We start from the raw sequence: 120,265 nt of genomic DNA on the forward strand, positions 1-120,265 counted from the left end.
AGCATTTATATTCATGATTATTTGGCACAAGCATTTGTATGTATGATTGTTTGTATCGGTCTAGGTGTTAATTCTGTGTATAATATATATGTCTTTACGAAAAAAATAAAATTGTCTATGTACTTGTATCAGTTATGTAGTACCCGTAACACAAGCTTTATATAGCTTAACTTGGGACTAGATGGCGCTGTGTGAATTGTCCTGAGATTATTATTATTTTTTGTTTTTTATTTTATTATTAATATTAATAATATTGGTTGTATTTATCAGCCGACGATCCAAATTTTCTACAAAAGATTTTTACATCAGAAGGTTCTGATCGTATGTTTTTACGTTACTACGGTAAGGGCTTTTACAGTAGCCGCGGAGCATTTAGTGACATCTTGCATCTCATTTCTATTTTAAACCCCGAGTCGGCATTTTGCACCCTCCCATATATCCCGAGTATTAATATCACGAGAGGGTATTACGACATTTTTCATCCCAATATCAATTCCTTATTGCAGCACTCGTATCATATGAATTATATTGTAACTCGTGTGGGATTGGAAGAAAAGGTCTGATAATAATGTATAAATATGACAGCCTCGGTGGTCTAGCGGTTTAGTACATCGCACAGTGGGAACTCGCCTAAGAAAGCCATCTCTTAAATACTTTTTCTAAAACTTAGTGGATGTGCATATATAATACCTCAACTTGTAGCCAAAGAGTTACTCTATCATTATAAATATGATTCAAATCTCTGACTATTCATACTTCATAGAATAGAGCCTCTAAAGTCAAGTAATGAAAAAAATACAAAAATAATTTTGTAACTTAAATTTGTTTGGTATAAGTTTATAGTATCAAAACAATATCAAGTCATATAGTGTGATACCATTTTAGAATGCTTAGAATGTGTACTTTACTATAAAATAAAAATATATTTAGTTTAGTCGAATATTATTTAACTAAAAATCCATATATCGTTATATGTACTATTTTCTTTTCTCAGACTTTCACTTGGAGATTTGACAGTTGCCGAAGCTTGCCGAAGTTCTAAATTTGGTTTTATTTATTAGGAAATATAATTTAATTTGATGGCATAACATTTTTTTTGCAGTTTCACTGCGTAAAATATTTAAATCGAGTATAATATCATGGTGAGATTTGTTTTTTCTAAGTACGTATATTAAGATTTTCTTCTTTATTTGAGATTCTCTGTCTGAATACTCAAAAAAATACTTTTTGCTCAATTATTACTTTATATTTTATCTTTTGCCTTACTTTTATCAACTATTTCACTCAGTAGGTATATAGTTCCCATTCCCATACAGACCTATTCTATACCGCATAATGATAAATATTTTTTATCAAGTAATTTTGCACACGTATATGATCATTATCAAGTATAAAATAGTGTATGTATTTGCATATGAAATATTACAGTACTTCATAAGCATTTGTCATTACTAAACAATTGTTAATTACTCATCTCGCCCCAATGAGTGAATTCTCGTGTACCAGATGCGACTTAAGTCTCTTATTGATTTAAAGTGATACAAATTATGTTGATTCTATCTCAAACTATATACGAAATAATTTTACCGAATCTTCAGATGCCAATATAGCAAAAATTATCGCAAGTATTTAGAAGTCCTTCATAACTCAGTTTCGTCAACGCTATACGAAATGTGGTCGAAAGAAAGAACAGTTTTTAAATAAAATAGCAATTGATAGGATGGTATTTTCACTGTAAATCTAGAAATAACTACATGCGAACCTGAACCTCCTACTTCGACAGAGAAAAGAGGCAGACCTTCTAAAACGTACGAAGACAGTTCGGACAAAGAAACGGATTAACAAGGGATTGCTTGATACTTGTGGACTTCATACTGAACTCATATGTACAGGGTTTAAGGGTTTCATCGTTGATATTTTACGAGCATTGCCGGCAGAAAACTAGAATGAAATGAGCAATCTTAATGAGTAATCTTATTAATGAACCGGCACATATAACAGCATATTCAAAACATTAAGCTCTTAGCATTTTCATAAAATTGGATCTGAACAAGGCACAGTATAAAAATATGAGGAGTTGTTAGATAGCAACACTAATGACGGCAATACAGCCAGAAGATTTTTCCAAAATTATCATTGTACATTAAAAATCACTGGTATAGATGAGGAATTAATAAAACTGTTTTATGTTATGAAATGAAATGTGAACGTGTGACACGTCACTTTTCTGTCTTGCCTCTCGGGCAACTTTCAGAAGATGCTCAAGAGTCATGGAACAAAGACTATAAACAGTTCAGGCTTGATCATGCATCAAGACAATGTTCGAGGGTAGCCTCTAACAAAGATGTTCTACACGCATTTTTATATACCTCTGACCCATACATAACAAGTTTAAGAAAACCTTCCAATTAAAAATATTTAGTACTTTTTGATGAAGCAAAGGAGCTCTTGAGTGACTTGTAAGCCATCTTTATAAGAATTTTTGTTTTTTACGTAGATACTTTTACTTATTTCTGTATAAACTTCTTAGGACATAAATGTAAGTCTACAAATTCTATATTTCTTGTATTCCTACATTTTCTATAACTATTAGAAATATTTTTTTACTCACAAAGCATACATTATTTAAAAGTATATATATTTAAGATTATCAGGAAAAAAAATCATGTATATATCTTTATTAATACAGAAGTTATAGATTTATGAGATGAAAATGAGTCAAAGTTCCCACTGTGCATCGCTTCACTTCCGATAGTCGCAGGTTCGGTTCCTCGCACGGTGCATGCATTTGTATTCATGAATATGAATGTTTGTATAAGTCTAAGTGTTTCTGCTTTAGTTTACTGTTTTATTGAGGGGGCATACAAATAAACACAAAAAATACAATTTTTAATAATAATAATATTTATTCTCGTCACAAACATTGAGATGGTTTACAATGTAACATAGCCATTTAAGCATGTAGATTTAATACTAAAATACAAATTTGTGGAGAAGTAGTGCCTGTACTACCTGTCCCATTACTAACTATACTATTATTAGTTATTACCAACTATTATTAGATTGCTTTCAGCAATAAGACCGCCTTATTGTAATCATACGTCTATTCTTAAATATATTGTTTGTCATAGTTATTTTAAAAGTTTCGTTGTGTTTAAATTATTAACCGGGTCTTAATAATTGAGTCAGCTACCACTAATCGTGACCACGGCTAGTGCAACCTAGTCGAAACGTCGAGAGAGGTAAATACCTTTATTTGCCATAAAATTATTCGTTGTTAAGACCCGGTTAATAATTTAAATAATGTATATTGTTTGTGTTATTTAACTAAATGTTACAAATAAAGTATCTATCTACAATATTGTAATAAATACATTTACAAAATACCGTTCAGCTTACTACAAATATGAACTAAAAAATTGGATTTCCAACAGGATCCGTAATTGCATTCCCTAAATCGATTTTCAATAAATATACTAAAAATAACATTAGAAAAGTAATTGCACTGAATGATCAAACTCGATTTAGTTCTAATCTCGACTATAGACAGATTCGAATCGATCGCTCATTGACACCGACAGTCTGGTACTAAACTGGCTTTGATGGTAGACGTTGATGGATGTGTCTTGGAGTGGAGTTGAATTAAACTCAACGTGTTGCAGACTTACAAACTGAGTACCAAGTACTCAGCGAACAGTTCTTATCAAAAAAAGTATAACAAAAAGATATAGTAAAATATGTATCTTATATAAACATATCTGTAAATTAATAACAGGCGGCCTCACATATACATTTTTTTTTTCTATTTTATCATTGTTTTTGGTATATGTGTTTATATATATTATTTTTTTGTTTGATTTTCTTATTCGCTTTTTTTTTATTTCATTTTTTTTCTCTTAATGATTTGTATTGTATTTATTATTTCTATTTATATGTTATAATACTTTATATGCTGCTGTGAGCATCGTCATTATTGTGTTGTGATGTGTGATAGTAATAAATATTATTCTATTCTATTCTATTCATATATTGTTCGTTGGTCTTAGCACGATGACCTCGGTGGTCTAGCGGTCTAGCACACCGCTTTACGACCGATGGTCGCGGGTTCGATTCCTCGCACGGCTAAAACATTTGTATTCATGAGTATGATTGTTTGTATCGGTCTGGGTGGTTTCTATGTGTAATATGTATTTACAAAAAAATATCTATGTATATGTATAAGTTATCTAGTACCCATAACACAAGCTTTAGCTAGCTTAACTTGGGTCAAGATGGCGCTGTGTGAATTGTCCTAAGATTATTATTATTATTATAATTTTATGATAAACTTAACCCGTCCCGGATTTGCACGGATGTATTACAAATCTTTGAACTTCTCGGCTTGTTCTATACCACAACACGCATATATTACACATAAACCTTCCTCGTGAATCACTCTATTAGTGCAAACTGCATTAAAATCCGTTGCGTAATTTAAACGATATAAGGTTACAGACAGTGGCGGCGAGTTTTCTACTATGTAAAGATAAAGGAAATACTCGAAACGTCGAGAGGGGTATATAATAAGGGAAATATAATATAATACCTTTATTTACCATAAAACTATTAGTGTTAACGCAAAATTAGCGCAACTTTGTATTCCACTTGATATTTATCATTATATTTCACCCAATATACTCGAGTATTATTCTTTTAAAATTATACCCTATGTGTTATTCTGATGTATAAGCTATATTACAGTAAAGTTTCATCAAAATGCGTCTAGTAGTTTTAGCGTGAAAGAGTAACAAACGTTCACCTATCCATCCATCCATATTCACATACTTTCCCGTCCATAATATATGTAACATATGTAAGAAACACGAAAGTTTAGAAAAAATTAATGAATATATAAATAATCTAAAAAAAAAATTACAGTTCTGTAAAGAATAAACTACCGCGCGCAGAACGTCTTAAGACTTTCCATCGTATGATATCATATGTTTCTACATAAAAAATATTTTATTCTTTTTTATTGTGTTAATTAGTCATAACCCATGATTGTGCTTGGAAAGTCAACTATCGCACATGTGTCTTACAAGGTGGCGTGTGAATCTACATGTTATATTCAATTCAATGCGACGCCAACGTATTGTTATGTGGTACAATTGCTTTGATAAAAAATATTTCAAGTAACTGTTATGTTAACAGTACTCAGCAGTAGTGTGTACTATTCTTGTACTATATTCACCAAAATAGCGAGGTAGACATTTTGGAAGTCGTGTGCGTCGATAAGCTCCTCAGTCTCACTGATTTCATTTATTTTATCGAATCAGGTGTTATTTTGCAGAATACCATTTCATTACTTCATGCACATTATTACTTCATCATTTATATTATTTTGTTTAATTACAGTAGCATTCGCATATATGAGACCACACATATTAATTCCTGAAACTGATTATCACTACTGGAAGCATTACCACCTTCTCTATTTATGATCAAATTATATGTGTTTGATTGCCTTCATCGTGGTATATAAAAAATAAACTGACTTTTGTGTTCACCCTGTCATTTTTCACTAGTGGTCATCATTCTATCACATCTTTCTATTTCATCATTAAAAAAAATGTAATAGTAATATCTCTTACAAATACCTAATAAAAACTGTACGCTTGATTGTCTGTTTATCGTGGTATTATCATCCATCATTGGTGGTCATGGTTCTATTATGACTACATAATTTTAAAAAGTACAATAGAAATACCTGTTAAAAATCTCAAATAAAAATAATTGTACGACCTATTACTCCCTGTACAGCTATTTCCTCCCTCTCTATTTCCATTACCGGGGTGGCTATTGAAAAGGAGTCTACTTTTTCACCTATGAACCAAGTGAAGAATTTAAGATCGTAAAATAAAAGGGGGTCGACCATTACCTACTGCTGTCTAAGATATGGGCCCGTCATTTGTATGAAAACTGGAAGAGCTTCAGTGTACACGAAATAAAAAAAACATATTGGTAGTCAACAGATTGTCAAGAACTAATGTTTCTAATAAAAATAACTATTATATGTACGTGTATAAAAAATATAATAATAATAATAATACCCGGCCAATTCACACAGCGCCATGTAGTACCAAGCTAAGCAGAGCTTGTGTTTGGAACTACGTTTGTACCGTGCGAGGATTCGTACTCGTGACTATCGGAAGAAAAACGGTGTACTAAACAATTAAGGCCGTCATAATAATCTTCCAGAAGTTTTACAAAAAGAAAGACGTTGCGACAATATAAAACAACAAATATTCCATTGACTTTAAAAAAAAAACAATTTTTTTTAAATGTATTTGTGATAGACTATTATCATTCCAATTTAAATATTATTGATAATGAGTCTGTATACGTCAATTATTTTGTAACTCATTCCTTCATATAGCTTTTACCTTTTTAAAAGGCCGGCAAATCAGTTGCAATTCCCCTGGTGTTGCAGATACTCACGGGCGGCGGTAATCACTTACCATCCTGAAGTGAACCGCAAATTCGTTTGTACTCTATACTATAAAAAAACTGTGTACGGGAATTTAAATAATTTACTATGATATCGTGTTTAGCGATCTTTTTTCATAAGAACATAAGTGCCACAGACTATTCACTTCCAGTAGACCAGAATCACAGTAGCAAAGCGATTTTATTGGAGGGGGCCTGATATATCGCGGTTGCAATCGTAAATCTGTAGCGGCGAAATAAATAATTTAAAACTAATAAAACAGCCACCGCTCGGGTACGCTGCACTAACATAATATGGCTGGCTTTATTTACACTCATTTGTAATGACCCTCTGGAAAGAGAGCAATATATTTTGTAAACACTGTTTTAATTTTTCACGATTGTATGCAGTTTTAAAGGAGTATTTACGGTCATTATTTTGTTGTGTTTTGTCTTGAACAATACTTAGCACGGTGAATATATATATAGTATTTTATTTAGTTAAAAGTAAAGTATCCTTGATAAATAAATAAACTTTTGACAGTTGTTTGTCGAAGGAATATTTCATGTTTTCATATTATAATAAAAAGAAATATTTTTGGCACTTGATGTCTTTATTTTTGACGCCGTGGAATGTACGAGAAGAATGTGTATAATTTTATAAAAAGAAACAACACAACATCGCCGATCAATGTTTCACGTTCGATTTTCAAAATATTGCCTTGTTCTAAAAAATGTTTATGACGGCGTGGAATATCCGAGAAGAGTTTGTATTTTATTCTATAAAAAGAAACAACACAACATTGCCAATCAATGTTCTACGTTCCATTTTCAAAATATGTATTTTATTTTTGATAAATATTTAATGCGTATTTGTGATCGTAAATAACAGTTATTCTATGTAACTAGATACTGTTACTGTTACTCCACCTGTTATTTAATACCATTATTATTAGTAACAAGTGAACACAACATAAGTAAATCAAACAATATAATAGTAGGTACCTACTAATCTAATAATGTTACATAAAACTCAGTCCCTTACGATGCGAAATTGCATAATTGCATTATAGTAACAAGGCATACAGCTATAATGACGACAATTCAATTACCATTCAATAATGAACCTTAAACAGTAGTCATATAAAGTGTATTATGTGAAATTGTAAGCGATGATAAGAACACATTGCATAGTACGGAAATGCGATGCATTCTATCGTGTTTAAGTAAGTAAGTAAGTATTTATGTGATTTACTCCTATCTCAATGTAGGTATTTACATCATTAATTTCTCGTTAACGTTTCTACGTCTTCATTTCATACATGCTTTACTATTAAAGAGTGCTTTTAAAAGTTGACAGTTCTTTTGTATATTTATATACTAACTATTTTATGGCTATATTTTTATTACTTTTTAATTATAAAATATGTTCGGGCGTACTGTGAGTCTACTAAAGATCAGTGCTGGAAGCCATGTTTCCACCATTTTAGTTGTATGTATGCAAATTGTTTGTTTTTGTCATTATTGTTGTGTATGAGTCACTAAATTCTATTCTATTCTATTCTCAACTAAAGGAATATTGACAACTTGTTGCCAAAGTTGCCAAAGTAAAAAAATCAAGTTCAATATTTTTTACCCCACTTCGGTAATTACTTCTGTTGACAATAAGAGCAAGAAACTCAGCTATAAGTTTTATTTAATCAGTCATTAATAATTGTACATTTGAGGCCTTACTTATAAATAAATTGATTGATCGATTTGTAGGAGTAACTATCAATTATAGATTTTTCCGTGATCAAACCTTATATGGGACTTTTATCAGCATATTCATGCTGATTTCTAGTGAGTTTGCCGTAACTATGATACATATCTTATTATAGGTATAGTTCCAATTTTATCTTCTAAACTTATTTGCCTCTACATGATATTCTTTCAATTTTCTTTCCACATTTTAGGTCTTTGGGTACCCTAAAATATAATCGAGCGCAGTGATAACTGACTCATCCGTCATACTCGTGAACGAATGCTGCTTGTAAGGACTGGTCTGCTCTAATCACTACAACTGATTTACCCTTATTTAGTTACTCAACCGGTCGGTTGTATATTTAATATTTTCTCTATTTGAGTATTTAATTGAATTAGTGCTAGTTGGTAATTTGTATTCACACAAATTATTTAAAAGAACAACATGCAAGTTTCTTTCTCTTTCTTCTTGTGATGAGAAAGCTTTCCGAATGAGCGGGAGACTGAAAAAAAAATGTTATGACTATTCAAAAGTGCTTCAACTTAACTTTATTTGAGTAAATGATTTTTTATAGAATAGAATCTTTTATTTAAGACCTCAGTGGTCCATAATTTACCCCGTATACAAAAAGCCGGTCAAGAACGAATCGAGTACATCACAATACGGTTCCATGCATCTGACTGTTCGTCTTTTTCATGGTAGACACTTTGTTTCCGATTATTTAATATCCTTAACACATTACAACCTATGACAATGGCGGCCAATTTGCGACCACTCACAACCATAACAGAATTACCGGCGAAGTGAAACTGCGCAAGAGTCAACTACCTGTGACTTATTGTTCTTATATCAAATTATTTACTAACCCTACTTTAGTTTACTATTATATACGCCACAAAATATATGGTGCTTTCAATTCAGTATGTGCTTTTGGTGGAACCGCATCTTAGTGAGTGACAATGTGGTTTTATGGTGTTGTTTTGCCGCTGTTATTGATGTTCAATTATACACCAGTCAGGTGTATCGTTGACAAATTCAACGCCAGTCTCCGGGACTATTCCGTTAATGAAGATGTGAATGTAAGTTTAAGTTTAATAAATTTAAAATTTACTTGACTCCTTGTGGTCGATTCGTTTAATAACCCTATGAGTGGTGGACTAATGAGCGGTGTCTTAAATCGACTGTATACAAAAGGTCTAACGGTCACTAGAAAAGTCTAAGTATAAGAAAGTTTTGTAAGTTTTTTAAGAGCCAAAATTCTTGATTTTTCCATAATCCATAAACCATAATAATATATAATTATTATTATGGTTTGGTATGTATATCTTATACATAAAATTCTCGTGTCACAGTGTTCGTTCCCATACTCCTCCGAAAGGGCTTGACCGATTCTCATGAAATTTTGTGAGCGTATTAAGTAGGCCTGAGAATCGGCCAACATCTATTTTTCATCCCCCTAAATGTTAGGGGTAGTCCACCCCTAAAATTTTTTTTTTATTTTAAGGCAAAACAACATTTGCCGGGACAGCTAGTATACATATAAAGAAAGAAAAGTATATCAATAAGACTATACGATTCTATACTGTATTAAATTGTTACAGAATTCAACAAACGTCCGAACATTACAAAAGGATCATTTGGTGCGTTACGCCGACTTCGCTCCTGCTCGTAATCACATCAAATTCAAGGTTAGTATTTACATAAATATAGTAGCACTATCCGGGGGAAGGGCATTGTTAGTATGTGGACTCATGACCCCATTACTAGCAATGTACCATGTCAGGTTGACCTCCACGCGCTTCTCCCTGGAAACCATCGTGACAAATTCCTCATTAATTTGTCACGATGGGCTAACTGACTTGACCTCATGTTCATCTTATCATCCTCCACTGGTACCCCTCCAGCGTAAACCGTTAGCACAAATTAAAAATATTGCACTCGCGCACCATTCTATTATCTTATACATATAAATAAATTTGGAGTGTCTGTTTGTAATATTGAAATAACCGTTTTTACTATATAATATTGAAATAACGATATACACATTAAAATAACATTTTTCACAATTTTTGTCTGTCTGTCTGTTTGTTCCGGCTAATCTCTGAAATGGCTGCACCGATATTGACGGGGCCTTTTTTGGCAGGTAGCTGATGTAATAAGGACTAACTTAAGCTACTTTTATTTAAAAAAATCTTCTATTGTACAAAAATAAAGTTAAATTCCACACGGACGAAGTCGCGGGTGCAGCTAGTCATCCATAAAAAAGTAGCTCTATCGTACGGCGTTGCCTGTGTGGATTCAGACAAAAAGAAGTATGTGTAAATCTACAATATAACCTCTCTATATACCAAATTTAATTCAAACCAAATTTCTTATGAGTTTAATTTTGTGCGTTTAAAGGTTTGGAGATAAGGCAATGAAATTACAGGATATGGAGACATAATTTATTAGTTTTCAGGAATACAATGCCAGGCATGACGAAAACAGGCTTCATATGATAGTCCTACAGTCGCTAACGGTTTACGCTGGCGGGGTACCAGTGAAAGATGATAGGATAAGCATAGAGTTAGGTCTGTTAGCCCATTGCAAATTCACCAAGAATTGCCCACAAGTGTTTTCGCAGGGAACCGGTAAATTAGCAATGGAGTTTATTATATTACTATAAATCTCTTTCCGCCCTTATTGACGAGAGTTAGCACCTTGTTTGGCTTTCCGATTACCTATACCTAAATCAGTATTTACTAATAACTTGTACTATTACAAGTGGTATGGAATTGAAATAATTATGGAAAAATTGCAATGAGGTATTGCTACCGCACATGTGTATGGAGTTAGGCAGAGAGATACGAGTTTTGAATATCTAGCGCTCAAGGACGCTGTAACTATAGTCCTATTAATGTCCAATCATGCAAAACAATATAGTGTTGAAAAATACCTAATTGATCGACTACCGGTTACTCAGCTTCCGGTGCGGCGCGGGTTATCGGTAAACTGGGCCAAGCGCGTGATACTGATATCCTTGCGCCTGCGTGTTACGATTACAATAATTAAAAAGTAAAAATAATGTATAGGAACATTTTGAATAAAAAAAAAAATCTTACACAAGATGCGCCCGCGATTTCACCCGCGTTAAATTTCAATAAAAAATATAATCTGTAAGTTATTTTAATGCGTAAGCTATATTACTGTAACTTTACAGTGATATAGCATATGCGTATAGCATTATAGCATCAAAATCCGTTCAGTAGTTTTTGGGTGAAAGAGTAACAAACATCCATACTCGCAAACTTTCGCGTCTATAATATTATTCTAGAGATTAGAATTATTTTTATTTTCTCAAGATGAACAAAATTTTTACAAATATATCATTGAAAATAGATATAAAAAACAAACTACTTAAACGCATCCTTTTTGTCGTTAAATCTAAACCAAACATTTCGGTTCAATACACTCATCAAATTGTCAAATCACGCAAGTACAGCCAATAGAAATAGTGAGTCATTGTAAACTTGCTACATACTTAATAATAATTCTATTGTGTGGTTTTATATAATTATGTATAATTAGTGTTGTGTAAAAATGTTCTAATTATATAATAATTTATATTAAATATAATAACAGAACGGAAGTATTAGTAAAAACATTTTTTACAATTACTTCTTTTTTTTTTAGTTTATTAAAGGAAAGGTAATAATGTATACAGCTATGTCTGTAAAGATCATAACGTAATATATGTAGAAGTTGTGCAAGCATAGATTTGACAAAGGGAAGGTGACAAATATCTTAATTTTAATCTATTATTCAAGATATTAAATTTAAATTTATAAACAGAAATTTTCAAAAACCATCTAATTTTGTTCAATGAACACATTCGTAAGGTTCAGCAACGCGCACGTGGCACTCCGTGTTTCAGGCGTCTATAGGCTAAAGCAACTATTTACCATCAAATGGACCGTATGCATGTACGCCACCTACGCATAAAAAATATACTAATATTTTGAAAATGGAAATGTCAGAATTTGACACACTTATTGATTTATAACAGCAATCCATTTTACATACGAGATAAAGCAGTATGTATTTATGGCCTTAGCCTGCTGTCTAGAAATAAAAATACAGCAAAAAAAGAACATTCCAGATTTGGCGCGCTACAGAAAAAGGAATATGAATTATGTATGGAGTGAGAATCTCAAACGGAATACTTACTTGTAACACTGATAGCATCAAATACGTCCGGCTAAACTTAACCATGTTAATAACTATAACAATTTGCGTGCGTCCGTCCGTCCGTGTACAGACCGCATACCTTAGAATCCTTTCCCGTGACCACTTACTCACATCTTCTCGGTAACAATGAATAACGTTCTATTGAGAGAAATGAGATAATGTTCCGAAGAATATTCTGAGGTGTGAATGATTGATGGTGCTGTATAAGGTGCCTGTAGATATAGTATTTTTTTTTTAGACCACCGGTCTGCTGTTTAACGCATCGATTTACTTCCGATGGTCGCTGGTTCGATTCCTCGCACGGTGCAATTATTTGTACTCATGAGTATGATTACTTATATCGGTTTGGGTGCTTTCTACGTATATTTCGTATGTATTTACAAAAAAATATAAATATAAATATAAAATAACTAAGTATATCAGTTGTCTAGAACCTATAACACAAGCTCTGCTTACCGTGGGACTAGATGGTGCTGTGTTAAATGTCCAGGCTTAGTTTTTTTTTTTAAATAGTGACGTGAAATTCGAATCGTCGATATATTGTAATGTAATCCAAAAAAATCTTTACTTTTGAGAACTTAAATCGAAGTTTAATATAATGGACTAGTAATGTTTGTATATAGGTACTTCTATGAGTGCTTAATATGGGTAAATGTGTTTTTTTTTGTCCGTTATTATATTGAGTAACAGCAACACGTGTTCTCTTTTCTCCCAAACATTCTTTGTAATACAGAAAATTACATATTTCTCAGTGGCAACGAGGATAGGATAATAATAAAAAAATTCGTACTGTACTAAAAACAGCAAAATAATATTACGTAATATAAAATATATGATATATTATCTTTTACTAGGTATTAACAAGTACTAATTTTATGCCAGGTAAAAGCAAGGTTTTACGACAGCCTCTGTGGTCTAGTGGTTTAACACACCGCTTTACTACCCGATGGTCATGAGTTCGATTCCTCGCACGGTACAAATATTTGTATTCATGAGTATGATTGTTTGTATCGGTCTGGGTGTTTTCTATGTATAATATGTATTTATTTACAAAAAAAATGTATCCATGTATTTATATCAGTTGTCTAGTACCATAACACAAGCTCTGCTTAGCTTGGAATTAGATGGCGCTGTGTGAATTGTCCTGAGATATATTATTATTATTATTAAAAACATTCCTGAAAACGATGTGTAACTCCAGTTTCACGTAAAACACCGAGCAGTTTACACTCTGTGTGTACAAATGTATTTCGGTTGTATGTTGAGATAATGCAGTAAAGTCACAAGATAAGAGGCATCGAGATGGCTAAGATGGTATCCCGTCATATGAGAATAGCAAACAAGCTGATGAGCTTGCTTGCTATTGCCAATCACAAAAAAACGCATCAACTAATAATATTAATTATTATAAATATCAAAGTGTTTCTCTGCCTGTACGTTTAGTAACATTTTATAAATAAATCGTTTTCCAAATGTACCTAACTGCAATGATACAATTATAATTACATACTATAAAACAAAGTAGCTATCACTGTCTGTCTGTCCCTATGTATGCTTAAATCTTTAAAACTACGCAACGGATTTTGAAGCGGTTTTTTTAATAGAGTGTTTCAAGAAAAAGGTTTATATGTATAATACATGTACACCCGTGCGAAGCCGGGGCGAGTTGCTAGTATACTATAAGCATAAACTTTTTCTTTTTTCAGACAAATGCAATAGCACATGCTAGTGGTCAGGATATTCTCCCTAATTGAATTTAAGAATGAATCTATTTTTGTTAATATGTACAAGCACATTCGAAAACAATAAGAACAGAGTTTCTTGTCAGTTCTTCTTAGCTCTAAAACTCTGAACTGACTGTAGATGTGACTTATGATATTAGTCTCTAATAGACTTACAGAAATAAAGATATTTTGATTTGATTTAATCGAATAAATAAATAAACAAAAGTTTGTACAAACCAAAGTAGTTCTCCATATGTTTGATCAGCAGCCAGCCTTATCATCTATTTAAAAATAAAATTATCATTATCAACTGCTTCTTCCTTATCCCATTTATTTAAGGTCGGCGTAATATGTTTTTCTCTTCTATTCATTCCTGTTCGCATTCATCTCGTTATTTACTCCCTTTCTTGCCATATTATCTTTCACACAGTCCATCCATCTCTTTTTCGGTCTTCCTCTGCCCTTATAACCATCCACATTCCTATGCAACACCTTCCTTAAGATATAATCTTCATTCCTAGGCATTACATGCCCATGCTCATACATAAATAAAATACCAGTTTGTAATATTGAAATAACCGTTTTTTACTACATGCATATGAATATAAATACGGTACATATACTAAAATATTATTTTTTACAATTTTTGTCAAATCTCTGAAATTGGACCTTTATTGGCAGCTAGCTGATGTAATAAGGAGTTACTTAGGCTACTTTTATTTTAGAAAAAATCTCTAATTAACTTTTTTTGTTAAATTCCACGCGGACGAAGTCGCGAGTATAGCTAGTTTATAATATTAGGATAACCATGTATAAATAAATAATAATAATATAACTCGTAAACATTAGTGCGCAAGAATTTGTTTTATAAAAAAATACCTTTACAAGAATGTATGTATGTATGAACAAAAGGCTATCGTATAGAGACACGTCGTTTAAATGTACGATTTAACTCGGACAATCTACATAAATTAGAAATGGTGTCCATCGTAAGTACTAGGCACGGTTCGATGCTCCGCTGCAGTTGGCTCGCCGCCCTTTTCACACGGCACTTAATCCGTCCTTTACGGTGACCTCAAGATGCCTCTAATTCAATATTGTAGGACGCAATCATTGCCTTTTGTGTGAGGCCGCAGGTGTGATAATGTTCCGGCTACATTCATAGGTGAGGCTTTCAAATCAAAACATAATATAGGTCTATTACAGACTCATAAGATATGTCAAATCTATCGTCATTTCGGAGTGCTTTTGAGCTAAGAAGAATGGACCACGAACTCAACTGTATCCATAAAAAAAGAAATACAGACAGCGTGACTTCTATTTTAAAATTATATAATTTTATTTTTCTATTTAATATTATTTTTTTATATAATTTTATATTTCAAATTATATAATTTACATTAGAGGAAGTATGAAAGTGGCGCCGCGCCGGTGTCGTAACCTAACCTCTGTTAAAGAGTAATCGTCTTTTGTGGTATGGGCATGCATAGAAATGCAGATATTTTAAGGATGGTGTTACATATGAATGTGGATTGTTATAAGGGCAGAGGAAGGCCGACAAAGAGATGGATGGACTGTGTGAAAGATGATAGGTAAGAAAGGAAATAAATAACGAGATGACTGCGAACAGAGATGTACGGAAGAGAAAAACATATTACGCTGACTACAAATAAATGGGATATGGTAGAATCAGAGGACGATTTTTTTTTTATGATAATGGAATGGTGCAGCCACCTGCGCTAACGGTTTACGCTGGTGGGGCACCTGTGGAAAATGATAAGATGGGCATAAGGTCAGGTCAGTTAGCCCATTGTGACAAATTCATCAGGAATTTATCACGATGGTTTCCAGGGGGAACCGCGTGGAGGTCAACCTGACATGATACATTGCTAGCAATAAGATAATCAATCCACATTACTAACAATCAGACGACGATTAAATCTCCAGTTTTTGTGTGTCGCGTTAAATATTATACTTAATAGATATTATTTTATGATTTAATTTCTTGTTTACAGGCGCTACCGGACAGTGCACTGTCATCGTCGAGTCACAGCCGTGGATTATTGCATCATGATAGTCATCATGGTAAGTCATCAAGCTGTAACCATATAGGGCCAGCCGTATGTTAATATTAGCTTGACGCGCTGGTTTAGCAGTTAAGCAAACCACCTTATGCCCGATGCACGCGGGTTCTATGTGCACAAACATTTGTATTCATGAGTATCATTGTTTGTATTGGTTCATTCATTTCAATTCGTGCATATTCTATGCTCCTATGACGTTGTGTGAATTGTCGTATTATTATTATACCAATATTTACTTTGTTACTCAAGTATCTCTCGTGAATTGGTGCTATTTGATAGTTTGTATTCAAACAGAATCTTGAAAATGTAAAGATGAACACTTGCAAATTTCTTGTTCTGAATTTGATATCCTAATGAGTGGTAAAAAAATACGATTCCAGACTAGATTACAGTTTACATTTACAAGTCGAAACGTTTGAATACAAACTACCAACCAGCACTAATTTTTGTGGGTCAAATATAAATATACAATAAGATTAAATCAGTATGACGGATGAGCCAGCCATCACTGCGCTCGACCATATTTTAGGGAGCCCAATGACCCGGCCCACCACGCCGCCACATGTGTGGACATTTTATTGAGCATAACTACTCATTCCACTCGACCACGTCACAGCTACTTAGATTAAATCAAGTTTATTACAAATATATTATTGTATCTTCCCCACATTAGTACTCATCAAATCAAAACCTATGACCATAGGATTGAGAATCAGTTTTAAACCACTACACCAACGAAATCCAAACGACATGGTCACAAGAGCGGCACAATAAACTTTGATCAAAGCGAATATGTACTTTCACAATAATGTAATACGACTTATAACCATAAAAACTTCAAAAGCAAATTATAAAATCCTATTATTATTATGATACATTCATATGAGCACGATAATTAAATTCTCATTTTAAATGTCATTAACCGGTTTCCTTTTTCATTTGGTTGCTAATCAACTTTCCCCGAATGATTCTGTGTAATATAATCCACTTGACGGTGAGTGGTAACCGTCGTCTATATACATGAACTACACCATGAACATCACACGACACCGTCCTCGCCGGCGGAGACGACGACCTCAACCACAAAGCGCAATCAACCGAGCGCTCCACACTGGCGCCCCCGGTCGCCCCTTCGATCGATCCATAGGAGCTGCCCAGGAGTTCCCCAAAAGAGATGGCCTTTAACCGCTCCATAAGTCCTTCCGCGGGTTTAGAGTGCCGTCTACACTCGCCTCCCAACGTTCGGTGAAGCTGTAAAGGCCAGCTGCGGCTAACAGCATTAGAATAGTTCGACAAAAAAATCAAGTTATCATGTGACGCTTTTTTTAGTTGTAATCCTAATTGCAAAGATATTATACATCCGTACCAGAGTACAGAAAACAGAAATTGAAATCTAGATTTTTTTTATTTAATTGGAATGGCAAATGGGCTAGCGGTTCACCACGTTATGTGGCAAAAGTCGGTTTTATACATGAATAGCATCGCACTGTCATCATTCACCGCCTTCATGTCATCACATAATAAACATCCATCTATCCTATTCATCCGAACTCATAAGTTTTCAGGTAAGATTTCACTGGCATATCTGTCTTATTTCCTTGAATTTTGTTATTATAATTTTGTTATATTTTCAGTTACACACATGAAATTTCATATGCATTCTTTTAATGAAAGGTGCTGCTTTTTTAAAAACTTTTACGGTTACTCTGATAACTATGATTGATTCATTTCGTTACTCATATAATATATTTTATATAATTTTAATATATTCATGTATGTAACTATTTTGATACTTGTAATATCAAATTTACTATTTGGCAGTTTGTATTCATACAAAATCTCAAATATATAATACTGAACTTACATTGATTTATAAGAGCAACACGCAAGTTTCCGGCTCCTTGTGACGAGTCTGCGTTCCGAATGAGTGGTAGAATAAAACAAATATGACTATTCAAAAGCGCTTCAGTAATAAATTTATTTGAATAAAATTTTTTATTTCTATTAAGCAGGTGTTTTTAATTATTATATATATACTAGCTGTCCCGGCAAACGTTGTTTTGGCATGAACGTAACTACTAATATCGCTTAAAAAATAGGGGTTGGTGGTAGAAGGGTAAAAATTTAGGGTTGTATGTATTTTAATGCCACTTTATTAAAAATAAAGAAAATGTCCAAAAAATAAAAAACTAAATGTTAGGGATGGACACGCTTGTCACTTTGAAAATTGTGACATAAATTATTTTTAATAAAAAAAATATAACAAATATTAGGGGTGGACAATCGTTATCACTTAGGGGTATGAAAAAAAAGATAGTAACCGATTCTCAGACGACTGAATATGCATAATAAAATTTCATAAAAATAAGTCAAGCCGTTTCGAACGAGTATGCTAACATTGGTAACTAACATTGTGATACAAGAATTTCATATATAAGATTTTTTTTAATAAAACAAAAGGCATAACCTGTTGTCACAATTCCAAAGTATTCTGCCTTGTTTATTAATGCATTACAGATCTCCCCAAGCCGTAAAAATGCCCTAGTACCGAGAGGGAGTCGCCATGAATATATAATCTGTTTGGCTTCTGTTCGTAATATTCATACGAGACCGATGTTTCGTGGTAGATACAAATGTTTTTTTTGACAAGTTGACCTGTACACTAGTTAGCTAACTAGCTAGCTACCTATAACACAAACTCTAGAATAGAATAGAATTTTTTTATTCAAATAAACTTAATTTAAACACTTTTCAAGTGTCAGTTATTTTTTAATCTTTTTGTCTCATCACGAGAAGAACGAGCAAGAAACATACATGTTGCTCTTTTAAATAATTCAAATTCAAATTCAAAATATCATTATTCATGTAGGTCTATTACAGACTCTTATGATATGTCAAATCTACCGTCAGTTCGGAATTATTTCGAGATGAGAAGGATTGACAAGAAACTCTGCTCGTATTTTTTTTTAAATGTTACAATACATATTTACATATTTACAATAATACAGATTTATTTAAATTCTAATTTGGGAGAATAGAGTGACCACCAGCATATGCTATTAAAAATAAAATGTACAACCATTTTATTACTTACATTTTAAGTCGAAATGTGTGAATACAAACTGTTACAGCGTGGACTGTGTTCTAGCCGGTAATGAATCAGCTATGGGTGCGGGAGTATAATATAAACGTAGGTTGTAATATAAATGATTTATCCACTTAGCAACCAGTATACATATAAAGGTAATAAGAAAAGTAAAAAGTGAACAGAAGCGCCAACCCACCAAAAATCACTAATGGCTGGTGTTGCCAACACAAACCACCAACTAGTCACATATTTATTTGGGTCAAATATTAAATCTATACATATAAATAAAATTGGAGTGTCTGTTTGTAATATTGAAATAACCATTTTTTACAAAACTTTTATTCGCAGGTAGCTGGTGTAATAAGGAGTAACTTAAGCTACTGTTATTTAAGAAAAATTCTTTTATTTTCGAAAGATAAAGTTAAACTCTGTTAGTTATATTTTATAGATGGCGCTGTGTGAGTTGTCCTGATTATTATTCCAGGGTATGGATTGATAGATTACGAAGATAGTCCACACTATGGTCATGAATACGAGTACCATATCCACGACCCACACCATGACCACGTGATCGACCACGGCATCGACCACGGCATCGACCACGACTATGGTCATCACGTCGGCCACCACGCCGGTCACCACGCCGGCCACGATTCGCATCATTACAATCATCACTTGATTTATGGACATCATAAGCACATCGATCATGTAAGTTGCACAGTAGTAATTTTTTTTTTTGGCGAAAATGGAATGTTCTCCCACCCGCGCTAACGGCTAACGCTGGTCAGGCACGTGGGTGATAAGATGAGTATGAGGTCAGCCCGTATTGGCAAATGGCAATTTACCACGATGGTTCCCAAGGGGAAAAGTGTGGAAATTAACCTGACATGATACATTGTGGCATTGGGGTTATTAGGGGAGAAGGGGACTGTTAGCAATGGGAACTAGTAACTCCCATTGCTAGCAATGTACCATGTCAGGTCGACCTCCACACGGTTCTCCCTGGAAACCATCGTGATGAATTCTTGGTGAATTTGTCACGATGGGCTAACTGACCTGACCTCATACTCATCTTATCATCCTCCACTGGTGCCCCGCCAGTAGACCGTTAGCACAGGCGGGTGCACCCTTCCATTATCATACACAAAAAAAAATGGGGTTATTAGTCCACATTACTAACAATCTCCTTCCCTTTCCATGTATTAATTTTTTTATGGATGATAATGGAATGGTGCACCCGCCTGCGCTAACAGTTTACATTGGCGGGGCACCAGTGGAGGATGATAAGATGAACATGACGTCAGGTCAGTTAGCACATTGTGACAAATGGCAATTTACCACGTTATTTTCCAGGAGGAACCGCGTGGAGGTCAACCTGACATGGTACATAACTAGTAATGGGGTCATGTGTCCACAATCCCCTCCTCCCCCCGACCCTATGTATATTATGTATTTACAAAAAAAAATATCTATGTATTCATATCAGTTATCAAGTACACATAACACAAGCTCTACTTAGCTTGATAGCGCTGTGTGAATTGTCCTGAGGTATTATTTAACTAATGGATTTCATTATACCCATTTTTTTAAAGGAGTGTAATAAAATAAACACTAAATTCATTCAACTCACCGCGTGGAAGTCAACCTGACATGGTACTTAATTAAGTTTAGTCTACATGTAAATTAAAACTGTTATCCTTGTTTTGGGTAGGAACTGACTCCTGATACACAGCTCACACTAGTTTGGGAGTCAGGACTGCATCAAACTGTACACTGATGGAGGTTTAAATAAATAAATAAAATAAATATATTACTAGCAATTAGGTTGTTAATACGCGTTACTGACAATCTAAAACTTTTGCAATAATAATATTAGAGTAATTATATTATTCCTAGAACTAGATTTACTACGTCCCACGTTGATATTTAGCTATTTAAGGGTTATCAATTAGATTCAAATAATAACTGATTAATTATGTAGAATAATTGCTATACTAATAATATCTATTTATTAGTAATATTACGGCACTCTTTAGAGTCATGAAAAAACTTTACTTTTTTATATTTTGACATTTCATTTAAAATGAATTTGTTCTTGTTTGTTGTATATGTTTTCCTCTTGTACCAGATAATTCCTTGTACCAAAAAAAATTATAGTATGCTTCGCCTATTTTTTACTTATCCTTCACAAGTAATATTATGAAGTGATTTGGAAAATAGTTTGATTCGGATAACTCACTTATTATTACTATAACATTATTATTTATTTATTATATTTATAAAATTATATATTTTTATTGTCACAGGTTTTTTAACGGACATTGAAACTTTTTTGGTATCTTTAATCCTATCCAGTTTGCACTAACAATAATAATAATCTTTATTTGGCAGTAAAATACTTTTGTATTATAGATATTACAGCGGACCACGATTTACACGTTGAATACAGGCCTCTTAGTATATATTTATATAGATATAAATTTTATATTTCCAATACCAAATTCTATTCTAAATTGTCGTTCCCCACCTGGCCCTAGTTAGTAGTGTTTCTTTGTAAATATAATATACTAGGTGACACGCGCAACTTCATCTGCATCACACATCAAAAAAAAATGTATAAAGCTATATTACTATAAAGTTTCATCAAAATCTGTTCAGTAGCTTTTGCGTGAAAGAGTAACAAACATCCTTACTTTCACATTTATTATATTAGTAATGGATTAATATAAGATTGTATTTTATATTTTCGCGTTCAGTTCCCGTTTTTAATAGCGATTGCTTTTATAATGGTTTTGACACTTTTTTTTGTAAACTGAATACATACATACATTTATTTTACCAAGGAACATATCTCACTTTTACCCAGTAAAAACTCCATTACATAGCTAGTAAGATATGCTCTTTGGCAGCTGATATGTTTGAGACAAAGGCAGAATTTCGCAACTTCTACCTTGGCAACATTAAATAATTTATTATTGCAAGTGACAACCCTCAGTATAATTCATGTCTTAGTAATAAATTAGCACAGGAAACTATGCAGTACCTAAGCTTCGCCTACGTAGATGTTGCTTATTCAACGAAATTTAGGCAATGTCTAATGGACCAAAGTCTAACATAACATTACCTAATCATTACCAAACTGGGAGAAGTAGATTGTTAATAATGTGGACTAATGATCACATTGCTAACAATGAACTTGTCACGTTGGCCTCCATTATGATGATTGCTAGTGGAAACTGTCATAATAAATTCCAGGTGTAATTATCGTGATGATCCAGTTAGATCTGACCAGATTTCATGTTCATCATCCTCTACTGGTGCCCCACCAGCGTAAACCGTTAGCGCAGACGAGTACACCATTCCATTATCATCCATAAAAAAAATCATTACCAATCGGCGGGATGGGGATAATCCCATTGCTTCTATAGACCATGCCAGATTGGCCTCCACGCGGTCCCTGTATACTACCTTGAGAAATTCTTGGTGAATTTATCATGATGGTCTAACTGAACTGATCTCTCATCTTATCATCCTCTACTGGTGCCGTTAGACCGCTAAACTGTTAGCGCAGACGGATGCACCATTCCATTATCATTAATAAAAAAAACCAGCCACTTTTAGGGTACGCCTCCATTTCATTAAAAAAGATTCTCTCAAAAGTATGATCCTATTTTTAATTAATCGATAAGAAATAGTGCCCCGCCTGCGGTAACGGAGTACGCTGGTGGGACACCAGTGGAGGATGATCGGATGAACATGAAGTCAGGTCTGTTAACCCATTGTGACAAATTCATCAGGAATTATGCTGACTTCCAGAGGCGACCACGTAGAGGTCTGTCTGACATGTTTATTTGACAGTAAGCGACGATGCCAGTAGACTATTACATACATCATCCGGTGAAGCTGTAAAGCTGCAGCAACAGCGTTAGAGTAGTCCGAAAATAAAAAAATAAACTAACAATCTCTCTCTCAAAAAAAAGTAAATAAATTGAAAATGTCACTCGAGTATACTACCATTTCTCAACTGAAGTAGCTATTCTAATTTGAGAGTAGGGAGACAAGAAAACTGTTGTGCATATGGTGGTAACACAAATTGGTATAGATACTAACAGTCTTTCCTCCCTAAAGCGTCAGTAGATTAATAATATAAGAAAAAGTAAATTAAAAATAAATCACTTGAGTTTCCTGCAATTTCTAAACTGAAGTAGTGGAATTAGGTAGTAGGGAGTGACAAAAAAAATTATGTAGGTACATTGGTAGCACGAAATCGCCTGCTAAATGATTATAATTTTAACAGTAGTACAAAAAAACTGGTGTGCATGGGTAGCACAGAATGACCTATATGATGATTACGGCCTGAATGGTTTATTTTAACTTAAGTGTTTATGATTTCGTAACTCAAACAAGAGACTCCTTTACACGATGCTACAGATAAGATGCTGTCTTCATCACTGCGTAGAGATGTGCTAACTCGTAATAAACATGACTCGAATTAACTCGAGTTGAAATTCAGGTAATTCGAGTTAACTCGGGTTAACTCGAGTTACCTGGAAGAAACAGTTATTTTTTAATTTGTCGACCTAATGTTATTGGCCGCAGCTGGCCTTGACAGCGTCACCGAACCATAGGGGGCACGTAGAAATGACACTCCAAACCCGTGGAAGAACTTATGGAGCGCATGCATAGCTGCAGGTCAACTCTTTTATTTGAGTGTTTTTATTAATATTATTCAATAACGAGCTCGTATTTCCTACGTATTTATAATGAATCCAAGCATTTCGTACATTTTACACGTTCATTCACTGGCGATTCGAGTCACAAACAAGGGATTTCCTCTTAAAACTCAAGTTGGGAGAATTCAACTCGAGTTAACTCGAATTCAGCACAACTCGAGTTAGTAACTCCAGTTGACACATCTCTATCACTGCGTGTCATTGACCTTAAATTATTTTTCAGACATTGGCAGCAAAAACAGTGCTGTGGCCCATCGCTGGCATCGCCTTATTGGGAGCAGCGGCTGCTCTGGTCAGCAATCCAGTTCTACTGCAACTCGGGGTTGTTTCTGGACGCCGAAAACGTCGAGAGGCTGAATACCAACCCAATACCGATTTTATTAAACATTGGTCTAAAGAATCTAAAGACACTACTAAAGAAGAAAGGATGGGAGATAACATTGATCCAAATTTTATTAAAAAAATTAACAATGCAGTAAAAACTAATAATATAAAAAACTCAATATTGTTTAATAATATGTTTTCAAGGAAGATATACGCAGCTAAAGGCAAAATAGGTGATATTAAACATGAAAAATCAGATGAGGATAAGCATTTTGTACGTGTACCGCTTAAAACTAATGAATAAATGTCAGTTAGTTAAAATTTTGATAAAGAAATACATATAAAGATTGTTTTACCTACTCAATTGTAAGTACCGGTGTTTCTTAATCGATTCAATATAGGTATTATATATCTTATTACAATAACAGTAAGAGATATACTGTACAAAGATATAAATAAAAAGGAAAAACGAAAGGAACATAAATTACATTTTACATAAAATATTGTCAACTTAATGTCCACTTACCAAATTGTATTAAAACATGCAAAACTCGATTTCACACTGCACTTACACATAAAACTTAACCCACTACACTCTAAACGACAAATAAACACAGTAAACAGATGTTTTATCACAAAACACAATACACAACATCTAACTAGAGTCACTCCAGTTCACAAACAATCAATATAACAGAAGATTATTGACAAAACAAACTACAAAAGGCTATTGTTTGCGTAAACGTCACTAATGTACCGATCATACGGTCGACTCCATTGGAGTGAAGTTCGAAATAAAAGTAAGCACTTTCTGTAGATCTTCAATGAAGTTGTCTACATGTTTGTATGTGTGCGTGTGAGACGCTGCGCCTGAGCAACGCATTGTAGGGTGTTGATTGAAAAACTTGCTTCGATTTACGCATGTGTGTTTATAGTGCGTACGCCTACATGGCACTAAACGTTCATATGCATTGGGAACCCCATTTTATTAAACTGCTATACAATTAATTTTGTCTTTCTTTTGTTATAACAATTCCGAATATATGATCATAAATAAGCAATTATGAAATGTCTACATATATATGCACCTGTTTTATGGAATTACCGAGTCTACAGGTGCAATTTACATCATCTGCCAGAAAGACTTTAAAAACGGTAAATTGGACAAATTCACGTACTTTGTTATGGATCTTAGCAGTATAATATTCCATCAGACTACTGATGGAATATTATAAATATACTAATGTGTTAATTTGTATTAATATTCTTAAGTATCTTAAATATTCTAGTAAAACTTTCTATGAATTCCGATAATGTATTTTTAGCGCCATCTAGTAGACTGTACATGAGTTATTAGCACCGCTGATGCATTTAAAAGCAGGAACCTAATGTACAACCAAATCTACTGATTTATTTCAAAATTATAATACTAGATGTAGACGTCAATTATTCAATAATATTAGTTATTATCAACACTTTATTTACGAAAAGTTCCTTGCACTCTTGTAAAATAGAAGTTCAAGTTTAGTTCTCTAAATTTCAATTTAAATTAAATTACAGTACCAAAACACTTCACAAAAAATCAAATGGTCTTATGACAAGTGGGTGCAAAACTCCTTGTAGGACCAAGCGGACTTGCATTATATCTTCTTTACATAGTATAAAACAGCCGTCGCCGTTGTCTGTTCGGTTATATCTTTTACATTACGTAACGTAATTTAATGCAAACAATGAGGAAAGTTTATATTATATATATAAGACATGTGTCTCGTAGTATAGAACAAGCTGAGAAATTTAAATATTTATAGTTATATAATAGAAAGTGTACAGAATATACTGTAGATTCTTAAATAATAATACTAATAATTTCAGGACAATTCAGACAGCGCCATCTAGACCCAAGTTAAGCTACCTAAAGCTTGTGTTATGGCTACTAGATAACTGTGATACATAGATTTTTTTTTGTAAATACATACATACTATACATAGAAAACACCCAGACCGATACAAACAATCATACTCATGAATACAAATGTTTGTGCCGTGCGAGGAATCGAACCCGCGACCATCGGTCGTAAAGCGGTGTGCTAGACCGCTAGACCACCGAGGTCGTCAATAGGACTTAAAATCATAAGGAGCATTATCTCTTTAAGATTACCAGTAGATATATACTGACCTGATATAGGTACATCACTGGTACTTAGAATTCATATAGATATAACATAACAAATAAATAGAGGTAGAATCGACTTAGGAATTGCTTTCTTTCTTATATTAATATTAGGATCTAACATATTTTTTTAATTTTATATACCTACCAGCAGACCCGCGTAACTTCGTCTGCATTACACGTACTTGACGTATATCGTTATATATCGCCCAATTTACATAATATCTTTTTAAATTATAGCCCATGTTTTATTCTGATGTATAAGCTATATTACTGTAGGTACAATTTCATTAAAATCCGTTCAGTATTTTTTGCGTGAAAGAGTAACAAATATTCACCTATACTCAAAAACTTTCGCGTTTATAATATTAATAGGAATATTTGAATTGTACTTAATTAATAAATATATTGACCAATTATAGATGTTGCATGATAATTAACAATACTGCATTAATTTAAAAAAAAAAAATTTTTTTAATAATTTTCTAAAATTTGTCAAGTCAATAAAACAGATGTCGCACGCTTAATACATTATACAGCATTAATTTTAAAAAAAATGTTTTTGGAACTAAATTTTAATATTAAAACTATAGAGTTGATTTTCTAATTTATAATTGTACGATAATAGGAACATACCCCGAAATATATCATAATTTATTTGTATTAAAAGAGAATATATAAAATTATAATATTTTACAGTAAATACAATATTATTGTGGAGCATCACGTTCTTGGAGTATTCTTAGTTCTACAGTTTGAATCCCAGCTGAAAACAAAATATTTAAATTAAATTAATTAATTAGTTTTAATGAAAAAAATTACAAATTATGTTTTTTTAAAACCGGTATTCTCGGCTACAACAACATCATGAGATTGAAGGTACCATAAAATAAAAATCTGATTAGTATATTAATTTACTTAATAATTTTATTTAAATAGGGTTTTTTTAAGATATCAAATTATATACTGGAATTACCCTTAAATAAAATCAAAACATCTGTTAAATCACATTTACTGCGCAATCGAGCGTGCATGGCAATAGTAGTACAACTATATAAGTAAAAATAGCAAGTTAAACTGGCTTTTAAAAAAAAAAAGAAATAAAATTGAATGTTTTGCCAGTTTTTCTCGATAATAAGGGAAATTATGATATAAAAATTTTTATGTTCATAAGCGGCTGAAATGTCTTCACTGGATGAATGATTTTTTAATTTGGATTTGAATTTCTATTTAGAACGACGTTTCTCAAAATTATTCAATCGCAATCAAGCACTATTTCAAAGATAAAAATACAGAAAATATTTTAGTAAGAACCGCAAACATACTAAGCTAAGTGATAACAGCATAGTACTAAAAATGTTACGAATTAGGTAAATTGAATATTCCAGCTTACTTCCGATGGTCGCGGGTTCGATTCTTCGCACGGCACAATTTGTATTCATGAATATGATTCTTTATATACCCATACAAATAAACTACTGGGTGTTTTCTATGCATAATAAATATGTATTTACGAAAAAATATATCTATGTATTTGTATCAGGTGTCGAGAACCCATAACACAACTTTAGGTAGCTTAACTTGGGACTAGATGGCGCTGTGTGAATTGTCCTTAGCTTATTGTTAGTATTCAAATTCATTAATTTACTAATGATGTCCTATCCATTTCAACCACTTACCTTAGGAGCATTATCGATAAGACATTTCAATAAAAGCGCCGCTCGGTCGCAGCCCTTTTCTCCATCACTTACTTCACTGTCATTCACTGAAACATTAATCATAATCTGGTCACAAGTCCCGTGAACTACTCGGAGTTTCCCTCTCTGCCACATGATGGACCCGGCACCCACACGGACATGAATGCTAGGTGAAGTCCAGAAATAGTATGAATGAAGTTCGTCTCTAACATTTGGCATACTTTTAGTTTATGTGGTAAAAGAGAACACCCAGTTTTTTTACTAATGTCGATACTCGTATATTGGTGTTCCAAATGATGTATTCGACGGGTTTGATTTAGCGATTTAGCACACCGAAGCCAATGGTCGTGGGTTCGATTCTTCGCACGATACAAACGTTTGTATTCATGAATATGGTTGTTTGTATCGGTCTGGTTGTTTTCTATGTAATATATTTACAAAGAATGTATCTAAATATTTATATCAATACCCGTGATTAGATAAAGCTGTCTGAATTATCCTACAATAAAAAAATGTGTGTACGTCCATTTGTGAAGATCTAACTAACTTTCTTGTATATTTTGTAATTATTTACTAGTATTATATATATATAATAATTATTAACAAGTATGTCTATCAATTGTCTAGTACAATCATAGCGTAATAGACTACATGAATTTTGTTGTTTTGATATTTTGAATTTTTTTTTTTTTAATATGAGAGATGGTCTATCAATTGTCTAGTAAACATAGGGATGATTCTTATTATTTTTATTTACCTTTCACACAAATATCAGCCAGTTTCTTCGCATTTTCTTTCCGGTTGTCGTCGCCGTTGGCATTTTCTTCCGCCATTTTGTATGCATGATCTATGTCATATGTACCTTTGCTGGTCATCTGTACACAGAAATAGAAATAATCTTTATTCAAATAAAGTTAATACAAGCAGTTTTGAATAGTCATTTTTTTTATTCTGCCACTCATACGGAACACAGACTTATTCACTTTAAATACATGTAGTTTTATGTAAATACACATCAACAAGGTGGCATGCAATCGACATAGAAACCGATATGCACTTGTAGAAATCACAGGATCTTATCGCGTTTTATTTTTATTGAGTTCCAGGGCACTCAATGAAAATGAAACGTGGTAAGATCGTCACTTTTACTAATTTTATTTTATTTATCTATAGTCTTACTGAATGTTAATGTTAATTATTGACGAATATTGGCCACTGGGTGACCACTAGTACTAAAAATTAATGATTGGATTGTACTTACAATACCTTCCTTCCTGTAAGCGCAGGCGAGTAGGCATCTAACCTCGGGCTTCTTTGGCACAATTAGTTTCTGAAGCTGTGTCAACTCACTCATGTCTATTGGGTGCTCGCTCGTACATTGCATTACTAGTTTTATGAAATCCGCCTTGATTTCGTCGTCCGTTTTTGCCTTGAACCAAAATATAGGTCGTAAAACTCCCAAAACTATTTATTCAAATTCAAATTCTTTATTTAGATAACACAAGTTTACAACTACATTCTACCTACAGTTGTTGAAGAATCCTTTAAGCATAAAGATGCCTCTGCCAGGAGGCTCCACTCTTCCATAGCTTATATCAAACATTTGTGAAATGTTTCTAGTTTATTATTCTATAATTACTCATGTTTGTGCCGTGGGAGGAATTACCTGCAACCATCGGAAGTAAGGCGGTGTGCTAAACCACTAGACCACCGAGGCCGTCGAAGTTAATAATAATAATAATACTCTATTATATTATTATTGTGTACATACAAGAAATATAGGTCTTATCGTATAAGCAATTTCTTACAGAGAAGCTGGAAGAGAGGACTTATGAACATAGAGTAGGTAGGTGGGAGGTGACTCACACTAATTACTCTCAGTCAATATAGCTGTCTTTCTACATGATTATTTAGAAATATAATCAAAATGTTCAACACTATATTTTTTGTAATAATATATTAATTGTTGTGTGTTGTGTTGTGTGTGTGTGTGTGTGTGTTTGTGTGTGTGTGTGTGTATGTGTGTGTATGTAATCCTGCACAACAGTTTTAGCAGTGATATAAATGATGCAGAAGTAATTCAGATTCAAAATTTAGGGTTGTATGTATTTTTCAATCCTAAATAATAATAAAATGAAAATAAAATATAAACTCGGAAAAATAAAAAAATATATTTAGGGGTGGATATTCCTTACCACTTAGGGGTCTGAAAAATAGATAGTAGCCGATTCTCAGACCTACTGAATATGCTTATAAAATTTCATAAAAATCGATTAAGCCATTTCGGAGGAGTATGTAACATTGTGACACAAGAATTTTATATATAAGATAAGAGTTGTGAAATTATATTTTTTATCATTATTAAATAAAACTCTAAAAGGCTTAAATTAAGGACAAAATTCGGCACGCAAATATATACGTACATATAAATCAGTAAAGTACTGGCAGTAATGTACACAATAATATTTATAATTATTAAATTTTTAAATAATTTAAATTTCGAACGTTGTGCAAACAGATTACATTTAACAACACATATGATTATAGAAGTTATTGGTACTATTTATCAATTAGAAAAATAAATTCAAAGAGGGAACGCTGCCAGTATCTTCGGGACGTTGCCTAAAGGGACCCCTTTTAATAATATATTTTAGTCATTATATTATATTAAGTTTTTTAATTTTAGGTTCTTAGTTGTACAATTAGGTTATGTAAGTTTGAATAAATAAATAAGAAATACATGTAATATATATGCCTTTTTACAATTAGAAAACAAAACGATTAAATATACATTTAAGTTTGATAATTTAACCAAATATTATAGTTTTTTTACGTTTGCTCTAATCTCTTCAGTTTGAACAGAAAAGTCTCTTCTAATTCCATTTTCTTCAATCATATTTTACTAATTTTCCACCCAAAAATAGACATGGCACTGGCAAAATTTCATTCTAGAAGATAGCAAAAAAAAACCACTTACATATGTATAGCAGACTAACATCAGCAGGAAAAATATTTTCGCCATAGTGATACTTATTTTAATAAACAGTACAGACTGAATGATATTGCTTCCGTAACACCTATTTATATGTGTATCACAATATATAAAAAATCATCATCATTAAATTGTATTTTATGAAATGACCAATCACCGAATTATTTTGTTTAGGCAAATCATTATAATTATTGTTATTATGTTGTATTCGTTATTACGTTTATCCGATTTAAATTTTTTACAACAATTTGTGCGTGTTACTAGCTGCTTATAATTGAGTAAAATGAGACTACAGCATGAGGTTTTTCAAGAAGGATATATTAAGGTTTCTTAAGGGTCGCATCGCGTATGTGACACCCTTGGTGTTTCAGGCGTCCATAGACTACGGTAACCATTTACCATCCGGTGGTATGCTTGGTTACCACCGTCGTGGTATAAAAAAACGGTACTATCTTATTTATCTAAAGGGTAGGCAACACGCACGTGACATCTCTTGGTGGTATTTTAGGCGTCCCTAGACAATGGTAACCGTTTACTATCAGATTTGCTGTATTCTTGATTACCACAATCGTGGTATAAAACAATCCTTTGTTACTAAGGAGACATTACTCACTTATTTATTTTTACAGTACAATTATAATTTAGTATTATATATGTAGAGGTTAATAAATGCATGTAGACCGTCCGCCGCAAAATTTATGAGTGACTTTCCTGAAATGCAGTCGTGAGTTCAAATTTTACAACTCTGTTTTGAAGTATAACAATAGTTAATTACAATATAATTTAGATATTTTTTTTGTATGTATTATTATTTTATCTGTGGTATAGGTATGATGTCTGTGCTAACGATTTACGCTGGAGAGATATCAGTCCATAATGATGGGATTAGGTTGAAGTTTATTCCAGTTTAGTTAGTCCATCATGGCGAATTCGCCAGGAATGAATAATAATGATTTTCAGAGGGTACCTCGTGGAAGTCGTCCTGTACTAAATATCTTCAACGGCTAACAATTGGGACACCAGTTCTTATCATTACATAGTATAAAACAGAGTCGCTGTCGCTGTCTGTCCCTATCCCTAAAACGGATTCTGAAGTGGTTTTTTTTAATTGATAAAGTGATTCTAGAGGAATATTTATATGTATAATACATATACACCTGCGCAAAGTCGGGGCGAGTAGCCAGTTACTAATAATATCTAACCACTTAATTAGTTTCATTTCATCTCTTCCATAATTATATAATATAAAAGAGATGAATTGTGAATAAGATGGCTCGTAGCCTAGTGGCTTACTACATCCATTTATAGATCCTAAAGATTCTAAAGATCATGAATTCAAATCTAAACCAAACCACATATTTTTCTATGTATTTTAGTTAAGTAGTTCTGGTGCCTAAGCGCAGTAGCTTCATAGTTATTTTCCTTTTTAATAAACACACATTTTTCATTTTATTATATTCTATTTTATTTTACTATACATAGATTTTTTTTGACATCTTCATATTTATTTATACTATTTATAAATATAAATACATTATGGTATTTAAGTATTTATAAAGTTCTGATACTCTAATCTGTAGTTTCAAGTTTCATTATTATTTATTTATTTTCTATTGTTTCATTCAGATTTTTTTTAAATTAGTATAGTCACCCTAGCGGACATAGTCGATAATCAGAGTTTTGCTTCTTAAATGATTCTTCACACTGAGCTTTAAGCTATTTTGTACTGCTGTAGCACGCTCATGCAGATGTCCCTATATTTTTATTGTATTGTTTTAAATAAAGTGTAATATATACTTGTAATTAAGTCTATATGTGTATATTATTCATATGAATACTACATAGCTCGTAGGACAGATGGCCGTTGGGGCAGTAAAGTCCTCGAGTTGCGACCACGGACCGGAAGACGCAGCGTGGGAAGGCCTCCAGCAAGGTGCACCGATCTGGTCAAGATCGCTGGAAGGCATTGGATGCGATCAGCGCAAGACCGATTGTCGTGGAGATCTTTGGGGGAGGCCTATGTCCAGCAGTGGCCGTCTTCCGGGCTGCGATGATGATGACGCCTACTACACTAATACTATTGTATTTTAATGCACACATATACATCACATATAGAGTAATGCTACTCCAGATACCTAGATTATTATCATTGTAATTGTAATGTTATTGTTCATTCCTTGTATTACACTGTAATAATCACAGAGCAGTAATATTATAAAAAACTAAAATTCTTATCTACCAATCAATCTATTTAATTATAAAATAAAAAAATATCATTAACTTACAAAAATCAAGGAAAAATTAAACAAAATGTCAACTCATATTACATATATTGATGTAGTTAATACAAAATGGAATAAATCACAATAATTATGCATAATAAAAATTTCGTTCATATCCTACATGGCTTCCTAATGATGTGTATGTATATTACTTGTGTGATATCTATCTATATATAATGATGCTGCACAATTATTTCCGTGTGTGGATCCGGCCGGTTACAGTAATCACTGCGAAATGTGTGGCGTTTCAAATGAGGTCGAACTAGAAAATAAAACATTACTATAATACTATAACCTATTGTACTTATCACCTCATCATTGCTTTGCTATTATAGTATTATTTGTGGTTGGCACAGTATCTTCTTCCATTTTCTTCCACTGATCCCTATCTGCCGTCATTTTATTACATATCTTTAACACAATAATAATAATACCAACACAGATAATTCACACAGTGCTACTGACGTCACTGAACTAGACAACTGATCCAATACGTCAATACAATTTTTATATGTACTTACATGATATACATAGAAAACACCCAGAACGATATAAACAATCATACTCATGAATACAAATGTTTGAGCCGTACGAGGAATTCAACCCGCGGCCATCGGAAGTGAGTCTGCTAAATCGCTACCATCCAGGCGGTCGAGTATGCAAAATTACATGTATCTTTTTATTTGACTTCTAAATGTTATGTATGATAGGTACAAATTTCGTTTTATCTAAATAATATTGGGATGTAAAAGAAACAAACCCCAGGCGCTTTTTCTGCTGTGCAAGTGAAGATCAGTGCAGCTCGATCGCAACCTTTTTCTCCATCAGATACAGCTTCATCATTCACTGCAAAAATATGTTTTAAAATTATTGTAACACTCAGCTAGAGATTTTGTCGACCATTTATTCTGAACTCAGACTCATCACAAGAAGAATTAGCAAGAAAATTGCGTATTGCTCTTCTAAATAAATCTTTTTAAGATTTTGTGTGAATACAAACTGCGACATAGCAAAATTTAAAAAAGTAAATAAATGGGTTCTTGAGTATCGAAATAAATTACTACAAGTAAAAGTATCCTTATACATCGATGTCAGGAATGTTGAACTTCATCACTCACCTTTATTCATCACAAATCCTTAACCTTCATACTATCATCGTCCACTGATATTCCATTACCATATACAGTTACAGTTACCACATCAGCACTATCCATTAAAAAAATACACTTAACCAAATCATATAAAATTCTACCACTGGGCGAGATACATTTGGTACAAAAATTCCTTACCGCCTTTGCATGCGTCTATAAATTCACGTGCTTTCTTCATTTTCTCTGGATTATCAGAGAAATACTTCTCCGTCTGCTTATTTATACCTTCAATTGATAGCATTCCATTTTCCTCCATCTGTAATTCCAATAAGAGTTGTTATTATTTTTGTTTAGACTTGTAAAGTGCCTATCCTGTGAAGATAAAATCCATCGCTCCTAAGAATACCCTTCAATTCTTAACCCTGACGGGTCTAGAGAGCGAGCTCTGAAAAAGAGGACGAGCACAATAGACCTATGCTGATCGTAGTGCTGCATAGGGTAATCATGCCGGGCCCTGATCCCTGAATTTATATATATATATATATATATATATATATATATATATATATATATATATATACTCAAAACTGGGACATATACCTGAGTATAAAGACCAACTCCATACTCAGGTCCATGTCCCAGTTTTGAGTAATTTATAAAAATCTCAAAGGGTTTTATTTATGATCTGTTTATATATTCTGAGTGTATATAAACATAAATAAGGCAGTTTGTCATATGTTTCCATTTCGCAAACATCATCATGACAATGAAGAAACTGACGTTTCGCTGTCCTATGACCTATCACTTAATAAAAACTGGAAAGACTCAACGGGTTTCATTTTGTTAATGACATATCATTGATAATACTTTGCTGAATGTTTAAGTAAGGTAATAAGTCACATTGTTTGGTTTTCGCATCGTCATCATGACTATGAACAAATTATTTACATCACACGCGTCACGCCCGATGTCTTAGTAACAGATTGTTTTTAGTTTTCCATCTTTTACAATGATGTATTTACTGTTTTGTTTTTTTTTTCTTATGAATGATAATGAAATGGTGTACACGCGTGTTGACGGTTTACGCTAGCGGGACACCAGTGGAGGATGATAAGATGAGCATGAGGTAAAGTAAGTTAGCTGATCGTGGTAATTTCACCAGGAATTTATCACGATGGTTTCCAGGTGGAATCACGGTCCACTTAAGATGGTACATAGGTAGCAATGGGGTTATTAGTCTACATTACTAACAATCCCCGTCCCCAGTCAGTGTTGTTCTTATAAATATTATTGAAAAGTCTTGAGGTTTTGTATTTTTTTTAACTGTTTGTGGAGGAGCAGGTATATCTTAGCATGGGTGGTGGCCCAAATAAAAAAATACAAAGCAAAGTGCTTGGCGACAGAGATATCCAAACAGACAACTTCGTATAAAGTTTATCTCAGTAACATTAATAATAATAATAACCCTGGGGAATCCACACAACGGCATCTAGACCAAAGTTAAGCAGAGCTTATGAGTACTAGATAACTGATATAAATATGTAAATACATTTTTTTGTAAATTATACAAAATAAAAGTACTTTGTATTAGTATACAAAGTCAAAATAAAATACCATTATTCATGTTTCTATTACAGACTCTTATGATATGTCAAATCAACTGTCAGTTTGGAGTGCTTTCGAGCCAAGAAGAACTGACAAGATATTCAGCTCTTATTCTTTTCACATAAGTTTGTACATGTTCATAAGAATACAGATTCATTTTTAAATTAAAATCGGAAAGAATTGAATTAACCACCAACATATGCTATTGCAATTTTGTCAAAAGAAATAGTATAATCAGTGGCCGTAATCCGAACAGACCAGTCCCCACAAACAGTACCCGTTCACGAGTATGACGGATATATACATATATAAAATCCAGATAAATATAAACAATCATACTCCTGAATAAAAATCTTTGCACCGAGTGAGGAAATTGAATCCGCGACCATCGGAAGTAAAGCGACGTGTTAAACCGCTAGACCACCGAGACCGGCATTTTGTTTTGTTTGTTAGCATATCTTACAGATAATTAAAGTTACATACCAATTTCATAACAAAATGGAGGTGATACAAACATCATTTATGGCTCTCATCATAGTAAATGAGCAAATTTCGCTTCCGGCAGAAATAAATGAAACGAGAATCGACTGTTGAACCATTGTCCGGAATCTGCACCGTGTAATTGCTGCCTCATCAGACTCGACCTTGTGCATCAAATACACATCCAGCTTATTTAAATCCTAATATAGAATAATAATAATAACTCTGGATAATTCACACAGCGACATCTGGATCCAAGCTAAACTAGCTAAAGTTTGTGTTACGATATGATAACCCAGACCGATACATACAATTATACTCATGAATACAAATATTTCTACTGTGAGAAATCGAACCCGCGACCATCGCAAATAAAGCGACGTGCTAAACCGCTAGACCACCTAAGCCGTCATATGCAGCAAGTAATGTGTATATTAGATTAGAAAAGGATGTGTTCTAGATCTACTCAGGTCTCTACAAGTTTACTACAAAGAAAACTATAACACGTTTGGATGTAAGTTATTCTATGGTTCATTTAAAATTAGCATTTAAAATTATTTTTTATTTATCTTCAAATGGACTCCCTAAACTACTGAACTGATTGCAAATTTGATTCGCACATTGTGTGCAATTTGATCCAACTTGAAAGATAGGATAGCTTACATCTCAATTTATAGTTATTTTATTCAAGAATCTTAGCCAACAGCAGCGCGTGGCCGGGCCTGCTAGTTATACAAATAAATTTAATTAAAATGTCTGTTTGTAATTTCAAATTAACAGTTTTTCACTAAATGCATAATGAAAGTAAAATTAAACCAAAAAATTATTATTATTAAAATAAAATTGCCTGACTATTTGTTCTTACTCTCTAAAACGGTTAGACCTATTTTGATGGGACTTTCACTCGCAGATAGCTAATGTTATAAGGAGTTACTTAAGCTACTTTTTATCCAAGAAATTTTATTTACGTTAATAAGGTTTTTATATAAAAATGAGGTTTGAATTTCACGATGACGTAACGGCTCATTAATAAGATAATTTATATTTTAAACATCAGAACTAAACTCGAACCGACATACCATTCCTGTTTTCTTATATGCACACGCCAGAAGGCAGTTCACTTCTGTATTTTTGGGCAGCGTCCCGTTCTTCATCAGTTCTACTTCTTCAACAGTTATGGGGTATACAGCTACACATTCCATAACTAAACTCGCGTATTCCTTTTTCAAATCGTCTATGGGATCAGCCTGTGGAAATTGTAATATTTATTTATTCATTTGTTTGTTCACTTATTTATTCATTTATTTATTGTTGCTGCACTCATAATTGAATACATGGTGGATTAATGTCTGATGCTGCCTGGCACTCTCTACCAGTCAAAAGTCGTGTTGATCAGAGATATAATATACATATAATATTTTTTTTTATTTAAAAGAGCAACACACAAGTTTCTTACTTATTCTTCTTGTGATGAATCTGCATTCCGAATAAGCGGTAGAATAAAAAAACTTGACTATTCAAAAGTGCTTATATTAAGTTTATTTTAATATAGATTATTTCTATTCTATTCTAATAAATACAGATAAGTAAGGAAATATCGTTACATAGTATAAAACAAAGTCTCTGTCGCTGTCACCTATGTGTCCCTATGTATGTATCTTTAAAACTACGCAACGGATTTTGAAGCGGTTTATTTAGTAGATAGAGTGATTTAACAGAAAGGTTTATATATATAATACATGTGCACCCGTGCAAAGCCGGGGCGACTAGCTAGTACAAAATAAAATAAGCAGATATGTTGATATATTAACGAACTATACTATATGTTTGAGCATGAGGTCAGGTCAGTTAGCCAACAATGGTAAATTCACCAAGAATTTACCACTATTTTTTTCCAGGGGAACCACGTAAACCTGAGATGAGAATGCTAGTAATGGGGTCAACAGTCCATATCACTAACAATTCCATTCCTCGCATGAAGATAGATTTTTTTTATAGATGAGTTTACGTTGGCGGGGCACCAGTGGTGGGTGATAGGATGAGCATGAAGTCAGATCAGATAGCCTAACGTGACAAATTCTCCGGGAATTTATCACGATGGTTTCCAGTGGGAACCGCGTGACCGTCGACCTGACATGGTACATTGCTAGCATCCCATTGCTAGCAAAGTACCATGTCAGTTTGACGTCAACAATCCACATCACTAACTATTCCATTACTCCCATGAAGATAGATTGTATCATATGGACATATATAGATACTTATACTCATATAAACTATATTCAATATGTTGGTAATATATAGGCTAAAGAAAGCTTAGAAAAATATATTTCAAGGAAGTGAAATTCATCTAATTTTCAGTTTTCCTTATGGTTGACTGACAGAGAATGTCCTTCAGTGTTAAGTTTGCCATATGTACATTTATATATTGTATTTGTGCATTAAAGTTTAAATAAATAAATATTATTCGACACGCTATTTTATTAATTACTTTTTAAATAACACACTAGATGGCGTTGTACAGGTGATTATTTTTTTAATGCATGATAATCGCATGGTTTTCCCGCCTGCCTGACAGTGTACGCTGGCGGGGCACTAGTGAAGGATTATAATATGAGCATGAAGTACTTAACTTTATGCTAGCCCATCGCGATGAATGCATCTAGAATTAACCAATTGGTTTCCAGAGGGGACCGTGTGGAGGTCGACCTAAACAGCCATGGGGTTACTACCAATTACTAAGAATTTACCATATTAAGTCGACTTTCATGCGGTTCTCTATCACTAAAAATACCTTCCCCATAGATGTTCAATTTATTGTTATCATTAGATTATCACAAGATGGCGCTTTTAAATGAAAACTCCATCGATATCGCGGACACAATTTTGGTGTCTAACAAAAACATAACTCTCTTTAACAGGTACTTACCTGAGCAAACACCCAGACAAGAATACTAATAGAAAACACAACTTTCAATACATTAGACATTGTTACAACAGTATCACTGCAGTAAAACAACACAATTGAGGTAGTTATACAAGTGCAAATGAGTCGAAAATATCCAATAAATGCTTATATACACATACAAACAAGATGATTATTGTTATTAAATATGGAGCAATGAAGTATTCTGCATGCAATTTTTTTATTTAATGTTAATATTGACGCAAACAAATTTAGACCTGTATACTAATTCAATAGAATTCAATAAAGGTTGACAGAGCGAGCTCATTCGGAATCAAAGTAATTTTAAAAAATTGTTCATAATAACCCGTATAGTGGATGAACTCATTTAAGGTTTTGTTGACAAGTGTACTGTGGTCGTTCCAATTGTTGAGGTTGTATACATTATATACTTTATGACAGACAGACATAAATTTAATGGTTATAACAACTTAACATTTAAGCAGATAAACAATCTATGTATTATAATAATAATAATCTCAGGACAATTCACCCAGAGCCATCTAGACCCAAGTTAAGCTAGCTAAAGCTTGTTTTATGGGTACTAGATAACTGACACAAGTACATTGATTTTTTTTTCTTAAATACATACATATTATACATAAAAAATATCGGTCCGGGTGACCGATACAAACAATCATACTCATGAATACAAATGTTTGTGCCGTGTGAAGAATCGAACCCGCGACCATCGGACGTAAATCGGTGTGCTATATGGTATGCGGTGTGACCGCTAGACCACCAAGGTTGTCGATTATAAATGAACAACCCGGTTTAGACCCAAACATAGTAATTTTATATTTACATATATTTGCTGTCCAGGCAAACGTTGCTTTGCCTTAAAATAAAAAAAAATATTTAGGGGTGGACTACCCCTAACATTTAGGGGGATGAAAAATAGATGTTGGCCAATTCTCAGACCTACTCAATAAGCTCACAAAATTTCATGAGAATCGGTCAAGCCGTTTCGGAGGAGTATGGGAACGAAAACTTTCATTGTACAAAAGTCCTTAAATATCAAAGAAATAAAAAAACCTTTCGCCAGAGTTGCGGGATAGCGCGAGCAATCATACGTCGTCGTAACTTAATTTGTTAATTTGTCGTATCAAATATATTATATAATAAATTCCAGAATATAATTTTCTGAATACCAAAATGATATATTTTTTAAATATGTTCATTACAAATTAACATTATCACATGAAATCAAATTCATTCTCTTTATCGTTGCCCCGAGGGCTATCTAGGAGATTTTAGTGAAAACAGTACGCGCTCGATTTCTCCATGAAGGGCGGGCCTCTATGAAATATTTTCTCCATCTAAAAAAATGTAGATAATAATAATAATAATAATAATCTCAGGACAATTCACATAGTGTCATCTAGACCCAAGTTAAGCTACCTAAAGCTTGTGTTATGGGTAGTAGATAACTGATACATATACATAGATATTTTTTTTTGTAAATACATACATATTATACATAGAAAACACCCAGACCGATACAAACAATCATACTCATGAATACAAAATATTTGTGCCGTGCGAGGAATCGAACCCGCGACCATCCGTTGTAAAGCGGTGTGCTTGACCGCTAGACCACCGAGGTCGTCTAATAGATTGATACTTACCTACACCAATACCTTATTTACTACCGATCTAAGTCATAGCAAAATCAGCAATCTAAACAAAGAATGACGTTAATAAGTGACGATAATTCACAAAGCACAAAAAATATTTGCGTACCCATGTATCACATTCATATGACCTGCCTAAAACAACGACAATTGTACCTTGCAATCATTGAAATTACAGCACTTACTGCCTACTTATATCCAATGTCATCCCCAGAAGTAGTAGTTCGTGTAATCTAATAACAGTTTTTAAATCACAAATTGTATATTAATTAGTTTATCGTTGAGTATAAAACGGGAGAGTTTGCCGAAAATGATCAGTTAATATTTTTCAATTGGAGTTTATAGCTACAGGAGATCACAGATTCTTTAAGAATGTTCCGCTCAATTGTTTTATTGTGTTTGTGTGTGTGCAGTATTATGCATTTAACTATTGTAAGTGTATTTGTAAGATTTTTATCATTTACTAGCTGCATCACGCGGTGTTTGTCACTTAAATCCAGCCCATGTTACTGATAATGTAACTATACGTGATAGAATTTTTAAAATCGATCATATATTTTTGAGTTATCTATTACAAATAAAAATATCATGCTTTCTCTTTATAATCTTGGTTATCTTGTATATAATATTATATCTTGGGGTTACGTACACCAGTTAATTTAAAAGTAATTGCATCTCGCATTGTACCTAGTCTGATTTTTCGTCTTTCTGCTCGGTTGTTAGTTATTGTAGCTTGATGTTTAATATTCCATAACAATCTCCAAGAATTGAGCCATCAAACTCAAAAACATTTTTTCTACTTCAGATATTTTTATGATGTCAGAGATCTCTATATCTATTATTCGTGGTCTATAGATTACCATTTCCATCAAATGAACCATATTTCCTACACCAATTCTAAAAAAGCTAGTATTGTGTGATATGTTTATTTATGTTTAGAAATTGTTATTAAATATTGGATTTCTGTGAAAACCACACAGCGTATCTCTGAGTCGCCAATGCCGGTGTCGCGAGGACGCGTATGCATTCTACCGGGACTATAATGTTATGATGTGTCTAGGTCAGGGTTATTTACAAGTTATATACATATTACAGGCAGTAACTGACGAACAAAGAGCTCAGATACATCAGCATTTCGAAACGATCGGCATGGAATGTATTAAGGATCACACCATTACTGAAGAGGACATCGCGAACTTGAGGACCCGTAAGCTGCCAACTAGCGCTGGTGCACCATGCTTTATGGCGTGTATTATGAGAAAAATTGGAGTGGTAAGTTATATAATAAACTATATAACATTTACAAGTCCTGTTAGGAACCAGATTCTTATTTAACAAGAAGGATATCACCAGTTTATCATCCTGACTAGACTTGCTTTGTTTCATATTGACAATCACTAAGTGAAATCTCTCTCTGTATATAGGCTTCCGAAAGGGACGCCTATATTTAAAAAGGACCTTGACGTAGATATATTATAAGCACAGAAGAGATAACCCATGAAGCACGATACTCACCAGTACGCTTGAGTGCCAACCCTGAGGTGAAAATTTCTGTCTAGAAATAATATGATTTGTTATCGGTATTTTCAGAAACATAGAATAGGTCAAATAAATAAATACGTAGTAGAGTTTTGATATAATAAAAAATTTATAATAATATCATTGGATAATTCACACACCACCTAGCTCCAAGTTAAGCAGACCTCGTAGTATAGGTACTGGACAAATGATACAAAAAATTTTTTTCGTATATACATACATAATATACATGGAAAATACTCGTATCGTTACAAACAATCTTTCTCATAAATGCAATTGTTTGAATCGTGCGAGGAATCAAACCCGCGATCATCGGAAGTCCAGCAGTATGTTAAATCGCTAGACCACCGAAGTCGTTAGTCGTATTAATATATTTAAATAAAATTCCAGCTGGACGATAAAGGACAGATGCAGAAAGAAAGTGCTTTGGAGCTCGCAAGGTCTGTTTTCCAGGATGAGGATGAAGTGAAAAAGATTAGCGACTATATGCACTCATGTGCCCATGGTAAGTCTACGTAATTTTAATAATCTATCTTAATAAATCGTAGTATAGTATCGAAAGATGTACACTCTTATATCTGACAGGGAAAATTGTTATAGTGACAGGCGTGTGTGTGTGTGTATTCTAGCTCTTTTTGTTCTGAAGCTCTTGTTGTTGCAACTAACATTATTTTAGTCTTAAAATGAGAATCAAATTAGACAACAGAAATCGTTATAAAACATGGTCTTTACTATAATATCTGAAAGAATAATTCTTGGCAATCTCACATTATAAAACAGACAAGAATGTTACGGTGCAAATAACGGTATGTCGACATTTATGTAATCACTACATAGTACAAAACAAAGTCGCTATCGCTGTCTGTCCGTCCCTATTTATACTTAAATCTATAAAACAACGCAACGGATTTTGAAGCGGTTTTTTTAATAGATAGAGTGATTCAAGAGGAAGGTTTATATATATAATACATGTACACCCGTGCGAAGCCAGGGCGAGTAGCTAGTACATTATATAATATGCCAGCCTAATTATAGAAATACTTATTTCTATTAAGTAATTATAAATAATTGTTTATATTATTTATATATAGTAATTTAATAAATATTGACAGTTCATTAGTTATGATCCTACATGAGAAATAATTGCAAAATCTACATGTACAGAAGTAGCTTCATTTATATAAAATCGTATGGATGGGTACCACATACTTCACCTGCTAACAAGATTCTTTTGTAAGCTGTATTTCTGTTGTATGGTTTAAAATTAGGCAGTGAAATTTGATAAGAATCATAACATCTAAGTGCTCTAAAAATAAACGTTTCACTTCATTTCATTTCATCACATCTGGATTAGCAATGAACGATTGATATGATGGTTATTAGATGATAACGTGATGTCCGTAGTGTTGTTCATGTTTATAAGCGACAGTTACCGTTTACTATCAGGTAGATGGTCAGCTTGTTTGACATTCCAATAAAAAAAATATGAATGGGTATCCAGCATGAGAAATAATTACAAACTCTAACTCTTCATGTTAGTTAAGGCTGTGTTAAATAAGTTTCACACAACGCCAGTCTGCACCCTACAACCGAAACATACCTTAATTTTTACAGTCTACCTCTGATCAAAATTATTTAGTCTAATGAATTAAGTGACAATAATAATAATGTAATAACACAGGACAATTCACACAGCGCGATTTAGTCCTAATCCAAACAGAGCCTGTGTTGTCAACAGATACATTTTTTTTGTAAATAAATACATAATAAACATAGAAAATACCCAGACCGATACAAACAATCATACTCATGAATTCAAATGTTTGCACCGTGCGAGGAATTAAACCCACGACCATCAGAAGTAAAGCGTGCTAACTGCGAACCACCGAAGCCGTCAAATATTTTTTACTGCACAGAAAATATAAAATAATTTAGACAATTTGAGCAAAGGTTAACTTATCCCTGGAAGAGATTTACAGTAAACGGTAAAAGGTGGTGATGATAATAGTAGATGAAAGTTTGCAGATAAATCGCTGGTAACAGCGAGGCTATTATAAAATGAACTCTAATTTATATTCTATTCTGTTGGATTATTAAAACAACAACTCTTTAATTTTAATTGGACTGTATATTATTTATATGTAATTTACAGGAGTACAGTTTTCATGGCTTAATGGTTAGAAACATAAAAAAAAGACAAGTCAGTTTGAATGAAACTTTTTAAATTCTCTATTGTTGCCATTACAAAGAAAAATTATATATTACAAATTATTTATATTTATTTTATTTACAAAATGTGTTGAACATATTCTATTCTCTTTTGTTACAGTAAACTCAGCGCCAGTAGGTGATGGCGAAAAGGGTTGTGAAAGAGCGTTCCTAGCCTATAAATGTATGATAGAAAATGCTCCACAGGTAACAAGTTTCATTATTTTATATGCATTTTCTAGTTAATAATAAAAATAATTTGTTCCTCAATATATATTCCTACTTGAGTAGAACTATGTATAGATTATTAACTCTATTAAACATCTTCTTATGTACTATAACTGTACACTCATCATATCATACACTCATCGAGAAGTTCTCTGTAAAAAAAACTTTGCAATAGCGAACTCTTACACAGAATCCTAAATTAAACCTAAAAAGTTCCATATTCTGATGAGTCTATTTCCGAATGAATGATAGTAAAAAAATACTATATGACTTTTCAAAAGTGCTTATATCATTATTATCTTTAAGTAAATATTATTTATATTTCATAAAAAAGTAATTACTCTTTATTTCACTTGTTCTCTCTTTCTTTCGTTTCAACAGCAATAATCATACATATATTTAAATATATTTTCCCAACAGAACTTGCAACTTAAAATAGTACATTAATAATGATTGTGTTATTTTTTTTATTACAGTTTGGCTTCGACATCTAGTTAATAATATAATACAATAATATTTAATAGAACGGCGATCCACAATGCATCCCCTTCGGCTTGATCTGCAATGTGTTTGAACATAAAAGAATTATTTCATTATTGTTTGTATATGTAATAAAATTATTTTTGAATAACGAACTTATGTCTATTTTTCCCATTAAACATTTATTATATGATTTTTATACTATGTAATGAGGAAGGCTTAGAATATAATAATCTATAGACAGAGAACTGAATTTTAAAACTAGTTTCTAAATTAACAACTGAATGAAATTTAAAAACATTATTTTAAGTATTTTAAGATGACTTAAGTAAATGCCACTCTATTTTCTTTAATCGTAGAACATATACTATTAACTTCTGAAAAGTTCGTCTCTTTCCATAGATTCAAAATTTTTCCCAGGAAAAAATTTCATGCAGTTCCCGGAACTTATGTACGGGTGTAGGTTAAGCACAGATAACATAATATTACATAGTTTATGTATCGAATAGAAAACAAAATTGTTTATGGTAGCCCCCTATCAATACATCTGTAATGATTCAATAGACGAGTCATTATACAGTCTAAGGGATGTACGTACATAGAACTGAATTGAACAAATCCCAAGTGCGGGCATGCGAAAGAACAGGACACCTACTATTGATTCTTGTCTTTTCTATCTCATTTATGCTGCAATGAAATTTGTGAAGGTAATTTATAGTACGGTAAACTTTGAAAAAAGTCAACTTCCTTTGGTACTCTTACCGCCCTTATTTTTACCTGTTTTGGTTAAGGGTGACTGTAGTAGAAGACACATGGCAGTGAAATTATGAGGTATAGAGACATGACTTCTTTCCTTGTGGAACAGGGTAACCAATTTGTATTTTATATAGACAGCTGTAACGGATCAGTGAACTGTATGGGTGTTTACATGATGGAAACGTAGATGATGATAATAAAATTTATTGATAGACAGCTGCGAATTGTGGAACAGACAATGTAGCAATAAATGAAATATACTAAAGAACATGACACAAAAAGAACTGTTCTAAATATATATATGAAAATGTCACACTACAGTTTGAGGCGAATGGTTGTTAACAATAGCAGTAGGTACACTCGTACATAAACAAACCTATTAAATATTCAGGATTAAACTTGAGATGAAAGGAATAAAATAACAACAGGAAAATATTGGCCAAAAGGAACAGGATAAACCAAATATGTTAACACGAAGTATTTTACAAGTAGCAAATAACAATGATAAACAATTCTTGGGAGTCAATTGAACAGCTACCGTTGTAAATCGAAGGTAAAACACAGGATATTGGCGTTTTTTCGCCATTTTGTTTAGTATAAAAATGTCCAAATATTACCGTAACAACCATTGTATTAGGATCCTTCTATTTGGACGGAACAATGTCGGTGCTATACTTAGTCTCGGTGTTCATAGTGCTTAACGTTGCAGCTGTAAGTATAATGAAGTTTTTAATACTTTCTTTTACTTTCTTCTTCTTATTCGATAGGTGTGAAGAACCGGTTTTAATAAGAAGTGGTGGAGGGAGCCAACAGCAACAGAAAAAAAACTTTCTTTTATTTCTTCTTATTCGCTACGTTCTTGACAGACGGTCGTGGTCACAGATGTCATTTCTGTCTCTATTGGCTGCGAATCTGGTACACTCGTGGAGTGGACCACCTACCGCTGTTTTTTTACCTATATATTATGTGCAGCAAATACTTTGTACCCCTATTTGCAAAATTTGCGCTGACAGGGGAGTACAAAATTTCGCAAATTTATAGTTCATATAGAGAAGGAATGCAGAAATGCTAATGTTATATTCACATAATTGTATCTGGACATATTTCTAGGCTATTACACTACATGAACATATCACAATCATCCAACCGAAGTTAACCAGCCACGCGGATGAGTGTCTCGAAGAATTTCCGCTCTCCGTCGAAGATCTAGCCACGTACAAAAGTGGAAAATTTCCAGAAGGTTCCGACGCTGCCTGTCTTGGTGCGTGTGTGTTGAAGAAAATAGGTCTTGTAAGTATTTACTTTGCTTGTATCTCGGCTGTATTTTAGCCTGCAATAATAATTATAGGTAAGCGTGGCTGTTCCAGATGTAAACAACTCTTGCGCTGAAACGAATGCGCCATGTCGTCAATTAAAGTGCCTGTTTGTAATTTCTAATTAACAGCTTTCACTACTTTATATGAAAATATATGTGGTACTTACATCCAAAAAGAATTATAAATTGTTGTCTGTCTATCTACTTGTTTGTTCATGACAATTTTAACGGGACTTTCATTCTCAGATAGGTAATGTAACTGAAGCTAATTTTGTTTCATTAATTTTAATAAAAATGTGGTATTTCACTCCGCTTCTTCCGTGGGTAACAGCTAGTAAAATATAACATCCTGGAAAGTTATTGTAAACGATCGTGTAATTCCACATATTTATTTACAATTCGAAATTTAAAAAATCTTCTAGCAATAGATACTTCAAAGAGCTTCTATATTTATTGTATTTTTTTTTGTTTTTAGTTCGATGACTTAGGAAGTCTGGTGCAGGCTGCAGCATTGGATAAAGCCAAGGAAATATTTACTGGCGACGGAGAAATGGACGCCATTGCAGACATCATCACTAAATGTGCTAAAGGTAGAACTAATGTTAATTTTGCTTGACTTTGCACAAAGCGTAACACGGCCTATACTTAAAGATATTTATTAATTAACTGTGCCCCAGTTTCACCTGCGTGAAATGTATAACCTATATGTTATTCTCATGTATAAGCTATATTACTGTAAAGTTTCAACAAAATCCGTTCAGTAGCTTTTGCGTAAGAGAGTAAAAACATCCATCCATACTCACAATCTTTTGCTTTTATAATACTAATGGGATTATTATATTAATACATGAAGCAAAAACTTCCCCTATTTGCGAAAATTACGCTGACATAGTAAACTGCATACTTATACGTAATTTCTATAGAAAAGAAGTGTGTTTAAAAATTATGCGTTATATAAATACATTAAATCAATCAATAAAACATTACACACACTACCATTTGTATTTGATACACACACACATAAATTATTTTTTTTTATTGGCAGTGCAACTGCCAGTGCCAATGATTAACTCATTATAGAAGTTATAGTCGTTGACTATAAAACCTTAATAATGTTCAAACTTATAATTTAAATTAATTATGGTCGCATCGACTACTGAGCAACCACTAGTACTTATAGAAACCTTTACCGGTAATTTTGCTTAGTTTGTGCAAAGTGTGACTCGGCCTATTTAATTATTGTTTACTTATTTATAGACTCTTTATTGCACCAGATAAATGAATCATCAGAATCAATTAACAGACGCAGGTACAAAAGGCATCCTCATCGCTTATGCAATTTCTTCCAGACAACCTTTAGATAGATGAGAAAAGTCAAAAGGTATAGGTAGTGCTAGAATAGAATGGAAAAAAAACATAATAATTATTATTAATTGTTGCCATATAATATAAATAGCAAGAACATTACAAATTAATAATAACTAGCAACATAATATATTACATATATAAACAGTAAATATCTATATAAATATATATAAACATACATAACAACATGCAATAAATAAATAAAAAACACAAAATAATTCGAGTAGCAAGTAACTGTGATACGTATAGGAATGATACTAGTAGCACTGATAATATAATACAGTACAGTAGCATAAAAATGATGATGACAGAAAAGAAACATTACAAGGAAAGAAAATGTATTTTGACCAAGTTCTTAAAATGGTTCTTAGGTTTTAAACTTGTTATTATTTTTCAGTAAACGACGAGGTTATTGGCGACGGTGAAAAAGGTTGCGAACGTGCCAGACTATTGTTCAACTGCTTCGATGAAATCAAATAGGTAAGCATTCAAAATATCTGTATTCATGTAGCTTTATTACAGACTCTTATGATGTCAAATCTACGGTCAGTTCGGAATGATTTCGAGATGAAGAACTGACAAGAAATTTAGTATTCTTTTCAAATAAATGTTGTACATGTTTACAATAATACAGATTCATTTTTAAATTTAAATTTGGGAGAATAGATTGCCCACCAGCTTGTGCTGTTATTATTTACATTAATGTAGTGTTAATTATTAATATTAATTAATTGCAGTAATGTATTATGTAACGTAAATAATAACAGCACCAGCTGGTGGACACTATATTCTCCCAAATTTAAATTTAACAGCCTTATTTTGTAACTAGCTTTGCACTCTTTCTCCCACAGTCTTATTTAAAAGAAATGGCGGCCACTATCAAAAAATAGAATAAGAGGATCTTATTCAAATTCATGTAGAACATTTTAGCTGCTTATAAACGTTAAATTTTTTATATTAAAATTTTTTCCCTACCGTCCAGTTCAGTATACAGATTCAATTGAGAAGAACTGGCAAGAAACTCAATTGAATTTTTTTTAAAGCTTTTTATTTACTGTGTATATTTATATAGGAATCCATAGCAATATTTCATTCATTTCTTTTAATGGATAATAATGGAATTGTGCACTTATCTTCTGTATACGCTAGCGAGGCACCAGCGTGAAATTAGGTCAGTTAAAGTTAGTCATAATCACCAGCAGTGAATTACGATGGTTTTCAAGGGCAACCTTCACGCTATCACCCTTGAAAATCATCGTGATTCGTGACATCACGGTACATCACCAGCGATGAAGTCTGTAAGCCCTACTATAAAACTCCGTCCTCATTCTTCCGTTCTTCTCTAGGTTCTCCGTTCTCGTTCTACGCTCCCGCTAGTACTTCCTTATAAATTCTCACGTCTTCTAATTTTTTTTTCTCTCCTTCCCCCTCTCCATATATTTGACACAGACCGGATCAGTCGTGTCAATCCTTTAATAGTCATTAATAATTAATAGCAATCAAACTGCCGTCTCAGCCTGATGGTAAACGGTAACCGTCACCTATATACCTGAACAGCACTACGCATATCACATTATCATGTGGCACCCGCCATACCAGTAATGCGTTGCCATTCTAGAAGACTATGATGTCATGCTTCTTACCTCTCTTATGCTCTAAATATTTAGCAAGTTAGGAGTAACAGATTACAGTTTAAGCCCTTTTAAACTTGGTTATTGCTTAGTAATATTTATTTTAATTAATCTTTATTTCAGGTTATCTTTACAAACAAGAACCACCAAGTAATGTATGGCAGAATCAAGGCTTCAACCCAAAGGATTAATTCGAAATTATTATATAATTAAAATGGATTGTGGACCTAATTAAGTTAGTAATTAGAAGCATAATAAAAAAATATTATTTCCAGACAAAACATTTTTTTTATTTAGTACAAGTAACATAATGTTTAATTTCACTATGATTCACGAATGTAGAAAGAATCAACTTTTAAAAAATCAATATTTAATCATATAAATTCAGAATGTAACGAGACAACGAAATAATTACTTTAAAATTCTTTTACTTAATAGAAAGAATAAAAAAATTGCTAAATATAGTTCAATCTAATAGTTTGGAAATAAAAGTGAAATCTAAATCTAGTACATAATCAATTTAAAGATCCATTTTCATCCACAAACAACCGCTCTATTTTCAAAATCAAATTTAAAAAAAGAACTTCCTTATTTTCTACTATTCTAGAATGTGGTTTACTGAATATTTTAGGAAACTAACTATTATAGGTATTCAATAAAACAAATTAGTATTTTACTTACTAAATTATAATTATATACAATTAAAATATAATTAAATTGAAGAAAGGGTCCGCTATCCTAATTCGGTAACCAGAAAGAATGCCAAAATGCCGAGTAGTAGTAGAATTCTTCTAACTGTTCCATTCCCATATGATATTCGTTTTTACCAGCAGGTACATATGATTTACATAGATCTCTATGTCTTCTCCTTTACGTTCTAAATTGATAAATTCTAAGTAATTGTGTCCAGTGACTATTTGAAATGAGTCTTATTTCAAAGCATTAAAAGTCAATATCCAGGTCAAACTGCGAACAAAACCAAAATATTAACAAAAAATGCGTAACGAATAATATTTTCAAAATCAGACGAAAAAAGGGGCGTGGTATAAGTTTGAGGTGTCTTTGTAAATGTCTGATCTGTGTATCTATAATATTGTAGCTCTTAAAATAACCGGTTTTTTTGCTTTTTTCTGTTCGAAACCTGACGCGAAGGAGATGTAAGGTAGAATTTAGTCAACTTTTTGGTTTGGGAGTTTATTTAAATTTCTTAATTTTCTATGATAAGTGCTTTCGTCGATATTATGTAAGTACAGAATTGATTTAATTTACAAAGAAGAATGTTTGGATCTTATTTTTATAATGAATAAACTTAAAAAAGAATAATAGTTCATCGATTTTTTAAAATTCTTCTACTAATAGAACATTGCATTATCGAGAATATACTTTCTGGGGAAAATATGTTTAGTTGCCATTACCATTAAGAAAAGAAGGAATCTGTAGGTTTCAGTTATTTGTTTTTTAATAGACTGCTTGTGTCCCGCGACTTGATATGTATGATATACGAATTTATTGGTGCATAGCATAGACATTTTAGTTAAAAGAGGACCGTGCGAAGATGGTATACTGTAAAAAAGTAATTGAATAAAATATAAAAACGACTCACTTTAGGAGCATGTTGTACCAAACATTCGAACGCCATCTTGGCTCTCTCGCAGCCCTTATCATTTCCCATAGTTTGATCATTAACTGTAAAGTTAAAAGATAAAAGATTCTATTATAGAATATATTTATAATTAGGCCTGCCGGTTTCACCCGCGTTAAATTTCAACATACACATTTCAATAAAAATTATAGTCTATGTGTTATTCTGATGCATAAGCTATATTACTGTAAAGTTTCATGAAAATCCATTCAGTAGTTTTTACGTGAAAGAGTAATAAACATCCATACTTACAAACTTTATGATATTAATAAGATTAACAGTTTAACATAGTCATATGTGCATAGAAAAGAACAATTTTTTTTTCACTAGCATTGTCAAATTGTCTTTGAACTCATCTGTGATGTTCTGCCATAGATTGGTCAAATTTATTGTCATACAAGAAAGATACCATGGTTATACAAATAAAACAGTGCCTCAAGAGTAATTTAATGTTAGTACAAGAAAGAAAGGTATCATGGTACTACAAATAAAATAGGACCGAAGGCTTATATGAATTTAAACCAAAAGTGGATGCTATCTGTATAATAATAATAATAGTAATAATAATCTTTGGATAATTTTGGACACTACGCCATCTTAATCAATAATTATTAGAAATACTTATATACTCATTCACAAAACACTATCTAGTCCCAAGGTAAGCAAAGCTTGTGTCGTGGGTACTAGACAACTGCTATAAATATCTACTCAGATATTTTTTTGTAATACATACATAATGTACATAGAAAAAACTCAGATCGATACAAACAATCATACTCATAAGTACAAATGCTTGCACTGTGCGAGGCATCAAACCCGCTACTATCGGAAGTAAAGCGGTTGTTTGCTGGAGAAATATTACTATATTTAAGTTGTTATAATAATGAATAAAAAAAATGGATAGAATTTACTGTAAACTGAATTTAATAGTGACGCCACGGAATGAAAAAATGTATGTACCTATATGATGTAAAACAAAATAATATTAATGTTCTATACGTGATGTTCCATATTTGAATTTTATAATTTTATTTTTAAATGCATTCTATGGCTATTTGCGATAGCAAATATCTGTATATGCCATGCCATAATCAATAGTCCTAGAATTCTTAACAATTGAGATAAATTAGATGTAAAAGTAACAAACATTTACCAAAAGAGCACTCCTCAATAATGCCATCGACTTTGCTCAAATGATCCTCGCTGTTTTTGAATATCTTCGCGGCGCTGTCGTGCGCTCCTGTTGGATTAATTTTTCCCACATCGTCCATCTGTACAAAAATAACTTTACTACTTAAATAGCTTTATTGACCAACTAAAATACGGTACAAAAGGCTAAAAGCATTCTCTACCAGTTAATCTTTCGGATGAAAATGGGATGAATTTTTTCATCATCACTCTGATGACCTTGGTACCTCATGTGTTGCCTGAGAACTAAATGTCTGCCTAAGAATAATAACAGCATTCGTAGCCTGGTTGCCAAACAGTCAACACTGGGCTTCCAAGCTATATCCTAGCACTATATCCCAACTCTCATCATTTTGATCACTAATGTGGAAGGCCTTTGGTTTCTAGTAGCGGTGATTAGATTTCCGCACTGATAATTTGTGGTCACACAATGACATGTGTTCATGGTAGCGGAATTAAAAAATACTATATATTTATAAATTCATTAAGTAATAACAAATTTTTTTTTTATCTACCGGAAAGCTGTCTCATCACAAGAAGTACAAGCAAGAAACCTGTGTGTTGCTCTTTTAAATAATCCTTGTAAGTTCACATTTACAAGTCGAAACGTGTGAATACAAACTTCCAACCAGCACTAATTTATTAGAGTCAAATATATACAATAAGATTAAATCAGTCGAATATATAGAAGAGCAGTAAGTAAGTAATGTAGATATTTTAAATTAATTTGATTAAGTTAATACTCACAATACCAGTCTTCTTAAACAAGCAAGCCGCAAAGCACCTAGCATTCTCATTGTTAGGAATCATTTTCTTCCTCAACGTTGATATATCAGATATCGAGAGTGGATGATCTTTGATACATTCCAAGCCGCTGGACAATAGTTTGGACTGTATCATTGCCTTCTGTGCTGGAGTGACCGCCTGGAAAGGTATATATATATTTTATCACCATAGAGCTTTAAACACGAAGTTAAATCCATCTTCAATTTAAATAAAATAACATTACTTACAGCATTGCTTCTTGTAAAAAATATGAACAATGTAAAATAAAGCGAATAATTATACATTGTTTTTTAGATATAGCACAATAAAAACTAACAAGAGATTATGAAGAGCTACTGGCTCTACTCAAAAAACCAACAAAAAGTGATATAGAGTTATCAGCATGCATTGGTTTTATAGGCGATATAAAACATGATCTAGCTAAATTTGGGCAGAACTAATTTCACAATTGTGTTTACATCCCGACCTTGAGTTATCAGGAAATATGTTTTTGTGTTAGTAGTCCCCATAGTCGATGTTAGTTTTGGTGAAATTCGATTCGGTGGCATGACGAAATGGATGACCATAAACAAAACGATTAGATTCAATTTAAGCGTCCTACGTAGCTTCTAGTATTTGAGTATCAAAGCAACAATATGTAGCTATTTGACGGCCTAGCGGATTCACATTCTTTCTAGGTGCAACCGAATATATTTGTACATGTTCTTTTTAAAAAGACAGTATTTGTTACCACCTGATATTCCCTGCAATGCAATATTAGCAAAAGCGGAAACCTGGCTGACTGACGGGGCACCAGTGCGGAATGGTACGGAAGCATGAAATTTATTTCAATTAGGTAAGGACATTTATTCCTGCCCGTAATGCCGCTTGCTTTGTAATCTGGGATTTAATCAAATCAAATCAAATATCATTTAATGGTAAGGGGTAACCATCGCCTATATAGGCCACGGTTACCCATTACCATTAGGTGGCCATCGTATTCGCCGTTTGGTATTACAATTAAATAAAAATAATCCTCCTTCCATTCCCAACTCAAATAATCGCAACCTTGGTAAATTTATATATTACAATTGGTAAAAAAAGATTGTTGTACTGAGAACATCTGTAATGGTCCAAAAGATAAAAAATATTCGTGTTTCATATTACAGCGAGTAATATATCGCCACTGCTGCTTATCCCGGATTCGTTACTCCTTCAACAAACTGTAAAAAAAAGATATATGACACATTTTCAAATTGAATAAACCAATCACTATAGATAGTAGTAATATGTGTAAAAAGTGAACCAGTTCAGACAAGAAATAAAGTAGGAATAGTCGAACTTCTAATATAAAATTTGACACGTGAACGCACAGTTTGTAGCAAGCACAGCAAAAATATATTTTCCACTTCACTTCTTGGAGAAATTACAATGTTACATACACGTATGTAAAATTGTAAATTTTATACCAAACCGAAAGACAGCGTTCATCATCATCATCATCATCGCAGCCCGGAGGACGTCCACTGCTGCACATAGGCCTCCCCCAAAGATCTCCACGACGATCGATCCTGCGCTGCTCGCATCCAATGCCTTCCATCGGTCTTGACCAGATCTTCGGTCCACCTGGAGGCCTTCCCACGCTGTGTCTTCCGGTCCGTGGTCGCCACTCGAGGGCTTTACTGCCCCAACGGCCATCTGTCCTACGAGCTATGTGCCCTGCCCATTGCCACTTCAGAGTCACAATTCTACGGGCTATGTCGGTCACTCTGGTTCTTCTGCGGATCTCCTCATTTCTGATTCGATCACGCAGAGTAACTCCGAGCATAGCGTTAGTATTCATGAAATTAAACAAATTTCTAATAGGCAAACAATACCTTTTTTTAAATATAATTGAATTATTTATAATAAAATATATTTTACGAAGCCAAAACTCAGTAATGGCTATTAAATATTTCAATGATATTTAAAAAAAGGTATTGATTGGTAGTTACAGACTGATTATATCCAATTATTACTAACCCTAAATCAGCCCTAAATTGAGCATTTTATTACATATTTTCTAACAAAATGTCCTGTCAAATTTTGAACTTTATACGGGACTACACGAAAAGTACTGTTTTTCAAATAAAAAAAGAATTTTCAATATCGATTCTGGTAGAAAAAAGTTCTAAATTGTAAAATAAAATTATACATTTTAGCATTTATCATCTCTCGAAACTGTAACAATGGGTACTTACTCATGGAAACAATATAAAACCATGACAGCTCTTTCGCAGCCTTTGTTACCATCAGTAACACTATGCTCGTTTACTGTAACATAATAATAATATAGTTTAGAAGTTATGGTGGAACAGAGGGACATACATACATACATAATAATAATATCTCAAGACTCAGCTTGTTTTATGGAACTGATAAAATACTCAAATAGATTTTTTTAAATACATACTTAATTTACATTTCAAACACTCAGACTCATTAATACAATGTTTGTACCGGAATCGAACCCGAGACTTACTAGACCAGTGAGGCCGGCGATGACGGTAATGAATGAAATAAGATTTTAAAACAAAGACACTCAGTCCTTTTTGTTTTCCGTAGTTGTGTAAACAATTAAAGATAAATTCGTATATTTTTCTTAAGGAACTGGAATGGCAAACAAGCTAACGAACGGCTGGATGGAAGGTGGTAACCGCAGCCTTTGCACACAAACAGGAGAGTAAAAATCATGTCATCATGAATAATGATTCCGACCCTGATAGCAGGGTGCTGCTTCTATGTTGCTGCTATGCTGCTGTGAAACTTTGAATAAATAAAGAATTTGAATTTGATTTTTTGAGAACTGTCAACAGTTTCTTTGTAAGCTGTGTTAAGATTAGACTTTAAGATATGGCAGTGAAATTACAGGGGACTTTCACTGCCATATCTCAACGTTGTCTATGTCACGGTTGAGACCTGGTGGTACTACCAGGTGAGCCATAAAACCATATAAACTCACTGTCATAGCTTTGTATTTGTATTAAAGATGATAAAGCGGCTTTATATAGCTAGTATACTAAAAAATAATTACCCGATGTACACTCCTTGGTGATAGCAGTAAGTTTATTCAAGTTCTCCTCTGATTTCAATGCTTTCTTCAGATCATCATTGATTTCAGCCTTGTACATACCGGTATCATCCAACTGTAATGTCATAATTACTCTTTTAATATTAACATATTCAAAGTTTATTTTTTGTGTTTTCTTCTGTGATAAAAATCCAAAAATAATTTATACAGCACAATAACTTTTCCAAGGACAAATTGTTTATAAATAAAATCGTTAAATGTACTGACCATTCCTGTACGTCTAAAAACGCATGCAAACAAGCAAGGGTCAATATCACCGAGATCGTCTGTTTTCATTTGTGCCAACTTGGCCACAGGCACCTGGAACTCCTGGTTGCATTGCATGATGTAGCCCATAAATGCTTGAGAGAAAGGACCCCTGCTAATGTTCCCCTGGAATTATAAATCAATATTTACAAGGCAACAACGTTTTCTATCTTTAAACCTATTAAAAGTTTAAAGACGTTGTTGCCTTGCGGCTCTCTATCTCAACTTATATCTATAGGTACAGTCAGTTCCAATCTGGTCTGCACTAAAAACGTGATGAGAGACGTTTCTTAATGTGTGATAATAGATGTAGACCCGAGTGCGCTAACAGTATACGCTGGCAGGACTGCAGTGAAATATGTTAAAATGAGCCTGTGATCAGGACAGTTAGCCCATTGTAACAAATTTACCAGGAATTCGTCACAACGATTTTCTGTAGAAACCGTCATGATGGTTTCTAGAGGGAACAGCATGGAAAATCTGACATGGCATGTTGCTAGCAATGGGATCGTTAGTTCACATTACTAATTAGTTAGTACCCATTTCTCTTTTTAATTTATATAAATGACCTTCCCTACATGGTAGAGAAAATTGCAGATATAGTATTATTTGCGGATGATACTTCGTTAGTGTTTAAAGTTGGTCGCCAATGTAATCAATTAGACGATGTAAATTATGCTATCTCTGCTATATTAAATTGGTTCACATGTAATAATCTATTATTAACTCCAACAAAACTAAGTGTATTAAATTCACGCTTCCTAATGCAAGACAAGTAAATACGCAGCTATTGCTTAATGATGAAATAGTAAGTTTTGTTAATGATACAGTTTTTTTAGGAATAACATTGGACTCGAAGTTACAATGGGGGCCCCATATTTCAAAACTAGCCAGTAGACTTACTTCTGCTGCTTATGCAATTAGAAGGATAAGGCATTAACAGACGTGGCGACGGCAAAACTTGCATATTTTAGTTATTTCCATAGCATTATGTCATATGGCATACTGCTATGGGGTAAAGCTGCTGATGTAAATACTATATTTATTTTACAAAAGAGAGCCATACGAAAGAATGAAAAGAATAAAAATAAGTTAATTTTACCTAAATGCCGTCTATACAAAGTTAGTAATTCATTTTATGGTAATTTATGGTATTTATTGCGTAAGATTCTATAATAAACTGCCAGAATCTACGGTAAATCTGACAGAGAGGCAATTCAAATTTATTAAACAAAAGTTATGTAAAAAAGCCTATTATAGGATAGATGAATTTATAGATGATAGCAATATATAGCAAGAATAAGTTTATTTGCGGACAACATTATAATTTATTTTTCATACTACTTTCTTGATATATGATAGCTTTTGTATTGATTGCCGCATGCATCCTCATGTAAAGTGCGAATACTGTAACTACCTTATAGTAATTTTTGTAGTTGTGACGTGGTCGAGTGGAATGAGTAGTCATGCTCACTAAAATGTCCAGACATGTGGCGGCGTGGTGGGCCGTGTCATTGGGCTCCTTAAAATATGGTCGAGCGCAGTGATGGCTGGCTCATCCGTCATACTCGTGAACGAGTGCTGCTTGTAGGGACTGGCCTGCTCATATCACTACGACTGATTTAATCTTATTGTGTTTTTATATTTGAGCCTAAATAAATAGTGCTGGTTGGTAGTTTGTATTCACACGTTTCGACTTGTAATATGGGGAATGGAACTTATAAGGGTTGTTTAAAAGAGCAACACACAAGTTTCTTGCTTATTCTTCTTGTGATGAGACAGCTTTCCGAATAAGCGGTAGATTTAAGAAAAAATGTTGACTATTCAGAAGTGCTTAAATTAAGTTTATTTGAATAAATGATTTTCTATTCTATTCTATTCTATTCTAACAATCCTCTATCAACGTTACAAATACGTTATATTTCTTATGCTTATGTTAAGTGTTGCGTTCAAAATAACATCAATAAGAACTATTCTCACTCCCGTTATCTGACACAACTAACATGATGATATAAGTAATAATAATAATAATTTATTTATTTCTCCTCACAAAGATGAATGGCAATAAATACATGTAGTATTTTTATATAGAACAATAGAAAAATATATTGCAGTGAGAATCTGGTACCTACATCACCAGGCCCGCAACTGAATGTACATGTGATATAGGTTAAATAAACTACGATGCTTATATTACACCAAGTAAACTATAATCATACTGTGTTACAATGTTTAAAGGTAAACAAAAAGTTTTTATATTTATAGTTTATTTGGTGTAATATAATTTGTTGAAAGTACATGATAGTGAAAGAAGAAGTCTATGATCAAATATATTCTCAAATATTCTTTTACTCACCTCAACACAGTTAACGGCTACAAAAGCAGCAATAACAGTCAATATATAACGCATTGTAAATTATTAATTAGTATTACAACCAAAATATAATCAGAGTCGAAAATTTGTGATACAATACCGCTTCAATTCGATGTCATTCGTTTATATACAATACATTCCATCAACCTTGTAGCCTAAAAAACTGTTATTATCTAATATTGTATTCATCATCACCATCATCATTTCATTTTCAGTTATTTATTGCTCACTAAACGTAGGCCTATTTTGCATTTATTTAGTGAAATTGCCCGCGAATAGTTTTATTTGGTGCGGGGATTTTTTCTTGTAGTATCAAGATTATGTAGAAATTCTACTGCGTCTACAATACCATGTTCTGAATAGAGGCCGGGCTTGCGTAAAGGTATAAATAAAATAGAAATATATAATTTTCCTAATAGAGAACTAAAAGAGTCTAAAAACTTATGATATATATTTGCAGTAGCAATTACTAATGTCCTATATGCCATCTGACGCGAACGGACGCCTCTCTACTCTCGTGGCAGCAGTAATAGCATTCTAAAAATGCTGTGCAATATAATAGCCTAGTACATTATTTTTGGACTCAAATTGGCAATTACAGGTATACTAATATAGACTAAGTTTATTGTTACTAACAAATAAGATCTCAGTAATCTGAATAAATGAAATTATTATTATTTTTTGACACGCTACAGCTAGCTGACCTTTTTTTATCTAATATAATATATCGACTCGGCAATTCAGCCTCTGAACCACAGCTGACTTTCTCTAGGCTTCGTAATACAACTATCTTAAGCATCTTAGAACTTTTTGACAGGATGGAAATTAATCACCTTCCAGCAATGATACTTCCGCAAGCATATTGAAACCTTCAAGAAAAGAACTTATTCCTTATTAAAAGGCCGTCAACGCTCTTGGAATTTCCGGGGCATTGCAGGTGATTATGGGCGACGGTAATCATCTACAATGAGATGACCCCCAAGCTCGTTTGTCCCCTAAGCTATAAAAAAGACTGCCTCGAGTTTAACTTGTTAGCCTTTCTATTGACACAAAAATATTAACAGTAAGTACAGAAATAACGCATACAAAAATTTTAAAACATTTATTACAAAACTAATAATAATATGTAATAAATCATAGATTATTTTTTTTTACAAATCCTGATTACAGAATTTCATATTCAATATACATTCATTTTTAAGTCATTGGCAAATAGTCCTTTGTAATCAGCAATCTCCTCAGTGTTCTCTTAGAATGGTTTTAGCTTGATACTATGAACTGAAAAAGTAACAAATTATCGAATATAAAGACATGTAAGTAAGTATATAATATATTACTACAGTGTAAGAACTTTTTAATGAAATACTTGATATAATGATACCCATGGACAATAGACACAACGTCATCTAGTCCCAAGCTAAGCAGAGCTTGTGTTATGGATGTTAGACAACTGATATAAATATTTAAATACATTTTATATGCAAATACATACAGAATAAACATACATATATACATACATATAGATAGGAAACACCTAGATCAGTCAATATTCATTTGTTTTTTATTTAAATTGTATAAATTGCTCTGGAGATGAGCGCAAATAACTGCAACACAGTTTTTTTATAAACTAATGTACTTTGCGTTAACATGTTATTGTAATAGTTTAGTATTTAGGTCTAAATAAATTACTTTATTATTTAATTTTCTCATTATTTAACTCTCACCTCTCCTTTGTTTTTGATGAAGCACTCCAACACCAACTTGGACCTTACGCAGCCTGGGTCTCCATCGGTTACTTCTTCGTCATTTGCTGAAATATATTAAGCATGCAGAAATATATATTTTTTTTATATACTACTAGTTGGCAAACTTGCATACGGCCCATCTGATGTACGGTTACCGTAGCCTAATTGTATTATAAAAACTAATTATTTGAGCTCGTGAGACCACAATCTGTCAGTTATCCAAAACATCATATGAACTATATTCATCTCAATCAAGGTATATTCATGGATCTTCATAATAGTTGTAACTTTGCCGACATGTCACATACCCTATATTTACTTTACACTTAAACACTGTAAACTTTACAAATAATATCTGTATCATGTAAGAAGTCGAACCCGCGACTACCGGAAGTAAAACTTTGTGCTAAACCACTCAATCACCGAGGCCGTTGATATTTACCTGAAGCGCATTTGTCTACAATAGTACCAAACAACGTCTGATCGTCCTCCTGGCTCAAATACTCCTTGCTGTGCTCCTTTACTTTATCACTCAGGAATTTGCCATCGTCATCAATCTAAAATGACATAAGTTATTACAATTTCTTATTGATAATAATAAATTGTATGGGAATTGGTAATGGGACTATTTACCTTGTTACAAGTAATATAAGGTTGATGTCTACTTGGTCTCTCTGGATATCATTGTAGATAGTTATAACCTTCTGAATTCTCGGCGATAGGCTAAACTATAGATATACTTCATTCTCATTGCTACACCAACCATAGACGACCATAGATACTAAGGTAAATTCATTCCATAAATATTTATGGTAACTAAATCTTGGGAATGTATCCAATTAATTGCCATAAACGTCTTATTGAAACAACCCACGGAATGTTATACAAAAACGGTAAGTTCTACATCATTAAAAATGTAAAAACAAAAAATAATACAATGTTTGAAGGTGAAGTTTACTATCTATCTTAACAGTTTTTCTAGAAATTTAAGAAAGTTCTTCTGAACAAAAAAGAGATCCGAATTTCTTAGCAATTCATGGATTCACCGTGCAGGACGCAAGATGGAACCGACCGTCCATCTTGTAGCAGAGAGGGAAACTCCAAGTAGTTCTCGGGGTTAATGATCCGGGTGTAGTAAAAATTGTGTTGTATTTTGGGGTTGTATTAACAAATACATGATTTTGATTTATCTCAATATATGTAACTCAAAGGTGACTGACATAGTGATGTATCAACGCACAGCCCAAACCACTGGACGGATCGGGCTGAAATTTGGCATGCAGGTAGATGTTATGACGTAGGCATCCGCTAAGAAAGATTTTTATTAATTCCACTCCCAAGGGGATAAAATAGGGGATGAAAGTTTATATGAAACTTTGTCAATTTTAAACTGACCGGGCTGAGAATTTGCATGCATAAAGTTATTATGACGTAGGCATCCCCTAGAAAATATTTTGATAAATTCCACCCCTAAAGGGATAAATTAACGCGAGCGAAGCCTCGAGTAAAAGTTTATATATGTATATAAATGTCTAGAGGTACTCACAAAACTAGCTTTCTTAAATACGCAGCCAATGATACAAGGCTCTATTGAATCGACGTTACCAGATTCTTTGGCTGCCTTCAACTCATCAACTGACACACCGTGCTCTTCACTGCACTCTTCAACGAACTTCAGCATTGAGGCGTGGATCTTCTCCAATTCCTCATTGGTTAGGGCCTTAATAAAGAAATAAGATATTCGAATTGTCAGTTTGTTACTTACTCACTTAAATAGTCCAGTAGAATGTTAAATTAAACATAATGTGACCAGTTTTGGGGCAATATAAAAAATAATACCGCACATAAATGAAAATTTCTTTCTGAATATTATTATTCACGTATTTGCGAATTTTTACATATTCCCCCAAACCTGTCACATCATGTTTAAATGATGTACGAGACATACAAACTATTTTGTATTTATTTTCATTTTCGAAGGCGTAGCAATCATTTGTTTTAAATAAATATATTATTAATTTATTACAGAGATGTGAAAATACCATCATGGCGTTTTAATTTATCTCCTCAATTTAACCATGATATACACATATGTAACGATTTTATTAGCAAACCTTTATAGAATACTAGCTGTCCCGGCAAACATTGTTTTGCCATATAAATTAATAACGCTATAAAAAAAATATGGGTTGATGATAGAAGGGTGAAAATTTAGGATTGTATGTATTTTTGTATGTTGTATCATAAATAAATAGAAATTAAAAATTTTGTCTAAAAAGTAAGTTTTGGAGGAATATGGGAACGAAAACTGTGACACGAGAATTTTATATATAAGATATGACTGCTTTATGATTTTCTATAGAGTACCGTGGAGGAATAGAGAGGGCTGTATATGTTCATGTAGCATACAAAAGGGACAGTTGGTGGCAAGCATTACTATTTTATTTAAGTCAAAAATTAAACTATATGGTAAAAAATAGCATAAAAAGTGCATAATTTTGTTTCCATTAATAAAAAACAAACAATCAGTGTATGATTAAATTTATTAATTAACTAGCTGTTACCCACCACTATGTAACTAGCGGATAATCCCGGCTTCGCACAGATGCATTACAAATATTTAAATATCTCGGCTTATTCTGTACATACACACATGTATCATATATATAAACCTTCCTCTTGAATTACTCTATCCATTACTAAAAACTATATTAAAACTTAAGAGATATTAGCGAACAGACAACAACGGCGACTATGTTTTATACTACGTAACTATCAACCCGGCATTACAAATCTTTGATCCACTCGGCTTATTCTATACTATAAAATGTATGTGTTATACACATAAACCTTCCTCTTGAATTACTCTGTATTGTTGAAACCACACTAAAATCCGTTGCGTAACTTAAAAGATATAAACGAACAGACGGCTCGCCGATTTTATTTTCTTCTAACTGCGCACAAATGGATTACAAATCTTTGAATTTCTCGGCTTATACTATACGATAACACACATGTATTATACGTATAAACCTTCGTTTTGATTCACTCTATCTATTGTCGAAAACTGCATTAAAATCCGTTACCTAATTTTAAGATATACCTAAGCGAACAAACAGTGACGACGACTTTGTTTTATCCTATGTAAAGATGCACAACTTTCTTTAAAAATGGTATATACTCACTGTTACATTGCTAGCAGCAATGCTTAATATCACCAAACATAGAAATGATTTCATTTTCAGTAAGTGAACAACACAACATACACGATAAACCTGACCCTTGTAGGTTTACGTCAAGTGTGATTTCAGATTCATATCACATTTATATATATAACCCTCTAAGAGTAATTTGTAGATCGTTATCTATCCTCCACAATGCTATTTACCTAGTCTAGGTTGCAAAAAGCACTATAATAAAAACGCAAAAACCCAAGAGGTAATTTGAAACGATGCCCGTTTATTTTGATTTGCTGATTTTGTAATGATGTGCTTTTGTTGTTTCATTGTTGTATTTGTTGTTATGTGTTCGTTAATTTCGAAGTGTCACCACTTTATAATGAGACGACGATTTTTAACGACTTTAAAAATGAGCCTGTTCATAATTCGTCTCGCTTTTTGTTTGTGTTATTAGATGGTCTCAGGCGACGATTTCGACGGAACCCCAACTTCTACTTGGGTGTCGCCGCAGTTTTCCTCGATTTGACAGCTGCGCGGCACCATAGGGGGGTATGAACTTTGGTTGCTCTGTAAACAGAGCCGTCAACACTGTCCAATTGCTGAGATTGAATACTCTCTGCCACGGGAGGCGCCCAGGGCAAAGTTTGAGCCTTAACATTTTTCAAAACTAGCATGTTCTTAATTTGTCTGCCTTATTCATGTTTGTCGAGAGCCTAGGTAGTCTAGCGGTTTAGCACTCCACACCGCTTTACTTCCGAAGGTAGCTGATTCGATTACTCACACGGCACAAACGTTTGTATTCATTAGTACAATTGTTTGTAGCGGTCCTGGTTTTTCTATATATATTATGTATGTATTTACAAAGGCAAGAGTATCATGTCATTTTTTCTCAGCTCGAAAGCATTCCGCAAGCATTCCGAACTGACGATTTGACATATCAAAAGAGTCTATAATAGACCTAATAATGTAATAGACATGAATAAAGATATTTTAATTTGATTTTGATTGATTGTACCTATGTATTTACATCAATTGTCTAGTACCTATAATACAAGCTCTGCTAAGCGTGGGACTAGATGACGCTGTGTGAAATTGTCCTGAGAAATTATTATTATTTATTTAGTCGTCAACTGTGAATCAAGAATGACAATTTATTTTTTTAGATTGTTCATTGTAGTTAATTCAAACATAATTATGTTTAGTGTTTCCGTCCGTCTTTCTTATTAAATTTTTTAGCTTACATGATGGTAAGTGATTACCAGCAGCTCATGAGCATCTATAGCAGTAAAAATATTGCAAGTAAGTTGCCAGTTTTTGGAGGTTCCAATATGGTATCGTAATCGTAAGTAAATAATTGGCACAAGAAGTATTTACTTTCGCACATTTTTTTTAAAATTATATAAAGGTACAATGAGTAGGAATATCCTTTAATATCTTATTGTAAAATTTTATACTCATTTACATCTATTTTATTGAAGTTTTTAAATTACCTGTATTTGAAATTTGTGTTGTTATAAAGGTTTATATTTTTTAATTAAATATCTTAATTATATTTATGTAATACGGCGTGTGTTAGTAACTTGCAAGTATTTTGTTATTATACAACATGTTTACGAGTTTATAAAATTAAATTTATAAATTAAGTTTAAACTCGTAAACATTTAATAAATTCAAAGCACACAAACCTTGCGGAGAGAAACACGAGTTTTGCAGGACACAGATTGTAAACATTGTGCAAATTAAGCTTTGTTTATCTATCTATGTTGTTGGTACATTAATAAATAAATGGTATGATTTATACCTAACATCAAATATATATTCATTTACGAATATCTGAATATTAAAAATAAATTATAAAGTATTCAGATTTTAGACATTTAAGCACAAACCGGAACATTACTGTAACTGTGTTATTTATGACCTCTCAATTTTAACAGAACAAGTAATCTGCTATCAATAGACGAAACCACCGTCTCAACGTCTCAACGTCTCAACCATTTGTCAGTAAAATCACAGATAATATGAGAATATTATCTGTGATTTTACTGACAAATGGTGCCAAGCAAATTTACAAGTATTGTGATTACAGAAGGCTGCAATACAAGGATATTTAGCTGTGTACTGTGTGAAGAAACCTTTTGGATATTTATTCGTAATAACTATAGGATGTCGTGTTTGAAATCCAGAGAGAATACAATTCATAATCTAAGTGTTTAGGATAGAGATATTCCTAAAGGCCGAGATGGACTATCTACATCCAAGGTAGGTGTAAAGATTGTAAAGATTAATATGGGTGTAAAGATTAATATAGAGTCACGTGGGGCAAGTGTGCGCAGCGGGTAAGTGTACGCACTCAAAGTATTTCAAAAACGGTTTATAGGTACGAACTGATAACACCCCTCCTCATTAGCGCACAAAAGGCTATACTTAGTGCAACTTTTTCACTGTCCGCCAGTGAACCATTTTGTTTCCGTAAGTGAGTATTGTTTTTTGCTTGATCCGTAAGTGAATATTGCGATTTTTGTCTTAAATGAGAGACTCATTCCTTTGTAATATATTTATATTTTGAAATCATGCTTTATACCATCGAACAGTACATTTTATGTAATATAAGCCGTGTTTAATCTTTTGGTGATGACGATTACGTAATATTGCTCAGTTCTGGTTAAATTTTATTTTGATGGTTTGGGGTAAGTGTGCGCATACGAATGTCGGATAAGTGTGCGCATGCGAAGGACCCCGCTCCGCTTTGGCGTTGTATTTATGATGCAATTTGCTATTTCAGAGTTTAATTATACATAAAAAATGCCTCGATTATAAAAGAAATGCCGGATAGAAGTGTTGTCACAGAGGAACAGCTAGAAGCTGTTAAAAGATTAATTTCGGAGGTTGGTAGCAAACGACAGTGTGGCACCCGCAATAATGAGTGTACCTTCGTCTAGGAATGAATATGTACGACTGTCATCCATCCAAGAAATACCGAAGTTGGCCTTAGGCATTTCTTGGATGAATGACTGTGATTCAAAATCGGCGAAAGAAAGGCAAAAAGTCAATCATTGATACTGTAAGTCCTTATAAAGTAGAATTGGAAAAACAAAAAACAAGAGGAAGAATAAATTGCCAAAAAAGAAGATACGACTTGATTGAAAATAAATAAAATGATGAGCAGGAATTATTTTGCCCACTGTGTGGAGAAAAATACATATTTCCACCGAATGAAGACTGGATCCAATACAGCATCTGTAAGAGCTGGTGGCATGAACAATGCAATAACTTTGAAAAGGAATTATTTGAACTGATGTATTATTAGGTTGAGGATGTCTATTTTCTGGTTTATCATATGAGTCTGACTCTATTTACTGTATGTTACATGTTGCGTACACTTACCCGCACTATCACACCCCTATACTTGGGTAAGTGTGCGCATAAACAGTTTTGATTTTGTTGATTTCCAAAGAATTTGTGTAAATGATAATTATTTATTTTGCGTTTAAGTTGTTGATTATTAAATATTTTATAGTTAACTTCAAAAATTTTATTATATGATACTTCAAACCTTAAGTGCGCACACTTGCCCCACGTGACTCTATGCAGTGAAATTACTGAATATCGAAACATTACGTTTGCGCGTTTTTCTCGTCAGGTACAAACCTCTAGACAGGTTTCGGATCAACAACAATCACTCGGATTTTCTGTTGTATTTACGTAGTAGAAATGACAAGGATCAAGATTTTCTTGACATTTAGCGACGCTGTGACTTACGAACATTGTCAATGTTTTACATGTTACTATTGATATTACTTTTTCTTTAGAATCATTACCAAATATGGCTAAATTAATCCTTAGTGCTAATATCATTTCTTGTCTTGTTACATTTAATTGCTACTTTCCTAATTTCCTAAATGTAATGCAATTAGCAGATCTAAGTAGCAAGTCTTGGTCGTTGGGTGTCAATGAAATGGTGCACCCGCCTGCGCTAACGGTCTACGCTGGCGGGGCACCAGTGGAGGATAATAATATGATCATGAGGTCTGGTCAGTTAGCCCATCGTGATAAATCCACTATGAACTTTTGAAATTTGAACCACATGGTTAACCTGATATGGTACCTGATATGCTAGCAATAGGGTTATGAGGCCACAATACTCACAATCCCATTCCCCTCCTAGGTAGCATGTCAGATTGACATTTTAGTCTATGTTAACAATAAGATAGGTATCCTCGTAACTTTGCTCAGCCAATTAACTTAAAATGAGTATAAATAATAATGCTTATAATAATATCTCAGGACAATTTACACACCGCCATCCAAGTTATACAGAACTTGTGCTATGGGTACTAGGCAATGATATAAATATATATTTTAAGTGTATACATAATATATATAAAAAACCCAGACCGACACAATCATGAATACAAATGATTGCACTGAGCGAGGAATCGTACCCGCGACCATCGGAAGTAAAGCGGTGTGCAAAACCGATATACCACCGAGGCTGTCACAGAGAGTAGCTATTGTTGTTGTGTTATTATATCTAAAACCAAATAGAGAGTATTTTTTATTCTTAGTTCTTTTTGATATATCTGTAGCAATGTAGCTTCTAAGGAAAACTAAAACATACACCGAAAAATATCATAATCAGCCTATAGATTTAGTCGTTTAAAAGTCAGAATATATAAGGATTGTATATATAAGGATAACAAAATAATATTTATTTCATAATTTATTACAAACAAGTAGAAATACTTAGTAATTTATTACAAATAATCACATTTAATACAAATATATTTCACAATTATAATGAAAATTGTTTCAATTAACAAGATTGTCTTTATATAATAGATTTTCAAAATGGCGTTCTCGTGTCGTCCTGTACTTAGCTGGACACTTTGATCTGAAAAGAAAAACAAAATAAAAACATATATCACTAGCTGTGCCAGTGGTTTCACCCGCATGTGTTATTCTGATGTATAAGCTATATTACTGTAAAGTTTCATCAAAATACGTTCCTTAGTTTTTGCGTGAAAGAGTAATAAACATTCATCCATCCATCCATCCATACTCACATTATTTCGCGTTTATAATATTAGTAAGATATTACATTATCGTTATCATCATTATTATTATTATTACACAGTATAAAACAAAGACGCTGTCGCTGTCTGTCCGTCCCTATTTATGCTTAAATCTTTAAAACTACGCAACGGATATTGAAGCGGTTTTTTAATAGATAATTTGATTCAAGAGGAATGTTTATATATATAACATGTACACCCGTACAAAGCTAATACTATAGATATTAAAAACTGTATTGTTTTTAAATAACCAATTTAAATATAACTTTAATATTAAAGATAAATTCATGAGGTATCTGTTATTGACTTTACTAACTATGTAATACTATATATTGTCTATAAATTGTATAAGCTGTTGATTACCTAAAATAAATAAATAAAGAAAGTCCTTACCAGCTCCTGTCTGTGTTTATTGTAGCACTCCAACACGATCTTGGATCTAATGCACGATGGGTCACCACCGGTCACTTCCTCGTTGTTAACTGGAAATCAAATATGATTTAGTATATATCTGTTCCAAACATTCTCATAAATAATAACACTATAAACTCAAAAGTGTATCTGTTGAATCCTTACTTTTTCGCAGCTAACAGATTTTTATGTGATTCTTGAAGTATAATGCACATACGAATATACATATATTAAAATGGGAGTCAGTAGACTAACAATAATATCTCAAACAATTTCATACAGCGCGATCTTGTGTTATAGATACTAGACAACTAATGTAAAACATCCAGACATATACAAATAATTAGACTAATGAATACAAACGTCTGTAATCAAAGCTGCGACCATCGCAAGCTAAGCGGTGTGTTACTGCTAGGCCGAAATAATATCAGCGCCTCAGGTTTATCAGTAGCTTTATGCTGCTATGCCGAAAAAGAAATGGATTGACTGTATGAAAGATTATATGGTAAGAAAGGCAGTAATATTTTTTTTTTAATAAAAAAAATGTTACTCAATATAATTCCTTCTTTTTTCTTAGTCACACTGATGCACACACATATCTCATATCTCTTTTCCTCATTCAACCTACTACATATGGTGTATATGATCATAATTATAAGTAGAAAATATATTAGTTTGTATGCGACTCACATACTTATCTTAATACTTTAATATAATTTGTGATCATGCATGTTGGGTTTACAATAATAATAACTTAGTACATAGAAAATGTAAAATAATTATAAGTTTTCTAATTACGAACTTTTTTTTTGGATCCTAAATAAATAAACAGAGATGAATAGAAGAGAAAAACATATTACGCCGACCCCAAATAAATGGGATAAGGAAGAAGCAGATGATGACGCTGAGTTGGTTGCCTGTTGCCTATATATACCACTGCGACATATGAAACTATCTAAAAAAAGTAGATTTGTGTTTGTCTGAATGTGTTACTATTTTTCATGTTTCTCCTAAAAACTGCACTGCGGCTTTGCTTTGTAAGTTCGGTTTGTTCGGTGTTGATTTTTAATTTGTCGATCTCAGTGGTCTAGCTGTTTAGGTAACATGGATTTACTTATATGTATATTATTGACTATAATATAAATTTATTTAAATCTTATATATAACATTCTGGTGTCACAGTTTTAGTTACCATACTCCTCCGAAACGGCTTGACTGATTTTTTATGAAATTTAATAGCGATTTTAATTTATATGGCAAATTATCTTTTGCGGGGTCAGCTAGTTACTCTATAGATTTAAAACATATAAATCTCAGTTCATGTCATTTAAAATTACATTTGCACGAATTCCACATCAATGAAATTATTCGAGCATTACTATTATTATATAATTATACATTTAGAAATAATTACATTTAATAGTAAATTATATAAACCGGCGCGTCTGTTATGTTTTTCATGAATACCTGCCTGAAAACCAGCGCTATACAGACGCACTTCATTGAGGTTGTGCTTATATATATTTTTTATGGATGATAGTGGAATAGTGCTCCCGCCTGCGCTAACGGTTTACGCTGGCGGGGCATCAGTGAAGGATTATAAGATAAACATAAGGTCAGGCCCATCGTGACAAATTCATCAGGAATTTATTATGATGGTTTCCAGGGGGAACCGCGTGGATGTCAACCTGACATGGTACATTGCTAGTAATGGGGTCATGAGTCCACATTACTAACAATCTTTTCCCCGTTATGCTTCTATTAGCTACAGCTGAAACAGCTACTATTGCCAACTGTGTATGCTTTTTCTTTATTATTGTGTATGCTTGTTAACTTATTAATGTTAGGAATAAAAGTTATCTATTTATTTGTAAGATCCACTATCATCACGAATGAGCTTGCGGCTCACCTGATGGTAAATGATTACCGCCACCCATGAGCACTCGCAACACTAGGGAAATTGCAAGTGCGTTGCCGGCCTTTTAAGAAGGAATAAGCTTTTCTCTTGAAGGTTTCAATAACGTAACGTTTATAGAAATGACTTATATATAATAATGTATTAATAATGATATTTATTCATCTTGGGAATATCTGTGTTACAGATGTTTTTTCCATATATATAAATAGATATTATATAGAAATTTATATATTATAATGTATGAAACGCATTTATACCTAAATACTAAACTGATAAATCTATAAGACATCATTCTGAATATGTTTAAGTTATTCCAACTTACCTGCTGAGCAAGTGTCAACAACTGTTGCAAATTTGGCGATGTCTTCTTCATTGCTCAAGTATTTCTTGCTAATTTCCTTAATTTTGTCAGGCAAAAATTTTCCATCGCCGTCAATCTGGAAATTTTATGAAATAATTTTCTTTTATTTTATTTGCAGAAATGGAGGTTATTACATGGGAACTGGCGACCTTATAATTTGCCATGCCAGTTTGACGTATTTATACGTCCCGCTCGGTTAACAGATTAAGACACACTTCCTATTTTTGATGTTGGTTGAAAAAAGTATAAATGCTTCGCTATTTTTGTACTAAGTTACAGTACTTGCCTGCTTTTTTTTTTGAGTCATATGTTGCATTCACTTGTCTCAGACAAGACAATTCTAAATTAACAAAAAATATCTTGTGCTTGCTTCTTTGAATGCTATTGGTGGACAAAAGTATGTGTGGTTGAATATGGCATGATCCTTAGAAGTTTCAGATAAAGCTGTTATCGATAGTGTATAAACTATAGAAAAACGTTTTACTCACAAATCCAGATTTCTTAAACACACAGCCGATATGACAAGGATCGACACCAACAATGTTGCCGGATTCTTTGATTTCTTTCAACTGCTCGTCTGAGACTCCATATTCTGCGCTGCACTCCTTGATGAACTTCAGCATGGGTGCTCGAATCTTGTCCAACTCTTCTTGAGTTAAAGCCTGCAAAATTCAATAGTATTATTAATAACCATTTACCATCAGATGGGCCGTATGCTTGTTTAATTTAAATTAATTAAAAGTTAAATTAAAAATAAATAACTTGTTAATATTATACAACGCCATCTAGTTCTAAACTAAACAGAACTTATATAAAATAAATTAAATTTTGGTATATAAATGTATATATAGAACACAAACAACCTTAATCTTAACAACATTGAAACAATTTTGTACTTATTAATTACTAGATATCAATTTAAATATATTATAAAATTAAACAATTGAATGAATATTCACCAAAATAAACCTACACCTAAATTACCAATAAACAATAATTACTCACCGTAACATTGCTTAATGCAACAATAAGTACACCGAAATACAAAAACGATTTCATGTTTAATACAACGAAATTACAGTCTCACCATATACTCGTACCTACACCTTCGATACACACCTGTGAATATGTTCATTAATTAAATAACCGCCACTTATATATACTATATTAGTGACTAATACAAATTTGTTCCTCACACACATATCGGAGCAACAAAAAAAGAATCTTATATTAAAAAAAGCAAAAACCCAGAAGGTTGTTTCAAACGTGAGCCATTGTTTTGTTTTACAAACAAATATAATGATGGGCTTGCGTCCAATAATAGTTACATTAGTTTAATAGTGTCAGGTATATATAATGAGGTAATTCATTATTTGTCAGAAAGCCTATTCCTCATTTTTTTATTACATAATTGTATGTCATTTTTTTAATATATCAATTGAGTTAACTGGCTTTTACGCATCTGTAGTTGCTTATAGCTTATATAGTTATATATATACATATAGGAGGAATGGAGGATGAAAGGCTTTGTTAGTAATAAACATAATGTAATATGTGAGATCTCTACGAAGTCCCTCTGGCAAGCATCGTAGTAAATTTCTGGTGAATTTGCCATAACGGCCTACTAATCTGGCTTCCTGCTCGTCTTATCATCGTCCACTCCACATACCCTGACAGCGTTTACCATGCAGAGCAGGCGGATGCATTATTCTACATATAATCATACATTAAAAAAAAATTGCGTTCAGAGGTAGGTTGTTAGGCCACAATACTAGCAATGTCAATTTTACCTCCACAGGGGGGGACCCCCCTGCAAACCATATAGGAATTTCAGTTACATCGTAGACGATGTGAATTGGATTCTGTACCATGAGCTGACCTACTCATTGAGATTATAGAATTGATATTTTTATTTTAACTTTTTTTTATACAATATGTTAGTAATGTGGATGACTAACCCCAATTGCTAGCAATGTCAGTTTGACCTTTATGCGGTTCCCCTGGATACTGGTGAATTTGCCACGATGGACTAACTGGCCTTACCTCATACTCATATCATCCTACGCTGGTACGCCAGGGTGTTAGCACAGCACGGTGCACCATAATCATTTATAATAAAAAAAAACCTTGAGTAACTTATTTCATATACGGTCATAGGAAATTCACCATTTCAAAATAACAATCTGAATTTTAAGTATTGTAGATAGGTAGTTTGTTTTCCTAATTTATTTCTTACTACATAGATACTTATGTATTCAATATTAATGTACCTACTTTGAGAAACACATCTCTCAAACAATGTTGCGTTCAGTGACAATAATATTTGAGTAGGTTAACTATTATTTGACTTGACAGTTAAATTCAATTTACGTCATCTGAACTTTGCGCGGCAAAACACATTTATTGGTTGTTAGTAAGTACATATCACCGTTGCTATTTGGCAGTTTAATAATAATCCCAGGACAATTCACACAGCGCCATCTAGACCCAAGTTAAGCTAGCTAGAGCTTGTGTTATGGGTACTAGATAACTGATACATATACATAGATATTTTTTTTTGTAAATACATACATAATATAAATAGAAAACACCCAGTCCGATACAAACAATCATACTCAAGAATACAAATGTTTGTGCCGTGCGAGGAATCGAACCCGCGACCATCGGTCGTAAACCGGTGTGCTTGACCGCTAGACCACCGAGGTCGTCAAGTTTGTATTCACACAAAATTCTTAGAAATCACTAGTCCATATTATTAATAATACAGCCCGTTACCACAACCTCTCCCTCCCCTTACGATAGAGTTAGCCATCGTTATTTAATCAGTACTATATTTTAGGTACTTTTGACCACCAGGCCATTTATCTGGAAATTTTATTACTATCAATCCTAGTAGGATTGATAGGAACTGATTAGGGCCTGAGTAGCCTCATAATGTAGTGTTCTGGGGGAAAGGGGATTGTTAGTACTGTGGACTGATGACCTCATTGCTAGCAAAGACCATGTCAGGTTGCTTCCACGCAGTTTCTTTTGGAAACCATCATGATCAATTCCTGGTGAATTTGTCACGTCGGCCTAACTGACCTGATCTCATGGTCATCTTATCACTCCTCCTCTGGTGCCCTGCCAGCGTAAACCTGTGTTTTAGTGCACGTGCACGGAAGTATTCCATTACCATTCAGTAAAAAAAAATTCGTTCTATAACTGTAGTTTTCCAAGATCAGTCGAGTATGTTTAAGATAAACAACATAAAAAAAATCTTCCCCTCTTTATACTATTAATTTTTTTTTTATTACTAATCTAGCAAGATTTCATTTCTTGATTACAAATACAATGTCAACCTCACAAAAAATATAAGCTGCTAAAAATTATTAATACTACAAACCCGATTACATAAACAAAGCAAGCGGCTTCGTATTAGCACAGATAATATATGGTATTAGTCTGGGCTCACATTATAAATTCAGTCCCCCCCGCTGAGCCGACTTTCGAATCCCTACCGGTGCCCTCAGAATAAAGTCGTCTCCGTCAGCCGGGAGTTGGCCTTCAGCTGCTCCATAAGTCCTTCTGTCCATCTGCACTCGCCCCCTATTGTCCGCTGAAGCTGTAAAAGCCAGCTGTAGAATATAAGAGTAGTCCAAAAAAAATAGTTCAGTCCGGACAAACCGTGCTGATGGTGGCGTCGTTCAATTGGCCCTTTTGCAAATACGCCAATTGAACAACGAATGGGGGGAGTGTATTAACTAATGCGCCAATCAGATGGCATCGTTGGCAAGTTCGTTCAATTCTTACCGGAAATGTGTACCCAACCTTATAGATATAAAATTTGATTGACAGTTAAGGCTATTAAGGCTATTAGGTATTCTGCAGTCATTATAAGAAATAATTAGGTATAAATACAGAGTACCTATTATGGCAATAGGTGCCTACTTCAATCATAACTAATATTATTAAGTCGTTTGGTAGAGCTGATATATTTGTTAAGGTTTCATGTATGTTTGGCTTAACCAATAGGCATTTTGGAATAAAGGTTTCAATAGCATTTGGGAGAAGAATATAGTATATCTTTTGTGTGTCAAGTGGCAATCAAGTGGCAACTTGTAGACATATATCTTCCTCAAGTTTCACGCGGGTTATCCCACTCACCACCCCGCCATCCCACCTCCGGGGTAAGGGCCTTTTGAAGATTTTCCGTACGTAAAAAAAAATAAAGAATGATAGTCAACAAGTGTCAACATTAAAATGTAACTGGTGTCCTTACGAAGTCATTATAATGGCCTGTATGAAGGACATCCAGGTACATTTCCTAGGTGCCAATTTGGTTTAATCGATTCTAGATTAATAAATGTGATAAGTTTTGATTTCAACTTGTACTAACTTTTTGTACTTATGTATTGTATGTATTATGGTTGTTTTTGCTGTCGATCTTTATACAGAACTAGCGATGCCCGCGACTTCGTCCGCGAGTTATAGTGACCTCGACCAAATAATGAAAAATTAACAATAATCACACCCAAAGAAAAAAGTTTCATTGTCCTAGCTTCATAAATGATAATTTTCCACAAAAACCTTTGTTAGTGTACAATTTCTACAAACTTTGAATATCATATTTATTTATATTTAATCAACCATCAAGCTTAAAATATGTTTCAAGTATTAGCGCTTAAATATGAGTTACTTCCATAGAAACTTTCATTTTGCCTATTAACCCCTTACAACCCTTTTATCTTATTAAAAAGTAACCTATGTCCTTTCTCAGGTTCTAAACTATCTGCTTAACAAATTTCATCTAAATCGGTCCAGTAGTTTTGACGTGAAAGCGAGACAGACAGACAGACAGAGTTAGGTATTATATTATTAGTAAGGAAATAAGAATACATAATCTGCTAGGCGTGATATATTTGACCAAGATAGTCAGACAGGACTGACTTTTTAAGAGTGAGGAGCTGTTCTACTGAGAGCGGCACTCTACCTGTTACATACGGAACACCACATCTGCTTATAGTCCATGTGACTGATTGCAAGACATCTAATATCTGCTAGAGAACCCTACAACACGTGTAATAAAAATATGAACCCATACATTTATAATCGGAGTATAATTACAGCGCGTTGAATCAAGATAAGACATCTGTGGAGTGTATATACAATTATGAAGCGTGGCTAATTACGTGAGAATTAGGTGTGTAGGTAACAGATAGTCGCTAAGAGAATGATCGTGCACAAATTGTACTGTACTAGCGGACGCTACTTTTCTTATTTATGTTATCCTACTAGCTCAGCCGCAAGGTTACAGTCTACAGTCTGTTTTTTTTTTAATATCTCTATCGGAGTTTCGATGATTTTGCCAATATCAAAGTTGAAACAGATACTGCTTGTTGGATGTAAATGTTGGAATTCTACCGAAGTAGGACCAAAATGTGGGCGATAGAATGAGTGGACTGTATGTGTGATGTAAATCAAACAATGGATAGAAAATGGTTAATACTTATAATGAAGATACGTGTACAAACGGTTGTAAGGCAAAAAGTGATAATAAAATATATGACAATTCTAAAGAATATACATTTAAAATTGGCAGAAAATTAAACATATAAAAATGTGCAAAGAGTTTGCAACACTGCTTGTTTTATAATCTGTGGGTACGGTATTTTTATAGTTTGTTTTTTAATCTCGGATACTTGATGTGTAAATGTATAATTTTCAAATACTATAATATGCAGTTATCAGTCGTAGCGGGGCAGTACTGCGATATCGGTTTGATGAATCGTATAGTTTTATTTTAGACTTATATTTGAATTTTCCGCAACATATATCTTTTCAATAACTACGTAGACGTTGTTTCCATCATATTCTCTGTTAACTTTATGTGTTGCCATTTTAGGTAGTGGTGTAATTTTTTAGAATTAGTTTGTTGTTATTAGTGAAAGCCTGTCAGTGGCTTAGTATGACGTCTATATTGATTATATTTAAGATATACTTAAATAGCCTTGGTTTTCCTTTAATAAATAAATAAATTTCTGCCTTTGTAAAAACAGACTATGGTCTGTTTTTACAAGGACATGTATTTCAAAATAGTGTAACTACAGGATTTTGATATGATCCGATACACCCATTCGCCAATTCTTTTAAGGTACCTTCTAAGATCCTTCTAAAATCCTGTAGTTACACTATTTTGAAATGCATGTTTTTCTTTTTCTCAGCCTGTGATGGTTGTAGCTTTTTTTTATGGATGATGATGGAATTGTGCCAACGGTTTACGCTGGTGGGGCACCAGTAGAGGATGATAAAATAAGCATAAGGTCAGCCCATCTTGGCTAATGACAATTTACCACGATACTTACCAGAAAAATCGCATGGAGTCTAACATGATACATTGATAGCAATGGGGTTATTAGTCCATATTACTAACAATCCCCTTCCTCACAAAAGCTTTGTAGCATATATTAAATAACCTTCAACTATGCTCGAGGCACTTTACTGCCCTAAAATATTTCTTTCTAATGCGTCTCGTAATTCTGGAGATTAAAATGTTGAAACAAACAATGATGATGACAGCCTCAGTAGTCTAGTGGTGTAAAATACCGCTATATTATCCGATGGTCGCGGGTTCGATTCCTCGCACGGTACAAACATTTGTATTAATGAGTGTGATTGTTTGTATCGGTCTGGTTGTTATCTATGTATAATATTTATGTCAGTTGTCTAGTACCCATAACATAAGCTCTGCTTAGTTTAGGACTAGATGGCGTTGTGTAAATTTTCCTGAGATATTATTGTATATTATTAACAAACATAGTACGGAGGCGTAAGAGAATTATTAATAATGTACCTTATGGCCCCAAACATATGGTGTTTTTTTAAACAAAGAAAATCGTAGATTACATAATGAACAAAAAAAACTGACACCGGAATAATAATAGCACGTTAGCAACAAGATAAAAACATTAACAGATTAAGCACGGAACTAATTCATCTCAAAAATATGTTTACATTTAAATCTCAATGAATCACCAGCAGCGAATAAAAAGCAATTGCAGAAGTTTGTTATTCATTAGTAAAAAGTAGCAAATTGATTTTAGGGTTCCGTTTTTTGAATTGTTGAGCGCATGTATTATTTTAGCTGTTTATCAAGGCTGTATCTCCCTGCTTGGGTGACGGTGACGCAATAATAAAAGCCATGTTTCTAACTTTCATATTATTTTGGCGTTTACAATTTATTACTAGCTATGTCCAGAATTTCTCCTGCGTCAAATTTATACCCTATATGTTATTCTGATGTATAAGTTGCACGATTGTAGTTTCATTAAAATACATTTAGTAGTTTTAGCGTGACAGAGTAACAAATATCCATTCATTCACACTCATGAAGCTTCAAGTTTATAATATAAGTAAGAATTAAACCATTGAGCGTATAATATGTAACAAGAATATGATGAACAGACATTGTTGTCGTATATAACATTCATTCATTCATTCATAATTTAAGAGCTACGCTCTTGGCGATGGAGCATAAATATAACATTATATTACTGCTAAATACCTACATATATATAGTGTTGCCAACGGCTGTAACAAAACAGAACCGGTTTTATATACCTTGTTTATTTTTCCAATAATCATTACATCTATACTAATATCAGTATATATCATTATATAGTATAAAACAAAAGCGTTGTCGCTGTCGCTGTTTGTCACTATATTGCATAAATCTTTAAAACTACGCAACGAATTTTGATGTTCTTTTTAATAGATATAGCGATTCAAGAGGAAGGTTTATATATATAATACATGTACACCCGTGCGAAGCCGGGGCGAGTAAATAGTTAAACAATACTTTTACTATCTACACTATATATTTTAACTGTCTGTTTATAACCTTTTCACGATTACTTTATTATTTATAATATAGGCTGGTTGTTAATGATTACCGCCGACCATGATCACCCACAACACCAGAGTCTTATAGGTGAGTTACCGGCCTTTTAAGGAGGTGTGGAATTAGAAATGGGATATGAGGAAAGGGGATGGTCGAACAATATGTAGCTAGTTTAAAAATAAACACAATTTTAGTTATTCAGAAAAATAATATACCTATTTGCAATAACTATTGTGTTGTTTTAACAGTTTAAATTCGGTTTAAATGTTTTAATTTCTTTCTTATAAGATTTTAACAAATCACTTACATATAAATATTACAAACTATGTACATAATATTTAGTGAACCAGAAAATAATATCTTCGTAAACGCACTTCGTAAACCAAAATACCATTACGCATGCATTACATCTCACACTTGACCGTTTTATCTGTAATAGTATTATCATATTGTTTTTATAGTACAGTGGAAGACTTCACGGTTTTTATTTCTAACAAAAACAGAGCTTAAGATTTATTATCAATTCTAAACTGAAGATCCATTAGTTTGTAAATGTATTTATTGTCAACTAGCTAGAGCTAACCCTGTTTTTGACCCGTGTATCATTACATAGTATAAAACAAAGTCGCTGTCGCTGTCTGCCCGTCCCTATGTATGCTTAAATCTTTAAAACTACGCAACGGATTTTGTAGCAGTTTTTTTAATAGATACAGGGATTTAAGAGGAAGGTTTATATATGTAATATATGTACACCCGGATGAAGTCAGGGCGAGTAGCTAGTTTAGAAATAAACACAAAATTAGTTATTCAGAAAATAATATACTTATTTGCAATAACTATTGTGTTGTCATATTTTTAATAGTTTAAATTCGGTTTAAAAGTTTTTATTTCTTATAAGATTTTAACAAATCACTTACATATAAATATTACAAACTATGTACATAATATTTAGTGAATATAAGTATTTACATAAATTTTCCAAAATTTATCGTGAATTAAAACGTACTATTATTTTAACTTGAAACATTGAAAATGGTATACTTATTTTATTTGTATGTTAGACGTAAATGAAATTCTTGGGGTCATCTTCGTAAACGCACTTCGTAAACCAAAATGATTGCGCGCATACATCTTCATATTTTTTGGCTGGAACATAAATAGTTAGAAACTAATTAGAATTAGACCCCCTCCGATCGATCCCCCATACAATTCAAACGGGGATTAAAATTACGACGGCCTGAGCCGAGGTTCGAACCCCCTAGTGGTACCCTAATACTAAAGTTGTATCCGTCGGGTAGGAGCTGGCCTTCAGCCGCTCCATAAGTCCTTCTGCGGGTTTGGAGTGCCATCTGCACTCGCCCCCTAACGTCCGGCGAAGCTGTAAAGGCCAGCTGCGGCCAACAGCATTAGAGTAGTCCGAAAAAAATTGAATTAGATACTAACCGTTTCGTTTTTAAACCATAATCTGCAAATATTGCTAAGCTGAAGAGGAAACACCACTACACATCCTATATGGTTATAGCTCACTCATGTATGAAAGAAATATCTCGTTTGGAAAGTATACACTCTGTCCTGAGGAGATAAAAACCATTGCCCCTAAGAATATCCTTTAATTCTTGTCCCTGATTGGTCTAAGTAACAAACTTTGAAAAAGCGTAATAGATTTATTTAGATACCTCTACGCGGTTCCCCCTGGAAACCATCGTGATAAATTCTTGGTGAATTTATCACGATGGGCTAACCAACCTGACCTCATGCTCATCTTATCATCCTCCACTGGTGCCCCGCCAGCGTAAACCGTTAGCGCAGGCGAGTGCACTATTCCATTATCATCCATAAAAAAAAATAGCCCAAAACCGTCAGTAAAAAAAATATTTAAAAAATTATTATGTGTTTGATAGTCTAATTCTAGAGGTAAACCAATATTTTTAAGATTTTTTCTGATCAATTAATGATCAGAAAAGAGTCTTCACAATGCTACAGGTGCTACTTAGTGGCTGATAATATGTTAATTAATTTTGGACTATTATTATTATTATTTTTTATAAAATCTTTTGGATTATTATTTTTTTTATATAAAATCTTTTGGACTGTTAAGGGCCTAATTCTTGACGAAAAACAATATTTTTAATATCAGAACACAGGTGCTACTTTGTAACTCACAATAGCCCATTTTTTTAAATTGGGCTATTGTAAAAACAAATTTCTAAACTATTATACCTTTGATAGCCTAATTCTTAAGAAAAAACAATATTTTTAAGATAAATCGATCAGAAAGAGAACAATTTAATTATGATAATTACAGTTTCCAATACTTACGGACATCTTTGCAGTTTTCCACTGATTTTTTCATGGTTTCCTTCAGTTCCGGTGGGTACATCAGATCGATTTGTTTTATCATAGCCTCATAATTTAGCTTGTTATTTTTCACCTGAAATCTTATTTTATGTTAGTATTTATTTGTGGTTTTACTTGCATGCTTTACTTCATTTGTATTTGTGGTAAAAACTCGAAAATTCTACCTTAACCTGTCTACAATACATCGTTTTGTATTTTTATTGTAGAATATTTATTGTTATTATAAAAAAACTAGCTACTCCCCCGGCTTCGCATGGGTGTACATGTAAGATAGAGGTTTATATATATATTACCTCTATCTATGACAAAAAACTGCTTCAAAATCCATTGCGTAGTTTTAAAGATTTAAGCATACATAGGGACAGATATAAGCAGCGACTTTATTTTATACTATGTAGAGATAATGATACTCACAATTTGCGACAGTTTGTAAATACAACCCATGTAGCACATAACGTTTTTGTCCTCGATGAACGTCCCTTGTTCTATATCTTTGATTAAATCTGTAATTAGAAATCATTTGTTTACTTTTAGTAAGTATAATGTAAGAGAACCATTTTTGTTAAAATTATGTAAATTATATTGATAGACGGGGTTTTTATATATATGGAATACTGTGACCAAGACGATAGATAAAAAATGTGTATGTGTGCATATATGACTTTAGATGACATACAGAATAATGTGGCGACCTAGGATGGGAATATATGTCTGGGTTATGTAGTGCATACTATAGATGCTGAAGAAGATGTGTATCTTAATGTTTTTCTTTCTTTCTAATAACCGTGGACAATAAACACAACGCCATTTAGTCCATTTAGTAAGGTAGGCAGACTGAAGAGGGTTATTATGTGGTTGTCCACTCATGCATAAACGGACTTTGGAAAGTTTACACTCTTTGAAGATAAAAAGATGTGTATCTTAATGTTTTTCTTTCTTTCTAGATATATAGGTCGCAGTGCTACAGGTGCTACACATCTGACAATAGCCCAAACAACCCAATAAAAAAAAAAGGTAGGCAGAGCTTGTGTAATAGATACTGATATATATACGTGTTTTTATAAGTACATATATAATATACACAAAAAACACCACGACCGATACAAACGATCATACTCAGAATACAAATGTTTGTACGATCCGAGTAATAGAACCTGCGACCATTGGAAGTAAAGCGGTGTGCTAAACCGTTAGACCACCGAGGCCGTAAACAATTGTAATAAGTAACAAATTAAAAGCAAAACATAAATGAGAGTGAGAGAAGAAGAGAATGTGGGAATAAAACTAAATAAAATGTATTTACCTTCTGCAACTTGAGTTTTCCCCATACAGCTTTTTCTTAATGTTTTCCCTGAGTTTTTAAATTGTTGTCTGGATAACTAAAATATTATTAAAAAAAAATAGTACAGCAGTTAGTGTAGATAGAGAGTGTAATTATGAGCATCATATTTTCATGTATATTTCTATTATTTATTCTTTAATGCACAATATAACATGTACAACGGCGAGCTTAATGCCGTATAGCATTCTCCCCCAGCTAACCTTTAGGTATACAGAAAGCGTTGTGGGGCAGTTATGTCAAAAATAAACATAAAGTTACTAATAAATATTATATAATATATATGAAGTGCATGTGCATATGCATGCTATTATGTTTGAGTTGTCTTGCTTATATACGTATTATGTACACAAATGAAGCTTCTACATATTTATTTAAGTTCTCAGTGGAACTACTTTAGTGACCTTTTCGTTTAGGTCGCATATATATACCTCAGGACAATTCATACAGCGCCATAATCATTAGCTCTTTAGGTTACCACAGCTAACAATATAATAAAAATTAAAAGAAAATGTATCTAGTCCCATGCCAAGCAGAGTTTGTTTTATGAGCTCTGGACAATTGACATATATACAAAGACATAATTATTTTGATAATACATTCATAATATGTATATAGAAAACACACAGATTGATACAGACAATCATACTCATGAATACAAAGGATTGTACCGTGCAATGAATTGAACCTGCGATCGTCGAAAGCAAGACGGTGCGTTAAACCACAAAGACCATACAATTGAGTATGAGTATAAGTTTCTTATTTTTTATGGGGATTGTTGCTGTTCCACAGATCTTGCTCAAATCAAAAACTCAAAGTCATTTATACACAAAATAACTTTAGTGTTCTTGTGGATGTCATATTTTTGTCACTATTCCCACCGCCCAGTCCTAGCTACTTCAGTTGAGAAAAGCTGATAAGAAACTCGACTATAACCAGTAGTATTATATTTTTAGTAGAAGTTTAGTTGTTTAAAGTTGTAGTTTTTTTTAGTTAGTTTACTGATTGTTCAGATTTATTTGGAAGTCCAATTTTCAATAAAAAAATCCCACTGTTTTTGTAAGAAGAATTGAAAATATCGCTTTGCCTAAAAATACTAGAGTCTTCTTATCATCATCGTGAAGAATACCCAAAATTGGGACAGGTCAGCCATTGTACTCATTCACCACATAGAACATTAGGGTTGCCAAGCCCAAATTTAAAAAACCATGATTAAAAGTTTAAAAAACCAGGACTATCCAGTTTAAAAACAGAACGCAGTAATAGTGTAGCTATAATTATATTAATATATAGTAAAATTCAAGTAATTAATACAATCAGGTTTTTAATAAAAAGAATTTGATAAACATATACTGTTGAAAATCAGTAATCAAGAGACGCTCATATTTTAAAAACCCAGGTCGCTGCCAAATAACTATTCAGGACTTCCCAAGACACTTCCAAAACTTGGAATCTGGGAAAACAGGACGGTTGGCAACTCTAACATATATACGTGTCTTATCTTTTTATTGAAAACTAAGTGTTCCATTTAAAACATTGGTCGTTACTTCTTACGTATGTTTATGGTATGATGCACCCTCCTGCGCTAACGGTTAACGCTGACGTTTGACCAGTGGAGTTTGAAAAGATGAGCATGTTAATTATCTTATCGTGATAAATTCACCATGAATTTATCCAGATGGAGGAGGACCCGCGTGGAGGTCAATTTAAAATGATACCATGCTTGCAATGGGGCTATTAATCCACATTACTAACAATCTCCTTCCCACCAATATGGATACATATCCGAAATAAATGAAATAATAATAATAATAATAATTGGTCTTAATTATAACAAGTGGATATTTGTCTAACTCTGCATTTGACTGTTTTATATATCTATATATTATATATTTATATATCTATATATGAAAAAATTGCTTTCATAAAGATTAAGGTATAATATTAACGTTATATAATAACACGCTACAAGCGGGAAAGGGATTGTTAGTAATGGAGGACAGTTGCCGTACATTGCTAACAATTTACCATGCTAGGTCGACCTCCACGCGGTCTCCCCTCGAAACCATCGTGATTAATTCCTAGTGAATGCGTCACAAGGGCCTAACTGATCTAACTTCATGCTTATTTTTCATTGGACCCGCGCCAACGTAAACCGTCAGCTTAGGCAGGTGCACCATTTCATTATCATCCATAAAAAAGACGCTATAACTATGTAATATTATGTTCTCTGTGCTATAACCAATAAAAGCGGAGCATAATTGAAAAAAATGTTGCAAAACATGGAAAATGTGACGCAGACAAAATTGCGACAGGCTATTAGTTAAAAATAACCGTACTTACGGAATTAACGTTGACGGAAATTCCAATCGTAAACCAAAATATTAACTTCCAATTCATCTCAACAAGTTGTTTATTTTTTCTGAACGTAATAACGCACTGTACATTACTTATCGAATCGGTTGCATATAAAGACTTATCTGTACTTAATTGCATGCGTGAGTTTGTATTTTATTAGTAAAACTAGAGCCACAACCCAGGTTCGCACGGATGTATTACAAATCGTTAAATTTCACGGCTTGTTCTATATTATAATACGCATGTATTACACATATAAACCTTCCTCTTGAATAACCCTGTCCATTGCTGTGTGTTGTATTTTATTAGTAGCTACCTTTTAGCGGCTTCGCTCACGTTAATTTATCCCCTTAGGGGTGGAATTTTTTCAAAATCCTCTCTTGGGGGATGCCTACGTGATAGTAGCTTTATGCATGCAAAGTCTCAGCCCGATCGGTTTAAAATTGACAAAGTTTCATATAAACTTTCATCACCTATTTTATCGCTTTGGGGTAGAATTAATTAAAATCCTTTCTTAGCGGATGCCTACGTCATAACATCTACCTGCATGCCAAATATCAGCCCGATCCGTCCAGTGGTTTGGGGTGTGCGTTGATAGATCACTACGTCAGTCACATTTGAGTTATATATATTTGGACTAGCTACTCGCCCCGGCTTTGCGCGGGTGTACATGTATTATACATATAAACCTTCCTCTTGAATCACTCTATCTATTAAAAACCCGATTTAAAATCAGTTGCATAGTTTTAAAGATTTAAGCATACATAGGGACGGACAGACAGCGACAGTGACTTTGCGGCGACGACTTTGTTTTATAGTATGCAAAGATTGTAATTTAAAAGATATAAGCGCACAAACAGCGGCGACGACTTTGTTTTATAGTATGCAAAGATGTAGTACAGTTGTAGACATAACTTTCATAGTGATATGTAATTTGCATTCATTATTTACGGTTATCGGATGACGGCGATGATGAAAACCAGAGATTACTAATCATAAGTGGTTTTTTTAATGATGATAATGGAATGGTAAACCCACCTGCACAGACCACTATTTAGGATGCCAGTTGAAGATGATAAGATCAACATAAGGAATCACCAGGAATTTATTACGATATTTTTCAGAGACCGCGCCCTTCCTTCCGATTAAAAGTGTTTGTAATCGCTCTACATGAGTAAAGGTATTTTGATTTGATTTGATTTGATTTGAAAATGATGACAAACTCGTACTATGACGGTTCAATATAAACCCGCAACTTTGTGCTTGTGAAATTAAAATAACCGCTTTAATTTATTTTATATTATATTTTTTTTATAAAATAAAAAATCGGTTAGGCTGTTTCAGAAATAGTAATAAATCGCTCTTTTGAAAGATTAGATTAATAAGAATAGACAGGCAGACCAAAATTATTATTTTGATGTAAGAGCCGTACGTGCGATACGCATTTAGTGAAAGGCAGTTAATTTGAAATTACAAACATTTAAATTTTATTTATTTGTATCGAATAGTGTTTATACTACATTGGCACTAAACAACTGATACAAATACTTAAACACAAACCATCATAATCATTAATACAAGTGTTTGTACTATGCGAGAATAAAACCCGCGATAATCGGAAATAAAGCAGCGCGATAAACTGCTAGACCACCGCGGCAATCCAATATACGTAATGCCGTACTTTTTATAGCTGCCGATTCTTATGATTTATTTGCTATTACATTATATCTTAATTTATTAACTTACGGTCGCTATAAGAAGTCGCTAAAATCGCTATAAAAAATTTGGTTGTATGTATATTTAATGGCACATTATAAAAAAATACAAAATAAAAAATTTGTCCAAGATATAAAATAAAAATATTGGATGTGGACAACCCTTATCACTTAGAGGTATAAAATATAGATAGTAGCCGATTCTTAGACAATCCAATATACGTAATGCCGTACTTTTTATAGCCACCGATTCTTATGATTTATTTCCTACATATTATATTTTACTTTATTAGCTTACGTAATAAATAAAACACAGACGTGATGTTTCCAGTGACGAATAAAATTTACTTTTAATTTTAAAATATCATTAGTAAGAATTTTGCACTAGCAAGTTAAATTATTTGTCACATTATTAGTATGGATCAGTGTTTCTCAAACTGTGGGTGACCCCTAAATGTCCCAAATCGTTTCTTGGTGGGTCAGGGGTAAAGAAAAAGACAATTATTTAGTGATAATTACATTCATAATATCATAGTCATATATATTTTCTAATATACGAAGGGATCACAGAATGAAACAGTTTGAGAAACACTGGCGTCAAATGTAAAGTCATCAAGCAAATAAGAAGCTCGGCGGATCGAATTCATACAAACATTTGGCTCCGTGGAAAACGGCCTCACAAAAATCACCGTACTTCGCCTCTGGAATAAAAATAAAAATGTACGTTTATTTTTTTAAATAACTTATATCGTAACATGCTGATGGTATACATGGACTTTTTTTTATAATAATAATATATACACAAACATTTATGCAACATTACAGTATTCTTATATCTTATTTAATATTTACTATACAACTTAAAAGCTAAACTATACTAGTAACTCCGAAGACTCCCACTCAGCATTTTGTTGACTGTTTTAATCCTATTGTGTATTTAATATCTGTCCCTAATAAATTAGTGCTAATTGGTGGTTTATATTCGCACGTTTCAAATTGAAAATGTAAAGTTATAATGAATATTTAGAACACGCAAGTTTCTTGCTCGTTCTTCTTGAGACATTCTTCATGAGACAGCTTTCCGAATGAGCGGTAGATTTAAAGAATGATAACTATCACTATTCAAAAGTGCTTAAATCAAGTTTATTTGAATAAATGTTTTTCTATTCTATTCTATTATTTTATATTTATCATCATCATCATCGCAGCCCGGAAGACGTCCACTGCTGGACATAGGTCTCCCCCAAAGATTCTATTTATACTTTAGTATAAATAAGTTATACCACAGCCCTGATTTTCAGTGGCGTCACCACACACGAGACAGCGTATGTAAAAAACAAAAGAAAATAAAACCGATTACTCTAATGCTGCTGGCCGCAGCTGGCATTTACAGCTTCACCGGACGATAGGGGGTGAGTGCAGATGACACTCCAAACCCGCGGAAGGACTTATGGAGTGGCTGACGGCCAACTCCCGCCTGATGGATACGACTTTAGTCTGAAGACACCGCTAGGGCTTCGAACCTCAACTCAGGCCGTCTTAATTTCAATCCCCGTTTGATTGGATATGGAATCATTCAGAGGGAACAAGGTCGATTGAAGCAATCGTCGTGTATCGTATGTCGTAAATTAAAATCGCTATAAAAATATGAGTTGGTATAGAAGGGTGAAAATTTAGGGTTGTATGTATATTTAATGCCATATTATAAAAAAATACAACAACAACCCTTGTCACTTAGGGGTATAAAATATAGATAGTAGCCGATTCTTAGACCTACTGAATATGCATATAAAACTTCATAAAAATCGGTTAGGCCATTTCGGATGGTAACTAATATTGTGCCACGAGAATTTTATGTATAATATTATAGGTACTTACGAATAGGTAAACATTTGTCCATGCCCTTTACAGTGCTCTCTCGCAATTCAGGCGGGTATAGTGCTTCGATTTGTTTCACGGCCAGGTCTCTGTCTATTTTATTATTTTTTACCTAAAATACAATAGCAAAATTAAACAAAGTATAACTACAACGAAAAATTCCAATAATTTCATATTTATTTAATTACACCAATTCCTAAAAGCTTACGGTCCGGCTGATGTTAAGGGGTAACCGTGGTCCTTTTTTTAAACTACGACGTTGGCTAACAAGTATACGGCCCATCTGATGATAAATGGTTACCGTAGCCTATAGACGCCTGAAACACCAATGTTTTTAAGAAACCTTCATATATCCTTCTTAGAAAACTCTATGCTGTAGTCTATTGAGAATACCTCGGCAGGTAGGTCATTCCACTATGTAAGTGATCATCTGTCATCCACATAACAATAAATGTTAACTTTAGTTAACAAATCATTGCATTTAGTTAACAAATATGCATCGGAAACAGTGTTGGGGAGAGAACAGAGCCTTGCGGGACGCCAGCATTAATGTCCATAGTATTGGAGCAACTACCATCGACTACCGTTTTGATGCATCTGCCAGATAAAAAACTAGCGATCTATTTACTGCCGGTACTAAGGCTATCACACAATGTGTGCAGGGTTATTTGATTATATACCTTTTACCATCACACCGCTCGCCATTGACAGGGAATTCAATCCCACACGCTGGAACCTAAGTGGTCTCGCACAGTGCGGTTTCAGAGGAGCTTCCTCCCGCGTACACTTAGATTGTGGAATGAACTTCCTGAAGAGGTTTTCTCACGAGACTACAGCATGGGGTTTTTCAAGAAGTGTATATTATTATTCTTAAGGGTCGGCAATGCGCACGTGACACCCCTGGTGTTTCAGGCGTCCATAGGCTATGATAACCATTTACTATCAGATGGGCCGTACACTTGTTTGCCACCATAAGTATAGTACAAAAAAAAGTAGTACCACCAACCACCACCAATAGTATTAAAAAAAGTACCACCACGGTGCTATTCTACGGGGTTGCCATGTAATTTCGCTGCCAGAATTCACCATCAATACGATATACAACTTACAAATGATTAAATAGAAGTCTCAATAATTAAACGAGTTATGTTAGTTTACGTTACAAAAATTATCATAACATTTACTTTACCACTTGCAAAGTTTTATATATACATCCAATGTAACACATTACTAGTCGATCTTCTATGAAAACTCCCTGCTCTATGTTGGCTATTTTATCTGGAACCAGAAGATTTTTAACAAATTAGAGTATTCATAAGCTTCTTTGTCATTTGTAGTTGATCAATGAAAATTCGCACTTTAAATTTAATATTATATATGACAACTTTAGTATTATACAAATAGGTTAATTTGTCTACAAATAACCTAAAAATTATACAAGTTTAAAAAAAAGGCTGCTAAGTTTATTCGCCCAGATACTATAATATTACATGTAGATAAATAACATTATTACTTACCTTCAGGTACACCAATTTTAGAAATGCATTGCTTTTTCATTATCTGCAGCGTTTTTTTAACCTGTGACCTCGTCATCTGTCATATATAAAAATAAATCCTTACCATTCTATTCAGAAAATATCAAACTTTAAATAGGTATTGGAAAGTTTGTCCTTTTCTATTACACTAATTTCATCATTTTATAAAATGCTATCTTTCCAAATCCAAAACTAAAAAGTACAATTATTTAAATTTGCTCTATTGACAATTCACGGAAATGCGCGCGAAATGCACACAAATTTTCATATTTCGAATATTTTTACATTACATTATAATTACTAACTAAATATATCTTCCAGCTGCTTCTTGAAATATTCGTTACGATTAAATCTAAAATCAATTTCATTTCAAAGCCTATATAAGTTCTATGTTACTGAGCAACAAACATTAGAATATTTTTATAAACTTTACGTTTATATTTCATAGCCGCCATTTTGATATCACGAATAAAATTATAATTAAAAAATATATGTCTGTTTTATATTACATAATAAAAATGTAGCGTTCTAAATTCGAATTTTGACTTCATAATATAATATAAACATTCGATGTACATTCAAATATTTGTTTTTTATAACCAATATATTTCTGTCATCTACGAATTATGGTTTTTATTATTAGATATTAGATTTTAAAAACCTAAAAACTGCACTATCTGCCGCTCTTCTCTATGCTTGCGGTATCGAATCTCGCACAACACAAACATTTGTATTCATAAACACCTACATATATTTTTTATTACATGGTATATATATATACTATGAATTTAGATACCAAATTATTGTATCTTAGTATTTCTATCAGTTGTCTTATACTTATAGCACAATCTTTACTAAGTTGGATCGTAGACGATCCGAATTGTCAGTTTCATGCGTTTTTTCATTAACATTCTATAATGAGATATGTAGTTTCTACTAATATTATATATAGCTCAGTATATATTATTTTTATCCGTATATCATAGGTACTCAATTTTATAGTTCTTTTTGTTTTAGCTTTAATTATAACGTTTCAATTAACCGTTATTCTGTCCTGCCTTTGACTATAGGGAAAATTATTTATTCGGCGGATTAACTCTAGTCTTAATTTTACTTTTATGTAGTAGGTATGTATAATGTAGTCTATATATTCAACGTCAAATTTTATAAATTCCTGTAAAGCTAGCTCTATGGTCTCAGTCATTAAAAACATAAGAAAACCCGCCATTTAATAAAATTTACATAAACATCTACGTGTACTACACCTGACTTCCTACATTTATTCTTAAAATCCTAAAACTCTATGATAGCATATTACATTTTGTAACATTAGTGTATTATTATTATTTATTTTATTTATTTAATAACAACATATCAATCGTTTTAAAGGCCTTAAAAATGAATGAGTAAACAATGGCGGACTTGTCGGAAATATTAGTCATATTTTGTTTTAGATTATGGCAATAATAACCATGTCTCTTTGACATTTATTTAGTCTACGATCTGTTAATCGCTCTGTACTTTTCATTAATAATTGCATAGTAAATAAAGTGTTTAATTCTGTAATGGTACTGGCTGCCCTGGCAAATGTTGTTTTGCCATAAACATTTAAGTACTAATATTGCTATTAAAAATAGGGGTTGGTGGTAGGGAAGGGTGAAAATTTTGAGTTGTATGTATTTTTTAATGCCAAACCATAAAATAATTGTCCAAAAAATTATGTTAGAGGTGGACAACCCTTGTCACTTAGGGGTATGAAAAATAGATAGTAGCCGATTCTCAAACCTACTGAATATGTATATAAAATGTTATAAAAATCGGTCAAGCCGTTTCGGAGGGGTATGGTAACTAAATAAATTTATTTTCTAAATCTGTATGTAATAATATACTTACCCCAATAATATTTCCAACAAGACATAACACTACACACAAAAGAAGCAAGAAACGCATTCTTCAAACGTCACTCAATAAATATTTACTTCTCAAATGTCAAACGTGATACTTGATACAAATAAACAATATCGTTCGAGAATGTTCCATAGACCAAAATGGTTAAAAATCGCAACGAAATCAGCTTTAATATGAATCAACATGTTCACTAATTAATATTTATTGTCATTGCAACTACTAATTTTGTGATATAAATTATATATTACTAAACGTTTGGTTAAACGTTTTTCAATTACTCGGTTGAAGGTCACCGAGGGATGTTTGTGAACTAAAAATAATTTTAAGTTACGGAACAAAAAAAAATTGTTATTGTTGTTTAAGTGACATTGTTAAGACAAAAGAATTGATGTTTTCCTTTCGAGCTTGTCCTCGAAAGTCAAAAGTGATTGGCCTCTAAAATTGTTTAACTGATTCTTTCACTTATAATAATTCATTTATTATAAGAGAATTCATCATTAATTCATCTATACTTAATAGGCGAATGAATGATGAATTCTCTTATCTGAGTTTTCATAAAGCTAAGTCAAAAAAGCGTAAAGTTGTAGTTTATTTTAAAAAAAATGGAGATCTTAGTATAACTGCCTTTTCGTGATACTAACGCTGACTGGCTGACAATTAAATTTTACAAAAATATTTTCATAGCCATTCCTCTAATGTAAACGATAGAATAATAATAACCCTGGACAACTCACGATGAGCCATCTAGTCCCAAGCTAAGCAGAGCTTATGATAAGACTATAACACAACTGATATAAATAAATATATAATCGAATGAATACAAATGTTTGCACCGTAAGAGAAATCGAACCCGTGACCATCGGAAGTTAGGCGGCATGCTAAACCGCCAGACCACCAAGGGTATCGAGAAAGACTATGCAGTGAAATTATATTCTATAGAAATAGTATTTCACTGCCCGCGTAAGTAATGGGGACTACACCATTGCTACTAAACTAACCAACTGCTGTCTGCAACAGACATAATAAGTATTGCTACAATGTACCATGTCAGGTTGACGTCTATGCGGTTCCCTCTGGAACCATCACGTTAAATTGCTATACCAAGATGGGCTAACTGACTTGACTTTATGCACATTTTATCATCCTCCTCTGGTGCCCCGCCAGCGTAAACCAGACAGCGTTTGCCAGCTCAGGCAGATCAATTCCATTATCATCCAAAAAATAGAAACACAGCTTACAAAGCAAGCTGTTTGGCGACTGTTATAGATGAGACTGAGGTACCCATGGAGACGACTTTTCCAGTGCATCCCAAATTATGCAAGATTGAAGTATGGTCTCGGACAGTGCGGTTTCAGAGGAACTTCCTCCAGCGTACACTTAGATGGTGGAATGAACTTCCTGCCGAGGTTTTCTCATGAGACTACAGCATGGGGTTTTTCAAGAAGGATATTAAGGTTTCTTAAGAGTCGGCAACGCGCACGTGACACCCCTGGTGCTTCAGGCGTCCATAGGCTACGGTAACCATTTACCATCTATTTAAACCATCAGATGGGCTGTATGCTTACTTGCCAACATAGTGGTATAAAAAAAAAATATGCTCACCCCAAAACTAAGATCCAAAATGGAAAGTTGTAATAAAATTACAAAACGAAAAAATTGATATTTTTTTTTCGTATGCATACTGAACAATACTGGTTACAATATACGTGGATCTGCATTTATAAATGTTTTTATTACGGCTTCTTATGTGACAGGTGAGTGATTGATTACATTGCAATTACTAGTACAAATTGTAGGAACAATATACACATATATTTATTTATTAATTTCATGTCTAGATATTAGCTGTCTTTACACGATTTATTCTTACGCGCTTAGAATCGCGAGCGACTTAGCGCGGGAAAAATGCGCGCGAAATTACACAAACAAAAAAAAATTGTTTGCATTTAATCATTTTTTAGTTTACGAAATTTCGCGTAATTTATAAAATTTTTCATTCAAAAATATAAAATGATTGTTCAAACAAAAATTATGCAAACCCTCACCATTGTGAGCGATTGTATTTGACAATATTTTTGTTCAAAGTGAAGTTTGAACAAAAATTTTTTTAATTCATTCTACTAAGACTATATATATATATATATATATATAATATATAAAAAATATCAATTACTCCATAATTATGATTTTGTTGATATAATTAATTATTAAAAACCGCGGGGTAACATTGTTGAAAAGTCGTATCCGTCAGAATAAATATGCCGCTCCATTTCCTTCTTTCGGGTTTAAAAAAAGTGCCATCTAAAGCACACACGGTGATTGAAGGACGCTATGGATAATATGTTAGCAATATTGTAGCGCGAAAAAAAAACGATTGAAGGACGTCTCTCGACGTTCTTTGTCTACATTTACATGTACATACTTTCCTGCGTGAAAGCCTATTCGCGAGTGAAAGAGCGTACGTGTAAATGCAGCTATTCATTATGCTTGGTAGTATGTAATATTTTTGTACTACTAATGACCTGCCCCACTGTTGTCCGGGTACTCATAGTTTTGTGTATATAATATACATAATATACAGAATTTTATGTCTTTTGAATACATATACATTACAAACTTTGAAAGTATTTCACAACCAAACGGCTGAATAGAACTTAATTTTTAAAGTGTAGCAATATTTTTTCTTAAAAAAGCAGACGATATCGTATAAAAAATATATCAACTTCTAGACATATTGAATATAAACCTCAGTTTCAAAAATTATTAGATATTCCACAAGTGGGCCCAACCTCCATCATAAAAAGTCCTGTAATTTGTCTCACAGATGTTACAATTTGTTTTTTTCTATAATATACAGCCAATTCTTTCCCTCTATCTAAACAATTACGATTTAAAAAAAATATAACAGTTTCTTACCTTGTATCTCCGGTTCGTGTAACTGAACTAGATAATCCATTGTAACAGAAACGAGTAGCGCTCTTGTAATTTGTAATTAAGGTGCTAATGTAACGTCAGAAAACACTCAATTTTAATTGTAAAGGGTGACCATGATAAATTCAATAGCGTGGATATATTGTAATAGTTTTTTTAGTACCTAGACTGGCAAACAATCTAATTACTTTTTTTTTTTTATTAGGTGGGTTTGGGCTGTCAAGTGTTATGACACTGCGACCTGTATAGATCTATTGTGCTCGCCCTTATTCAAAGTTCGCTACTTAGACCCGTAAGGGACATGAAGGATATTCTTAGGAGCGATGGTTTTTATCTTCTCAAGATATAGTGTATACTTTCCAAAAAGATATTTCGTTTATGCATGAGAGGGCTTCAATCACATAGGATGTGCAGTGGCGTTTCGTTTTCTGCTTGGCAAAATCTGCAGATTGATGTTATGCTAAGGACTACTTTCGAAATGTGCTTATTCAGTTTGCAGTGTCCGTATCGTTTTTACTCACTATATTTTTTTTACTAATTACTTAATGGTTTAATAATGAGAAAACAAATTCAATACGGACCTGATCATCGCTATCGGAAGCTTTCTCGCACCGTGCAAGCATTTGTGTTTCGGAGTTTTATAAGTATGATTGTTTATATTTGTCTGGCAGGTATTATGTATTTACAAAAAAAAATGTATTTAAGTACTTATATCAGTTGTCAAATACTCAAAACACAAGCTCTGCTTGGTTCGGGATTACATGGCGCTGTGTTAAGGGTTATTAATATTATTGTTATGCCACTAGGTCGCGGGTTCGAATAATGATTTGTATTCATAAGTATACCTAATTGTTTGTATTTGTTTGGGTATCTTCTACATATATTGTATTACGAATGCATTAGAAACATATATTTAAGTATTTGTATTAGCTGTCTAGTACCCATATCACAAGCTCTGCTTAACTTGCGACTAAATATCGCTGAGTGAACTGTCCAACATTATTTTTATTCGATTTATACTTCCGATGGTCGCGGGTTCGATTCCTCACACGGCACAACATTTGTATTCATGAGTATGATTGTTTGTATCGATCTGGGTATTTTCTATCTATGTATGTATAATATGTATGTATTTACGAAAAAATATCTATGTATATGTATCAGTTATCTAGTACCTATAACACAAACTTTAGCTAGCTTGGGTCTAGATGGCACTGTGTGAATTGTCCAGCATTATTTTTATGCTATTTATACTTCCGATAGATTCTTCGTATGGCACAAACATTTGAATTCATCCGGGTATTGTCTATGTATAGAATCTATGTCTTTACGAAAAAATCTATGTATTTATATCAGTTATCTAGTACCCATAACACAAGCTTTAGGTAGCTTAACTTGGGTCTAGATGGCGCTGTGTGAATTGTCCAGCGTTATTTTTATTATTATCTACCGATAGTATTGTCACAGCAAGCCGGTACAACACCTCCATTAATTAAACTAACGAATACGTTTATGAATGAACCGACAGCATAAATAGCACCACGAGATGAAGGTTCCCATAAAATTAGTGGTCATTATCACAAGTCGATGAATGAACATGTTGTTGACTATTGTAGCTAAGTTTTTACTGCTATTTGCTTTTTGTGATGCCGTAAGTACATGACTCTATCATCTATCTGATTCTCAACTAAATTTAAAATTAAGAGGTTCTCAATTCTATTGTAATTTTATAACAACTAGCGACGCAGAATAGTCGTAATAATAAATACAGAAGGATATTTGAACCAGCAATAACAAAAAAAACATGTGTATCAAATATTTTGTGTTTATATATAAAATATCAAAGGTGTTACATATGAATGTGGATAAGGGCAGAGGAAGGCCGAAAAAGAGATGGATGGACTGTGTGAAAGATGATATGGTAAGAAAGGAAGTAAATAACGCGATGACTGCGAACAGGGATGAATGGAAGCGAAAAACATATTACGCCGACCACAAATAAATGGGATAAGAAAGAAGCAGATAATGATGATCAAATATTGTGTGTACTTTTTATCGATTTAATGTATTTTTATGCATAACTAAGAAAGATATTCTTTTAGCATTTTCCTCTCCTTCTCTATATAAATTACAAGAGTGCGAAATTTCGTACTCTACCGTCTTCTCGTCCGTAAAAAGGAGTACAAAGTTAATAATACTTCACGTATTAATCTGTAGATATTAAAACTGTTGTTAAATAAAATTACAGCAAAGAGGCATATTAATAAAAATTAGTAGGTGCTCTTTTCAAACAAACATTGCACAATTTATCATGCTATAAATGTTTACGTTTATGATAAGTCAAATCTATTGTCAGCTTAGAATGCAGTGAACCCAAGAAGATCCGACAATAAACTTAGCTTCTATTATTTTCAAGGGATTGTACCTTATAAAAAATACATAATAAATTTTAAAAAAAGATAAATTTATGTTGCGCATACTACAAATAGTTTGCAAAACAAACATGCAAAATACACAGGATATTAATTCATACAAATGTAATGTAAGGTCAACAACGCGCACTTGACATCCTCGGTGTTTCATACATCCATAGACCATATCTATATCATCTGATGGGCCGTATGCTTTATTACCAACATCGTAGTATAAAAACTGTTTGAGCTACGGTTGACTGAAAGGCATCATTAAGATCGTCATTAGTACATTTTCATATGAATACATAATCAAATCAAATCAGAAATTATTTATTCATATAGAACATTTTAGCCGCTTATGAACGTCAAGTTTTTGTATTAATATATTTTTCGCACTGTCCAGTTCAGTATACATATCAATTGAGAAGAACAGCTAAGAAACTCAACTGAATTTTCCTTTTTTTTAAAGCCAGTTAGAATTTGATGGTCTTACATATATTGCGTACTTGTACACTTGTTTATGTGTAACATCAAATGTAAATCCCGCGCATAAACAACTATTGCCATGCACGTTTGTCATTAAATTATCTTTTAAAGGAAAGCCATATTACTCACTAGTAAGGCTATGCTCAATAAATATGATTTAACAGATGTTCTAAATTTATTTAAAGGTTCTAAATTCCAGTACATCCTTTGATATCTGCTTGTAAAATTTTATAACCATTTTCATAAAAAACCCATTGACTTTTTCTAAACGATACTTAACTACAGCAAGTTTGTCTTTACATCTAGTATTAATGTTATGAATATGGATAATAGATTTAAAATAGATTTCTTTTACAGATGACTATGAAACAAATAAGAAATACAGGGAAAATGATGAGGAAACAATGCCAACCTAAAAATAACGTCGAAGATGGTAAATTACCATAAGTTTTTTGTGACATATGCTATATATTGTTATATTGTAATGTTCAATGTATATATAATATTTCCGTTTATTATTTTTTGTATACCTACCCTCCGTCGCCATTCCACGACTGTTGAATAAAGCTAACTTTGTCGACTTAGTAGTAGTTGTAGATAATCAGGAACACAAACAGTACAATTAGTATAGATAAAGCGACATTTTGTTTTCAGAAAAAATCGATCCAATAAACGACGGTGTATTCATAGACGAAAAAGAAGTCAAGTGTTATATGGCGTGCGTTATGAAAATGGCTAATGCTGTAAGTTTTTTTAGTGTAACGTAGTTTAACTTAATATAACTTGAATAAGTATACGTTATATCAAAACTTATACATCGGAATAGATAAAGAAATTGATACAGAAAAATAAATAATCTGTATTAAAATAAGCACTTTTGAATTGTCATATTTTTCTGATGGTCTCTCATTCGGAAGGCAGACTCATCACAAGAAGAATGAGCAACAAACGTGCATGTTGCTCAGTTGTTTGTTGGCGCAAACCATCTTATCGCTTTTAAAATCAGTTATATTCAACTTTCGGTTGTAAAGAAATAAAAAGGTCGTATTGTAAAAATGGAATGTTTTTACAGTAAAGTCTGCTCCAAACACATTTGATGGAATATGTCAACAATCCACATAAACAACATTACAGATACTAGGAAATTTACTATTACAATTTCTGTGACAAGCTGATGTTTAAAATAGGTATAACCTGTATTACAGACTACCCTCCAACCGAATGTACATGCGATATAGTTTAAATAAATTACGATGTATATATAACTGATTTCTTTATTCACCTATATGTTATCTAAAAAAACATTTTAAGTATCAACGTTGAAGTTCATTTTGATTTTAAATATATGTTTATTAAGTAAGTTATTTGTTAATTGTGATGTATTATTTTCTTTATTTACCTATATAAATATTATCTAAAAAAACATTTTAAGTATCAACGTTGAAGTTCATTTTGATTTTAAATATATGTTTATTAAGTAAGTTATTTGTTAATTGTGATGTATTATTTAATTATTTGTAGGTAAAAAACGGCAAATTAGACTACCCGTCGGCATTGAAGCAAGTAGATCTTCTGCTGCCAGATGAGATCAAACAACCGGCCAAAGATGCAATTATAGCATGCAAAAAAGTCTGTATGTATTTTATATAGTGATAATAAAATTACTATATTAATAATTAGTATTATTAGTATTATTGTATTATTACTAATTATTAGTATTATTGTATTAGTTTTTAAATATTATATTATATGTATGTTAGTCTATAAGGTATTTATAATATGGGCCTAGTTGCCTGAAATAAATGAATAAATAAAAATAATTAAATATATCAAATGAAAAGGAAAATTCAATAATGAAAAGTTTCGGTGACTTTCGAATCCAAATTATTATTTTATAGATTTTTTTCTTATGGATAATATTGGATTGGATTAGAGGGCTATTACTTACGGTTTACCCTGGCGGGGCAAATGTGCACCTGTGCAAGATGAAGGGATGAGCATGAGGTCTAGTCAGTTAGCCGATCGTGGTGAACTCGCCATGAATTTATCACGATGTTTTCCAGGGGAAGTCAATCTGACATAATACATTGCTAGCAATATGGCTATTAGTTTATTATTAGTCCGCATTACTGACACTCCACTTATATATTTCTTTATCAATTATTGAATTCTCTTCTTTCATATCAAGCTTGTTTTATGAACAGCCATTGTGATCTAACGGTTTAGCATTCGTTGTTATTTTGATAGTCGCGGGTTGGATTCCTCGCACGGTATAAACCTTTACTGATGTGAGTGTGTTCTATGTGTAACATGTGTCCATATATGTTATCTTATATATAAAATTCTCGTGTCACAGTTTTCGTTCCTATACTCCTCCGAAACGGCTTGACCGATTCTCATGAAATTTTGTGAGCGTATTGAGTAGGTCTGAGAATCGGCCAACATCTATTTTTCATCCCCCTAAATGTTAGGGGTAGCCCACCCCTAAATTTTTATTTTTATTTTAAGGCAAAACAACGTTTGCCGGGACAGCTAGTATATATATATAAGTATATCTATCAGTTGTCTAATACCTATAACACAAACTTAGTTTACCTTAGGACTAGATGGCACTGTGTGTATTGTCGAAGTATATTTTTAAATTATATAATTTTTATAAAGAACAATCATAAGTCACAATAAAAAAGAAATATCTAAATAGGTACACATGTTCTGAAGTCATTCAGTTACGAATATCAGCAAAATTTATTTAATTATATATAAATTTAAGATGATTCTTTTTTTATTACAGCCGACCCCTACAAAGACATCTGCGACGCAGTGTTCCATGTCACCAAGTGCATATACAATCACAATCCGGGTATATTTTACTTTCCATAGAACTATTTGCAATCTTAAATGGAATGTTCTAGAATACTTTTTTATTAAACCGATTCATAACCAGGCAAATTCATTTTTATTTATAAAATCCTTGACTTGGAGATATGGCAATCACATTCTCCAACGAAACACAGAAAGAAGATGCTTTACATTGCGTACCCATGCAGACTGCTTTGTGCAGTCTACTTCGGTAAACCAGAGTTGGATAGACAGATACATACTGAATTTAAATATATTTTAAATTTTTATGTTTTTTTTCGGACTACTTCAATGCTGTTTGTTGGCCGCAACTGGCCTTTACAGCTACTCTACATCGGACGATAAGGGACGAATGCAGATGGTACTCCAAACCCGCGGAAGGACTTATGGAGAGGCTGAAGGTTAACTGCCTGACGGATACGACTTTAGTCTGAGGTGACCGCTAGGGTTTTGGACCTCGGCTCAGACCGTCGTAATTTTAATCCCCGTATGAATTGGATGGGGGATTGATCTGGGGCTATGATGCAATAATAGTATACACCGGGGCACCAATGGAGATAGATATAATGAACATGAAATCAAATCAGTTAGCCCATATCGGCAAATGGCAATTTGTCACTATGTTTTCCAGGGAGAATCGCGTGGAGGTCAACCTGACATGACACTTTGCTAACAGTGCGGTTATTAGTCCACATTACTAACATTACTAAACTTCCCCCTATATATTTTTTATTTTATTTTATTTCCACTATTACATTTTTACAGGTCTTAGCCTAATATAATAGTGTAGCAAACATTATTTTTTTAATCAGTTGTAGCTTATCTTACTAAATAAATGTGTAAGTTTATGAGTATGGATGGATGTTTGTTACTCTTTCACGCAAAAACTACTGAACGGATTTTGATGAAACTTTACAGTACCATAGTTTTTACATCAGAATAACATATAGGCTTTAATTTAAAAAGATATGTAAATTGGGCTATATATAATGATAAGTGTGATAGAGATGAAGTCGTAGCTAATCCTTACTAAAATTATAAAGGTGAAAGGGATGTTTGTTTGTCACGCAAAAACTACTGAACCGATCATCATGTAATTTTGTACACACGTTCTTGGAGGTATTGAAATGAATATACGAGACTTTTTATTTAAAAACCATACGAGCGAAGCCGCGTGTAAAAGCTAGTAATAGATAAAGCAATCTTCGTGAATTCATTCAGAGAACAAGTGCTGTGTACAGACAGAGTATCTCTACACATTTTAAAACACAGTATAATTTTAAAAAGCAGAATGTATAAAGTAAAAGTGAAGAATATTTTATTTATAATAATTGTTGACATGTTAAGTTGATCTGAATAAAGGCTATAGTAATAATAATGACTTTACAATACTGTACATGTGACTTCCATGTTTATAAATTCAGCAGAAGTATGGAAGCGACTCTTTCCGTACACATTACTTTATACTGTGTCAGAATTACCTGTGATCATGATATTTATGTCCATGTACAGTTCACAGACCAACGAAAACGTCTAGACGGCACACTATGTAAAATAATAATAGAACTTTTAAATTTGACGCGGTCATTATTTATACGTAAAATAGGAATAATCACGGGATCTTACCAAGTTCTATTTTATGCCATTCAGTTTACCTGTGATTAAGACGGTTGATACACCGCCGAAATATCGAGAAATGAATAAAAACAAACAAAACGTAATAAGACTATGCGAATTTTCTTAATTTTACGTATAAATAATAGAAGTATTACCAACTAACTATTATTACCTATTCTATGAGTTAATCTATTAAGATTTTGTCATATTTATAATTACATTTTATGAGGATATAAAACCTCCGTTTGCGTTTCTAGTAATTTGTGGTAAATATAAATTACTTGCTTAGTAACACGGATTAAATTAGTAATTCATTATCGAAATTATATATTTACTAACAGTGTCCGCCGATTCACATTAGCGTGATATTTATAGCCTATACATTCTGATATATAAGCTATATTACTGTAAAGTTTTATCAAAATCCCATCAGTATTTTTTGCATGAAAGAGTAAGAAACACCCATCATTCCATCATTCACAAACTTCTGCGTTTATAATATTACTAATATGTATTTTGTAAATTAGGGTACCTATTTTAATTTACTGTATAATTTCACATATCAACATCCATCCATCCATACTCAAAAACTTTCGCGTTTATAATATTAGTAGGATTCATTTGATTGAGAATAAAGAAAGAAAGAAAGAAAATTATTTATTTGGTACATAGCAATACAAAAATTATTTTTTAAATTTTAAGTTACATTATATAGGTTTATATTAATTTCATAGTACCAAATAGGTCTCCGCTCAGCATATATCGTGACGGGGTGCCACGACGCTGGTATTCTGCGGATATCTTCATAGATATAATAAATATAATAAAATTATAATATACATATATACATAGATCTAGGCGGATAACACAGAGTAAACGTTTACGATACGATACGATACTACCATATATAAATAAATAAATAATGAAATGAATACTACTGCTTCATTTTGTACGTTATGCTCTGTCTGGACTTCTTTGTTGATCTGGTGATCAACAAACAAAAAAACAAGAATAATTATTAATGAATAGGCACGTTTATTCCCTACAATATTTGTTAGTCTACGTACTTTATTGTTTAATGAATGTACTATTAAAAAGTAGTTGATCATAGACAATGTTGTGTTGTACCTAGTTATCCACTATGAATTAAATGCAATTTTGTTGTTAGAAAAAATGTCTACCTTACTGAAATAATAACTGGCTACAGGTAGCGTGACACAATAATTACAAGTGCATCTAGTTAAGGAAAACATATGTTAGTGCTAGTACTTACTAATCACTGGCAGTACTAGCCAGGATTAGTACATTCAAAAGCCCTAATAACGGGCTACTCGCAACATCACTCCAATAGAGTATTGTATGTATATAGTAAAAACAACATGAATATGTTGTTTTTACTCATCATGAATGACTAGAGTCCTCACTGGACACTATAAATTGAATAAAGATTATGTCAAACCTAGGCCTCTGCACAACAGAATTCTGCAGATTTTGCCAAACTGAAGAGGACGTCACGACACATCCTATGTGGTTGTAAACCACTTATGCGTAAACGAAATATCTGCTTTGGAAAGATTACACTCTATCCTAAGAAATAGAAATATAAATAATCTTTATTCAAATAAACTTAACATAAGCACTTTTGAATAGTCAAGGTTTTTTATTCTACCGCTTATTCGGAATGCAGATTCATCACAAGAAAATAAGCAAGAAACTTGTGTGTTGCTCTATAGGAGATAAAAACTATCGTTTCTAAGATTATCCTTCAATTATTGTCTCTGACGGGTCTAGGTAACGATCTTTGAATAAGCGCGAGCACAATATTTTATTTATGTTATTTATTTTATGTTTATTTTTTAATTATGGTAAATTAAGTTTAATTATATGTACATTTTATTTGCTCTTTTTTTTCGTTTGTTGTTTATATTGTATTTTTTACATTGCACTGAATAAAATATTTTTCTTTCTTTCTTTCTTTCTTTCAATAGATGTATGTAGGTCGCAGTACTACAGGTCCAAGCACCTGACAATAGCCCAAACCAATAAAAATATAGTACTTATTAGCTATCTTAAATGAGTGCTATAGAGAGTCTCTTTGTTGAGGCAGCTTTGAAGCCAATAAATGGCCACTCTACTCCTTTGATTATTTATCATGAAGTCGCAGAAAAATAAATTATATTTAAGTGTCTGTCTGCAGTTTTTAATTAATAACTTTTCACTGAATGGATTTGAAAGTACCGAAAATTTTCACTTGCAGATAGCTAACGTTATGAGGAATGACTGAGGCTGCTTTTATTTCAGAAATGTTATTTAGTTTAATTTCACGTGGACGAGACCAGGCTCAGCTAGTTATGCAACAAAATTGAAGTCACATATATATAGAGTACCTACAGTAGTACTCTACCACTTAAAAACACACCGTATCTGGTCTTCATCGAACGCATGCTATCTTCTTACCAGTCCCTATCAGCCGTTATAATCAGTGCGTACTCTCCTCATTTAAAGTCGGATAACAGAGATCTAAAATCTAAAAAGTATAGGAACAATTCAGGCGTTCGACCTTCAGTTCGGAATCCACGTAATCAACGGAACAACGACTCGTGACTAATTATATACCAACCAAGTCCATTATACGTATGTATATGCATTCTTTGTATATTGTTATAGAATTTTTTGCGCTGTATGATGATTTATTGTTTTATATTTTACCATCGCACCGCTCGCCATCGACAGGAAATTGATCCCCATACGCTGGAATCTATGTGGTCTCGGACAGTGCGGTTTCAGAGCTACCTCTCGCGTACACTTAGATTCTCCCCTTCGATCGATCTCAATTCAAACGGAGATCGAAATTACGACGGCATGAGTTGAAGTTAGAACCATAGCGGTGCCCTCTGACTAAAGTCGTATCCGTCAGGCGGGAGTTGGCCTTCAGCCACTCCATGAGTCTTTCCACGGATTTGTAGTGCCATCTGCACTCGCCCCCTATCATCCAGTAAAGCTATAAAGGTCAGCAGTGGCCAACATTAGAGTAGTCCGAAAAAAAGGGGAATTTATCTTCACACGCTGGAACCTAAGTGGCCTCGAACAGTGCGGTTTCAGAGTTTCTTCTCGCGTACACTTAGAGTGTTGCATGATAACTGTTATCAGATGGGGGAAGGGGACTGTTAGTAATGTGGACTCATGACATCATTACTAGCAATGTACCATGTCAGGTTGACCTCCACGCGGTTCCCCCTAGAAACCATCGTGATAAATTTCTGGTGAATTTGTCACGATGTGCTAACTGACCTGACCTCATATTAATCTTACCATCCTCCACTGGTGCCCCGCCAGCGTAAACTGTTAGCGCAGGTGGGGGCACCATTCCATTATCCTCCATAAAAAAAACCATTATTAGATCAGATAGGCCGTATGCCTGTTTACCACCATCGTAGTATAAAAAAAAGAAAATGGTGATCAAGTCTTCCCTAATGATATGCTCTGATCTGGGCACCTGTGAAGCATCAGTATGAATTCAAGCCAACTGGACTATCTACGATAAATTCCAAAGAAACTGATAATTGACGAATTAATAGAATTTTTCAATATTTCCAAGTAACTTAGATTAGAATGTATTTTATTAACTCTCTCAATACAATATACATATATATTATTAAGTAACTAGCTGTACTGGCGACTTCGTCCGCGTGGAATTAAACTTTATAAATATAAAGTAAAACTTAATTAAAAGTTTTTTTCTGAAGTCAAAGTAGCCTAAGTTACTCCTTATTATATCAGCTCCCTGCCAATAAAACTCCCGTCAAAATTGGATCAGCCATTTCCGAGATTAGCCGGAATAAATAGACAGACAGACAGACAGACAGACAAAAATGGTAAAAAATGTTATTTTGTTGTATGTACCGTATTTATATTCATGTGCATGTAGTAAAAACGGTTATTTCAATATTTCCAACAGACACCTCAATTTTATTTATATGTATAGATTAAATTACAAAATCAATCACTTCTAATTTTAACTGACACACAATCAGCAAGTAAAATTGTCCCGTCTCGTCCATCCGTCAATCCATAACACCTTATGTACCGGAAGTTCATTTGATTAATTAATATATACCTATTGTCTTAATGATATTATAAACGCGAAAGTATGTGAGTATGGATATATGTTTGTTACTCTTTCACGCGAAAATTACTGAACGGATTTTGATGAAACTTTACAGTAACATAGCTTATGCTTCAGCATAACATATAGCCTATATTTTTTATTTGAAATTTGTATATTGATATTTAACGCGGCTGAAACCGCGGGCACAGCTAGTAATATATATTGTTATGTTTAATTCCACTACTTATGATACCACAAATACTGTATACACAGGATGTAATCAATAAATGAAACCTACACTATATTTATAAACCATATAAGTACTTAGTTTATTGTACAATGTTTAAATATAAAAATAAACTTAAAAGGATGACAAAATAAATCTCGGAAATCTCTGCACTTATCCTAAATAACAATAAATTGTACAAATCGCATGTACGTAATGACTCGGCTATGAGCACAGATTAAATAATAGTACGACTTCCTGTAGTTTTATGGCCGAACATAAAAATTATCTCGACTTTAAATACTTAGTACTTATGTCGTTTTTACATGCCTGCCACTATGATTACAGGTGGTATGCACTTAATAGTAGATATTCTGTAATAAACAACAATATACCGTTACGATTGTTATCCCAGAAGTCGCTGGCAGACCTAATAAAACAATATATTTAATATAAAACTCTCGTGTCAGTTTTTTTGACTACTCTAATTCTGTTTACCGCAGCTGGTCTTTACAGCAGCACTGGGCTATAGAGGGCGAGTGCAGAGGGTACTTCAAACCCGCAGAAGGACTTATAGAGCGGCTGAAGGCCAACTGATTGAAAATCAGTGGTTTGCTGCTTGTATAATAATAGTAATAATAATCTCAGGACAATTCACACAGCGCCATCTAGACCCAAGTTACGCTTGTGTTATGGGTACTAGATAACTTATACAAATACATAGATAATTTTTTTATCGTAAATACATACATATTATACATAGAAAACACCCAGACCGATACAAACAATCATACTCATGAATACAAATGTTTGTGCCGTGCAAGGAATCGAACCCGCGACCATCGGACGTAAAGCGGTGTGCTAGACCGCTAGACCACCGAGGTCGTCGCTGCAAACAATAACAATGAGGTGCTGCCTTTTTGCGTATAGCCTATGCACACACACTACGTCACTAACACTGTTTTTTTGTATCTGTATTTATCTGTATTGTATTTTGTTTACTGACTGATGTAATTGAGTATCTACTTTTTATTTCAGTTGTTAATATTACAGTGCCTTATGTGTGTGTGTCTTTAATATAAATAAATATTTATCTAAAACTTTCGCCTGATGGATTCGTATGCGTTATTAGTCGAGTTAGCCTTCAGACTAAAGTCATCTTTAGTCTGAGGGCACTGCTAGAGCTTCGAGCCTGGTCTCAGGCCAACTTAATATTAATCCCCGTTTGAATTAGACGGGGGATTAATCAGAGGGGCGACCGGGGGCGCCGGTACAGAGTGAGAGTACAGGAGCGCGCAGGCGCGGGCGTCCGGTTGAGACCTATCGGCTAAATCAGATTAATAAACAAAACACAATATAAAATTTGTAAAACTTTAAAATTATCTACTTATGTATACTAATATTATAAATAGATAAAGTTGCTGAGCTCCTATGTTCGGCGTAATCTCCGATACAAGAAATTTGGAGTTCATAAGCGGCTAAAATGTCCTACATGATTTTTTATTTTTGACATTTGTACTAGTTCGATTTAAAAAATTACTTTAACACTAAATAGCCCATTTATCAAGAAATGCTATATGGCTATACAATATCACGCTATGACCAATAAATTACTCCAATTTTGAAATTAATTTTAACATTAGATAGCCCATTTATCGAGGAATGCTATACAATATCATGATACGACCAATAAAATCGAAGCTACAATGAAAAATGTTACAAAATCTACCACATGCCATGCAGGATAGATGCGGGATAGTGTTATTTGCAGATGATACTTCATTGATTTTTAAAGTTAATAGAATGACTAATAATTATGACGATGTAAATAGTGCTTTGCGGCGTCTCCTGCACTGGTTTACAACTAACAATCTTATGTTAAACGCTAAAAAAACAAAATATGTTAATTTCTCTCTGTCTAAAAGTTTTAATACTAATTGCTACATAACATTAAATGACGAATCTCTCGAATTTATAGAATCTACTGTCTTTTTAGGAATAAAACACAATGGGGTGCACAAATTCAAAGTCTTGCAGCGAAACTGAGTTCAGCAGCTTTTGCTGTGCGTAAGGTTAGACAGTACACTGATACTGATACTGCTAGATCGGTCTATTTTAGTTATTTTCATAGTTTACTCTCTTATGGAATATTATTATGGGGCAGATATTAAAAATCGAAAAGCGGCTGATATTAAAAATATTCATAATATTAATACTAGATTTAAAGACAAACTTGCTGTCCCCAAGTATGGTTTAGAAAAAGTCAATAGATCTTTTATGGGAATAGGTATAAAAATTTACAATAAGATACCAAAGGATATATTGGAATTACCCTTAAGTAAATTCAAAACATCTGTTAAATCGTATTTACTGAGCAAGGCCTATTACTCGCTAAACGATTACTTGAATGACGAGCGTGCATGGCAATAGTTTTCAAGTTCGGGATTTTCATTTAATGTTAGACATAGACACCTATATAAATACCTATGCATTATAAATAAACTGGATTAAAAAAAAAAGTAATTCAATTGAGTTTCTTGCCAGTTCTTCTCAATTGGATCTATATACCGAACTGGACGGTAGGGAAAAAAAATATAATGTAAAAACTTGACGTTCATAAGCGGCTAAAATGTCCTACATGAATAAATGATTTTTGAATTTGAATTTGAATTTGAAAAAAGAGATAAAATGAGATACAGATGAAATCACGCGACATATAAATAATGTTGAAGTCTTTGACTACCTAGGCTAACAAGCGTAAAGATATATTTTTATATAGACGTTGTATACATGTATCATTTCAACCACAGGAAAGAATTATAGCAAAATTAATCATTATAATAATAGGCCTAACAAACAGTTTATGGTTGTATTATATAGGTATATTTATCAAACCGTACATAAATGTTCTTTTGCCATTATTATTTTGCCAATTTATTGTAATACTATAGATATAGCTACGCGCTCCGGCTTCGCACGGGTGTACATGTGTTATACATACAAACCTTCCTCTTGATTCACTCTATCTATTGTTAAAAACTGCATTAGTACCCGTTGCATAGATTAAACGATCCAAGCGAACATACAGCGGAAGCGATTTAATTTTATACTATGTAAAGATTATTCTCTTACTGTTATATGTTTAAAAAGATGAAATTTTCTGTGTAACGTAAACATAATGTAAATTGTATACTCTTAGAATAGAATAGAATACATCTATTTGTATCGATTTTATAAAGATTATAAAATAAAAACAAAATATAATTCATATTCCCAAGACAATTCACGCAGCGCCATCTAGTCCCAAACTAAGAAGAAAAATGTAGATATATTTTTTTTAAATGAATATAGAATACACCCAGACAAACAATCTTACTCATAAATACAAATGTTTTCATAATTGTGTTTTTACATTCATTTACCTGGACATATTACCATCGTCTATTTTGTAAATAAATGCATTTCATTTCATCCTGCGAGTAATCGAACCCGCGACGATTGGAAGTTTAGCGGTGTGCTAAACCGCTAGACCACCGTGGCCGTCAATGATCTATTTAATACAATATAAATTACATCAAATATATTAATACTCGTTTGCCTGGACATTTACCATCGTCTAACTGGTTTCTGCAAATAAATTAATTTCTTTCATCGTGCGAGGAATCGAACCTGCGACCGTTGGGACTAAAGCGGTATGCTACACCGCTAGACCATCAAGGTCATCAGTAATATATTCAATACAATATACATTACATTGGATTGTAGTCAACATTGTCCTTAATTATGTCCGTTGATTGACCGCTATTATGTTTATACGAAATACATTATAGCTAATATTATTGGTAGCTACCTATATAAAAGAGATCTGTTTTGTTAGATAATTCAGTACTTTTATGTACATCACATATAATAACAATGTTTTCGTATTTAATATTCATATTATGTTCTCTACTAGCAGTTTATGTAAGTTTCACCTTTTTTTATTTACGACCTAGATTTATTAATCCGCCTTAAACTTAAATATCGTGATATCGAATCTGGACTACAATAAAAAAATGTATATTATCACTTTTCTGACTACCTCTGTGACGATGATAACACCGATAACAATGACAGTGGTATACAGGCATGTTAAGTGTTGCATTCGATCACTTTTAAATCCTTATGATAACTAGAAATATTCGTGTGTTTATTATTTTTGTGGAATAATCCATACTAATATTATGAATTCAAAATTATCTGAATACACAAAGATTTATTGAATTATTTGAATGGGAACGAAAACTGTGACACGAGAATTTTATATATAACATATATTTATTAAAAACAGGCTAGAACACCAGAAGAAATAAAATCTTGGTTCATGCAGCAAGGTATGACTTGCAACAGTGAACACCCCATCACCCCTGAACAGATGATGATGCTGCAGCGACACAAGATACCGGAGAGCGAAAATGTCAAGTGTTTAATGGCCTGCGTTTTTAGGAAAGCTCAATGGGTGAATTTTTTTTTGTAGCCTTTTTTATTAGGGGTTTTAGGCTATCCTGCGTATTTTGGAAAGCTCAATGGGTGAATTTCTCTTAATATTTTTTTTTATTAGGAGCTGTTGTCAAGTAACTTATCCAGCACCGGAATTATATCAATTTTTTTTGAGACGGGGCATAAAATGCCACTAACACTACCCCCGATCTTTCCCTTCGTCCAACATTTTTACAATATAATTATTAATTACTAATACTGTCAATTATTGTGGCTTAACAGTTATATCTTTATTTTCAAATGCATTGAACACAAATAATTTACTTGACGTCTGTCTGCCAGTGGTCAACCATAACATACCTATATCACGAACGTAAAAAAAATTAAGAATTCACAAATGCGCACACAGGAATAAAACATAAGCCAAAATGATGTTGCCACAAAGAAAGCGACAGATATTACTTTAAAATACTAAAATAAACACAAGTTGTGCTTAGTTTGGGACTAGATGGCGCTGTGTGAATTGCCCTGAGATATTATAATATGTAAATGTAAGTAATTAGTGTATTTATTGTATTAAAAAGTAGGTCAATTCTATTAATGTATGTACGTATTTATGTGTATTATCTCACTCTGCACATCCCAAAGGTTGACTGGGAGAGAATGCTATAGCATTAAGTCCCCCTTTTGTACCAATTATAGTGGTCAATAAAGCAAACAAATAAATAAAATAAATTATTATCAGGTACTACAGCTCTAATACATCATTAGATAGAAATAGAATAGAATAGAATAGAAAATCATTTATTCAAATAAACTTAATTTAAGCACTTTTGAATAGTCATAACAATTTGTTTTGAAATAAATTATTTTTCAGCTAACTGATTCAGGCACATTCGACGTGGATAAAGCGAAAGCGCTCGCCAACGAGGAATTCTCAAATGATGCCACCAAAGCAGAAAACTCTAATAAATTGTTCGACGAATGCAAGTCTGGTAAGAATTTTTTTTTATACTACGATGGTGGCAATCGCTTGATTGATACGGCCCATCTGATGGTAAATGGTTACCGTAGCCTATGAAAAGAATATTGAACTATTTTGTATAACCTAACATAAATTTATATATTTTATTATGTATATAGTAAAAAAAGTTTTAGAAATCTATGTATATAGATATATTTTTCTTCACGGATGATAATGGTATGGTGCACCCGCCTACACTAGCGGGGCACAAGTGGAGCATGATAAAATGAACATGAGGTCAGGTTAGCTATAGCCTATCGTGGTAAATACACTATGAATTCATAACGATGGTTTGAGGAGGAATCAGGGTAGGCCAGCCTGACATGGTACATTGCCAGCAATAAAGTTTTTAGTCCACATTAATTGTTAGTAATATGGACTAAATGTCCTATTACTAGCTAATGGGAGAAGGGATTCTCTCCATGCTCTCAAAAGATAACGCCTGAGTAGTTTTTATTCTATTCTTATGCTGTTGGCCGCAGCTGGCCTTTACAGCTTCACCGGACGATTGCGAGTGCAGATGGCACTCCAAACCGGCAGGACTTATGCAGAGGCTAAAGGTCAACTCCTGCTCGACGGACACGAACTAAGTCTGAGCACTACTGGGGTTCGAACCTCAGCTCAAGCCGTTGTAATTTCGATCCCCTTTTGAACTGGACGGGGGATCGATTCAGGGAGAATCTCTTGGTCAATTTGACGTGGCACATTGCTAGCAATAGGGTCATTTATCGGTCAATATGTCGCTATAATTCGATAGTGAGGAATCACTGTATCAAAAAATCGTCTACTATATAAAACTCTCATTTGGTAACAACCCCTCGTGTTTGTTACCAAACTCCTCCGAAACCGCTTTACCGATTTTTATGAAATTTTGTATACATATCGTGTAGGACTGAGATTCGGAATTCTATTTTTCATAACCCTCAATGATAGATAGATAAAGATAGATAATTTTATGATTCGGCATTAAAAATATGTATTTTTAATGCCAAATAAATAGCAACTCTAAATTTTCTCCCTTCTACCACAGATGACATAATATTACATAATTCTACGCGCAAACGTTGTTTTGGCATATAGTGTTAAGACAGAAGAAAATGTGATAAACAACTTGGAATAAAACACTTATTTTGCATTTTTTTCGACACTGTGCACTTGTGAACCACTAAACACACGGCGACTGATAAGTCTCATGGTGGCGCGTCGCACGATGATTGAAAGAGCGTGATTGATCAATTTGAACTGTAAATTTTGGTGGGTACCCCGTCTTACCCACTACCCCTCCATCTTACCTCCATCGCCCCTAACTTAAAATAGATTTAAGTTATATGCCAAAACAACGTTTGGCAGTTAAGTAAACGTTGTTCATTTAAGTAATCTTACTAACATTATAAACGCAAGGGTTTTATGAATGGATTGTTACTTTTTCACGCAAAAACTACTGAACGTATTTTGATGAAACTTTACAGTTCATAGCTTAGACATCAAAATAACATATAGGCTATAATTTAAAAAGATATGATAATTGGGCGAAATGTAATGATAAATGTCAATCAGTGTGATGATTACATATATAAAAAAATCATATTGTTTCCAGTGAACGATAAGCCGGCAGCGGATGGTGCGACTGGATGTGAACGCTCTTACCTAATATCACAGTGTCTAATTGAGAACTCTCCTAAGGTAATTCATTTTTGACTGTGATTATGAGTTAGGTGACGGTCAGTGGTCTAGCGGTTTAGCACTCTGCTTTATTTCCGATGGTCCCTGGTTCGATTCCTAACACGATGAGTATGAGTTTTTCTATCGATCTGGATGTTTTCTATGTACATTATTTATGTATTTACAAAAAAAATGTTTCTAAGTATTCATATCAGTTGTGTAGGACCCATAACAGCGGCATCAATATACGCTCTGATTAGATAGGACTAGACGGCGCTGTGTGTTATTCTAAAGATATTAAAATTATAGTTCAAAATAAATATAAAGAATAGTTTGTAAATACATAAATAATGTATGTATTAAGAAAGTAAACGTATCTAAGTATATTTTGAATCGTAGCCGCGGCCGTCGAAGGAACAGCGCTGTAGTACAGCGCTGTTCATTCAGTTTTCAGTTTTCAGTTCACAGCTTGATCACCGAGAATATTCATTAAAAAAATTCTTTAAGGGTTTTATATTTCGAATTAACAATTGTCTACTATTTTTTTCCAGTTCGGATTCGATTTACAACATATACACATGTAAGTGTTCATGAAATTAGAAGCTCCACATAGTTATGAGTTTAGTGTGTTTAAATAAATTATTTTAATATAACAACAGTATTTTATATTAGACAATCCTAAAATATTATTTTTTATCAATAAATTAAATAAAGTACAAACAAAAACTTAAATTTTATCAAACATATTTATTTTTAATTATACAAATTACTACATGAAATTGCTACATATGTTACAATGTTTTGCCTTATTGTATTTTCATATACGATACAAACGCATAGCTACTAGTTTATTATATAAAAAACTAGTTGTGCTGACAGATAGACAGACAGACATTCTTCTTTTAATATGTAGATATTACAATCGATCGACTCGATACAATTTAAACAGTATTGATTTTTAAAGTAGGAATCTATTTATAAATATACAAAATCTTTACAGTAGAAAAATACACAAAACTACATAGAACAAATTTCTGCCACAGATAGATACGTTTTTGAACAAATTTTGGTATCGTATATAAACCTACCTACCTACTTAAATAATAAAAAAAACAACAAATGTGCTATTACACTGTGAAATGAAAACGGAAAGTGACTAGTGCAAAATACCAACAAAACACAACCGAAAGAAAATACCAATTATATTTTTAATTATATTTATCAGTAATTTTACAACACAACAAATTATAAAAAAAAAAGTTTCAACAACAAAATTTACCGTTTAGAGCATTTAACCAAAATTAAAATAAAAGCACTTTTACAATTTATTAGATACCGTTTATAGTAAAATGGAATAATTATATTGTAGCTCTATTTGTGCAAGGTATTGGCAAAGAAATATTATTTATTACAAGATTGCAGTTATTACAAAATATTGTTTTTATTTCAACATTTCAAGATTTGATAACTGACAGTTAAGCATTGTATTATATTTACTCAGATGAGTAAATACTTACTATAAATGAGTAAAAACCAAACAAAAATGAGTAAATACTCAATAAATCCAGATGAATATTGAAACCGTTATAAGTGAGTAAATAGCATTTATTCATTTCTACAGAGTTTTACTCAATCACAGGGAAATATTGCAGAACCCAACACTATGCATATATAGCTATTAAAATTAGAACTCAGGGTCTTATGAAAAGAAATTAAATATACAAATTTTGAATTTCTAAGAACAATATCACAAAAACCAAATTAAACACAATGAATATTCATTCAACCTACAATTCATTCACTCTTATTTTTAATTAATTAATGTATGGTTATATCACTATAATAACAACATATATATATTTATGAAAATATATTGAAAAACGCCAAAATAGTATTAATTTTCATAAAAAGTAAATCAAATTACACTCACAAATAACAAAACACAGTATGTTCTATCACTTTCTTTCATATTGACAAAATAACTTGAAGCAAAAGGACAAATGTAATGTGTTTAATAATAGGGCGACTTCGATTATTATATATTTGAGCTGATATATTAAATAATACAGTAAATTAAAATACCCCATTTCACAAAATACATCTTACTAATATTAGAAACGCGGATGTTTGTGAATGATGGATGAATTGTTACTCATTCATACAATAACTACTGAATGGATGTTGATGAAACTGTACAGTAATATAGCTTACACATCAGAATAACACATAGGTTATAAACTTAGCGCGCATGAAACCGCGGGTACAGCTAGTAAATAATAAAACAACTTCATATGCATAGTAATCTAAATGATATATATGTATTATCAAATATTATTTTATTTCTATATTTTTAAGAAAATATTTTGGTCCTATAAGGTTTATGATAGTAAAAAATCTAAGGGTAGTTACAGATATGCAAGTATACAATATTGTTATAATAATATATAATTTATACAAAAATAACATTACAATATTTAATTACAGTAGGCGTATTTTCGATTAATATTAAAAAGGTATACATTAACTTTGTAAGCAAAAACAATATTCTTCATACAATTATATTCTTCTTCTATTCTTCATACAGTAGACCATCATAGTTGTCTCTAGCTTTTAATTTATTAAAAAAAAACATTTCAAATGTACCACATTCATTAGGAATTTATTTAAAAAACTATTCTTTAAAGTGGTTTTCTTAAACATTTTGGCATGTCATGGCAATACCGCGTACTTGCTATCAATCTTGTTTGAAACCGATTGCAATTGACAGGTTAGGGATTATGGATGTAGTATTTCATTGTTAATTACAAATATGCCACTATTTGTAATTGAGTGCCACAATTTGTAAACAAACAACTGCCAATTCGTGCACGCTGTCAATTTCAATCAATTGGAAGTGAGAATTGTTAGCAACATTAGATCATCAAGCTGCTAGTTTCATCATAAACCTTTCATTCTTCACTAGTGACCCGCCAGCGGATATATTGGCACAGGCGGTCTCACTCTTACATCATATACAACAAAATAGTACCACGATATATGTTTTAAGTATTTAATATAGAAATATGCATTCACCCTTAATACAATACTGCACTAACTGAAAAGTACTAATATTGGAAAATCGAGTCTATACTATTAACTTTAAAATCTATTTTTGAAAATGTGTAACCTCTGTCTTAATACAGCATAGTATTAAGAGTGTGATATGTAATGCTAAAGTCTTGTTCACTAGGCCCTAAGTATTTAGTAATTTACTTAATATAACATAGAATAAACGGCTACACAGCAATCCATCGTACAATGTTCTTGTACAGCCAAAAACCGTACTAGATAAAGACAAATTACGAGGAGCTCTGTCGCCAAGGACAGCGAAGAGATACCATCACAAAAGCCACGACCACTCTGTCAAGAGAGAACGACTGAACAAGAAACATGGAATAGACAAGTAGATGACTAAAAAGGCATAGACAATTTGCAAGCTAAAGAATCAGTACCACACACACAATTAAATTAAATATAAATAACCCTAGGGTTTTGTCAACAAACAATGTATTACAGCTTAGTCCTACGCCATGAAAACGCATGAGTGGTATCAGGGCGTCACATGTTCATGTGAAGTTATATGGTGTTCATATATATAGGCGACGGTTACCACTTACCATCAGGTTGACTGTCACATTTACCACTTGTGAGTTTACCATTCCATATTAGAAAAAACTCCAAATGAAAGCTCGAAACTTATCTTCGTAATGACGAATTGACAATTGTGTATGCGTCCTTTTCTAACACATCAATTTCTCCATAAACCAAAATATGTCAAACATACAGAGTTCAGTTGTTATTTTAAACATGATTCTACGCTAGTTGTTGTTCTTAGGAATCGCGCGTGAGATAGAACGAGACAGCAAGGCTTGGTATCTCGATCATTCTCATGAGTGCAGTCTGATGCCTTAATAGAATCATTTCCCTCTTATCCAGACTATTTTATAAGTAAAAATAACAAAAAATAGTATAACTTATAAAGGTGAGGTATATAATGTACTTATTATATTTCAACTTTTAACTTAATTCAGTAAAATAACGTTTAATGCTGTTAGTTACATATGAAAATATGAACTTACTAATATTATAACTGCGTAAATTTGTTAGTAAGGATGGTTGTTTTTTACTCTTTCACGCATAAACTACTGAATGAATTTTAATGAAACTTTACAATAATATAGATACATCAGGATAACATATAGGCTATAAAATTCACGCGGGTGAAACCGCGGTACAGCTAGTAGAACATAATATACATGTGAGTTCGTCTGTCTCGCTTAGTTCTGCCAATAAGCATGATGCTTTATGATCTGTGCATGGAAGGTTGAGACATGGCAGTAAAACAGTACAGAGGCAAGATTTTACCCTCTAGAATGGTAACGCATGAGTGGTAACATCGGTGTCATATGTTTATAAGGCTGTGCTAGATGGTAGTTGTTTACCACTACGTGAGCCGTCATCTTATTTACCATTCAAAATTATGTATTTTGAATGGTAAATAAGCATAAAAAATATCTTGTGCGATTGTTACCTCCATTTTAATATTACGTAATAAATTGAATTGACAATAAAAATTGTGTATATTCGTA

At 33.0% G+C, this 120,265-nt stretch overlaps 10 protein-coding genes across 12 annotated transcripts; 4 read left to right on the plus strand and 6 right to left on the minus strand.

Moving 5' to 3' along the window:
* Positions 1-27,279: 27,279 nt before the first annotated feature.
* Positions 27,280-39,730, minus strand: LOC131855070 (uncharacterized). The gene is made up of 8 exons (XM_059206286.1): positions 39,636-39,730; positions 37,786-37,953; positions 34,820-34,937; positions 34,291-34,376; positions 29,518-29,685; positions 29,014-29,131; positions 28,239-28,324; positions 27,280-27,325 (listed from the first exon to the last, which is right to left on the minus strand). Exons 1-8 carry the CDS (start codon positions 39,693-39,695, stop codon positions 27,308-27,310), a joined length of 822 nt encoding a protein of 273 aa, XP_059062269.1. The 5' UTR covers positions 39,696-39,730; the 3' UTR covers positions 27,280-27,307.
* Positions 39,731-41,677: 1,947 nt separating this feature from the next.
* LOC131855108 (uncharacterized) lies at positions 41,678-45,774 on the plus strand. The gene is made up of 5 exons (XM_059206339.1): positions 41,678-41,737; positions 42,401-42,577; positions 43,235-43,349; positions 45,174-45,259; positions 45,757-45,774. The coding sequence occupies exons 1-5, from the start codon at positions 41,678-41,680 to the stop codon at positions 45,772-45,774; spliced, it is 456 nt and encodes a 151-aa protein (XP_059062322.1).
* Positions 45,775-47,176: 1,402 nt separating this feature from the next.
* On the plus strand, positions 47,177-49,676 carry LOC131855095 (uncharacterized). Its single transcript, XM_059206313.1, has 4 exons — positions 47,177-47,227; positions 47,627-47,806; positions 48,307-48,421; positions 49,594-49,676. Exons 1-4 carry the CDS (start codon positions 47,177-47,179, stop codon positions 49,674-49,676), a joined length of 429 nt encoding a protein of 142 aa, XP_059062296.1.
* A 2,093-nt stretch (positions 49,677-51,769) lies between these two features.
* On the minus strand, positions 51,770-54,727 carry LOC131855101 (uncharacterized). Its single transcript, XM_059206327.1, has 5 exons — positions 54,671-54,727; positions 54,405-54,581; positions 53,623-53,740; positions 52,431-52,513; positions 51,770-51,793 (listed from the first exon to the last, which is right to left on the minus strand). The coding sequence occupies exons 1-5, from the start codon at positions 54,725-54,727 to the stop codon at positions 51,770-51,772; spliced, it is 459 nt and encodes a 152-aa protein (XP_059062310.1).
* Positions 54,728-56,658: 1,931 nt separating this feature from the next.
* LOC131854623 (uncharacterized) lies at positions 56,659-58,247 on the minus strand. Its single transcript, XM_059205753.1, has 4 exons — positions 58,209-58,247; positions 57,760-57,924; positions 57,496-57,607; positions 56,659-56,735 (listed from the first exon to the last, which is right to left on the minus strand). Exons 1-4 carry the CDS (start codon positions 58,245-58,247, stop codon positions 56,659-56,661), a joined length of 393 nt encoding a protein of 130 aa, XP_059061736.1.
* A 3,118-nt stretch (positions 58,248-61,365) lies between these two features.
* Positions 61,366-72,931, minus strand: LOC131855078 (uncharacterized). Of its 2 annotated transcripts, none has more exons than XM_059206302.1 (5): positions 72,823-72,931; positions 63,464-63,637; positions 62,360-62,474; positions 61,897-61,982; positions 61,366-61,450 (listed from the first exon to the last, which is right to left on the minus strand). In XM_059206302.1, the coding sequence occupies exons 1-5, from the start codon at positions 72,871-72,873 to the stop codon at positions 61,433-61,435; spliced, it is 444 nt and encodes a 147-aa protein (XP_059062285.1). In that variant the 5' UTR covers positions 72,874-72,931; the 3' UTR covers positions 61,366-61,432. The 2 variants fall into 2 exon arrangements, with proteins under 2 accessions (XP_059062285.1, XP_059062278.1); XM_059206295.1 differs by lacking the exon at positions 72,823-72,931 and adding an exon at positions 65,103-65,196.
* An 8,866-nt stretch (positions 72,932-81,797) lies between these two features.
* On the minus strand, positions 81,798-86,837 carry LOC131854633 (general odorant-binding protein 72-like). Its single transcript, XM_059205765.1, has 5 exons — positions 86,781-86,837; positions 84,402-84,477; positions 83,513-83,601; positions 83,060-83,171; positions 81,798-81,886 (listed from the first exon to the last, which is right to left on the minus strand). The coding sequence occupies exons 1-5, from the start codon at positions 86,835-86,837 to the stop codon at positions 81,798-81,800; spliced, it is 423 nt and encodes a 140-aa protein (XP_059061748.1).
* A 2,285-nt stretch (positions 86,838-89,122) lies between these two features.
* Positions 89,123-93,873, minus strand: LOC131855114 (general odorant-binding protein 83a-like). Its single transcript, XM_059206351.1, has 5 exons — positions 93,817-93,873; positions 91,906-91,981; positions 91,578-91,666; positions 90,389-90,500; positions 89,123-89,211 (listed from the first exon to the last, which is right to left on the minus strand). Exons 1-5 carry the CDS (start codon positions 93,871-93,873, stop codon positions 89,123-89,125), a joined length of 423 nt encoding a protein of 140 aa, XP_059062334.1.
* Positions 93,874-98,353: 4,480 nt separating this feature from the next.
* Positions 98,354-102,542, plus strand: LOC131855120 (general odorant-binding protein 72-like). Its single transcript, XM_059206362.1, has 5 exons — positions 98,354-98,413; positions 100,020-100,095; positions 100,317-100,405; positions 101,184-101,295; positions 102,454-102,542. Exons 1-5 carry the CDS (start codon positions 98,354-98,356, stop codon positions 102,540-102,542), a joined length of 426 nt encoding a protein of 141 aa, XP_059062345.1.
* Positions 102,543-112,805: 10,263 nt separating this feature from the next.
* On the plus strand, positions 112,806-116,269 carry LOC131855129 (uncharacterized). Of its 2 annotated transcripts, XM_059206377.1 has the most exons (4): positions 112,806-112,970; positions 113,829-113,946; positions 115,573-115,658; positions 116,189-116,269. In XM_059206377.1, exons 1-4 carry the CDS (start codon positions 112,836-112,838, stop codon positions 116,219-116,221), a joined length of 372 nt encoding a protein of 123 aa, XP_059062360.1. In that variant the 5' UTR covers positions 112,806-112,835; the 3' UTR covers positions 116,222-116,269. The 2 variants fall into 2 exon arrangements, with proteins under 2 accessions (XP_059062360.1, XP_059062358.1); XM_059206375.1 differs by lacking the exons at positions 115,573-115,658; positions 116,189-116,269 and adding an exon at positions 115,006-115,251.
* The last annotated feature ends 3,996 nt before the right edge of the window (positions 116,270-120,265 follow it).

Source organism: Achroia grisella, unplaced genomic scaffold (genome assembly GCF_030625045.1).
Source record: "Achroia grisella isolate CSIRO2021 unplaced genomic scaffold, CSIRO_AGI_Agris_v1 utg1062, whole genome shotgun sequence".
Taxonomy (NCBI): Eukaryota; Metazoa; Arthropoda; class Insecta; order Lepidoptera; family Pyralidae; genus Achroia; species Achroia grisella.

What these genes read in the sequence shown, in the direction of transcription:
- LOC131855070 (XM_059206286.1), bottom strand. Translation starts at nt 39,695, where the DNA reads ATGTCTAATGTATTGAAAGTTGTGTTTTCTATTAGTATTCTTGTCTGG. An exon ending in CATATAAGAAAACAGGAATG is followed by an intron (nt 34,938 to 37,785) that starts GTATGTCGGTTC and finishes TTGGAATTACAG; the next exon opens with ATGGAGGAAAATGGAATGCT. An exon ending in GGCTGATATTTGTGTGAAAG is followed by an intron (nt 28,325 to 29,013) that starts GTAAATAAAAAT and finishes TTAATGTTTCAG; the next exon opens with TGAATGACAGTGAAGTAAGT.
- LOC131855108 (XM_059206339.1), top strand. Translation starts at nt 41,678, where the DNA reads ATGTTCCGCTCAATTGTTTTATTGTGTTTGTGTGTGTGCAGTATTATG. An exon ending in GTATTATGCATTTAACTATT is followed by an intron (nt 41,738 to 42,400) that starts GTAAGTGTATTT and finishes TACATATTACAG; the next exon opens with GCAGTAACTGACGAACAAAG. An exon ending in TTATGAGAAAAATTGGAGTG is followed by an intron (nt 42,578 to 43,234) that starts GTAAGTTATATA and finishes ATAAAATTCCAG; the next exon opens with CTGGACGATAAAGGACAGAT.
- LOC131855095 (XM_059206313.1), top strand. Translation starts at nt 47,177, where the DNA reads ATGTCGGTGCTATACTTAGTCTCGGTGTTCATAGTGCTTAACGTTGCA. An exon ending in TAGTGCTTAACGTTGCAGCT is followed by an intron (nt 47,228 to 47,626) that starts GTAAGTATAATG and finishes ACATATTTCTAG; the next exon opens with GCTATTACACTACATGAACA. An exon ending in TGTTGAAGAAAATAGGTCTT is followed by an intron (nt 47,807 to 48,306) that starts GTAAGTATTTAC and finishes TTTTGTTTTTAG; the next exon opens with TTCGATGACTTAGGAAGTCT.
- LOC131855101 (XM_059206327.1), bottom strand. Translation starts at nt 54,727, where the DNA reads ATGTATAATTATTCGCTTTATTTTACATTGTTCATATTTTTTACAAGA. An exon ending in TTTTTACAAGAAGCAATGCT is followed by an intron (nt 54,582 to 54,670) that starts GTAAGTAATGTT and finishes ATACCTTTCCAG; the next exon opens with GCGGTCACTCCAGCACAGAA. An exon ending in TGTTTAAGAAGACTGGTATT is followed by an intron (nt 53,741 to 54,404) that starts GTGAGTATTAAC and finishes ATTTTTGTACAG; the next exon opens with ATGGACGATGTGGGAAAAAT.
- LOC131854623 (XM_059205753.1), bottom strand. Translation starts at nt 58,247, where the DNA reads ATGACGGTTTCTACAGAAAATCGTTGTGACGAATTCCTG. An exon ending in TTTTTAGACGTACAGGAATG is followed by an intron (nt 57,608 to 57,759) that starts GTCAGTACATTT and finishes ATGACATTACAG; the next exon opens with TTGGATGATACCGGTATGTA. An exon ending in CACCAAGGAGTGTACATCGG is followed by an intron (nt 56,736 to 57,495) that starts GTAATTATTTTT and finishes ATTATGTTACAG; the next exon opens with TAAACGAGCATAGTGTTACT.
- LOC131855078 (XM_059206295.1), bottom strand. Translation starts at nt 65,156, where the DNA reads ATGAAATCATTTCTATGTTTGGTGATATTAAGCATTGCTGCTAGCAAT. An exon ending in TATTTAAGAAAGCTAGTTTT is followed by an intron (nt 62,475 to 63,463) that starts GTGAGTACCTCT and finishes ATGTCATTTTAG; the next exon opens with ATTGATGACGATGGCAAATT. An exon ending in TGTAGACAAATGCGCTTCAG is followed by an intron (nt 61,983 to 62,359) that starts GTAAATATCAAC and finishes AATATATTTCAG; the next exon opens with CAAATGACGAAGAAGTAACC.
- LOC131854633 (XM_059205765.1), bottom strand. Translation starts at nt 86,837, where the DNA reads ATGAATTGGAAGTTAATATTTTGGTTTACGATTGGAATTTCCGTCAAC. An exon ending in TTTCCGTCAACGTTAATTCC is followed by an intron (nt 84,478 to 86,780) that starts GTAAGTACGGTT and finishes ATAATATTTTAG; the next exon opens with TTATCCAGACAACAATTTAA. An exon ending in GAAAACTCAAGTTGCAGAAG is followed by an intron (nt 83,602 to 84,401) that starts GTAAATACATTT and finishes TTCTAATTACAG; the next exon opens with ATTTAATCAAAGATATAGAA.
- LOC131855114 (XM_059206351.1), bottom strand. Translation starts at nt 93,873, where the DNA reads ATGCGTTTCTTGCTTCTTTTGTGTGTAGTGTTATGTCTTGTTGGAAAT. An exon ending in TTGTTGGAAATATTATTGGG is followed by an intron (nt 91,982 to 93,816) that starts GTAAGTATATTA and finishes TATATATGACAG; the next exon opens with ATGACGAGGTCACAGGTTAA. An exon ending in GGACAAATGTTTACCTATTC is followed by an intron (nt 89,212 to 90,388) that starts GTAAGTACCTAT and finishes TTTTTATTCCAG; the next exon opens with AGGCGAAGTACGGTGATTTT.
- LOC131855120 (XM_059206362.1), top strand. Translation starts at nt 98,354, where the DNA reads ATGAACATGTTGTTGACTATTGTAGCTAAGTTTTTACTGCTATTTGCT. An exon ending in TATTTGCTTTTTGTGATGCC is followed by an intron (nt 98,414 to 100,019) that starts GTAAGTACATGA and finishes TTTCTTTTACAG; the next exon opens with ATGACTATGAAACAAATAAG. An exon ending in TTATGAAAATGGCTAATGCT is followed by an intron (nt 100,406 to 101,183) that starts GTAAGTTTTTTT and finishes AATTATTTGTAG; the next exon opens with GTAAAAAACGGCAAATTAGA.
- LOC131855129 (XM_059206377.1), top strand. Translation starts at nt 112,836, where the DNA reads ATGCAGCAAGGTATGACTTGCAACAGTGAACACCCCATCACCCCTGAA. An exon ending in TTTTTAGGAAAGCTCAATGG is followed by an intron (nt 112,971 to 113,828) that starts GTGAATTTTTTT and finishes ATTATTTTTCAG; the next exon opens with CTAACTGATTCAGGCACATT. An exon ending in TAATTGAGAACTCTCCTAAG is followed by an intron (nt 115,659 to 116,188) that starts GTAATTCATTTT and finishes ATTTTTTTCCAG; the next exon opens with TTCGGATTCGATTTACAACA.